At 40.1% G+C, this 103343-nt stretch overlaps 5 protein-coding genes across 8 annotated transcripts; 3 read left to right on the top strand and 2 right to left on the bottom strand.

Moving 5' to 3' along the window:
* The first annotated feature begins 4950 nt into the window (after positions 1–4950).
* On the top strand, positions 4951–17566 carry jam3a (junctional adhesion molecule 3a). Its single transcript, XM_085370874.1, has 9 exons — positions 4951–5098; positions 12056–12127; positions 12237–12350; positions 12570–12722; positions 13612–13814; positions 15901–16000; positions 17003–17132; positions 17217–17268; positions 17358–17566. The coding sequence occupies exons 1-9, from the start codon at positions 5035–5037 to the stop codon at positions 17391–17393; spliced, it is 924 nt and encodes a 307-aa protein (XP_085227000.1). The 5' UTR covers positions 4951–5034; the 3' UTR covers positions 17394–17566.
* Positions 17567–20692: 3126 nt separating this feature from the next.
* Positions 20693–25777, top strand: vps26b (VPS26, retromer complex component B). The gene is made up of 6 exons (XM_085370465.1): positions 20693–21371; positions 21834–21990; positions 22715–22879; positions 23159–23334; positions 23417–23559; positions 24681–25777. Exons 1-6 carry the CDS (start codon positions 21149–21151, stop codon positions 24816–24818), a joined length of 1002 nt encoding a protein of 333 aa, XP_085226591.1. The 5' UTR covers positions 20693–21148; the 3' UTR covers positions 24819–25777.
* Positions 25778–27809: 2032 nt separating this feature from the next.
* On the bottom strand, positions 27810–31137 carry thyn1 (thymocyte nuclear protein 1). 3 transcript variants are annotated; one of them, XM_085370989.1, is made up of 9 exons: positions 30925–31137; positions 30497–30579; positions 30113–30215; positions 28776–28945; positions 28624–28692; positions 28382–28474; positions 28215–28310; positions 27989–28139; positions 27810–27905 (listed from the first exon to the last, which is right to left on the bottom strand). In XM_085370989.1, exons 2-9 carry the CDS (start codon positions 30569–30571, stop codon positions 27859–27861), a joined length of 804 nt encoding a protein of 267 aa, XP_085227115.1. In that variant the 5' UTR covers positions 30572–30579; positions 30925–31137; the 3' UTR covers positions 27810–27858. The 3 variants fall into 3 exon arrangements, with proteins under 3 accessions (XP_085227115.1, XP_085227116.1, XP_085227117.1); XM_085370990.1 differs by lacking the exon at positions 30925–31137 and having other exon boundaries at positions 30497–30585; XM_085370991.1 differs by lacking the exon at positions 30925–31137 and having other exon boundaries at positions 30113–30171; positions 30497–30551.
* A 992-nt stretch (positions 31138–32129) lies between these two features.
* acad8 (acyl-CoA dehydrogenase family, member 8) lies at positions 32130–36764 on the top strand. 2 transcript variants are annotated; one of them, XM_085370325.1, is made up of 11 exons: positions 32130–32265; positions 33199–33299; positions 33520–33689; positions 34309–34418; positions 34564–34640; positions 34723–34860; positions 34950–35085; positions 35509–35606; positions 35715–35867; positions 35967–36069; positions 36203–36764. In XM_085370325.1, the coding sequence occupies exons 1-11, from the start codon at positions 32151–32153 to the stop codon at positions 36256–36258; spliced, it is 1257 nt and encodes a 418-aa protein (XP_085226451.1). In that variant the 5' UTR covers positions 32130–32150; the 3' UTR covers positions 36259–36764. The 2 variants fall into 2 exon arrangements, with proteins under 2 accessions (XP_085226451.1, XP_085226452.1); XM_085370326.1 differs by lacking the exon at positions 32130–32265 and adding an exon at positions 32711–32758.
* A 1071-nt stretch (positions 36765–37835) lies between these two features.
* On the bottom strand, positions 37836–94881 carry esamb (endothelial cell adhesion molecule b). Its single transcript, XM_085370328.1, has 8 exons — positions 94827–94881; positions 52327–52472; positions 51340–51541; positions 50926–51081; positions 45294–45338; positions 39674–39796; positions 39444–39573; positions 37836–38307 (listed from the first exon to the last, which is right to left on the bottom strand). The coding sequence occupies exons 1-8, from the start codon at positions 94879–94881 to the stop codon at positions 37836–37838; spliced, it is 1329 nt and encodes a 442-aa protein (XP_085226454.1).
* Positions 94882–103343: the final 8462 nt, after the last annotated feature.

Genomic DNA, 103343 nt, shown 5'->3' with positions numbered 1-103343 from the left:
TGGATTGTGGGGAAAAAACTGGAGCAGCTGTAGGAAACCCACACAGAAATGCCCCTGGCTTCTTGCTGTGTGGTAACTAATCATGCTATAAAGGGCACAAATAAACAGTTATCAGGATATCCATAAATGTCACAATGAGCTGAAGCATTAAGATTATATAGAGATAATTTAATTTAAGTGAATAGTTACATAATGCCGCAGAAGGACGCTGAATCCCTCCTTAACGAACCCATTTGCCTCCTTCAATCTGACATGATGTGAAACTTTAACCTCCCCAGCATTTGTTCCTTTTCCTGCCTTTTCTATCTGATCATTGTGTCTGGGACTTTGAGCTGCACCTTAAAGTCCCACCGACTCTTCTGGCTGCAGCTTTTTAATGAAAGCTCCATCCGAATGTGTGTCAGCTGCAATCAGAAAAATGTTACATTTAAAATGAAAGATCAAAAGCAGCGCAAGCTACACAGCCTCAGGAATCTCGCAGTTTTAAAAAGCACAATGCAGCTTAAATGTACTTACATTATACAGTTAGAACAGGAACAATATGCAGCAGAAATATTTGGAAGAGAAAAAGACACACACACACACACACACACACACACACACACACACACACTAATGATGGCTGCATGGAGGGGGATGGCAGGCTTTATGGGAATCTTTAAAGAGCAGGTTTCTGACTCTCACAGAAGGTTACTTAGAGATTAGAATATCCATCAAAGAAAGTGTGACAGTTATGACCAATATAAAGCCAGAGATAGTCTACATTAGCATTTCTTTAAATCCCTTAAGATGTGGAGTGCCTTCATCTATCCAACATATGTATCATTTGTTTTCAGTGTGAAAAGCATGAGAAACAGCAGTATGTAAAAGTACTGGGCACTGAACTGCATATAAGGCATTTATATACACAATATAATAAGTGTATAAGGTCTAAAGTTTGGATATGGATGGCCATTATCTTGAGCAGGTTTATAATGATGCGTCTCTGCACGGCATAACAGCGCGTTACTGCCGTTGTGCAAGACAGCGACCTGGTATGTTCTTTCACTTCTGCCCTGATTTTTTTAAATGAAATAAACAGAAAGTATCTGCTGTGAATAACCTGCAGAACTCTCTCGCTGCAGAACACAGCTCGCTGTGTATTTCGCAGTAACTGACTGATGAATCCGGCAGTTTAGAGATGATACGCTGCAAGTGAAATATGTGACTGCTTTGGCAAAGAAGGGCAAATGTTTCGGTCATGAGCAAGTCTTTTAAAACACCTGAATAATCTCTCCATGGTTGGTCCAGTCGAAAGAGTCAGAAGATGCCCTACTTACCTTCGTCTCATGACTGCTAAGATTTCAGAAATAAATCACATGACTCTGAAGGGAACGTTTAAAATTGCAACTAAAACCAGGAAAAGAGATCACACCACGCTGAGAATTGCCACGTGGGCTTTTAATTTTGTAAGAGATTGATTTTAAGATTGTTACTGAATGGTTTTATAGCTTTTCCAAGCCAGAATCAAGACTATATTTTAAGCTGTGTTCAAGTTTAAATCTCTAGCAAGAAAAGTACAATTACAGCTATTTTACCATGTTTCCTGTATCTCTGTTTTTATTGTTTTCTAATATTAAGGCACATTGTAACACTGGTTTTAGAAGCTGCTATAAGGAAGCTGTTATTATATACAGTATTTACACTTGAGGGACTAAAGTGCCTCCATTTGACTAACCATTTAAGTCTTGTAAGAAAAAATAGAAATCATGGACAAAGTAGTAAACAGTAAAATACATTATAGATGTACTGCATGCAGATTAATGCGGATCAACCATTATTAAAGGTTATAGTGCATGGCACATTGACTAAGGGGACTAACTAAAAAGATGTGATGTTTCTTGTGCTTTATTTCTGTTGCATTGAATCTAGTGGAGTTGTAGCTGAGAGATGCAGACAACAGTCAATAACAAAAGGCTTATTGTAGTTCAGAATTTTGTCTCTTATTCACAAAGGCCAAGGTTGGTCAATTTGGCCTCACAGATGAAGAGTCTTTACAGAATTTTCGCTGTACTACAAATAAAATATAAAAACCCTGAGGCTTCAGAGTATAATCAAAATGTTTAAACTCCAGAATGTGTTTATCAGGCGTTTATCCATTCAGCAGCAGTTTCTGTTTTTCATGATATACTGCAAAATGTCAAAACTCACAGGAAGGAGCGCAAAGCACGAACTAGAGAAAGAAATTTGCTCCTTTAATTCACTGTAGGTTTTACCTGCTGATATGCTTTAATATCCTGCGCTTATTTCAACCCCTTAAATAGCTTAGTTGGTGTTAGACCTGCCTATCAAGCTTGCACGAAGAGGGCTTGCGGGTTTGAGACTGGAAAGACTGGGTGGATATTAAATCCAACTGCAGTGCATTATTCATAGCTTGGAAGATATATAATCACTGTGCAAATGATGCACGATGGCTCAAGCAAACAGCCACCGCCTTGTACAACAGCTACAGCACAGATGCAGGTGCCAATGAGCAACACCTGTAATATGACTCACTGTCACACTGTGATGCTCTGGCTAATTTGGCTCTTTAATTAGTTGAAGCATGGCACATATTTTTTGCATTTCACTCAGAAAAATGAAGTCTTCACATTTTTTCTCAAAAAGGAAGATGACAAACCTGGATATTTCTTTGTAAAACAATCAAAATGTACAGTTTTGTCTGAGCTGCAACAAAAGGGCAGCCACGAAGAGCTTCTCAACAGAGGAACCATTGCCTAGCAACACTACCAACAGTGAAAGCAGGGCAGCATGGTCTGATGGAGCATGAGTATTCAAAGAGGGCAACAAGTTCATCTGTAATATGTTGCCTTTTTATGTCTTTTTTTTTCTTTCTTTCTTTTTCTTGTAGTGGGTGGACTACACGGTTGTATTCAGTGGGCTAAACCTTAACTGCATCAGAAGAGTTTCACATCATGTGACTGTGAAATTGTGGAAATGCAAAATATAATATATGCATACCTAATTATAGACCTTATGTCTACATACATGCTGTTGATCTTTGGATGAGTGAGATGTATTGGCAGATTATTATTTCTGGTTTCACACTGCCATCTACTGCTTTTTCCAGGAATCCAAGAAGCTGATATTTGTCAAAACAATTATAGGAAATACAACTCTATAAAAATCATATTAATAGAATCTTTATAGGACACTTTGATGTCGGGAATATAAAACAATTTATAGAGGACGCTGCAATCTTTTGAAATTGAAATAAAGATAAAAAAGCACAAGGTTCTTTCTTAATAAATGTTGCATCATCAGTGATTTTTGTTATATTTGTTTTGGTGAGGATTCCTTTGGGGGGGGGGGGATCCTCTGCCTTTATGCCCTTGTGGTGTTGATTAATTATTGCCGAAGACCTCAGCGGGGTCTTACAGGCAACTGTTTTCAGATAGATAGATAGATAGATAGATAGATAGATAGATAGATAGATAGATAGATAGATAGATAGATAGATAGATAGATAGATAGATAGATAGATAGATAGATAGATAGATAGATAGATAGATAGAACGTTTTCTCAGACTGTTTGCAGATCACTACTGCATGCATAGAAATCTCATTCTAACTGTCAAGCATGGTGGTGGAGCGATCATGATTTGGGCTTGTTTTGCTCCCACAGAACCAGACCATCTAGTCATGAACTCTGTATATTCAGTCCGGCCTTCTGCCTGGCAGCTAAAGCTTGGGCACAATTTGGGTCATGCAACAGGACAGTGATCCCAAGCACAGAAGAAGATCTAAAAGAGAATGGCCCAAAAACAAAAGAACCAAGGTGCTGCAATCAAATGCTGTGGTTGGACCTTAAGAGAGCTGTGCATAAACAAATGCCCATAAACCTCAAAGAACTGAAGCAATGTTGTAATGAAGAGTGTGCCAAAGTTCCTCCACAAGTCCCTTTAGGCCTGTAAAAACTCTCTTTTTCACATGTATGCGTCTCAGGTTTCCATCATAACGGTTCTTTAAAAATGTAAAAAATGTGTCATGGAAGCTAAATGAAAGTGTGAGAAGTCAAACTGATAGTTGACGCTATAGTGGATGGACCTTTAAATGACTTTATTTTATTTCTCATTCCAGTTTCAATGTCTATTCCATGCATAAAACAGAAGAATCAGTTCACTGTATTCAAATATCCAGACGACATACTCAACATACTCTTAACATTGAAACTGATTGTCATAAATATACTCACACCTACTGTATCAAGGAAATTAAATAGAGAAATTTTTTTTTTTTCATAGAAATAAATCAGTTTCTCATCCACTTTTGATGATCAAAACACTGACCTACATCCATCTTAAATCATCCTGATTATGCATTTCTCACCATTTTATCTTATATGAAAAAGAGGGACAGTCCTCCCGAGCATACAGAAGAGAGCAGCGTTACATGTTTATTTACAAGACTCTGATGCAATGATTGCCTTGTTCCCTCTCCTCTCTGATTCAGTTCAAACACCAATTACAGTGTCAGCTCACTGGAGACTTTAGCATGAGTTGTACTTCTTATTCACACTGAACAGGGGAGAACAAAACAAAGCATCATCCGTAAAAGATTATATCCAGTCTGTTAATCTGCATCGGCATCCTTTTCTTCTGATCATGTATATAATGCGTCTGTCTGTCAGCGTGAGCAAGAGATCTCAAAATGCTGCTTGATTTTCAGCTGTTATATGTTTCTTTTAATAAAGGGGAAAAAATCTTCCCTATTATGGTCTTTTAAGGTCCCAAAAAGAAAAATAACCACTAGAGGGTGTAGGTCGCCACTTTCCCACGAGAACATACGGTCAGAATTGTGCGTGTGTGTGGAGGAGGAGGTGGAGGGCATGTTTGGCACCGCCTACCGCCTGTCAGACTTCGTTCAGGGCGCAACCCCACTCAGCAGCCCTTGTAGCTATGGAAACTCGTCGATGGCAACATCCACCAGTCTTTTGTGCCCTCATCCTCCTCTTACCTCTCAGAGGTGCTGAGTGTGTGCAGCTGTAACCGATAAATGATACGCTGCAAGATGGCGATTGCGCGACTCGTAGCCTGTTTTGTGCTTTACAGCAGCCTAGGTGAGTTTTCCCCCGCTTATTCACAAAGCTATTATCATATCGGAGTCGGCGAGGTGCGACTACAGTCAAGTTAAATCCGAGCTGTAGCGGTTCTGTCAGCGCTACGAGCCGACAAGGACGTTTTTTAACGTTAGCTTGACGTGTAAACGGGCTGGGAAATGTCAGGAAAACGTTTTTGTTGTGTTTTGTGGCGTTTTAACAGTCTGTTCATTATCGATTGAAGATTGTATTTGATTGTTTTACGCTTGAGCAAACCTCACATCCGAGCTGGAAAATGACGTAGTTGTCAGAGCACCCTTGACGTTTTGAATTTTTTTTTTTTTTACGTGATTTTAAAAACGTGTAACCTAGCCTAGAAATCATACATATTGCACGCTCACTTGTCGACTAATTTCTAAAGAAATTTCCAGAATACAAACAATGCAAACGTTACTTTAGTATAAAAAGACGGCAGCCACATGGTGGAGACCTGTGGTACACAGAAACACGGGCCTGTGAATAATATATATTTAAAATGCTTTGTCTTTTTGGTTGTTGCATATATGTATATGCATCATATACATTTGAGGCTGCTTGAATTTCATTTTATTGTAGTTTGACCTCTCCTGATCACGTGGTGATTGATCGATAGTGATGGTGAGTGGGGTGCCATGAGTGAGGCAGGTCGAGGGCAGCGGTGACAAGATGATGTGCAGCAGCAACAGCTGATGCTGGATGGTTGCGTCGGCTAATTGGCTGCGGGTGGGTGCACCACTAAGTGTTGAACTTTTCACCCAGGTGCTCTGCAAGCAGTAAATCAAATGACTAAGCGGAGATGACAGGCAGAGGTTCATTTGTTATGCTCTCAAGTTTTGGTTGTAAAAACTCCGAGCTGTGTGTGAATGTAGCTCACGATTTGGTTTATGTTCTGACCTTGAGCTTTAGGGTGCTGTCATGTTTGAATAATGAAAATGAATCGTTATTCAAACGTTTTGCATTTAGCATATTGTGATTCATGCTGCATATAACTGGAACGCACTGATGTGTAAAGCTGAATTATTTTAAGTTAAGGTAAAAATAGATGCCTTCTTGTGATTCTGATGTGCAGAAAATTGGATGTAATTCTTACATTGTTAATTTTTTTTTTCCTTTATGCTGCAAGAAAATTGAAAAGTTAAAAAAAAGAAATGCTATTTCTGAGATTTTCCGGACTCAGAATTGGGCTTTGGACATTATGAATGAGACTTTGCATCAAAAATAAAAATCTGTAATCATTTGCTCATCAGCCACTTTGTTAGGTACAACAGGTAACTCAAATAGCTATTTAGCTAGTCACATGGCACAGTCTATTTATGCATGTAGAAATGGTCAAGACAACATGCTGAAGTTTAAACTGAACTGCGACATCATTGTTGATGGCTGACGGGTTTGTCTGAGTATTTCAGAAACTGTTGATCCACTGGAAATCTCCCATGAAACCACCTCTGGGGTTTACTATAAAAGATAAGATATCCAGTAAGCAGCAGTTCTCTGGTTGAAAATGCTTTGTTGATGCCAGAGGTCAGAGGAGAATGGCCAAACTGCTTTGAGTTGATAAGAAGATAAATATAAGTAAGTAATGAGGACACGCAGAAGAGCATTCTGAATGCAAAACATGTTGAACCTCAAAGCAGATGGACTACAGCAGCAGAAGATCACACCATGTGCCACCCCTGTCAGCTAAGAACAGGAAACAGATGTGCTCACCAAAACTGTACAGGAGAAGCTTGGAAAAATGTTTACTGATTTGATCTGATGATGGTAGAGTCTGAATTTGGTGTAAGCAACCAGGAAGCATGGATCCATCCTTATATCACTATTCAGGCTGCTGCTGTTGGTGTAATGGTGTTGGAGATGTTTTCTGGGCTCAGTTTTGGCTGCTTAATACCAAGTTTGCGTGATTTAAATGCCTCAGCCTGCCTGTGTAGTTTTAACAATGTCCACCCTTCATGACCACAGTGTACTCATCTTCTCAAACCGGCTTCTTGAACATGACAATGACTTCACCATACTTAAATGGCCTCTGCTCTCACCAGATATCAAGAGCTTGTCTCAATGAATGCCTTTGGCATGTGGCGGAACGGGAGGTACAGATCACGGCAACTGCGTGATGCTATCATGTCAGCATGGTCCAAAATATCTGATTCCCCCACCTTGTTGAACATATGCCTTGAAGAATTAAAGCATTCCTAAAAGTAAAAAAGGTCCAACCTGGTATGAGCAAAGTGTACCTAATGAATTGGCCGTTGAGTTTTTGTGTTAGGATTTCATTAAATGCTAATTGTCTTGAATGATTGTTCAGGAGCAATTGATACATTTTTCTGTCAATAGATGATAAAAAACTGCTAGAGTCCCATTTCCCACACACCACAAAAATGTATTCAAATTGCTTTTTCCAAGTTCATAAAGTTTACAATCATATATTCACATATGAGAGGCAGGAACCAGAGGATATCTGGTATTTTAGTGTTTAACACACGCTCTATCAAATATGAACATTGTTGGCGTTGCTGTTTTATGTAATTTAAGCTGCGTTGTTATAGGTTGCGAAAAATGAGTTATATTTTATCGGCCTTGTGCTTTATTGGGACTTCATTTATATTTCATCTGTCTGAGGTGCTGCAGTCATTGTGTCACGTGCGTAGCTTGAATGAACAGTTTATTTCCTCCCAGTTCTTATAACAACATAACCAACTTAATCAAATCTGCTTGAGCGTTGAGTTGTTCTGTTACGCAGTCACTCCAGTATGCTGTAAATCCCAGTGGGCCTCCTCGCTCCATCCACTGTCTTCGGCATATTTGCTGCGACTGCACTGGAATGTCTGGGAAAAAGCTTTTTATAGATTCACTGGATCAACAACTTTTTGTTGCAGGGACAGGGATGGGTGGTTGTTTTCATATTTAGAGCGTAAGAGGATTGCTGAATGTGACTATTTAAAAGCCAGTTTCTCTCAGAACTGACTATAGACCTACTTTGTCTTTGCATTAGAATGACAGAGGGATTAAAAATGAGCCCCTGTTTGCTTTCCAGCAAGCGCTGAGATTATTTTCATAATTCCGAAACATTGTCTTCTCTTCAGCCTGCACCGTGTCACGGGGGAAGGGAGGCTACCAAACATTGTTGTCTGCGTGCTTTTATTTTAAGCTCGCATTAGTAATTAGTTATACATTGTCATGTTAATTGACTGTGGTTACTCTTTCCCACGTCCTACATTTTGCATTATTTGGAAGAGAGATGAGAAAAACCTTTAATAACATCCTGTTAACGCCGTTCCTGCTTGTACAACCGGTGCGCACTGATTCTAGATTTTGTTCGCCCCAGATAATAAAGGCTAAAAACTTGTTTTTCTCCATGGTTTTTGTTCAGATGAACACGGGAGATGTATCCTCTAAGGAGATTTTGTCAGCGTTACAACATACTTATGAAAACAGATGAACTCGAGCAGATCTGTTTCCTGTAAACTTTGAAAAGCACATCACACACGGCCGTGTTGCAACCCATAACACTGCGAAAGCAGTTGTTTTCTCTTACGTGATACTTTGAGTCTGCAGTGTGATTGCAGCTGCAGATTTAATTAAACGTTCCAGTATTTGAAAGAGCTTTTGTTTTTCTTTCTTTCTTTCTTTTTTTCAAAAATATCGTTCCTCAAAACGAGTACCTCGCAGATCTGGAAGAAGCAGTTCAAAGGGCATTTTGAAGGGTCAGTACGTGCGTATGTCGAGGGAGCTTCAGTTGGACGGGCCTTCGTCGCGTCTCTCGGGATGTCCAGTCACTGCTGTGGTAAAAATAGCCCTTGATGTACAGGGTGGGAAAGTCAGCAGCAGAGACGGAAGCTGAGACCTGCGAGTCAGATCTCATCACTGTCCGCAGCTGTGCTTATAAGAGCGGATGCTTTGGTTGGACCCATGTTTTCATCACTTGAAGGCTATATGCTCGCTCTCCCTTTGGCTCCCAGTCACAATGTACAACTCAGGGACGCCCGTGTCCTAACAAGGCTGCTCAAATCCCTCGGAGTTAGTCAGAGTGCACGCTGCCTCGGGAAAACAGGAGGGATGTCTTGTCGTATTCAGGGGCGGCTCAGATTATTATTGTCTAATTTCAGCCTCTATTTGAAACCCTAACTACTGCCCCCACTGGGAGCGTGATTGCCTTCATTACTCAGCATGGGTGCTGTTCGTTGTGCGTGTACTCAGTAATTACTGCATTTGGAACAAAAAAATGTTGACTATAGGGTACCAAGGGAAGGTAGAAACCTACTTATTTAGCCTTAGCAAAGACTGTTGAATTATTTGTGTTTGCCGAGCAGTAATTTTCACATTTCCTTAATTCGATGTCACACTGCACACCCGTCTCGTCCCCAGATTCACGTATTTTCCACTTAAATTGGCATTCGGCGGACCCAAATTGAACAAAACTTGTGAATTACGCCTCTCGCCGTTATAATCTGACATTTGCAAAATAACACTGATTGCTTTCAGCGTTTCGCTCAAGCACTGAACTTAAAATAAGCGCGTCTCATGTGTTGTGTTTGTGCCAGAGGGAAACGAAGATGGTTGATTAAGTATGGTTCAAATGTGAGCTCATTCCCGCTGTGAAGTTATTCTTGTGCTTCTGATTTGATTTGTTTGGGGATCTTGATAAATGATTTATTTTGCAACCTCAGTATGAATTAGTATTATGATTTAGCAAAGGAGCTAGCCCTGAAAAAATACAAAAAAATGTACATGTACTTCTAGTAATATAATATACTATATACTAGATGCACATTATAATAATATAATGTAATTCTAGTAATATTTTAGTGTGTATGGTTTTTAAACGATGTGTAAAAGTGGATGAACCGCGCACCCCTTCTCTAAACCAGTATTTTTTTTCTTCAGTGAGTAAACGCTTTAATAGTACACTGCACCAAATACTGAAATGACTTGGGGGCTTTCTGGTCTACTGGGTGACACATCATTGACCATTTCCAGCTATTCCTCAGGGGCGCATCGTCATCCATAATATCTAACATAACTAGTGATGCAAACTATCTCTGCAGCTGTGTTTTTGTCAGAAATCAATATAAAGATATCATCTCTAACTCCCCCTTTTTTAATAGTTAATGTCCCCAGAATGGTTTCCAGTGTAACGGTCGCTTAAAAAAAGAAATTAAAAACTTGCATTCAGTTCAATTAAATTGTATTTATATAGCACCAAATCACAACAGCAGTCACCTGTTGTAAGGTAAAGACTCCACAATAATACAGAGGAAACCCCAACAATTAAACAACACTCTTTGATCGAGCATGTGACTGTGGAAAGAGAGAACAGGAAGAAAACTCTGTTATGTGTGTCTTATTATGATCAACTAATATAACCATATGTGCATTAACTACACTCACTTCTAATGGCTAAAGGACATCCCTGTTGCTGGTGATGAGCTGGGGGGTAAACATTTGGAGGGCCAACCACACTCAAACTTGCAGCCAGTTAAAAATCGCTGGTTAACCTGGTAACGTGACATGCAGGTGAGGGTACTGTGCAAGAGAAGCACACACAGAAGATGGGAACAGCAGGCTGTGCATAAAATTTGAACATAAGCTCCAGGCTGGAAAAGTGAGGCCAGAGGAAAATCTGCTTCCATTCTTTCTCCGGGTTTTTCTCCTGGTTGCAAAAAGAAAGTAAAATTACTGGACTTCACTGACCTATGACCTCAGTAAACACTTTCCTGAATGTTCTGTGTCAGTTTCACATCCTTTTGAAAACAAAAGAACAAGTTAGGCTTGCTTTTGCAGTTACCAAGTTGCTACTAGGGATGCATGCGACTACTTGATTACACATTAAAATGTTCTGCCTCTTGCTAGTTGGTACCAAAGATACTAGTTAGCTAAGTTACTTATTTGGTTTTTATTAATAAGCAGTGGCAGCTCCATCCCGGTGAGAAATGTTGTGACGCCACCAGCCACAAACCAGGGCTGTGGTTTGTTGGTACTGTGACATTAAGTACTGTGACTATTATATATGGCACAGTGTCCAACAGATTTACATTTAAAACTCAACTTGATTATCAAGACATGTGATTAGCGGCTTCAAATAGCTCTCAAATACATGTGCAGTTATTGTATGGCTAATATTTAACCTCATCACTTCACTTCAGTTCTGAATGTTCTCTGAGGGTTGACTTTTTCTCTTGTTTAAATAACTAGCAAATTAGTTACCAGGAGCATCCTTAGTTACTACTGCATGTGAGTGTGTAGCTTGAGACTACAACATAGGAATTCAGTGAGGTTACAGTGGCAACATCCATCTTCTATATACAGTTAATGTTTGGAGCCTTTCTGTTATAAAACAAGCAGTGTGAAATAAAGTCAATATAGCAACTGTCATGTTTGCTAATGGCTAAAGCCTGTGTGTCATTTACTTGGTCTGAGCCGGCTGTGCTGCAGTACTAAACACAAATCCTTTTATTCTGTCCTGCAACTTATTACAAGAGCATTGCTGATCCTTAGTAACTGAGCTAAAGTGACTTTGGCTCTTGTCTGCACGCTTACTTACATTGTCTGCTGCATTCTCGGTCTGGATTTCATCTTGCGCAGGATTAAAGCTGACAACAACAGCAACAACAAAAAATGGGTCACTATCCAAATATTTACAGAGTCCTTCGTGTCAAATCTCTGTTTTCTTTCATTATCATTTACAACTAGCCCTGGTCTCTTCCATCGACTCATCATAAGTCACGTTATTATCCAATTAAACGCCACAAATAATTCAAGTTAAATGTTAATGACAGTATATTTCTACAAGGAGTTCATTAAAAATATGTGGCACACTTATGTCAGCTATATTTGTCGGTCTAATCCAGTGTTTATTAGGCAACATGCCCGGTTTATAATGTCTGCTAATGAAAATGCTCGCGTTACTCAGCGTTTACTGCCTGTGTTTTTTTTTCTCCACAGGTCACATTCCATCATCACTTGGGGTAATCCTCCGGACCACGGACAAGATTGTTTGGGCAAATGAGTTTGAGCGTGAGTTGCTCGAAAATCACACTAACCTATTTAACCAAGGTACCGTTTCTTTTTTCCAGATTTAGCCTGCCTCTCTCTCATGCTGTCATGCGTTCTGTTTTCTTCCCAGCCATCGAACTGACCTGCTTAATAGAGTCCATCTCGACAAACAACCCAAGGATCGAGTGGAAAAAGATTAAAAATGGTGTTCCCAGTTATGTGTACTTTCAAAACAAGATAGCAGGTAAACCTCTTGGAAACTGTCTTTTAGAGAAACCAGTAGAGCACAGTGTTTCAAAGCAAAGTCGCAGCACTCAAAGCTTAGCTGAGTGAATGCTACCTTGAAAGACCTTGGCTCAGAATTCTGTTTTTAAGCCGTGAAGTCACGCTGTGTATTTGAATGAGCAATTGTAAAGTGTTTTTCACCCCCCCATCTCTCTCTCTTTCTGTCGTTCTCCAAAAGGGGACTTGGAGAGCAGAGCTCAGCTCAGAGAGCCGGCCAACATTCTGATCTTCAACGCCACTCGATCAGACACAGCAGAGTACCGCTGCGAGGTGGCCGCCATCGATGATCAAAGGGACTTTGATGAAATACTTATTAGTCTTGCAGTAAGAGGTATGGAGAGCAGAGCTAAAAGTCACTGCATGTCTATATCGTCAACCCTCTAAAGTTCTAATCACACTTTGTTCTTATGATCGAATAGATATTAAGATTATGTGGCAGTTTATACATTTTACACTCAATTTACTTCTGAAATATAAAGCTACATCATGATTGCTGTCACTGTGAGGTTGCCATGCATCTAACCGTTGCCTTTGAGGTGCTGGTAGATTAAGCTAGTGGCCTGCTGGGACAGCAATCACAACCATTTAACACCCACTTACATAAATCACTCGGGATATCTGGGGCTTGTGGCGACGTTATAACAATTCCAACTTTAACCTTACGTATCACTTGATGACAGTTCTCTTTGTCACCATACAGTGGCTGAGAACACACTTCACCTCAGGGAGTCGCAGACTTGTCTTTAGACACGGAGCCTGTTGCAGACCCTGGCCTGCACACAGAGAAACACAAAAAACGAGTGCCAGCAGTGTTTGCTGTATGTGGCATAACCACTGCCTGTATATAAATTGTGCACCACTATGGACTTTATGGACAATAACCCTGTGTGTCTGAAAAGTGAAGCCAGTGTGGATGCTCTTTAAACCTGCATTCTTTATAGTGACCAGCAGGTGGCAACACCTCTGGTTGCAAACAGATTGTGTGGGAGTCAATGAGGAAATCACCCACTTGGTCTTTGAGCTCAGTCAACAGTTTCCTGATTAATTTTATGGACGTATTTGCTACTTTTAAATCCTGGCCAGCAAAGTATGTTGTTACAGATGAAATGATGAAATGTTATCCTTTAGCCATTTAGTAAGTAAAAGTATCGCTTTCAGCAGTGTGTAAATGCTACACAACATTCAGCAGCCTGATGTGAATCTGTGCTTTTTGTGTGTAGTGAAACCTGTTGTACCACGGTGCAGCGTGCCAGAGGCCGTCACAGTGGGAACATCAACAGAGCTGCGATGTCTGGAAAATGAGGGCTTTCCCGCTCCTCAGTACCGTTGGTTTCACAACAATGAAGAGCTTCCACAGGATCCCAAAAACAGCGCAAAGTTTGCCAACTCTTCCTACAGCATCAACCCCGACACCGGAGGCCTGGTACAAAAATGACAAGCATCCTGTTGTTGCTACATTTATGGCTTTATCATTTCAGTTCCTATTGTCTGTGCAAAATATCTCTTGAGGCACGGCAGCACTCAGTATTTACTATTATTATTGTTAAATGAACAGATGTAAACTTCTTCTCCCTGCCTGTCTGTTCTGTTTGTAGACAGGACTCATTAGTGCCGGGTATTCTCTGTCAGAGCTTATCTAATGTAAATGTTACCCGCTTAATCTAAATAAAACCTTAAGCATTATATGACTAAGAGCAGGATTAACCCTCGTGTGTAAAAAGAGCCAGTAAGAACACTTATCCAAAACCTGGCATATGGAACAAGGATAATGTTGCATTTAAAGCCAAACTGATGTGTTTCCAGGTAAAAGTTTAACATCTGGCAGAAATTTAACCATGTTATAAAACATAGAGCGATGCCCTCTAATCTAAAATCTTACAGCAGTATTAAAAGCAGCCCGTAAATTAGGGCTGAACGATTATGGAAAATAATCTAATTGCGATTTTTTGCCCCAATATTGCGATTGCGATGCGATATGCGATTATTTTTTAAGGTCTTTGTCTTCTGTATTATTAAACAAAGACAAGCAATACATCATATAGTATGGCCAATACTATATTACATTAATTTTAAACTGTTCTTTCCTGGAAGACAGACCTCTGTTATGATGACATGAGGTGATGCATGAATTGATGACTGACATTTTTATTTAACTTCTTCAATCACAACAGTATATTTGAACATACACAATAGTTTATTTTTAGCTTACAAACATCTGAGCATAAAGTGCTGACAAGGAACCCTGGTGTAAACATTAAAATGAAAGTCAGTACAATGTGCAGATTGCAGAAATATACATAAAAAAAATCAGTGGCTTTACCACACTCAGTTTTTCGACATCTGTGAACTACTAGACAGTCATTCAATTAAAAAATAATATTAAATAAATAAAACTAATAAATAAAAAATACACACATCTTACTTATCTCTGTAGTCAGTAACATTACACATAAAGTGCAAACATAATAGCAATTGTATAAACACACACACAAACACGCCTTTAAAGTTTAAAGGCGTGAAATTGGACGGTCTAGCCTTCTGAATCAGAAGGCTAGTTCTGATTAGCGTCACCGCTGTCTCGGTGGAGTTTAATAAACTCGGCCGTCTGCTTCTTGCTATCTAAAATATAACCAGACACTGGTGTAAATTCTCGACTGTCTCATACTTCTGTTTAATAAGTTTTCTGTTTGACGTTTAGTCAGCTGTGTGAAAACCAAGGAGGAACCCACCCGGGGGATTAATAAAGTTTTATTTTATCTAATCTAATAACTTTAATCTCAGCCAAACCGATTTACTCACGAACAAACAAAACACTGAAAAAAGCCCAACAATAACATTTTTAGGTTGTCTAAGTGACTTATATATTACGTTTAACCCGAGCAGCGAAACTCCGCGGTGATCTGAAAATGATGTGCCGGGAGTTGTGCCGTTCTCGGCCGCATCAGTAACCCTCGAGCTCCCGGCTAGCTGTCGAGCTGGTGGGTAGCAGACGCCTCTGAAAACGTCGAAGCACTTTTGCAAATATGGGATATCTTGATAAACCAAGCAGATATTTGATGTTTACACAACTACTTTCTCGCCTGAAAATATGTTAAAAGTTTATTTTGTGACCCAGAAAGATTAGTATGAGTAATTTTAAAACTTAGTAGCGGCCGCCATTGCTGGAAACTGGAGTTTGGCTGGGCCGCGCTATGAATTCTGGGATATGGTAGTAATTTGGACAGCCTTCGGCGCGTCGCTGTGACGTAATCGGTCTACAAATGCGGCCTCAGGAGGATGCAGCCCATGAATTGTATAATATAATCGCAGTATAATCGCAGCCTTTGCGGTTAGAAAATTGCACTTGATCATGTCGCGATATTATCGCAAATGCGATATATCGTTCAGCCCTACCGTAAATCCATCTGAAGGCCAAAATGTCGCTATATTCAACCACAGCCAGACATCCTATTGTTGACAGTTCGTCTGCGTGTCAGTGCACTGACAGTTTTCTAAAAATGTCTCCACAGAAATTTCGAAGGGTCAGGAAGGAGGACGCGGGGGAGTACTACTGCCAGGCAAAGAATGATGCGGGGCATGCACAGTGTCCCACGCAAATAATGGAAGTCTGTGAGTGACATTCACACCAGCCAAGCAGGTCTTTTGACAGCACTTTAAGCCAAAAGCAAAATCAGACACGTTCACTCTCAAGTTTCAAGTTAACACGGCAAAGAGAAAAAGTGTGAAATAACAGAAGGAAGCTAAAACATATGAACACAGACAGGACAAGACAGGCGCGACTTCACATGTAGGAATGAAATAAACTTTATCTCAAAGCAAACATCAATATTTTTCATTAATTTTACCCCAAGCACCACTGTTCCCACTAAATATTATATAAACTATTTGAAGGCCAAGCATACTTTGTGCTTATAACTGCCATTTGAAGGCAGCTAAGGGAAACTAATTCCCTCTGCTGAGCGTCATCCCTTTGCAACGAACTGGATGCAGGAAAGCTCCGGCTGTCCAGGTCAGTCTGATCCCAGCACCTCGCTGGGAAGCAACAGTTTCAGACACCCACGCCCCTGATATGCTAACATGCCCATGACAGCGTATTCTGCAGCCAGAACATGAAGCAGAAAGGATCAAGCAGCTGTCCACACAGTTAGTGTTTTTGCACACTATAGGCATTCATTTTGTTGTAGGAGTTGTTCATTTTTGAACATTTGAACATTTTTATAGAAAAAATAATGGAAAAAACAAACAAAAGACATTCACCATAATTCATGTAAAAAATCTAATTCGTTATTTTTATCACATTTATTATTAAATGTCAAAATTTGTTACTGTACATCATCTGAATTCTTCTTATTTAATGTGATAAGCAGACAAAGTTTGTTTTTATTTGTTTCATTGTTTGGTATCTTGAGTTGGTGTATTTAATGAACATGAAATTCTTCTTATTTTCATCGAAGCCAATAACAATTAAGTGAGGATTTTAGGAGTGTGGCAATTACACAAGATATACATAAAAATGAAAATGCAGCAATGATATAAGTCATGGTTAAAGGCTATCGATATGTCTCAGGCCACGTAACTCTCTCAAGAGCACTTCTCTGTGCCCTGTTGCAGATGACGTTGACATCCTGGGGATTTTCCTCAAGGTGTTTGGTGCTGTGGTTGCGTTCTTATGCTTGGCGGTTTCCATTTGTCATTCCTTCAGACGTGGATGCTTCCACAAAAAAGGCCACAATGAAAATAAGTGAGTACAGTCTGCAGCTCTGATGAAAGGATACAAAATCCTGACTTTTTTTTTTTTAATGCATTCTGTTTCACTTTATTTCAGCTACAACTGGCCTGCACAGAATAGCAGTGTTGAGTATGGAGACGCGGATGAGGTAAACTTACAAAGCACACCGCATTCGTTGGAAGTCAAATCCAAAAAAAAGAAAATCTAAGGTAACTTCCTACTTCCTGTTTTTCATAGGGTCATTTCCGCCACAAGTCTTCCTTCGTTATTTGACAGCCGACACAGAGGACGCGATGTAACCACGACGAAGTAAACTTGCAACAATGATGCTCCACTTGGTAAAGTTTGGAGTCTAACATGGCACATTATTCTCTGATGCACATCAAAATCAAATCAGCCGACTTGCCAAAGTAATTTTAATATCATTTTGTGGCACTTGGTTGAGTTTTGCAATGCCACAGATTTTTTTGTTGTTGTTTATTAATATTAAATTCCATGAAAATATTTGGTTTTTACATATTTTTCTCATTTTATACTCAACATAAAGCTACTATACAATAAAACGATTTCAAAGCTGTGGAGGTCGATGTTTATATCACAGTGTCATCACAAAGGTTACTGTAAACTACATTCCCTCACTGTTTTTGGACAAATCCTCTTTTATAGCTCTTCAATTTTTTACAGTGGACGTAAATTGTTTACTTCATCCTTGTTCTTAGTTTGTTTCACATGCAGAGGACGAAACATGTTTTTGTACATACTGTAGTTAAACAGGCAATAAGTAGCAGGCTGCAAAAGGCTCATGAGCTGACTAGAAGGCACAATTTAATAGCCTATGACTATATTTACAAATGAAAACAAACATGTACAAGTACAGAATAAAGTGTGAATTTTAACACCATATATTCCAATATGCTGCAAACTCAATATGTACTATAAAGGTGGTGTTGATGATTTCTTGGAGTGCTGTTTCTGTGTATAAGTGACCTTTTGTGCTTTACTAATTATTTTGTGAGTATTGGACATATTGTCCAGGTTTGACTCAGTATTATAAATGTACATACATGCATATACTTTTTGGAGCTTTTCATTTGAATGCGTAGCACTCCATACCTTATTGTAAATATTGCAATAAACTGTTTATTGGAAATACATTTACAGTATTCACTGTTCAGTGTGTATCTGCAGTGTTGAGCCTGTCAGTAACAACAGTGTGTCATTTTAGACATTAGTGTCAAAGATGTGTGTAACAACTCAGGAACTGTTGTACAATGTCCACTGTTCATTTGATATTAATGTTATACGTTAATGTTATTTTGTTACTATTAAATATATTTCAGCTGAATTTTTGGAGTCTCAAATGTTTTGGTGGATTTTGTCCAGATGATTAAAGTGAAATATAGAGATACACAGACAAACAAGGTTTCTGTGTAGTGAGGGGGAAATCACGCACAAACACAAACATAGCTTGTCCATGTTGACTCAATCCAGAAATGTTTTTTGTGGTCCTCCTATTGCAGCTCTCTCTGGAAGAGACTCTCCTGCCTGGCAGCACAATCTCACCCTTGCCGCTTTAACTTTGTTTCCAAACCTCTCAACCTGAACTCAATCCCTCTGATACTCATTTTAATCCTGTGCCTCCTGGTAAATCAGCGAAAATCTTCACCATCTCCGGCTCAACCTCCTGTGTTGTTTTTACGGCCGCCGTCTCACTACCATCACAACACATGACAACACACAAATTATATATGCAAGTCAAAAAATCCAGAGTGGAGGAAAATTAGTGCAGGTATTACAGTAAAATGAAAAAGCTTTTTGAAATCAGTTGGCTCATAGTTTTGTAGACATCCAGAGTTTCATTGACGCGCCAATCAACGCTTCATTAGGCAAGTTGTAATTATTATTATTCCAGTTTTTCTGAATTGCTAAAACACATTTGCTGAAACCTCCACCCATTTTCTCAAAACCTTAAACAGAACTACATTCACAAAACCTCAGATTCTTCTGTCAGAATCAAACTATCACTTCAAAATCAGTTTTTACACAACAAGTAAAAATATATTCACCACAGAATATTCGTTAGACACTACATCAGATAATTGAAGATACGGCATTCAGGGCATGTAGTTAACAGGAAATATTTAAGTGTATTTAACAAATGACCATAATTAGAATGATATGAAGTGCTGAATGTAGATAACAAAAATGAATTAATTAAAAATAAAACTAAATTAAAAGCACATTTCTGTAATTCACAGATTCATTCAACATCATCATGTCTTTGTGTGGGGCCAGTCCAGAGGACTTCATCCACATCATCCACATCACAGGCAATATTCTCCCATGCCAGGCAACATAAGAAAAACCTTCTTGAGTGCAGAAACCAGCATTGACTAGACTCCAAAGTTGTCCCATCACAGGTGTGTTCTATTGCCTCCAGTAAAGTTTCCCCAGTGTAGGGCTGCCGGTCATAGACCTTCCACCTCCACGCAGAGAAAAACTCTTCTGTTGGATTCAGGATGGGGCTGTAAGGTGGAAGGGAAATGTTTATAAAGCGCTGGTTGTTTGTGAACCATTCATGTATCAGGACAGCACAGTGAAAGTTCACATTGTCCCAAACAATGACATATACAGGTTGCACTGCTTGTTGATCCAGCTGTTCACGTGCAACCATGAAATCCTGTAGATGACCCAGAAATGTAAGGAGATGTGCAGTGTTATATGGCCCCAGGTTTGCATGACAGTGGAGAGGCCCGCAGTTACTTTGCCACCATGCTGGCCAGGGACTTCAATAATGGCATGTTGACCAATTATGTTCCTGCCTCTCCACCTCCTTTTTGCCAGATTGAATCCTGCTTCATCTATGAAATTATATTCATGGGTCCTTTTCATGAAATCCAATTCAAATCCTCTACAGTAGTGTACTATAAGTTATACAGAAAGATGAAATAGTGTATTTACAGTATACACATTTCATTTATGTACATTACAATATAGCATAATAGTAAGTCTATGGGCATAGAATTCTAAGCGTCGCTGCTGAAAGTGTGTGTAGATCGCACATACTGATGACGTAGAACTCTTGTGTAGTGAGTTGCTGCGTGCGAAAGATGACAGCTGTGTTGGAGTTGTGTTCACATTTTGCCTCCAGTGCCAGTGTAAATATAATAGCATTCATACATACTACATACGCTGTACATAATAATAATAATAATAATAATAATAATAATAATAATAATAATAATAATAATAATAATAATAATAATAATAATAATTATTATTATTATTATTATTGTTATTGTTATTGTTATTATTATTATTATTAACTTCTGATAATTTAAGTATTTTCATAATTTTTGCTAATGGTTTGAAAGTGCTTATAAATGTTTATATTGTTTGCATGAGTGTAGTATTGTAATGCAATTTATTTATATTTCTTTTCCTTTTAACACTTGCAGGTCTTAAACACGCTGTAGTTCAAGCATAATCGCTAGTGCCTAGCGACTTCCGCGCCTTTCTTTCCGCTTTTACTGTGAAAAAACGCCACCCGGAAGTAGTTCAGCTAACGCAGGTAAAGAAAGCTGGTGTTACATCCTGGTCGTTTGACAGCGTTCGTCGTTTTATCCCCAGAAAACAAACATGTAAGATACATTTACGCGGCGAGCTCTGTGTGAACAGCAGACCCATCCGTCGCTGCTTCGGGCTGTTTATCGGTGAGATCCAGGCTCAGCAACGGAGAGCAGAAAAAAAAGAAAAGGGCTATTCACAATACTGTGTGTTTTAGCATCGAAGCGCTAATTTGCTTGACATGTAGCTCGTGTGGAGGTTTCTGTGACATATCTTGAGACTTTTTAATGTCAGTCGGTGTAATTCGTGCTACGAGAAGCAGCCAAGCTCGCGCACTCCGCAGGCCTTAGCGTGCACTTGTTTTCTACTTTGAAACGTTAGCAGGTTCGGTGCAGCGTGCTAACAAGTCAGTTAACTCGCACTTAGATAAGATAAAGAGTTAGCGAGGACGCAGCATTATAATGAGTTTCTTTAGTTTTGGTCAAAGCGCAGAAATCGATGTTGTCCTGAATGACGCCGAAACGAGGAAGAAGGTTGAACACAAAACTGAAGATGGGAAGAAAGACAAATATTTTCTTTTCTACGACGGCGAGACTGTCAGTGGAAAGGTGAATGTGACGCTGAAGAACCCCGGAAAGAGGCTGGAGCACCACGGCATCAAAATTGAATTTGTGGGACAAATAGGTATGTAAAAATAGCAGCGAGTGATAGACTGTGGGGTGAAGAAACATGGAGGCATCCCTCAACAGTGAAACAAACAGATGCTTCAGTTTTCAACTTTATATTAGACATGAAAGGAAACACAGGGGGCCACATATTACACCTGTGTAGACCTGTTTCAGATCACCTGTAAGCTGCACTCTAGTGTCCTTAATCTGCTGCAGCTGGACTGTTAAAAGTTCCAGCAGTGAAATTGTAAGCAACACAGACAATCCCTGCTTGAGTGTTACATTTGTGAAAGAGCTGTGTGAAAACTTGGACACATAAATAGATTTTAAGAAGTGAAATTCACATGTTAAAGTAAAATTCACATGGTATGGCTTTCTGGCCACTAAAATCAATTACGAGTTCAAGAGCTCAGTTGTATCCAAAATCGTGCACAGTATAGTTTGTTTTTTTTTAATACTATCTTTCCTCTTGTTCTAGAGTTGTATTACGACAGAGGAAACCATCATGAATTTGTTTCCCTGGTGAAAGATCTCGCAAGACCTGGTGAAATAACTCAGTCCCAGACCTTTGACTTTGAGTTCACTCATGTTGAGAAACCTTACGAGTCCTACACAGGCCAGAATGTCAAGCTAAGGTAAGTTTGATCCTTCACTGTCGTTTTGTCAGCAGTACAGTGAGCGCGTTACTTGTTAACCTGCCTGTCATGTGGTTGCACTTAAACTGAGCAGTTTTCAAGCTTGATGTTGGCCACATTTGACTTGCAGTACATGCACGCTGCTCAGACCAATGACGGTGGAAGTGAGTAACGTTAAATCATTACAGTGTCAACAATCGAGGGGTGAAAAGTGAACTGTGACGACTTAATATGTGTTGCAAATGTTGGACAAGGGCTAGACTGTGAATGCTTGAAGACAGCTGCAGATCTTTTGGGGTATTCTTTGTATGCAGTGATAAGTACCTATCAAAACGTATCCAAGGTGAATGGGTAATAGGGTTGGACTCTGTTAATTGAATGAACAGAAAACGCTTTAAACTTGACTTGAAGGTGTCAGACTAGTCAGATTGACCATGGTGAGCCCTGTCCACCACCAAAGGTTCCTACAGATGAATGCGACAGCGTCATAGCTGGAAGGGCACTGGGAGAAGGTAGGCTTTTACCAGTGTAAGAGGTGGCAGCATTATGAATATGCATTTCAGTGTTGCAACCAGACATCTGGTTGAGTCTTTGTCATGAGGTGGAGCAGTAAACGATAGGATAGGCAGGTGGATTTGACATTATGGTCAATTAGTGTGTAGTTGTGACTTTCTACTAAGGAGGAAATGGCACTTTTTTCATTGCTTGTGTGCTTTATTTTCAGATATTTTCTTCGTGCCACGGTGATAAGAAGACTAAATGACATCACTAAAGAGATGGACATTGTGGTCCACACACTGAGCACCTATCCTGAGCTCAACTCCTCCATTAAAATGGAAGTTGGAATTGAGGACTGCCTCCACATCGAGTTTGAGTATAACAAATCCAAGTAAGGCTTGCAGGGCTGCAGCAAACCACTATCATTCACTTTTTTCCCTTGTTATGCTGTGTTTAAGAGTGAAATAGTTTTATACAGTATCAGCAAAACCATCTCTTTTTAAGTGAAAGATGCATTTATTTATTTAGAAACTGAACCAGTAGCTGAAACAATGATTGATTTATTATCAGTTTAAATGAAAAGCATGTACTGAACATTGTGCTTGTTAGTGACTAAACTGTAGATCTCATTCGCAGTTGTCGCCTGTGCTTTTCTTTTCTTTTTCTCCAGGTACCATCTGAAAGATGTAATTGTGGGAAAAATCTATTTTCTGCTGGTGAGAATTAAGATTAAACACATGGAGATTGACATCATCAAACGTGAGACAACAGGCACAGGCCCAAGCGTTTACCACGAAAATGACACTATTGCCAAGTACGAGATCATGGATGGAGCGCCGGTCAGAGGTAAACAAAAGTTATTCACAGTTTCAACAAGTCACACAATGCAAACACTGCTCAGCCTCTGAGAGTGTGTTTAACATTGCAGGAGAGTCCATCCCCATCCGATTATTTCTGGCTGGATATGATCTGACCCCCACCATGCGAGACATCAACAAGAAGTTCTCGGTGCGCTACTACCTGAACCTGGTTTTGATTGACGAGGAGGAGAGACGTTACTTCAAACAGCAGGTACGACTGGAAGCAAAACATCAGACAGCGTTTTTACATTTTTCTGAATCTTCTACTTCACTAGTTTAAAACTATCCATGTGAATGTGATTTTTAGTGCTTATTAGTCTATATGAAGGGCAGCTCTCAAACAGTATCCAGCTGGTGGATGTGGGCACAGCTGCAGATGCTCTGCCTGGCTGACATTAGTGCAGCTGTGGCTGGATGTGGTTCTGATTTTGACTGCCTCTGTATTTCGATTGTGTCAGAGTGAAAGGACAGTGTGGCTTCAAGAGGAGGCTCAGCCTCCAACTACCACTGTAGGCACACAAAGCCGCCTGCATGTAGTCAATCAGTGCTACATCCTGTTGTGTCACAGCCGTAACTGTAATAACTGAAGTGTGCCTACAGCCAGGATGTAATGGCAGCTGAACCCTGTTTCACTAAGAAAGCTGGCGAACATCCTCCTGTTGTTTGCTTTCTAAATGTGGGGGTACAGGCTATGATAGAGCTGTGAGTGTGTAGCGATTCTGACTGTAGTTACAGCTAGCGCTACTGAATAATCAGAGGTGGGAACTGAGAGCAGGTTCCAACTGGTTCTGTTCTGAATTGTACTCCATCCAAAGCTTATGCCCCCCAGCTTATCAGTGCCTTTTATTAGTGCTGGCATGTTTTATTTATTTATGTCTTTTTTTTCATGGCAGTGGAGCTGAAGAGATAATAGACCTGCTGCACTGGCACTAAAAACCCCCCCAAAAAACGAAATCCTATGTAGGTGAAAATCGATCAATAATCAATAAAGAATCTGCTTGAAACCTCGAAACTGAACACCATCAGTAAAACCTTATCAATAGCAATTCTTAAACACAGGTGCTATTGTGGAGCTCTGCTTTTTTTCTGTGTTAGATAGTGAAAATGTTGCACTAGAAAACAAGTCTGACAGCGAATAAGAAGTAGTGGTGCTTTTATTGGTTGATGTCCCACTGACTGGTTCTAAAAGGCTAAAATCATTTATCAGTCACATTTGAGAGCTAGGAAAACTCTGTGCTCAGTTTGGTACCTTTTCTTTCATTTACAGGTCATGGGCTGAGGTGTTCTTCATGTCATCACCTTACATTTGTCTTTGATTTCTCTCCCCTCCAGGAAATCACACTGTGGAGAAAAGGGGACGTGGTGAGGAAAAGCATGTCTCACCAGGCTGCCATCGCCTCTCAGAGGTTCGAAGGATCAGCCGCTTCAGAGAGCGCACTGGAACAGGCTGCAAAAGAGGAGAGCGGGTAGAGCTGCAGCTCTCCTCTCACGGGACTCACAAAGGGTCTGCACTGGGGTGGTGGGGGGTACATGTGAACTGTACAACATCTGGAGAGGCAGCTGCTTTACTTGTAGCTGCTGCTTCTAGTAAAGAAAGAAGGGAGACCGACATACGGTAAAACTGTGTGAACTATGAAACAGTTTGCATGAGGCATTCAAATGGGCTTCAGGCTGCTGGTCCTATCCTTCCTCATTAATGCATTTTTTTTGGGGGGGGGGTTCTTTTTGGGAATCAAAGTAAACCCATGTCTTATTGTTCGCTGGGTAAAACCATGTGAAATTGAATTTTAAGCCTTCTGTTTGTTACGTTCTAACACTTTTGGGATCAATTGATTTCTAATCTCATAATTATTTCAAACGAATGCTCATCAAGTGCATCTCCAACATTCCACGTTTAATGAATGCATTCCTAACATTGTTCTAAGGTCAAGAAATCCAAGATAACTTTGCACTGCTTTACCTTGCTGAACACATTTTTCTGTGTTTGTGTGTTTGCACAAAAAAAGGATGGAAGTGGAAACTCTAATCTCTCGCTGCTGTTTGAGTGAGAGAGCTAAAGTATTAATCCACACGTTTGTTTTTAAACCTGTAAATAAGGCCAGTTAAACCTGTTATCCTGTTTCCAGCTCGTGTACACAGACTATCTAGTACACAGTGCTACAAAATGACGTTTCATGTCCATAAGCTTTACCTCAGCATTCCAGTGGTGTTAGGAAAGGATGTCAAAGTGTTTGTCTTGAGGTCTGATAGTATGAAGTCTTCTGTATCCTCTTTATTAGAGACTTAAAAGTTGTGCCTACGTGTATCAAGCTAATTGAATCCTCCTGCCTCTAACATAATTTTAGTCTTTTAACCAGAGAAAGTTACAGTAGAACTATCTTTTGCAAAATGCTACTCGATTACTCCTTGTTCCCAAAAGTCTAATAAATTGATGCCAAATGAATTTAATTCTCTGTGGTTTTGTTGTGAAAATGAATGAATGTGTTGACTTAATGAACCTGAGCATTCATTAAAATGTACTTACAGCTAATGTAGTTTTATTTATTTAACATTCAACTGCTATAGAGTAGTGAGCAGATCTGCAACAGAGTGACTGAGGGGAGGGGAGGGGAGGGGAAGGGGGGGGGGGATCAAGGTGCTGCAGTGGCCCCATCAAACTCCAGACTTTAACCTCTCTAAGAGCTGTGCATAAATGACTCCCTGCAAACCTAAATAAACTGAAGCAATGCTGTAAAGAAGAGTGAGCCAAAATCCCTCTACAATGTGAGAGACTAATACAGGGATACAGACAATAATCAGTTTATTGGTGCTGAAGGTGGTTTTACAAGCTACTGAATGATATGATATACTTCAGTTTTTCACATACACATGACTGTACAGTTTGATTTTTAAGTTCTCATGAGTTGCAAAATTAGTAGATTTTTATTTTGAATTTCTCATAGGAAAATGTCCTTCCATCCATTCTCTTCCACTTTTTCTCATCAGGGCTGGATCTATCCCAACTATCATAGGGCAAGAGTCAGGGTATACCCCGGACAGGTCACCAGTCTGATGCAGGGCAATTTAGAACAACAAATTAATCTAACCCTACCAACTGCATGTCTTTAAAACATGGGGTGGGGCAGGGTAGGGTTAGGTTAAACCAGAGACCTTATGCAAACATGGGGAGAACATACAAACCACGCACAGAAGCCCTGGCTAGATGTTGGAGGCGAACTCAGGACCTTCTGAGGCAACGGTGCAAGCAAGCCACAGCAACTTCTGCTGGACCACATATTCATTATAAGGACATTTCCACAAAAGACTTTGTCTGTATATCGGTTTTATCTGTTTTATAACAGGTTTCTACGTTCTGGTGGGTTCTTAGGAGATCCGTGTCAAAATTATAAGTTTTATCTTAACAACAGTAACATCAGGTGAAAGAGGACATGCATGCATGTGCTTTGAGGTGTAATTTAAACACGTAAAGAGAAAGGTCTCAACTAAAGACAAGGCTTAAAACTTAAAGGTGATGTTATCCTAATGTGACAACCAGAGCGAAGGAGACAATGTTTCATAAAACTATGACTGTGGAAAAGACCACAGAAGATATCAACACACTGATTCAGTCATTAGCGCTCTGGAGCTTTGTGACCTGAGCCCTGGGCCACACTTCATGAGTGGAAACACACAGTGTGCCCCAGGGCTCGGGTTCCAAAGCAGGCTGGGCTTTTTCAGCCACTGCTGTTCGAAGTAGCTATTTTGCATCAGCATACACAATTATTCAAGTAAATCAATTGGAAATAGTTAATAAAAACTATTTAAATAACAGTGATGTCAGGAGATAAATGGTGCTACACCATCTGACTGACTCTGACATATAATACGGGAGTTGTTGTTTTGGCATCGGGCTGCAGCAACAGCATTAATACTTCCAAACCAGCATCTCATCAGAGGTTATATAAGGTACTTTTCAGCATTCAGCACATTAAATTCATTTAATGTGGGTCCCCCACAGTCTACAAAAAGGAAAATTTACCAAGAGCCCTTTGCATGTTGTTGTTGTTGTTTTTTTTTTTTGCAATTAAGCAAATACCTGGAAGGCCATGCCACATAGGCTGTTTGCGGGTTTTATTTTCCCACTCACTCTGTCATCACCGGGCAGCAGTTGAGCACACAATGTTAAGTTATTCCCATGTGATAAAACGAGCGTTGAAAGGGTATCAGGAGTCGTAAAATATGCTGCCGTTTATAAATTATGAATTAAATAACGTCAATAAAATGATGCTTGACGCTACTCTGAGAGCAAAGGCCAGCCATAATTAATGCTGCTTCTGTTTATACTTTATAAAGAGGCACTGCTTTCCATCCAGTTCCAAGAAACTCAAGTCATAACCACATGTTTGTGTTTTCACAGATTGAATCTGGACTATGATGTCTAATAAAAATATTTAATATCTTTAATAAACGTTAACAGTTACAGTGAAGCAATGGTACTTGTGATGATTTTGCTGCGTTGTGAAGTCAATCCTTACAGTGGCTCTTTGTCCTCCAGACTCAAGATGAAGTCAAACTCCTCTGCGAAGAAAGAAACAGTGTTCACAGCTATTTCTCTTTTATTTGTTTATTTATTTACTTTTTTCTTTCCGCTTCTGTCATACCGGTGTTGAGAGGCTGCACAGAGAGCCTAGCCCTTGTAAAAAGCGCCATGTCCTTGAGGGGCCCCCCCTTAGCGCGATGCTGCAGGTGGTGCTTTTTAAGCTCCGACAGAGGAAGAAAACGCTTCATCATCCTTTGATACTGGACGTCTACCTGAGGGAGAAGAGAACGAGCTCAGCCTTCACGCTTGAGTCTTATCATTAACTGCGCTTAATGCGTTCAGCTTACCATGCTCCACTTGGGGTCGTCTGGTTTGCTGGTTGCATCATAATGCACATCTTTCCTGTCAAACTGAGTGTGGTCCACATAAGCTTCCTTCACAACCTAGAAAGAGGAAATGAAGCTGAACATCGGGCCCGTCTCGAGCTTTACCTAAATATAGAAGAGCGACTCACTTTCATGAGTCCTGCTATCCCCGGCTCCTTGCAGTTGCTGTGGTAAAAGAAAGCCAGCTGCCCCTCTTTCATCTGCCTCATGAAATTGCGTGCCTGCAGAAGATAAGCATAGCAAATTCAAAAATAATTTGCACAGTGGTGCAGTGAGCAGAGACAGAAAAGCCCTTTCAGGAGTAGCAGCGCATTGCTCCTTTTTTCAGATAAACATCTTCTTTTTGCAGGACTCTGTGCTGCAACTCTACCTGATAATTACGAACGCCATCCCAGCAGCTGGTCTGATCAGGCAGAGCCTTCAGGTCCTCGATGCCAAACTGCAGAGTGAACAGGAAGCATCAGACAAGTGAGACCAGCTCACACTTTAAAATGCGCTGACAAAGCTGGTGCTGCTCCATACCTTTACGTCGATGCCATTCTCAAAGCGGCTCTCGGGCTCAGACTTCATCAGCCAGCGACTGTACTGTGGAGAACCAGAAGACGCCGAGCTCTCGTCAGTTTTTCCACCAGAAGTTGCAGCTTTCCTCTTCTTCAAAGCTGGGGACACTGGCTCCCTGTCATCATCTTTGCCTGTGGTTTGGAAGCACTCTTTAGTTAAAACTGTGTTTACACGCACTCTTCGAGGGGTTGAATGTCACAATAATTTGGTGTTTTTAATGATTTCTTTGAACCATTCTTTTTCCAGGGTGGAGTGATTGTACAGCATAAATCTGTGATGACTTTAAAAAACAAGAACAAGCGCTTAAGTTATAATAATAAGCGGCACTGGAGGTTCTGCAATGTTGTTATTTCTTTGGCAGCACCCATTGGATTGACCAATACTCAGAACAATGGAAAAATCGAAGGAACTTAGTAAACATCTAATAAATAGAATTGTAGATTAACACAAGTTGGGAATGTCTCTTAGAAATGCAGATTCCAAAATAATCAGTGCAAACACAACTTTCCGGGGTTCTAGAAGAAGACCCACACTGTCACCCTCGCATGAGCAGAAATTGGTTCAGATGTTCAGGAACAACTAAAGGACCAAAAAGGTTCAAGCCTAGCATGAACGGGAAACTAATGGAACAACAGGAAAACTGTCTACAGTGAAGTTAGTTTTACAGTGCCATGGACTAACTGTCAAGCATGGTGGTGGTAGCATCATGGACACAAAGTAGATGGAATAATGAAGGAGGAGAACTATGTCCAAATTGTTCAACTTCACCTCAAATCAACCTGGACACAATTGAGTGTTTCAATCAGACAATGATGCCAAACACATGTGAAATCTGGTTTTGTAATTGATAAAGCAGGTTAACATTAAGCTTCTGGGATGGCCTTCCCAAAGCCCCAACCTAAACCCTATTGAACATTTTTGGACTATTTGAATGAACCCTACCAATTCTTCAAAAAAAGAGTGGTCAAACATGCAGCCAGAATTATGCATGAAGTTTGTTGATGCCCACCCAAAGTGTGTGGTTGACGTGCAGCTTGCTAAAGGACAGTCAACCAAATATTAGTGGGGGTGTTTGAATGCACTTGACTCATTATATAAAATTGAGACTAAATTCAAAATAAATTCACACTTGTGCACCCAATGGTTTTGGTTAATTAATTAAAGATGTAGCTATAAAATATTCTACCCTGGAAAATCCTTAGAAATCCTGAAATTACTCTGAGATTCATGCCCAGGATGAGTGTATTAACCTTCTAATATCAGACAGGTGATTTTCTTCTGTGATTTGATTTACCTACCTGAACCTGTATTCCTTTTACTGACTCTGGCCTTTTTCTTTGGTGGCATCTCTTTGACTCTGTAAAGATCCACAAAAGGTTTGGATGGTTTGTTTCTGTAAAGCTTGTGAGGGCAAAAACACAAGAAGTTTTAGGTATAACTTGTACTCTGGTAGCTCTCCCACCAAGAACTCAGACAATCAGCATTTTTTCCTTTTTATCCACTAATGATTTCCATCCCTTATATTTATATCCATTTATACTTTTCTAAAGTTCATACAAAGTGTTGTTAACTGAAGAACATTAGGTTGGGTCAGTGTCTTGTCTCTTTATGTAATCCCAAACGGACTACTCTAAAAATCATTCAAAATGAGTCCAAGATCACATAAATTTGGCTTTATTTACCGGTAGTTGCGTCCAGCCGCAATTAATGTTGGTAAGCACAGCAGTCTTCCAATGAGCCGTGATTATCTTCTTCATGTAGGAAGCTTTAATTTGAGAAGTGTTACTAACATATATTTTTAATAACCACAGTTTACATCAGTAGTGGCAGACTGAAGGTTAGAAACACCTCAACTTAAATAACACAACCACAAATTGTATTTGGTGTGACTCAAGTGCTTGCTGTAACTAAAGAAAAACATACTGCACTAGTTAACAATATTAATGCTGGTATTATTAAATGTTTTCTGAATAAGTGCTCTTATTTACATGTGTAAACTGCTTAGACACTAACAAGCAGCAGAAACACAGAAGCATCAGGAATGCGTGCAAACTAGACGTAACGTACTGTCCGGAGATAAACTCGGTAATAATCAGTCATGGAGTCGTACCTTCAGCTCCGCACAGCTCCAGCCATCAATCCCGCGGAAAAAACTGCAACACGTGACCTAAAAACCGTATAGGTGCACTCGATTTATTCTCCAGCCACTGCCGTGTGTCCGCTGTAGAAGCACTGCCGCCATATTGGTACGGGGAACACGTGACTATTTTCAGGCCTTTTGGTTTATTAGGAATTAAATTAATCGGATTTTATTGTCTATTTATTTTTCGTTTGCCTGTTTACTTAAGTTTTTATGACAATAACACCCCTTTATTTTTATTATTATTATTATTATTATTATTATTATTATTATTAATATATTATTATTATTATTATAACCTACAAATAAACAGGGTGTAAGTTAAGTCAAAGTCAACTTTATTGTAAGTTTTCAGTGTGTACAGGATACACATGGAAACGACTAAAGTGAATCCAAAATAAAATAAATAGTCTGAGAATATGTGATAAAGAAAGTAAATATGAGGTTACAAAGTGTTATGTTATGTGTTAAAGCCTACAGAATTGTTGGTATTAATGTATAAAGGTTAAAAGGATTCTCAAAGCTATATACATTTATTCATTTATGCAAGCTTCACAATTTTATGGAAGCTTGTTTCCAAAATAAGTTTTGCCAGGCAGAGTGTAAATTGTAAAAATTTTTAATTAACTTGAGATGTTATTGATTTATTAAGACAAAATATTAACTTCTCAAGTTGAATTCTGAGATGTGAACCTGAAATATTCACTTACAGATGGCAAAATAAGTGAATACGTTAACAAAAGAAAAAAATAAAAAATAAATCAGTGGTAGACACAAGCTTCCATCATTTACATTTCACAATTTAAATATCATTATTTAAAAAGATATACAATTAAAAAATAATGTTATGGACCCTACACTGTAGTTTAATAATCAAACTGGTCATGTCATACATCTGAATAAATAACAGCAAATAAATGCCGTGGTAGTTCAAAAACTTTTTCATAAGCATAATATCAATACTCACTTGTGTTATCTAGCATAAATGAATTACTTCATGTGATTAAACAAATCAAAGTAAAATTTCTAAACATGTATAAATGTTTAAAATATTTACTTTCAACATTTCGTTTAATTGAAACGAACCCCGTTTCAATATGGCACCTTTAAATGCGTAATACAAGCCGGAAGTGCGACTACAAACTACAATAACCAGCAGTCCCGCTGCCGAGTGACTCACCACTGTAGAGGTAAACATGGCTGCTGTAGGAGCTCTGTCGAGAATAGCCCGGCTGGGCTCCAGAATATGTAAAAATCGTGTAACATTAAGCGGAAACTCACAGAGAAGAGGAATAGCCGCATGCATCGACCGTAAGTACCAGAAAACGAGATCTACTAGCTTTAAGTAATACAAGTAGCTCTAAAAACTCTGTTTCTTTCATTTACCTCATTGGACCTGAAGCAATGAAATGAACCAGCGATATGTTAAGTAGTCACACAGCTTTGTAGCAAACAAACGTGACTGCTGATTAAGATTTAAAAAAAAAAAGAAGCTTATGCTACACATATTCAGCGCTTTTATTTACTTATTTATCGCAGCCGACTGTCATTGGTAGGTTTGTTAGATCTCAGTTCCAGTCGGAAGGCAGAGAAAGCTGCACGCCTCTCCTTAGCACCGCCCCTCTCTTTCGGATTATTCAACACCTAGATGTTATTTAAATCATCGTGGCTGTTATGTTGTAATGTGTTAGGTATAACAGGACATAATACTCTATGATATTAGATGTTTTTCAGTTCAATTCTATTTTATTTATATAGCACCATATCACAACACCATTTGCCTCAAGGCACTTTGTATTGTAAGGTAAGGATCCTACAATAATACAAAGAAAACAGAAAAAAACCCAGCACTCATATGACCTCTTGTGAGCAAGCGCTTTGGCAGCACTAGGAAGGAAAAACTAGAAGGAGGACGAAACCTCCAGCAGAACCAGACTCGGGGAGGGGCGTCCATCTGCCACAGCTGGCTGGGGTTGAGGAACAAAGACAGGACAAAGACTGTGGAAGAGAGCTAGAGATTAATATAGGTTTATAAATACATAGTGAGTAAAAAAGGTGACTATTTATATACTCTAAATGAATCTCTGTTTAACAATATGCTGTAGACACTTATGAGGGAATTCTTAGCCTGGGTTCAACGTGACCTGAGCCAGACTGTGAAGACATGAAATATGAACAGTATGTAATGGTTAAAAGCACACAGAGCAGTTTCTGTATTTAATGTCCTCCGCTCTTTGTCTGCAGCTTCCCACGGACTCACAGATGAACAGAAGGAGTTTCAAAAAGTGGCCTTTGACTTTGCAGCCAATGAAATGGCCCCACACATGGCAGAGTGGGACCAAAAGGTATGAGCTAGGAGGCTTAAAACACTGTTATTAATCAAACGTGAAAGCAACAGATGTGAGGGGTTCAAAACCATGTTTGCTCATATAAAGGCAATCTTTTGTATCAATCCAAAGTCCTGATCAGGAGAAAAAAAAAGTAAAAATAAGTATTAGGCAATAAGTAACTAGTAACAGCACTAGGCAGGGTGTGCTAATGGTTAGATGTTTCTTCCCCACTCAGGAAATCTTTCCAGTGGAGACCATGCGTAAAGCGGCCCAGCTGGGTTTCGGTGGGATTTACGTTCAGCCAGATGTTGGAGGATCTGGCCTTTCTCGGCTGGACACGTCGATCATCTTTGAGGCTTTGTCCACGGGATGTGTGAGCACCACAGCCTACATCAGCATCCACAAGTATGAATAATAAGATTATTTTGGTTGGGAGCATTTTTAAAAGACGCCATATTTACAGCAGGTGTCAGTTTGTCTGGATTATACATACAGGAAGATGGGTACACTGTGGCCATGAAGGGATGAACGTGGTCGGTAACAATACTCAGGTTCACTTTAGCATTTAAATAATTGGTACTTTAGCAGGCTGAACTGTTAATACAAGGCAGGATAGATCCATGCTTTCATGTTGTTCATGTCAAATGTTGAAGCTGAAATCGAGACTCAACAGACCAGGCAACATATCTCTAGTATCCAATTTTGGTGAACTCGTGCGAATCCTAGCCTCAGTTTGCTGTACTTAGCTGACAGGAGTGGTACTCTGTGTACTCAGACCAGCACGTATTCTACCAACACCATCATTAAATCACATTTCTTCCAATCTGATGCTCAGTTTGAACATCACTGGGTCGACTCGACTGTGTCTTCATGTCTAAATGCACTGAGTTGCTGTCATGTGATTGGCTGATCAGATATTTGTGTTAACAAACAGTTGAAGTGGTATGCCTAACAAAGTGGCCAGAGAGTGTATGTTATTTATTTATTTGCATGTTAATCTCCTCTGTCCTCCTTATCTTTGCAGCATGTGTGCCTGGATGATAGACAGCTATGGCAATAAAGAGCAAAGGGAAAAGTTTTGTCCTGATCTCTGTTCTATGGAGAAGTTTGCCTCCTATTGTCTCACTGAACCAGGTGAGTCTGCATGCGAAAAGACAGCAGAGTTCTTTGTGTAAAATTATTCACAGCTGTCTATGTGAGAAATTCGTTTCACATGTATGTTGTTCTTCCACACATGTGAGTACTTTAGTTAAAGTTCAACCTGCGATCTTTGTTTTAGGCAGCGGCAGCGATGCTGCTTCTCTTCTGACCTCTGCTCAGCGGAAAGGCGACCATTACGTCTTGAATGGCTCAAAGGTAACTCAGACCTGTCTGTACGCTCATGTCATTTAAGGTCTGTAGAAATGCAAGCTCCTCTAATTTATTCGGCACTTTTTAGGCCTTCATCAGTGGAGGAGGAGACACAGATGTCTACGTCGTGATGTGCAGAACTGGAGGTAAAGGACCTAAAGGTATCTCATGTCTGGTGGTGGAGAAGGGAACCCCCGGCCTCAGTTTTGGCAAAAAAGAAAAAAAAGTACGACTTCACAGTTGCGCCACTTTGGTGTTCAACCACTAGATGGCAGAATTGAGCCAATCAGCTGTTAAAAACAATCTGTCCTCCAGGTGGGCTGGAACTCTCAGCCGACCAGGGCCGTGATATTTGAGGACTGTGCGGTTCCAGTGGCGAACCGGCTCGGTGAGGAAGGACAGGGCTTCAACTTCGCAATGAAAGGCCTGAATGGAGGCAGAATTAATATTGGTAAGGAGGAAAACACCACCCAAGTAGCCAAGCATCCAAAAACTGTGTCTTTTATACTTACAATCCAATGTAAATCTTTTTTTTTTTTTTAAAGCTAGAAGTAACAGTATGTAATCTGCATCATAATTGGGCTTCAACGAGCTTCGGGGGAAACAGATTTGTGCATAAATTGCGTGCAGCGTGCTTTTAAAGAAACCTTGAGTTGGTTAAGGCATGACGAATGGTTTCAGTAGATTTGGATTAACACACTTTTATAAATGAGCATGCCCTTGGTTATGACCAGTAGCAGTGGTTTGCTCAGTAATAACTCAGCTCAAACCGTCAGTATTTGTGGTCACACAGTATTTGGCATTGACATGAAGGCGTTTAAAACAAAGCCAAACAACTTACTCACTGGTTTTCCTCTAAATACTCTGCCGCCAGCTTCCTGTTCTCTTGGGGCGGCGCATGCTTCTGTGCAGCTGGCGAGGGATCACCTGTTAGTGCGCAAGCAGTTTGGAGAAACACTCTCAAACAACCAGGTAAGCAGGTTCCCCTGTTTTCAGTTTATTTAGTGAAAACTCAGTGAAACAGAATACTTGCCCTGCCACTGTTATTCACGCCCCCCCCCCCCTCTTTTAATATGGTAGTTTCTTCAGTTCAAACTGGCAGAAATGGCCACCAAGTTGGTTGCGTCTCGCCTTTTGATACGTGAAGCAGCGCAGGCGTTGCAGGAGGACCGCCCCGATGCTGTTGCCATCTGCTCCATGGCCAAGCTCTTTGCCACAGACAAGTGCTTTAATGTGAGCAGTGCTAAGGAGGATTAACAGTATTTGGCTAAAAAGCATGAAATTAACTATATTAAGTGATCTTTTATGTTTTTTCCTGCTTGTATTCAACAGATCTGCAACCAGGCTCTTCAGATGCACGGTGGGTACGGTTACCTTAAAGACTACGCAGTGCAGCAGTTTGTCCGGGACATCAGAGTCCACCAGATCCTAGAAGGTGAGGTTTTTTCTCTCTCTTTAGCCTTTTTGTTTGTCTTTTGTCATATTTTAGTGTGGCTCCTTTGGTTTCATGTAAGGCAACTGTGATGCTGTTTTTCACCAGCTGTTTCCTGCTTTTGTTTCCCTTAAAGGAACCAATGAAGTGATGAGGATGATCATTTCCCGAAATCTGCTGTCGGAGTCGTGATAAAGCTCGTCCTCTGGATTTAAACTGACCATGTTGTTATGGTCTTCATATCTGGTTTGTTACAGTATGACTGGTGCTGCCCTGCACATCATAGTTTCAATGAATGTTTCCTGACTTGAGTGTATGTTCATCCACCCACCCTCCATCTAATAACCCTCGCAAATCAGCATCATTGTCATAAATAAACCCTTTAGACTCCATGTTTGAATGTGTACGCCACATCAGATGTAATGTAAGTTAGCACAACCAACTTCAGTGTAGTTTTTTCAATCCTTCTGTCACAAATCACCCTTGACACTCGTCTCCAACTGCTCCACCCTGCTGGCACTCCGTCTGTTGCTTTGAAGGGTTTACCCCAGGTAATTAAACTCATCCACCAGCGACGGAGAGATGACAGAGGAAAAAGTAATAAGAAAAAGTAACAGTTCATAAAATCCCAGCATCACTGTCCCTAAAGTGGTCTTTCAATCCTTATGTATATTCATGGTTATTGCAATTTTACTGTATTTCATCCTTTTCTTTGCTTTTTGCAGAATTACAGAAATATGTCACAGGTGCTGTGAAGGTTATATAATGAAATGTTACACTCCAAATAAAGCTTTCTTAAACTGGACTTCATTTGCAGTTTAGCACCTTTAGGTTTTTGTTTCCATTAAATATGGAACTGATCAATATTTAGTCAAATACTGCAGAACATTTTATTGAAAAACAAAATTCCATCAACAGTCAGAACTGCATTAAAAGTGCTACATGTAGTATTTCAACATCAGAACATCATTGCATCGTTATCTCCAGAGTTCAGTGTAATTGAAATCATGAAAACAAACAAGCAGAAAACATTGGTCAGATATCGAGGATGGACGCTTTCTTGAGCGGTCTCCACTACTGGCTCTGCCATATGTTTGCAGTAATCTTGTTATACTCAACAATTTTAAGCAAAATAGTCAGAAACCATCGCCTTTAACACTTATACTCACTACTTTGGTTACATTCCAGCTACCATAACAAGCAAAATCATCACGTTTTGAGTCCTTATCAGTCTTCAACCCACACTGAAACTGTTTCTTGATGTGAACATGAATGTGGGCCAGAAATGTGAAACTCTAGAAACTATTTTCAGTGTCTGAATTGTGTGTTTTTGCTCTGAACGAGTGCAGTTAGCCTGAGAAAAGTGAACTTTACACATCCAGGTAAAATAACATAAAAATGAAATTAGAAAAATCTCTTTACAATGAAGTTGTAGAAATCATAGAAATGTAGCCAAAACATTGCACGACAATCGCAAGTAAACCATCCTGCTTGCTACGGTTTACAATATCACTGTATGCTGCTACGTAAAATCAACACTTCTTTTCGTTCTAAGCATGGAAATAAAAATATATTTCTCTTTAATGAGCCTGATCGCAGCATTTAAAAGAAAACTGAAATGAAAAACGCTGCACTGGTTCGTCAACAAACCGAAGGAAGAGTTTGTTCCAGTGAAGCACGTTTTTTTCCTTCTCTCTCAACCTATCAGGCCTTCACCGAGAAAGGGCGCTTCATTGCGAGGGATTCTCTGTCCTTTGCTTCCCACGCCGTTACACCAGTGATCCAGCCTGGCTTTGAGCAGGCACCATGACAGCAACAGCTCCCATGCGTGTCAGAGTGGAGGAACTAACTTGTGGGGACGCTGTGGGTGGAGGTGCCATCTGAGGCTGCGCCCCCTCAGTTCTTTTGGGGTTGGTGACCGCAGAGCTCCTGAGAACCTGCGAAGGAGCCCCGTTTGCACTCGGAGGCCGCCTGTGTTTACGCGACGGCGTGCCTCCGATGTTGTAGCCAGGAAGCCCTTGTAAGGTATTGGCTTCTCCAGGGCGCAGCTGGTAGGCGTTGATCACTGAGCTCGCGTCTGAAGCTGATATCGGGGAGTACGGATAGTGGAAGTTGGGCTGATGGGGGTCTCGTGGTTGAGGGCTGGTGGCTATGGAGGATAACGTGCCATTCTTGGACATACCATCTGAGCCTGTGTTGCTCTTTGCCCATGACACTCGCTTTGGTGCCTGAGCGTCCTCCCTGCGGTAAAAAGCAAGGAAAGAGGGTGAAAGAAAAATCATTAAAAAGGAGACAGAAAACAAAACAGAAGTGAAGTGCTTCAAGTAAAACGATAACGGACACTGCAGCTGCAATACTGTCAACAAAACACATTGAGTGACAGTATTTTATACTCACGTGATCTCCTAACAATCAAGCGCTTGTAAACTACTGATTTAGTGTAAACGATGCTCTACTTACACAGTATCAGTTACAAAGGTTAAATGTTCAAAAATGCACAAAAACTAGGATAGCATGAAAACACAGATAACACATACTTGCTGAATCACTGCTTTGCATTACTGTAAACGGACTCTTAGAAGCAGAAGGCTTGTTTGGTTTTTTTTGGAAAATTTGTGGGTACATTACACCGTGAGGTGGAGGGCACACATTATGGCGCTTACCATATCTTAGTGCAGGGGTTCTGGTTGGATGATGTGCAACACTGCACATTTCACACTGAGCAAAAGTCAATTTAAAGCCCTGCTCCAAACAACTGGATTCAAAATAATGAGAAAAAACAGGATCTACCCTCTTCGACTCCAAATGGCCTCTTTAGGATGAATAGGATGACTTTACTGTCACGTCGTGCTCAGAGACGACACACTCTACTTTCCATTTGTATCATCATCATTTTTTGGACACAGAAATTACATCTCACTACTCCACATTTCTGACAGCTGTCAAGAAATACATGATGTACACATAGACTGTATAAAGCCTTAGCTCCGGTGATATAAGCCTTTTAATGGTAAACTTCTGTTTGAAGACATGAGATGAGCATTTTAACCTTTATGTGGTGTTTTTAAACTGGAGAAGGGAAACTGGATGCTTATTGGCCAATGACTTGTTGATCACAAGTGATTAACCAATGAGAAAATCCAGGCTAATCCTCCTTTTGGATTACATGGAATGACCAAAATTTACAAAACTGACATAATTTTACTGTTCAACATGTCCTAAAACAAGGGAATAACATATTAAACTCATCAGCAATTTGTTTAATGATGTTTTTATTAGAATATAATAAGCCACGCATGGCGTCACTGTGATCTTGTAGAGGCATAAAAGAGGATTTAATGTGACAAAGTGCCCACTCTACAGACAGTGAAACTCACTTGATTTCATTGGCTATCTCCTCCTCTGTGTCCCCTCTCCTCCTCAGTATGAATATGAGAAACAGCACCATGGCCACCAGTCCCACCACTGACCCCAGAGTAGCTGCTGTAATCACACCTGCGTTGGAAGCTGAGAAACGTAACAAAGATGGAGTGGTGATTTCCCAAACAAACTTTTAAATACTCTGGGGTGAAGGAGAATAAAAACAGAGTTCATGCTGTGTACATACAGGTGAAAACCTCCAGGTTAATGGAGCAGCTGTCGGAGCCGGCGGTGTTGCTGGCTCGACAGATGTACTTCCCTGACATGCTTTTAGTGAGGTTGCTCAGCCTGAGGGTACCGTGTCTCTCATCTGAAAAAAACAACTGTAGTTACACACTCTTCACAATCACATATTTATGTGATCTGAGCCAGGAAGAAGAAAAACGTCAAGGGAACTAAACACATGAACTTACTACAGTACGAAGTAACAGACTTACTATATATACACAATTACAATTGACTATAACTGGATTTATATTTATTAAAAATAAAAAGTTTGTTCGTTTGCAACTTAGTTTTCTCTTTTAAACTTAAACATGGGATTCTTTCTATCATTATCACAAGTATTATGTTAGTATCACTTTATTTATTTTTGTTGTTTTTTTATATCATGCTAAGACTAATGTATTCAACATATCATTGCAGTGTTAATACAGAATATAATTATTGGCTGGCCATTATTGGCTGGTTTCCATTACTTAGTGGAGGAAAAGAAATGTTACATTGCTGCAATTTAACAACACTAGTCTGTTGATGCTGGACATGAGTTTTTGTTTTCATATTTTCTCACACATGCAGTGAGAGCATGTGCATCAGTCTCACAATCTGTTCCTCTTAGCACATCTGATCTTAAAATACTATGTTGCAGACATAGGCTGTCGAAAAATAAACAAGCTTCATACTGGATTTATCACAGCAAATCCTCTGAAATCCAATCTGAGACGTCATATCGCAGCACGCCTTCATCTGATCTCATTTTGATTCATGGCGGCAACTGAGAGTAGGTGTGTTTGATTTTACTGGAAACCCTCCCCTGAAAAAGTGACTGTAAAGCATTGAGTCAGTCACAAAGGGCAAAAGAAGTAGATTTAGTGGAAAGGTGTGAGCAAAATCTTTAATAATTATTCCCAAACTGCTCTAATCCCAAAGTTTTGGTTGGGCAAAGGCTGGACTGAGCTTTGTTTTGTCTCTCCTGTTTCACTACTACAAGGAGGGCTAAGGTAGGCAGATGTAATAATTTCTAAATCTGTTGTGTTTTCAATAAATACAGAAGAAGAAGAAGCTGCTGACATATATCCTGCCCCTCTAGGTCTTAAAAAAACATTGAAATCAAAAGTAGAAATAAATTATGCCTATGCTTATTAAGCTTAAGACCAGCGTGTTAACATTATGCGTGAGAAATCAAAATAAACCCAAGAAAAACAGTTGTGGATAAGGGTGATATGCACCTGTCCTGCTGTGATTATTTAATCCCTGGGCCTAAAAAACAGTTGTGAAGGCCCCAACCTAATTGTGACAGATTAGCCGCGTATCAGCTGACTCGTTTGGAGCGATTTCAAGCCTGCACAGTGATCACAGATCCCCGTGGCAACAGAGCTGCAGGGATCTGATGTTACAGTAAGTGCGACTTCATGTCAAGATGGGACCATTACTCATGTTATGCTGCCATCACTGCAAGGTCAATGAGCAGCATTTGTCAAAGCCTTGACACATGACATGTGACTCATGGAAACTGGCAGACTTTGCAGCTAATAGTATAGTCAGCTACCTCACATGGCATATGTGCCCATCGAATGCAGGATTAGTTTGCACAGCAATGTAAGCAAACATGTTTAGTTTGGATGTCAGTAAAGGGTATAACATTAATTCTGACCTAAAGGGCTAAACAGCCATAAGCTGATAAAATTTCGAGTAAGTAAGAAGCACAACTAAAACAGAAGCATAAAAGACACCTTTCCCTGTTTATTCACTCATAAATCTATTAATTTCATGCCTATGTTTAAATGATATCCTTAGTATGAGGAGTGTCTCAAGAGTTTTTGGGCTGCAGTAACAATATTAAAACAGATACAGTATATAGGGCAAAAAAAAATAATAGGTTTTTACAATAACATAATTTATTCTGACATCTTTGCACTCTGCACCATAAATCTCCTTGACTTTAGGTGCCTCTTTTATGCTTGAATAAGTCATAGGTTAGTGTTAAATAGCTAAAAAGGTGGTCAAAATTATTTTTTTTTATAAAATTATAATATATATATATATATATATTTTATTAAACCCTTTATAAAGCCTGGAGAACTTAGAACATCTGACTCCTTGGAGGCAATTTTTTTTTTCTTTTTTAAATGAGTGTTGGCTTGAGACTTTTACACAGCATATATGCTGTAAAAAGCTACAGTGAACAGACAATATGTAATCATAATAATAATAATAATAACAGTAATATTAGTAATAATAATAATAGTTTTACTTAGCTAAATAAGTAAAACTATTACCAGCAGAAACTGTTAATTACTCGTATTGTAGCCTACTAATTTTATATTTTGCTATTAATAAACATTTATTTATAGCACACTAAACTGCAAATTGTATAGCATTGTTACAAAGTTTACATATCAAGTTAATGAGTTTAAACAGTTGAACAATTCCTTTGAGTTTTACAGTTACTTCAAACTAGCTGCTGAACAAATTTCTAGCACATCAAGCTAAAGCTAATTAGCTACTAGCTAGCTAGCAAACATTAACTATTTTTTAAATCAATGACTGTATAAAATTTTTTTCAATATATGGTTTAAACATTGCTTGCTGTGTTTTTTTTTAAAGTTTAAACTTTATTGTGTGATATTTAGGTCCTCTTGGATTAAGTCAGTTATTCTGTGTGCTAACTCGCTAACCATGAAAGCTAAAAAGTGACTGAAAGGGTTACAGATATTTTTATCCATATCTGCAAGAAAATCATATTCATGTTTTTCACATGTGAAATATTCATATATAAGTAATAAAATATGAAAGCATATTAAATTTATACAATTTAGGGTTATTATTGACTATATTCATATTTATTTATTAACCCACATCATAGCTTAACTACACAATAATAAATTAACATAATCTTATAGTACACAGTTAAAAACTGCAATGGGATGACAGCTAAATCTAACACAACATACTGCAAAGATTTAAAGGACAAAGTCAACCCTTCCGCTTAATATTAATGAGGCTTGGAAGTTTAAAAGTCCTTGTCATGAGGGGTTAAAGTGGGATTTGGCAGGTGGGGAACACCAAGATCAAGTCTTAGTCTTAAGAATCACTTAGAAAAAGGGCACATAAGACATTGTTTTGTAAGCTCCAGTAGGTTTGTCCTTGTGTACAACCTGTGATCTGCTGACCTGGGTTTCTACTCTAATATTCATTGCTCTGTCTGATGATGCAACCAACTGAATTCAACAATATCTAAAGCAGATGTTACACAGGCTATATGGCCGATTTCCAACCCCCTAACTAGATACAATAAAGCTAGTATAAAAGGTTTATACCTTGATGTCTGCTACCTTTGATGTAATCTGGTAACATTGCCCTAGCTGTAACCAGTCAAGCGCACTGCATTACTGTAAACTAACCAGTGTACCCTGCACTAGCCTGAACAGTATATTCTTAAAATTTAAATGACTTAAATTTGTTTTTGGAAGACATTTCACAAAAACATAATTTAGCAACACATCACCTATAGATCCAAAATTTTAATTAAGCACTCTAAAATGAATCAGAAAATTACACATAAATTTTAACTTACTAGTCCATAAAAATGTCACACGCTGAGCAATGATTACTTTTGAAAATAACCTTTGATCTTCCTTTCCTTTCTTCCCTTTCTTTCTCTGTCAATGTCACACATTAACATTTTTCCCCCTGGGAAATACAGAAACTGTCCACTTTTTTGAAAAACTGCACGGAAACAGTTGTGTGTGTTTGGTGACATTTGTTAAGTTGATTAAAATGTTGCATTTAAAACTACCTGCCATTTAAAAAAAATGTTACTCTGTTATGCTTACTTCAGTAGCTACCCAGTTGCTAAGTACCACAACAAATTTACTTCTGCACCATGAACGCATCACAGCAACAATAAAAAGAGGGATGTGTTGAAAGTGTAAGTGGGCCTTGGGATGTCAGTTTTTTTCTTGTTACTGAGTAAGTACCACCAAGCTGCCCCTGGCAGCCACCACAGCCTGCAGCACATGAAGAATGAACTCATTCAATAGTGATATACAGTGCTGCCCCATTCCCGATTTTCCTCTTTTTTTCTGTTTGTCACACTTGAGTGTTTCAGATCATCAAACAAATGTAAATATTAGACAAAGATAACACAAGTTAACACAAAATCCTGTTTTTAAATGAAAGCCTTTATTATTAAGTGAAAAAAATGACCCTGTGTGAAAAAGTAAATGGCCCCTAAACCTAATAACTGGTTGGCCCACCCTTAGCAGCAACAACTGCAATCAAGCGTTTGCAATAACTGAGTTTACAGCACTGTGGAGGAATTCTGGCAGAATCATCTTTGCAGAATTGTTGTAATTCAGCCACACTGGAGAGTTTTCGAGCATGAACCACCTTTTTAAGGTCATGCCACATGCTAGAATCGAATTCTAGGCCACTCCGAAGGCTTCATTTCTGGTGGTGTTTTTTGGATCATTGTCCTGCTGCAGAACCAAAGTGTGCTTGAGGTCAGAAGCAGATGGCCCGACAGTCTCCTTTTCTGCTTTTTCTGAAATGTGGTGTTACTTTTACACTAGATGTAATGGGACACACATGTCCCAAACTGTTCAAATTTTGTCTTGTCAGTCCACAGAGCATCTTCCCAAATGTCTTGGGGATCATCAAGATGTTTTCTTCCAAAACTGAGTTGAGCCATTATGTTCCTTTTGCTCAGCAGAGGTTTTCGTCTTGGAACTTGGCCTTGTAGGTCATTTTTGCCCAGTCTCTTTCTTACTAAAGAGTCATGAACACCTGACCATAACTCAGCCAAGTGAGGCCTGCAGTTCTTTGGGTGTTGTTCTGGGGTCTTTTTAAAGTCTTGGATGAGTCGTCCTTGTGCTCTTAGGGTACTGTTCCATGTTTTCACCATTTGTAGATAATGGCTCTCACTGTAGTACCACAGCTTTAGAAATGGCTTTATAAACTTTACCAGACTAAGAGATCTCAATTACATTATTTCTTATTTTTTCACACAGGGCCATGTAGATTTAGATAATTATTTTTTTGCCTAAATAATAAACAGCTTCATGTAGAAAATGCATTTTTTCTTTACCTGCATTATATTTGTATAATATTTACATTTCTTTGATGATCTGAAACATTTAAGTTTGACAAACACACCAAAAAAAAAACAGGAAATCTGGAAAGGGGAAAAGATTTGTTCACCACTGTACAATAACCTGTCTGTCAGATTTAATTACTCGTGCTGTTCCAGATTGTTCCAGCCCACTTTAACCCCTGCTTGTCATGGAAATAGTCAGGAAAGATTACAGCATAAAACACTGGTTCACAATTCCAAATGGTTAAAATAAAGACAACTGAGTGGTTTTATAATTAATATTTATAGAGTTTGAATCTAGTCTTTTTATTTTAAATTTTTGAAAATACTATTATAAGCATTATTACAAATGGGGTTGATTTGTCTTTTCCTTTAAAGCTTTCTTAGAGCTTAAGGAGTGCCATGTTGACTCTACAAACATAATTATTCTTGCAGGTAGAGGTGAGAAAGAGTATGGGGAATAACTGAAAAACGTATGACTGAAAGCCCTTACCCATGAACCCAAGGACAAGCATGGTCTGGGGGCAGGCTCTCCACTCTTTCAATTATTTTTTTACAAAAAGATGAAAAAGAGAGTGAGCTTAAATGAAAGGTAGAGAGGGAATGGTAGAAATTGAAGGGAGGGGTAGCAAGATGTGCTGCACTCTCTGTCCCAAATCCAACTTATGCTTCTTAGAGGGGCTGATCAAGTAATGACATGGGGCTAGTTTGATTAGGTACCTAGGCCAACAGGAAATGAGAAGTGCGGCGAGAGGATCAGCAGAGAGAGAGGAAAAAACAGAGAGGGAGAGAGAGAGAGAGACTGCTGAAAGGGATAAGCAGTGATGGGCAGAGTAAAGTTCAAGTGTCACAGAGTTGGCATATATCAGTGTGCATAAAAAGATGCGCGCAGGGTTGGAGCTCGAGTGTTGAAAGCATGTGAGAGGATGCATAATCAGAGGGAGTAGTTTTCATGTTATGAGTTTGAGGACTTAAAGAGATGAAGGCCAGAGATCAGAACAGTTAAGTCAATACTCAATCAATCAGCCAAAGTCCTACTGCTCAGAAACAGATGGCGTCTTTTTTTTCTTTGTGAAAAATAATGCAAGAAATTCCTGTTTTCTCTCTTGCGCTTGTGCAGCACGTTGAAAGGAGAATGCTACGTGTCTCATTCAGTAAAGAGGATTTCACACTGTGCGTCATGCCACGATCGAGGATCTTCCTCTGAAGTCCATTTGAAACATTTACAGCTGCAGTCAAAATTATTCAACCCCTTTATCCTGCTGGTGTAAACAATAAAACTCAAGGGAATCATTTATTTATTCACTATACTGTAGTGAACAAAGACAAAACAGCTTCAAATAATTAAACTTTGACAGGGTCAATCTGTTCAGTTGGGAATCATGAATCACTGTGAATCCATTTCACCTGCTGTGGTTCAGATGAAAGTGACAACAGGTGTGCTGGAGAGGATCACAACAGTGGAATGGTTTTGCATGTGGTAGCCACAGACCATTACTCTCTCTTTATACACTCTGAATGACTTTTCTGCAATTTTGCTTTTTCTTAGTAATCTTGCTGCTACTTTTGCATGAGACAGTACCTGCAGTCCATTCAGGTTGCACATGTAGTCCAGCTTGTCCAGGAGAGCACATCCCCATTCATGTGTACCATTGCAAGAAGCTTTGCTGTGTCTCCCAGAACAGCCTCAAGAGTGTGGAGGAGATACTAGGAAATGGATACAAGGAGGAGAGCTGCATTACTGGTATCTGCTCCTTTGTACGAGGAGTAGCAGGAGGTGATAGATGATAGGGATCGGCATCCTTTAGTACAGCATGTGTTCACAGACTGACATCACGCAGCCGAACACTAGAACTGGCAGGTCGATCACTGGTGCCCCATTCATTTCACAGATGATGTTGGAAGCATTATAATATTCGCCACAGCGTCTTCCGACTCTTTCACACCATCCATATCTGCTCAGTGTGAACCTATTGTCATATTTTGAGAGAAAAGTCCTACCAGTTCTGCTGTTCTTTGGCAGATGCACAGAGGACAGGTTCTTCTAAAGAACATTTGGGACTAATGCTGCCCTCACGCAGTCTGATTCTGACAGTTTGGTCAGAAACATGCACATACGCGGCCCATTGGAGGTCATTCTGTAGTAGGGCTGGGCGATATGACCCAAAATTCATATCTCGATATTTTTTAGCTGGATGGCGATATAAGATATATATCTCGATATATTTTTTTAAAGCCATAAAGTAAGAACAAAAAGAGAGTTCTTAGTCAAAGCTGTGTCCCAGATGTCACACAGGCACTTTTATTAACATAGAGCAGATGTACATAAAATTTACTCAAAAATAAATTATGAGCATTTATTAAATAATAATGCTCCATAAATAAAAGAAAACAATGTTGTTTTTGTGCATAACAAAAAGCTCACAATTGTGCAGTCAAAATGTAAACTAATAGACGCTGAGCACAATAACAAAGACAGATTTCACAGCTGCTCTGTTCCCAACTTGTACTGCGTGACTGACAGCCTGGAGTTTGAAATCCGCTTCGCAACCACGTCTCTTAACAGGTGCCATTTATAGTCCTTATACACAGTAGGGTAATATTACGTTGAAGCACAGTACGTATCACTCCGCGAGGCTCAGCCGTAATGCTCCGACAATCCATCAAGCGGTGCAGCTCCGTAGCTTACTAAAATCGTACTAAAACATTTTTTGACAGATTGCTGAGCTCCGTGTTCCACATAAAATCGGTTCGCGGCCATCAAGCACAACCAGAATTCATACATAAGGCGCGCTGTCAACTTTTGAGAAAATGAAAGGATTTTAGTCCGTGGCGTTAGCGTGGTTAGCTCGTTAGCGTGGTTAGCTCGTTAGCGTGGTTAGCTAGCTAACACGTTGACGCCGTCCAGCCCCACGCACGGGGCGATGCGCAGTAACTCGTTAACGGAGATTTGCCGTGTCCATCTTGTCGCTTCCTGCAGGTGAAGCGATGGGGGACGAGGAGTTGTGTTCAGTGAAGGAGAGGCGAGGCTGAGTAACATTGCGTAAAGACGAAAGTGGACGAAAGAGAGGCAAACCTGCGGCTCCACAAGTATAATTATAACGTAACATAGACTATATCGATATAAAGGATATTGTCACATCTTATATCTCGTATAAAAATATATCGATATTTTTTAAAAACTCGATATATCGCCCAGCTCTATTCTGTAGGGCTCTGTCAGCGGTCCTTCTGTTCCTCCTGGCACAAAGGAGCATATACCAGTCCTCCTGGTTGATGCACTTCTACGGCTCTGTCTATGTCCTCATGTAATGACTGATAGACTGTCATGGGAGATGCAAATAACTCTGTTGGCCAGTAGTGAAGAGGGCACCAACACAAAACAAAACTAGAGCAAACTCAATCAGGAGGGATAAGGAGAGAGCAACAATCTGTGGCCACTACAAGTAAAACCCTCTTTCATTTGCACTAAATGTATTCATAATGATCTATCAGTCCTAACTGGACAGACTGATATGCCCGAGGTTTAACGGACTGTGTGCAATACTGTGACGATCAAGCAGTGCATTTTGCTATAATGATTAATATACATTTCTGATAGTTTCTGACAAACGTTCCTGTCTTTTGTGTTCTGCTCCTAATATTCTCATATTCACTAATATTGAATTCACTAATATTCCTTTCCTTTTGTGCTGCAGCTGTTTTGCTTAAATCTCACTGATGATTTTAAAAGGGATTTAAATCCGGGGACATGTTTCCTGAACCAGTGTTTTAACATTTAGAAGTGCTGGGGTCACCCCCTTCCCAGAAAAACTCATCATTAAGAAAGTACAGCTTTCTTCCAACGATCTAAGATGCTTTGCTCTGTAACAGAGTACCAAATCTCCACGTCTTATGGTCTTTTTGGCAGGCTTTGACCATGTGTTCCAATTCACTTTCATCACTTCAATAAAACAATTCTCTGAACTCAGCAGGATTATGTGATTTGGTTCTTGCATATTCAAGTTGTCATCTATGTGTTTTTTGTGGATAAACTGAGACGAGCAAGGTTTCTGTTATTTCTGTTAGTGGGTTATTTTTTTCCTAGTTGTTATTTTTAAATGTGTGATTTTGCTAAACTTTGAAACTTGATTAACTAAGTATGTGACCATAATAACAACTGGTGGCCCTTTTTTAAAAGATACAGTTAGTTCCATAATTAAAGACAACATTTTTGTACTTTTGCCTCTTCAGAGGATTTAAAATCAAACGGTTAAGATGTGACGGAAGTGCAGACTTTCCGCTTTAATTTAAAGGGTTGCACAACAAATTTAGCATGAACTTTTCAGGAATTACAGCCATTTTTATACATAGTCTACTATTTTCAGAGGCTTAAAATAGTTCCATCAATTCCATCAAGCGGTTTTATGGCTGATTTCTTGTTATTTCATGAAACAAAGCAGATGTAATATGTGAAGTTTCAAGGTCTTGAATTTATATCTTATAGCTTTTCATGGTGATTTTAAACATGAGGCCCAAAGAGATTTCAGGAAAAGTGGGAGAGGCTGAAAAAAACAGAATAAACCCATCAGACAGCGAAAGCTTCAGGAGTGACTAAATAACAATCTGGTACAATCTTAAGAAAGAAAGAAGAAACAAATTGATCAGCTCACCAAGACCAAAAGGCCCATAGACTACAGAAAACAACTAAAGTGGATGATGACAGAATTATTTCCATGGTTGAAAACAGAAAAAAACCCTCTTTGATCAGATCAAACCAAGATTAACTTGTACCAGAATGACAGGAAAATAAAAATATGGAAAAGGCGAGAAACAGTTTATGATCCAAAGCATGCCACATGATCTGTCAAACATGGTGGAGACAAGGTTATATCGTGGGCATGTAAGGTGGACAGTGGAACTGGGTCACTATTGTTTTTTGATGATGTGACTGCTGCTACACTCTCTGCTCAAATTCAGCCAAATGCTGCAAAACTGATCAGGCAGTAAAGTGCAAATGGATGATGACCAAAAGCAAACTGCAAAAGCATCCCAAGAGTATCTCAAGGCAACGAAATTGGGTATAGAAAATAAATGTGAGGCTGAGAGGTGCAAACAAGCAACAACTGAAGGTGGCAGCAGTAACGGCTTAGCAGAGCATCTTAAGGGAGGAAACACAGCTTCTGATCCTCTGAAAATGGGAGACTATAAAAAATATCTGTAATTCCTCAACAGTTAATTCAAAGTTTTTGTTAAATAGCTGACTTATTGATTATGATTAATAATGATATTATTTTGAAAGTCTCAGGATAACATTAAACCCAAGCAGAGGCTATTTTTCTTTGGTCTTGTTTAGTTCCTGTTCTCAGGCTTCAAACAACCCAAACACCTTGGTGTGATGGCTGAGAGGCAAAATACTGGGGAAAAGGGCATCAAAGCACTTGCTCTTCCCTTCTTGTCTTTGACTGCTGCACAGTTTCTATAAGGCTATGAATTCCTCTGGTCTTTCATTTTTGACACAGCATGAAAACGCATATAGAGATTTACAGTCAGAAAATTAAGCGGAATATGGAAAGTGACCTGGTCCAACATACTGGAAGAGTTTCCGCTATCCTATTGTATTCTCAGTATGATAACTCTTTCTGGAAATTAGTTTGAATAACTCTTCCTGTTGTGAAACACTAAGTTAATGAATAATAGAAATAAAAACACTTTTGCTCAGGTATTACCATGTTTACCTCTGAGACATTCATCTTTAATGGGAGACATTCTGAACCCATGTTGCTGAGGTAAAGCCAAAGTGAAACCAGCTTCTTTAAGGATGGCTTTGTTCCATCAGTTGCATCAGTGAAACACCACAGCAAACTAGCAACAACAGCAGGAACCTGAAATGATCGGTGTGCTTTTTCCTGCCACAGTATGACGCCTGTGAAACAGGTCCTTACAGTCTTTGTATAATCACCAGAGCACACTGCTCGATGGGGACTTTTTTTTCAGTGCTGATGCAAAACCTGGGCAAACATAACCTGAAAGGATGAACATGACATCAAGTGAGCAAATATGGAGTGGGTGGAGAGTTGTTTTTGCAGGCAGGAGGGGGCACGAGTAATTTAAGTTTAGGCATTGCGTGCTGGGAAAATACTTACTCTGCATTGGAGAGAAGAAGACCTCAGACATGGGTGCAGCCTTGGTCCATTTGTACTGAGGGACAGGCTTTCCATGACTGGACTTACAGCTCAGAGTCACATTGCCCTTCACCACTGGGTTCCCTGTCATGGTGCACACTGGGGGAGAAGGAGGGACTGGGCAGAGGGACAGATAATGTTAGTGATTTAAAACATGCGCGATAAGAAGCTACACCAGCAGCCCCATTTAGTGAACTTCTATGGTAGTTGTAATGCAGCGCCAGCGATGTGGAAATGTCTCAGGGCAGTAGCCACGCCGCAAAAAAAAAGTACATTTCAATCTGCTGCTGGAGGATGAGGAAGTGTGTGAGCTGCACTGCAGACTTTCTGATTACATCTAACCTTTGAAATTCCTCTGACGCTGCGGACCATTACCTTTGACATTAAGGCTCATCTCCCCAGAAATGCCAGGAGCTCCGGGGATGACGACAATACACGTGTAGCGACCAGAGTCGGATTCCTGGGTGTTATTGATGTAGATGGAGAGGTTGGCCGAGGGCATGGCCACACTGAAGCCCACTCTTTTTGTGAACTCGTTCTGACCGTGTCCGACCTCACCTGAGCTAAAGTTTATCACCTGCACGGAGAGAACACGTCCACAGAAACACAGACATCACTACATCGATATGGATTATTTCATTCAAATGAACATTTTTTTGAATTCTGCCTGATATTAAGATGTGCAGATTACCATGTCCTTCATAAAGATAATCCTGGCATCTACAGATGGTGGATGTTGAATTTTAGCCTGATTTTCTGTTTGAGATAATCTCACAGGCATCGGAAACTGTTTAGATAATATTAATCATATAAACACACACAAACATAGTGCATGTGCAGGCATGTGCAAGTTCACTAGCAGCGTGTGCTATGTAAGAGAGGTACAGCACAATGTAGGGCTCAAGTGTCATTAGAGGCATATTGTCCTTCCTAACGCCCTCCCCTTCTTCCTTCCACTATGAATTAGACAGTGGCTTTAGAAAAAATCCTAATCTCTACATATCAACATGTTTTACAAATCTCTATGGGTGAGTCAGAATGTAACATTGTCATGCAATGCAACATTACTCTCTTCCTCTTGCTTAAATTAAACAATAAGAAGATCTAAACACAGCTTTAAATACAGTCTTTAAACTGATATTGTATGATAGAAAATAATCTACGCAAAGTAGTTCAGTTCGTTGTTTGAGCTCTAATAGTTTTTGCATTAGATGTAAAGCTTCTGTAGCGCTTGCCAGAGAACCAACCAGCAAACCGTACTTTACTCTAATCCCTTTAAAGAGGCTCTCGGTTGTCTTTGCACCAGAGGTCAGAGCAGCTATTCAGCACAACGTTACACTGCTTCGGCTGTTCCCTTCTCACCTGCTTGGACTCGTTCCCAGAGAAGTACCAAATGAAAGAGTTTTTGGAAATGTCTGCGCTGGGGCTGTACCACGCTTGTAACACCACCATCTGGCCTTGTACCACCTCCATCTCTTTTCTGGGGAACTCCACCTTCTTTGTGTCACCTGGAACCAAAACAGTGATAACAAGGGTTTAAAAAGCACTTCTTATCATGACCTCGACGGAGCAGCTGAACAGCAGCCTTGACTGCTTTTTGCAGAAAGCCAGGTTGCTATGGCAACACAATAAGTCAGTTTAACTTTTGCGTTTGTTTTATTCGACTTATTTCTGGGGATTAGATTGAATCCATTTTTTGCAGGGCTCCAACAAGAGATCATTATTTTGCAGTCATGGAAGATATCAAAGATATTCACATAATAATATTAGGGAGAGAGAAGCAGCACTGACTTTCACTGATATAAGAAGCTGAAGCAATAATTTTTAATAATACTTTGGTATAAAAATCACCCTGATTCTATTTTAAGTTGTCTGAATATCAATAATCCGTTTTCTTTTGTTTTTGTTCTGTAAATGTCTGCCATCATCATGGCCATGTAAGAGATATTAGTTGAGTGATTTTAACCATCTTTTTTCGCAGCAATTGTTTTGATCTGCAATATGAAAAGAACTACTCAGGAAACCAGAACATCAGAGACGTAGCAGCTCATCCATCTCATGATCCTTCACAATTCCCAGGTTATTGCCCGTCATATGACAAATGTGAGTTGACCTTGAACACAACTTGTGTATTTTTAAGTAAGTTTCACTAAAATCTGGCCACGACTAGAACAGGAGGACTAGTAAACGGTGGCATAAGTGGCGTATGCTCATCGTTCTTTAAACTGGATGAACCAAAATTAGCGGCATAAAAACTTTTGAACAGCACAAAAACAATAACTAAAATTGTCAAATGACTTAATGGCTTCATTGTAACATCTTCATATGTAGTAAAAACTCAATGATAACATTGCAGAAGGTGGAGATTACTACTCTAGTTTCTCTGATCTGAGCACTCTTGACAATTTTAATTTAAATCAGTATCTCTTAAGTTATTATCTATGGCAAAACAAGCGGACATTAGTGCTGCCAAATCAACAAAGATCTAAATCACCACACACCCAGCCTCTAAATTCTCAAATTTAGCCTTCATAAAAGATTTACACTACAGTAGATTAAGTCTCTACTGTTCTGCATGGGAAACGAGCAAATGGTGAAGGAGAAAAACAAACTTAACCCTTCGTATCAATACATGAAAATTGTAACTCTTTATTTTTATTGGAGGATATTAACGCTTTTCTTTTCACTCGTTTGACCCCCCCCCCCCCCCCCCCCCTCCCAGCAATGGTTCATTGTTAAGATGCAAATTAAAACGCTATATTTGGTTCTTCATCTGCATCTGATACAGGTTTAAGAGGTAAAGAAAGTAGAATTTTGGCTTATCTCAAACTAATTTCATCAACCAAAAGTCATATTTACAAGTGTCCACTATCTCACTACTGTTAACATTCGGATGAAGCTGATGTGGTTGGAAAATGCTTCCTCTTAAACTCTTAAATACATTTGCACATAGAAAAGAAACCAAAGACGAAACGACGGAGGTGGAATGATGATAATGAAGCAGTCATGGTGATATGAAGACAGGTTGTGGGAAACGATAACACAAAAGAGATCTTTTTGAACTCACAGGGTGCCCAGTCACCCGAACCAGACACCTGAAGCTGGATCAACTGATCCCAGCAGCTGGTCTCCGTCTGAGTCTCCAGTTTGGAGCTTGCTTTAAAAACTAAAGCCAAGGACGTGAAAAAGACCCACTGCTGCTATATCCTTTAAATGCTGCAAATGAAACAGTGAAAAGTGTCCCTCCTGCGCTCAAATGGATGGCAGGGCGTAGCAGAGAGGAATGGGAGGCAGCGTTATGATCCATAGACATCCAGCTGAGATCCCCACATCTGTTCATGCAGACACGCCTTCCTTCTCTCCCACAGTGAAGCCATGCAGGGGCAGGAGAATTAGTCAGAGGGTGGTGGTGTGGGCACAGATGGAAAGGAGGAAAGTGTGTGTGCATGTATAAAGCACCAAAAAATGAAACAGAACTTGTTTTTGGGGTTTTTTCACATGCACTTTTTCCTGCAGTGACTCAGTGCTTTCTTTTTCCTCCTGGGACAATGTGACCCCGCAAGTGTGGTGCTCCTATCCCTTAATTTCTCAATCTCTGAATCTGGTAAGTCCTTCTGACTAATCCCTCAACAATCTCAGACTCAATCCTCTCACCTCATGTGAGCAAAAGAGCTCAGCTGTACACAGATATGATGTAACACACGATCATTTCTCCCACCAATACCAGGGTCACGATCATCACAGCAACATGTAGGCTTTTCAATTACAAAACTGTGGGGTGGTTACGGGGTTAGGGTGACCTCAGCTGAACCTGTTTGCAAATGATGCAATCAGAAACATTAGATAGAAGAAAATTATCTAAAAAATATTTTTCAAGGCAGAAAGCAACTTGACTCCTGCATCCAACCCTAACACCTCTTATGTCGGGTGGATTTTTTGGATTGCGATCACGTGGTGCACATGAGGGGCAGTGCAGTTTGATCTCCCTTTGGGTGAATGTGCAAATACACAGGTGAACCTTGACCTTTCAGTAGGCTGTACTGAAACTAATAAGACCCTTAAATGTATCAATCCTACAGAGGCACGCTTACAATTAGTAGATGTAGCAGAGCTGCTCATTCATACTCAAACTGAAGCTCATCATCTGTTGGCATCTAATCGCATAAATATTGAATGCTAAAATGCGGACACAGTGTTGGTTGTAGATAAAAGGGACGTCACCAACTGAGGGGAGATCTACCCTGCTTTTATTTTTCATCAACACATGTAAAGATGTCAAAAGCTGTGATTTATACTGTGACATGTAAACGAAAGGAAAACATTCTTCCTGTTTGTTCCTCATTTGCTCGTGCCAGCCATGTTGAGGAGTAAAGCCATCTATTGGGCATGTGTGCATGAGATTAATATCTTTATCGCCATCATCATCACCACCGCCATGCCCATATCAGCCGTCAGATCAGCCTGTTTTTGATTGGTAATGTACAGCAGCCCAGGGTGCAGCGAAATCATCTATTTTCAGATCTGAAACATAGATTTTTCCCTCGCAAATCCTGTTAGCTCTCTGATTTCATTTCCACCAGCTATCGTCTTTACTGTCATGCCCATCAATAAAGCAATATGTACATGCTGCAACAATTGTGTAATATTATTGCATAAATGGTCTTGTTTGTGATGCAGCTGTGTGGCGTATCTCCGACTTCTCTAAATGGTCACATGCTCAGTGTATGCTGATCAAAATACAGCGTGTACAAAAGGCCCAATTAGAGAGGACCAGCTTTGTTCTGCAGGTCGCTTTTCGCTATGAATTTCTGCAGAGAGCTTGCAGAAGCAGTGCATGCAAACAGCATTTCTGAATGATACACGGAGATTTTGTGATGAAGCGCGATAATAACCTGTAGTCTTCTAAGTCCAGACTATTCTTGTGCTTCTTTGAGCAGGTTTATCCTCAGAACTGTGTCATTCAATTTCCTGTCTCCATCTGGGATGAGTCTGTGTGTGTGTATGTGCGTATGTGTGTGTGTGTTTGTCTGTATGTGTATGTCAGTAGACTCAGATACAAAGGCTGTTCAACATGTGGATATGGATATAAATCAACTTAAATCCCTCACCAGAGGTAAAAAATCTGGAAAAGCTACTAATAAAAGAGGATACTGGAGGAAATGAGACTAGGTAGCCTCAGCTAACCTTGCCCTAATTATATTTTCCTAAAGGCTATTGTTCAGCCTAGCCACGCTTTGATTCTGCTAATAGGATTCTTTCCTTTATGAATAAACAACATTTAAAAAAATATATAATATTATTATTTTTCCTGAGGGGCATCTTGGTGGATTCTCAGCTGCAAAAGCATTTCAGATGGCAACGAAACTGTACTAACAAAACAGAATAGAACAACAAGCCCAGTCAACCATATCACGCATGCTGGAGCTGGAGCACAATTAGGAGACCAAATGTGTTTCCTGTAGTACCGACAGTCGTCCATAGGGGGAAGCACTTTCATATGAAACCAGAGATCCTCTGATGGTAGCTAAAACCCCAGTGGAAACCATCATTTCGCCAGAGCAGCTAAATTTAAGTCCCAGCAGATGAATAAATAACTGTAAACAGATGCAACGCAGTAAGTAAGTAATCACAGACTTATATAAAAATGAAATGTTGAAAAAGCAGCCTCGGCAAGTGTCTAAAAATACACAAACTAGTGCCTCACTTACTCAGATATGTGTAATTAGCATGTCTAACAGGGCATCCAAACCTAGTTTTGCTGTGTTATGATCAAATGAAGGATTAAAAGTCGCCCCCCCGCCTTCCACCTCCAAGCCCTCAGGTAGCCATGTAGGCCTGTGTGAAGATAAACTGATCCTCTTTAACCAGCCTTACTCTATCTCTCCGAGTAATCTCTGCTTCCACCCATGTCTTTCCCTCATGTGAGTCTCTCTCTGGAGCTAAAGGTTTAGCTGAGGCTGATATTAACTCTTGATTTCCACCTCTTCCCCCCCCTTTTTTCATAATCAAAACAGCAGAGCGGGGCTTTAGCTGTAAAATGACCTAACAAACAATATATTTGAATTTTAATTAGACGGTAAACACAATCTCACATTTTCATGACCTTTTTTAATCACTATTCCAATGTTATTAACCATTCAACGAGCTTTTATGCTGTAGGTTACATTCACCAACTCACACAAGCACATTTTTAAACCACCTATTTAATGTGTACAACTCTTATCTATAGAAAACTGGAGGAGTCAGTCAGAACCACTGACCTTCTTACATATTTAGTTTAATCTGTTGTTTCTTTCATTTACATTCATTAAAACCATAAAAGCACTGAAAATGCCCTGAAGCAACACAAAACAGAAAATCGAAGGTCATATGGTGCTGAATCTGCGAGCACTTCATGTATGTAAATGAAGAGGAGGCAAGTGAATAAATGAAATTGGGAGAAGTAGAAGGCAAAGAAGGTGGATGATTTTAAAGACCTGGGGTCAAGCATCCTAAGTGAGAGACAAGCGTATAAGAGAGGTGAAGAAGAGAGTGCAGGCAGAGAGGTGTGGGTGGAGATGAATGTCAAGAGTGATTTGTGACAGACTGAGAGAACCAGGAATGAAAGGGAAGGTTTACAAGATAGTAGTGAGACCTGCTGTGATGTATGGTTTAGATACGGTGGTGATAAAAAAAAATGGAAAAAACAGGAGGCTGAGCTGGAGATGGAAGAGTTGAAGATGTTAAGATTTCCACTGGGAATGATCGGCATGGACAGGACTAAAAATGAGTACATCAGAAGGACAGCTCAAGTTGAGCAGTTGGGAGACAAGTTACAGAGGCAAGGGTGAGAAAGTTTGGACATGTGCAGAGGAGAAATAATGGATTTATGAGACAAAGGATGTTGAAGACGGAGCTGCCAGGCAGGAGGAAAAGACGAAGGCCACTTCAGTCCATCCAAAGATTGACTGGATTGAATCCAATAGAAGGTGTTGTGGATAGGCGTAGTTTTGGGTCACGTGGTGTCAGTAATAGTGATTGCTATATCACCTGTTCACGGCCCGAGGGAAATTTTGTGAATGAGTGGGTGATGGGGGAAGTCGACTTTTGCTGACCGCTCAAGCTTGGAATGTTTTTGATCACTGTTTTTCTACGGATTTTAAGGAGTTGATAACAAATAAAGGAGAACTTTGACTAACGTTTTAAACAGCGAGCGTGTCAACATTATTCCCCTATTCAGCTGCTCGGCGACTCAAAGGCTTGACAGTCGCCAATAGAAGGCATGCAGATGACTAGTGTGGCCAAAGAGGATGCTAGGGATGCTTTATTGGTACAGTTATGGCCCCGTCATATCAACTGGGCATTTTTTAAACACCACAGCATACCTATTCATCTTCTGATGGCTGCTTCCAGCAAGATAACATAGTATGTCACAAAGCTCAAATCATCTCCAAGTGGTGTACTGAACATGATAATGAGTTCACTGTACTCAAACGGCCTCCACAGTCACCAGATCTCAATCCAATAGAGTTACTTTGGGAACAGGAGATCTGCAGTAACTGTGTGATGCTGTCATGTCAATATGGACCAAAATCTGAGGAATGTCTCCAGCACATGGTTGAATCTGCTTGTGGTGAGGCGTGGTCGGTGGTGCCGTACGGACGCACCTGCACGGCATCCGCAATCATGCCCGCCTGTTAAAACACGGGGACGGGAGCGGGTCAGGAGCAGTGGAGGCGCCGCTCCAGCCAGTGGTGGACAAGGTGCCAGAGGGTCCGTGCCCGCTGGAGGTGGAGGAGCCGCTCCAGCCAGAGATGGAGGTGTACGAGGGTCCGCTCCAGCTGGGAGCGGTGGAAGAACCATGTGGGGAGACGGAGGTCCCCGCGCCAGTGGAGCCTGCTCGATCCGGGTGCGAGGTTGAGGCACGGACTGCCCCGGAGCAACGGATGCTGGTCCAGCCGCCCGAGAGCAGGGGCTCACGACTGTGTCTGCAGGGTCGTGCCGGCTTGTCAGGTGGCCGGCCTCCGGACCAGCGTCGCTGCCACCACTGGAGGTGTGGCCGGCCCCCGGAAGAGACACACAGCCCTGTGGTGAGGCGTGGTCGGTGGTGCCGTGCGGACGCACCTCCATGGCATCCGCAATCACACCCGCCTGTTAAAACATGGGGACTCATGGGTTGGTGGAGGATTGTGTTGTGGTGTGATGTGCGGCTGCCAGCCTGTGAGCTGCAGCTGGCGCGAATAAAAATGGCTCAAAGCAACAACCCGTGGTCCCGCCGTGCCTTATTCACACCACACAGCTCTATGGAGAATTATACGGCAAAAGGGGCCCAACCTGATACTAGTAAGGCATAGTAATAAGTGTCTAGTGAGTGTATACAGTAATCTAAGGGAAGTGTCCAAATTCCATTATAATTTCTTATTATATTATGTGATACATATTGCCATCATTCTCCCACAAATGATTATCTGAAAAGGAGCGGCTGTAATATGGTTAGTTTGAAATCTGTGAAGTGACTTTCAGTAATTTTCAGAATTTAATCCAGAACAGCGTTTGGAAAGTCTTCAAGAGTCATATTCCTATTTTATTTATACCCACAGTGAAGAGTCAACAAGATCTTAGTCAGTAGACCTTCTCTATACACTCAGCTGAAAAGGACAACTGTAAGACACCAAAAGCCAGTTGACTAAACATCTCAAAGACTGTTTGTGTGTCAGGGTCCTGGGTCTGAGCAACCCAGGATCCCTGAGCAGTTATGAATTATATGATTATTATTATATGTATTTTGGTGTTGCTGCTGCTCTTCTCCATGCTTGTAGATGTGAGTGTGTGTGTGTGTGTGTGTCTGCGGGTATGCTTGGAGGATGGAGCTCAGCCACCTGCAGGCCTGAGGGGTGTGGCCCTGCGGAAGGACTGGCCACACCCGAAGTCACACACCTGCTGCTGATCAGGCCTCGTCGGGGGAGCTACTTAGGAGAGAGTTGGAGCTCCCACCGACGCGGGATCATTTCCTTGAGACTCCACGTTAGTCGTCCCATTGAATTGAGTTAATGTGTGTAAGTGTATGCCCGCGGTTATTTGTGTCCTGACGGCTGCGTCTATTGTTTCCCGCAGGAGGAGCGTGGAAGGCACGAAGAGCAGCGAGCACCGGGGGGTGCTGACACGGGAGCGGAGAGCACAGAGACACGAACTATTCACGCAGAGACACGACACGGGAGTCTGGGAGAACACGGGGATTTATTGTTGTTTTTGTTCCACTCTGTAAATAAACACACTGCTTGAACTTTGAGCTCCGCGCCTGGGTCCTCCTTCCCCACATCCCCACGGTCTGCCAGCCAGACCGTGACATTGTGTGTGTTACTCAGATTTGCCATAGTGGAGGTGATATAACCACAGGTGTTTCTCAGAAACAGAAAAATACATAATAACAACTCCTTTTATACCTGATACTACCTGAAAAGAGAAAACAAGATTAAAATGAGTCTTTCATTTTTATGTATGCAGTTTTATGTTACTGTACATATATTATACTAATAATATACCAAGCAAAACCTTCTGGAAAACTGCTTAAAAATCATGTTTTGGGGAATAAACAAACACAAGTATCTTAATCAAAAGCCACATGAAAAAATCAGTGACAGCTGACAAATTTCCATCATTTCCCAATGTATAGCGTGATATATTTTACGCCACATGTTTAATTAAAATGGAGATCATATGTTTGCACTCACAGCTGGTCTGAACATAAATAATTAAAAACACCAGACTCATTTTGCTCATTACAATCTTTCATCACACTGGCTGATTAACAGATCTCAATGACCTTGAGCTTTACTTTTATCGAGAAGTTCAGCAAGTGAGAAAGCCATTGCAAAGTGATTTTCCAGATTTTTTTTTAAAAGTCAAACAAGGACAAACATGAACAAAGATTAAAGCGGAGCCAGAAAAAAATGGGTTATTCTCTGATTTTGTCTTTTGACAGACAGGACCAGCAGGAATGTAGGACAACAAAATAGCCTTGTTGGTGTAAAACTGCATACTGGACTGACCCTACAGGCTTCAAGCAGATGGTGCTTCAATAATAAATATTTGGGGAAGGCTCCTTTAAATTGGATTACATTAGTGTAATCTCTGCAGCTATTTTAAACCATTTTGAGTGTGCTATCTCATCACAGTAGCTTTAATCCCTCTTAACTTTTGATTGTGTTTAAATTGATTCTCCTCGCACACATGGCTCCCAACTCCCACAACCTCCCTCTGGTTCTCACAGCAAAGTCGTTTTACTCTCACATGCAAAAGCAGACACATGTGTAGTCATGCACACACACAAATATACACACACACATGCAAAACTGAAGACTGTTTTTACAGTATCACCTTGAGGTCGTAGCAGAAGCAGCGGCCCACTCACATTAGAAAGGTGGCAGCTGAGAACATGCAGCATTGTTTCCCACTGGACTAAATTTAGTTTGAGTGAATGTGGAAATATTCGGGTGAAAGTAAACATTAACACAGGCCTAGAAACCAGTCTGTCACAATCTGGCAACCAAACTGGTCAAACTGCCCCCACTGGATCAGGAAAACCTTTTTGCAATTGCTTTGGTAGCCAACAATAACTGCATCCTCTACTTTGAGTGAAACTTTGAAAAGTATGATGAAAACCAGAAACAGAGACTAGGTACCTTAAAAGGAAATGCTGCACTTTTTGTTGGCTACAGCGCTGCAGGGCTTTTACTTAAGGTCTATGTTTTCTGTTTCTGATAATCAGGCAACCACAACAATCTGATAGTGACCAAAACAATGAAAAGAAGGATTTTGATGCAGTGTGCGCTTTGCTATCACTTTCACTTAGCGAGGTTTCTGGTTTTTCCTAACTAGTTCTCGAACAAATTCCACATGATATCACATGAGAAACCTCTACATACTGATTGTGGCCCATGTACACAGAAATAATACTGTCCACTATGATTAAAGTATCCACTGTAATTAGAGCATTAACCATATATTTAAAGCAGGCGGAAGCTAAGCTAGGCTAGGCTAAGCTAAGCTAACTGCCAGGCTGACCAAAGAGTTAAAATGGTATTAAAGTTTTCTGGTTAACTTTAACCCAACCTAATGTTAAGTTAAAGTTTAAGTGATTATCACCATCTTTTTATGTTATCTTGTGGTATGCGCCATCTCATGTAAAGCTGTTGAACTGAGGATTAAACTGGGTTTGACTTTAAAAGATTAAATTGTAAATTTAAATCAGTCAGAAAAACCACAGTTACGTTTATTTTAATCCAAATTATTGAGCGCTATTTTCCACTTTTAAGAGGGACGAAAAGTCTGCGTTATGACATTAGAGTGACAGGCGGTGGAGCATCAGTCATTCTACAACTTATGGCAGACCCGAGTTCAACAAGTCACAGATTTTTACATACCATTTTTAAATATGTTCTTAATTCAAAGAATGTGGCTCTGGATCATTTCTCATTATGGTTATCAAGAAAAACCTACGTAACTATATTCCCGCCACCACACTGTCATACTTGTATGTTTCCCAGTTTGGCTGGTAATTGACTCGACGGGGTAAAAGACATCTTTGGCGTTATGATTTCTATTAATGACTTTTTCTATTTTAACTTTTGACTCAGTAACTGCCGAGTTCCAAACCTGCTCTGGCATTAACGTCAGCACAAAAACTTTAAAAAGCTCCTGTAGGTGTAATGTGTAGTTGGCCAAGGAATTTGATCCATTTAGTGTAGCAAGCTGTACGTAATAACGTAGCCAGTGGGTGTCAGTATCAGTTGAAAAAAGACTCCTTTAAACATAAACATGAGAAGCAATAAAAACCGGAGAGCCATGACCCTTCATGTCCTCTCTGACACTGCATTCTGCCAACACAAAGGTAAATACGAGGATCAGTTGCCTCTAAAGCACTGAGGCAAACGCTGCGTGATATATTGTACGCTTAAATCATCTAAAATGAGATTACTACCATTACAACCTTTGATAATAATCATTAAGATAAGATAAGATAAGATAAGATAGAACTTTATTAATCCCTCGGGTGGGTTCCTCTGGGAAATTCGACATTATTCACAAAGCTCGCATCAGTGAAAACTAAATAGAGATCAGTAAATTTTCACCGTACTACTTCTCTTCTTTCCCCTCCTCTCTTAAGGAGTGTAACAACAGGTCAGTCAGAGAACCGTTGCACACGCTTGGCTTTTTGTCCTTTGACTCTTATCCTGAAAGCCCTACATGTCTTCTTACAGCCCTGACATACAGAAAATTTAACCGCAATGCTCTTTTTTGTGAACACAGCGCAATACAAGAAACTGGGAAGCAGAGGAACAGTTTTCTATAGTCAGAGAAAGAAGGAGGGTGCAGTGGGCTGAGGCTTTGATCACATGCAAATACCGCTCACACAGGGGATATAGGTGTTTATGTGGGAAAACAAAGACTTCTATTGTAGGACAACTTCTGTGACTTATGCAAGTTGAACTGAAAAAAAAGGGTAACATCTGTACATGTTGGCATTAATGTATCACTTGTATAAATGTTCCAAACTGGTAAAAAAATTAGCTGAATATGACCACAGTAGCTGTTGTGGTGACTTGGTTTGTCTGATTTGAATTAGCGGATGCCAGCCAGAAGCCTTTTCATCCCAGCTGTCCATCTCGAGTCCCGCAGTGCACTTCCTAACCCCTCTTCCAGCCAGCTCTTGGGTCCTCGTGGCAGGGAATGAAAGGCAAGCTGAGAGCTTAAATGGGTCTGCAATGTTACACCACAACAGAGCCCATAACCACCATGCTACCCCTCACACCATCTCGGCTCTTTGAAGAAGATATTTATAAACCATTAGTGTGGCAGCAGGGTGAGGCTTGGCTGTTCTATCTCCCAGATCTGTCATGTGTTACCATGCACAAGGCGAGCTGTGCTGACAAGAGTGACAGGGTGAGGGCTGAAAGGGCCTCTGCTGAACAAGTCCAGGGTCGAACATGACGGCTAAGGCCCCCTCTTGCCACTTTACTGCCTGTGGGACACGGGGAGGGCTTAATGCAGTCAGACTGTAATTAAGAAGCTGAGTGATCTGATTTCAGATTTCCACTGAGCACTCGGCTGAGAGGAATTACAGGATGAGGCTCATAATCTGTATACAACATCAGATGCCTCACAAGTTCATCACAGGAGGACGTGCAGGGTGAGAAGTAAATTAGATGCTGCTTTCACTTTCTGGAGACTGGAACAGTCGTCTTTCTCGTGTCTGTTTATTAAGGAACAGTTTGAGTTTTTTAGCACTAACACTATTTAGATGAATCTCTTCGTATCAGCTTAAATACAGATGTGTCAATATGGTCACTTATAGATGTAGCTGATGTATTTACAGGTTATTACAGGTTTACAGTTAGTAATGATCACAGAATTTCTTGACAAAGCATAATAAGCCTATGCTACAGTGGTTCCTCAGAGACCCCAGACACCAAAGGTCTGTGTTTAAAATTCTCCCAGATTTTAAGATGTCAACCTGAAAGCAGGATTTAAGACTCAGAAGGCCATGGTATAAACAGAAAAAAAGATGTCCTGAATTCAACTTTTACCAGACAGACTTAAGGCAAGTGTCAAATCTTAACCACAGGGTTTTTTTTGAAGTGCAATCCAATCGATATATGTGACTTTGAAGTTCCTAATCAATGTGATCAGCAGGATGGAGCCTTTTAACTGATGCACAGACCACATCTGCCTTCACATCTTCTGCCTTTAACAGACGTGTAAAGCACGCATTTAACAAATGTTGTGGCTATCAGCCACACAGGCCTAGAGACCAGTTGGCAACTCACTGTCAATCTTCAGTTGCTAAGGAAAAAAGCCGACTGGCAAGTGGTTGTTTTCTGTTGCTAGGTGAAATCAGCCACAAAGAAGGTACTGCACCAGAATCCTCCTTTTGTTGATAGTAGATTGCTGAATTCACTGTTGTTTGCATGAAAGATGTAAACTTATCTCCAAAAAGTGGTTAACTACAACCAAACGCTAGTGAAATTTGAAAAAGTTCAACACAAGTTTTTTTAAAATGTCGTACCACTTCCACCATAAGGTTTCAAAAGGTGCAACTCTTACTTTGAAGGCAAACAGTCTTTGTTTCCTGTTTGCATTGCACTTTTTCATGTTTTACTGCCACTCGGTGAGTAACTGCCAAGTCTTTGCAGACAAGGGTCGCACAATTCATATTAATCGCAATAACAATTTCAGCTTCCCACAAGTGAAGATGATCGAGTGACACTGAAAATATGCACGCCACCAAAAGAAGACAAAGCAAAAGCAAAAGCAAACCAAGCGCTCCCTCAATCAATGTACGACCACGTATCTGCAGATGTCAATGAACCTTGTAGTTTTCTGGACTAGTTTGAATGAGTAACTGTCATGGTCCGTGACTCAGTGATTTTGTGTTTAGTGTATTTATTGATGTTGTTATTATTATTATTATTATTTGTGGACTGTTTTGGGATGGTTTGTATTTTGGGGTTTTGGATACTGGGTTTCTGGGCTTGTGCTCCCTCTGTTGGCCCCTGGTGTTAGTGTTCCCCTGTCTCGTCAGGTTAATCAGGTCCAGCTGTGTCTCCCACCTGTGTGTGATTTCCCAGTGTCCCTCTGTGTATTTATAGTGTGTGCCTGCCTGTATTCCTCGTCTGTATTCATCCTCTGTGTTCATTCCCTGTGATTCTTGCATTCCTTCATTTCCTGTTTTATTGTGAAGGTCTTCGTTCCATGTTCAGGGATTCCCTCAGTCCAGTGTCGTGTTCTCCCTCATTCCTAACTGTGTATTTCTATGTGTTAGTTCAGGTTTCAAGCTTCACAGTTTAGATTAGTTTTGCATTTCTTTGACAGTCCAGCCATAAATCTGAGTTCTTGTGTTAAATCCTGCCTGGCGAGTCTGCTTTTCGGTCCAATCCTGCCTGCTCCACACACAGTTTATGGCATTATGTCTGAAAATCTGACAAACCAAAGTCCAGTATTCTCGCTTATTTTAGCTCTGGCTCTTTAGATCATTATAGTGAACTGCTATATTCATTTTCTAAATACTAATCTTAGTTCTTTGTAGGTACCATGTAGTGTACTGTAGTGACCAAAACAGTTGTGCCACATAAAATGAGCTAAAGCCAATTAAGCTCTCTAAAACTGGGAAGCTGGGAAAACATTTCTTTGATCCATCAATACTATGCAAATATTATTTATTTCAGTTTTGACCTGTACATTTGGTGGAAAAAATGAAAGTAATTTCATATCATACGAAACCTTTAATAAAAAAAATCCAACCTCTGTAAAATCGCTAAACTATCACACCACACAACTATCCTTTTGAGGATAAAAGTCCCATTTGAAATATGCTAATACGCCCTATATCTCAATGTCTATCTTTACCTTAAGCATATAAATGAAGTGATCAATAATTAACACCTGATGGACATGCCATTACATAGGCTGAATCTATATTTTAAAAAATCCTAATTATAGCATGCTATTTTAACATGTATCTAGGAGATAGGTAATATAAATCACTTCATGCATTCCCGTAGAGCACACATGAGTCAAAGTTTGAAGTAGTTTATTATTTCACAACAAAAGTGTGTATAAAGTCTGTAGCTTTTAACAACGAACTGGACTTGAATATATAATGAAATCATTATATAAAGCTTCAAAGAGACAGGCATCAAGAAGAGACAGGATCAGATGGTCGGTAGTGATGACCCTGTTGGGCATCATCCCTTTCCATACATATCCAACTGTCTGAATTATGCAGATGAATACAGCTGACACTTTCGCCCACCTACCCACATGTTCACCTACAGAATCGCTGAAGGGTCTGGCCAAAGGTGAGAGTAGCAACAGGAAAAGACTCTAATCTAACTAACACGAGCAAAGTTTTTTGTCTTTCATTCTGTTCTCTCATAATTTTGAGCAATCAATCATATTAGACTCATTACCTGGTAACAGAAAGCTAAAAAAGGGGTAAATGTTGTGAAAAGACCTATATTAACCTAAAACCTGATCTGTTCCTAAAACAAAGCAATTTGTTCTGTACCTGGACCTGTCCAAATGAAAAATGAAGCTTAAGAATATAAAACTCTTGATTTCTGAGTGAAAATGCTGTGAATAATATCCCTTCTAGTGCTATGTTTAAAATAGCCCAACAAAGCAGCATTACCAGTATACTGTGAATGGCTGTGCAGTGTGGCACAGTCTGCCTACAAAGAGATACAGCAATTTGATAAATGGATTGGTCCTTATATAGTGCTGTTCTATTCTACTGGAGCACTCAAAGCGCTTTATACAACATGCCTCATTTCCCCATTCACACACATTCAGACAAGCTTTGTTTTCTATGCCTAAGTGCTTTTCTATCTAACATTCGCGCTCTGATGAACACATGAAAGAGCAACAATAGGTTCAGTATTTTGCCCAAGGATACTTTGGCATGCAGACTGGAGCAGCCAGGGATGGAACCACCAACCTGTTAATTAGTAGATGACCTGGTCTACTGCCTCAGCTTCCTCAGCAAGAACTTGGATAGAACTTGAAAGTACATTAGCGAGTCATACCAATGGTAATGTCCATCAGTGTCTAATTTACAGCTAAATATCTTGTTATTCATCAATTGTAGTGTACAACAATTGTTTTAAGTGAATTCTCTACCCCCAGTATTCTCCACCCCATCTACCTCCTTAAGTATTTCACAGGAGAGGAAAATGTGGTTTCCTTGAAATGTAATTAAGAACAGTCTTTACTTGAGTGGGAACAATACTTCTCAGAAACAGTGCTTTCATAACATAAAAATAAAATATTATAGTCAGTTGTTTGAGTTCACAGGGTATTGCAGGCAGTACTGCCGTGTGACGTGACTCATTATCATCTGTTTGACATCCTCATCAATCACAGGCACAATTACCTTGGCCCCTGTAATTTGTACAGCTAATTCAAATCTTGCTTTACTTCCCTGCTGTGCATTACTGTACTAATGTGACACAGTATTGATCCCCGTAGAGACATTTTCTCTTCAAGGAATGGCCTAAGTGCAGGGTCAGTAATGGGAGAGCAGCCCTGCTGCTGGTAAAGATGCTGTCATGTTAAACCCGGAGCCTGTGGTTGAATGAGAGTTAACACACTCCAGTCCTTATGCTTGACCTTATTTAGGGCAATTTTTTTGTTTGTTTGTTTAGCCACTTAAGGCTGACCTATCCCATATGGAAAAGATATATATAAATCTTATAAAGTTTGTATCTGTCTTGTGTAAAACTTGTATGAAAAGCATATAAGAGTGAAAACAGATATAAGATCCCTTGAAAAATTATATAATGAAACTTGTATGTTTTGGATACTTACTAAAACAATGTATGAAAGTAATGAGAAAGTGGCCACTTTCATGAGTAATCACATATAGGTTTTTACTATTTCTTTTCCATATGGGATGACTCATTCAAGCATGCAAAACGCATAACTCTAGGGATGAACTAGTGTTGTCTCTGGTGTGTACATAACTTAATAAAGAACCGATTTTAAATATCTTTAAGCACTTTGTTTCCAGCAGCATGTTACAAAAATCACTAATTCCCATTTCCTTAGTTGAATCTATGAAAAATGTCAAAGATAACATAGTTTTACAGATATAATTGTATTTTTGCACCAACAAAGTGATTCCCAAAGAGCTATTAGCTAAGAAATTTTCAGAGCTCAGCATGATGTCCAGTGTGTTCTTAAATATTTGAGAACAGAAAAAAAATCTACAACACCTATTTCCCATTTTCCTAACAAAATATACAGAAATGAGGGGTGGCTTTTGACTTTTTTGCACGCTATTGTAGATTTATGTTGCTTTTTTTCACTAGCTGCCTGCTTCAGGCCACATTAACTCAGGCAATTACCATACAAAGAGCCCAAAAGGTGTCTTTGATTAATTATTAATCCCTCAATTAACCGGCTGTCACATTGGCTATGTGGCTGGCAGAGTTAAACTCCAAAAGCACCAAGTAAAACTCTAAATAGCTTTTTTGCAGACTAACAAAAATACAAAGATAAGCAGGTCAGGTCAATCCAAACTCAAAATTCTTCCTAGAAAACACAGGAGAATGGAGAACAAAGGAAGACTCAGATAATATTTATACACCAGTAAAGTAAGGAGATGAGAAACACCAGGGAACAAAGCTGAATGAAATCTGACAAACTAACTAAGGGAAAGCAAAACTAAAAACACACAAAGACAAGGGCCTATCAAAATAAAACAGGAAGTAACAAACAATGAGACCAGGACTAAGACATGGGCTAAGAGATTTAGAAAAAATAAGACAGGACTGACTTCCACAGGAGATGCTCAGAACAAGACAGAGACAAAACTAGGACACAAAGGGAACTAACAATATCACACAAGAAACCATGAACCACAAACATAGATAGAGGCCTAAGAGGCACTTGGAAAAAACTAACTCAAGACTAAACAGTACAATGTTTGAAGTAGAATCATCTCTTGATTCAGAACAAAGACTCATGAGACCACAACAAAATGGAAAATATCCCCAAACTCAAAATGCTAGGTCCTGGGACCATGACACTGATAATCTTTTTTTTTGTACTGCTGGCAGCCTTTTTTAAGCCAATAAATGCACAAAGCTAAACACTGGTTTTGTCGTTTTTTTAAATATTGGTTTTTGAAGCCAAATAAACAATAAGTGTCATGATATCAGCTATGGCTTAAGACAACTGTTTTTTCATCTTGATGCGTTCTCAATCATCCAGGAAAGTAAATCTCCAAAAGTTGATTCTGTTCATCTGGACGTAGCGTTTTGTGGGAGAAACGTTTCGTCACTTATCCAAGTGACTTCTTCAGTCTCAGCTGACTGCAGAACAACCGCTGCCCAAGCAAAAACCTGTAGTGATCCCATATGTGTCAGGAGTATCGGAGCAGTTGAGACACATTTTTTCTAAACACCGGGTCTCTGTGGCTTTTAAACCCCAAAACACGCTGCGCCAAAAATTGGTCCACCCCAAGGATCGGGTCCCCCGACACAAACAGAGTAACATAGTGTACGCTGTTAAGTGCCAGGAGGATTGCCAGGATTTATACATCGGGAAAACCAAACAACCTCTGGCGAAGCGGATGGCACAACACAGAAGAGCTACCTCGTCAGGCCAGGACTCTGCAGTCTATTTACACCTACAAGCCAGTGGACACTCTTTCAAGGATGAGGATGTACACATCCTGGACAGGGAGGAACGCTGGTTTGAGGAGGCCATTTACGTGAAAAGGGAAAGACCATCTCTGAATCGAGGAGGGGGCCTAAGGGTAGATCTTTTGCCATCTTACAATGCTGTGATTGCAGCCATTCACCAACTCTCTGTGAATGGTACTCACGGCCATTGATCAGTGGTCTTTGATCAGTAGGTTTTGGTCAGTGGTTGTTGATCAATGGTCATGAGAATTTGCATAATTACGATTAAGGAACTGTCCTCCCAGCCCATTGTTCCTTCAGTGGGCTGATTTCAGTCATTATGCAAATGTACTGTTTATAAGATTGGGGAAACCTGCAGTCAGCTGAGACTGAAGAAGTCACTTGGATGAGTGACGAAACGTTTCTCCCACAAAACGCTACGTCCAGATGAACAGAATCAACTTCTGGAGAACTGTTTTTTCACTATTTTCTTAAAGTCAGTCAGCTGGTTAGCAAACATTCAGCAGACTGCTAGGGGTGAATAGTCCAAGATTGTCAAGTCTTCACATGTCCTTTAATTTGACAGCAATCTGAAGTCAAATTACCGACACAGAAAGATTACCAGCGTGTGACAGCAGGACATACTGAGTGATTAAATTCAAAGACCTGAAAAAGGCTTTTATTTCAACCACCAACAGATCCACAGAAAATCACAAATAGATCCATAAGCACACACGCACAGAAAAATTGCTGCAGCATGGTAGACATTATAATTCAGCCATAACCTCAGCCTTTCTATTTCCAGGAGAATTAAATGATTTTTTGCACACACATAGAAAAAAGACAGTACACAACACGGAGGCAAAGTCGACGTCGACTTGCACTCAACACAATTAAGAACAGCAGTAATTTAAGGGAGGTGAGAGGACTGTAATCAGCTTGGATTATATCAAAGTGTAAAAGGATTCGATGGCCCCCACACCCTGACATGATAGATTAAGCGAGAGAAGCTTTTAAAGCCTCTCGGGGGTCTGGCTGTGAATGCATTATAAACTGTGCTTTTGTACGTGTGCTCCCTCCTTTTTTGGGATTAGATGGAGAACAGTTGCTCCCTTGAGATTCTCGGTGTGGTGTCTCTGTGTTATGGTCAAAGACATGAAAGAGATTTATTGTGGTGTTTGTGTAATCCTCCTGAGCTTCTTTGCTTTTCGCTGAAACAAAGTTGATAAATAAAAAGCTGGTGCCTCAGTACATGCCAGCTGGCATTCATTCAAATGTGAGGATTAAATCAAAACTGGTGAAATTATTGTAAAGTGCACCTAAATTGTAATGTATAGTGAAACAGGATTCAGTTCCTCTGTCATACCTCAACAAGTGTGATGCAGAAATGCAGAAAGAGAGCAGGATACATTTCTGGCTTTTGGCCCCAGACGCCTCCTCTCAGCTGGATGTGTCTACTATGCGTCACCCAGTAAGTGTCCATGGGGCATCCTGCCTCCTTTCATTGTGTTTTAATGTCAAGAGTTAGACTTTTTAGGCATTTTGTATAGATTTAAGTGTGAATACAGAGACCATGATCTCCTGCATGTACTTTATCTGTGTTTGGTTTTAAAATGATTTTCAGTAGCATTCACGGCATGCATTTCCTCAACCCAAACTTTGTGAGTATATTATATATATCATTTATTTTCTTCTCCTTATCAACTCAGTGTCACATGGAGGTGAAGACTGTCCCTCCATGGTATCATAGGGAGACAAGCAGGGTACAACCCGGACAGGTTGGCAATGTGTTAGAGGGTCAACACATCAGGAGAAAGAAACGTTCACACTCAGGATCAATTTAGAATTGCCCACTGACCTAACCCCTGTGGGAGGGAACCAGAGTACCCAGAGCGAACATGCAAACTCCACACAGATCAGTGGATTTGAAACCAGGACCTGCTTGTTGGTAGATGACAGTGCTAACCACTATATTCCTGTATTATTTTAACAAAATGCACAACTGTCAGAAACCCAAAACTACTATAACATACTGAAGCCTTTACTTTGTTGTATTCATGCAGGTGAATAATCACAGAGGAGAAGATGAATGGTGGAAGAAGTCCTGTATTACATCATTTCTTTTACAAAAAGTCTGACCCACTGTTTCTAGAGTTATGTGTTCCTGCCACTTTGCCTTAAAATGACCTTAAAATACCTTTGACCTTAAAATATGTTAAGTTACCGTTCTTTTTTTATGCAAAACCTCTGATACTGGTTTTTTGGACACATTCGTGCAGTGCTATATGAATAGCACTTGTTGCCCTTTCACCTCCGTAGCCTCACGTCCACCCTCTGCTCTGAGACCCCTTTCCCAGCCTTGCCTTTCTGCAGCAGCTTTACAGATAATCAATCACTGTTTCTTAGACCAGGTCACTAAGCTGCCTCGCCACACTCTAATCTTATTATCAGGCCAAGCTGGCTTTAGCAGGGAGGGAGATGGGATTGACAAAAGTTGTACATAAAAGACACATTGTAGCATGCATGAACACTCTCCTTTGAATTGAGAGTCAATTATAGTAGAAAAAGGAGAAAAGGAGAGGCACTGACTCCTGTAAGATTATGCACAGATCGATAATCTTTTTCTGTAAAAGATGGAGAGAAATCAATATTGCATGGCACAATATCGCTCTATTTTTCTGTATAACACAGCATAATTGCTTTTACACCAGGTATTAACACATTTCAGTCTCTTTTATCAAAGGTTGCCTGTATGAAATTGTCCAGAAAGAGACTGCAATTAATTCCCACCCACACCTGAGGGGACGTGACTCGTGGCTCTCCACTGACCTTGTCTTATGTGAATTTTCCTCCATGTTGATTCCATGTGCTACAAAAACCAACAACGACAACAAAAGCTGAAGTGTTATGGGATGCATCATCAACAGATTATGGAACTCAGAAATTAGTTTTCACAAGACGCTGAACTGAAAACCTACAACTTCCATGACAAAAAATTCAATAGTGTGGGACAAAAAGCATGAGCAGAAATTTCTGTATTTCTGAGAATGTGACCAAAAACATTTTTACAGTGTGAAATTTGAAGTATAGTGGAAATGTGCATATTTCATAAAAATATAAAGTTATCGTGCATAGACTACATATAAACGATGGAAGCCCATAAGCTGGATGTAGCCCATTGGTTAATAGAAAATGTACTTGTCAATTACAAACTAAGCCCCCCTAATGCTAGATTTTTAAAAACATATTTAATATGACTGAAAACTAGAGACTGAGACCATAAACTCATCAACAATGTTTTTCTGAGAAAATGATGCTGTCACACAACTTCACTTCTAACTTTTTTTACAACGTAATTTTGTTCTGCTGAAAATAAAAACAACAAAAACAGAGGTTTAACAAACTTCAATAAATACATTAGCTAACTATGTAGCTGCATTCTTCACATTAGCTTCTCTAAGAGATAACTAAGGTACTTTCGACTGCTTCTTTTTTTTCCAAGCGGTCGCCACCGCTAACTTGGGTTTTAGTTACTGACTATGGTATGGGAAGGTACATGCATATTATCTCTGAAGAAAGTACAAAGTTACTCAGAAATTATTCACATATTTCACTTATCTTAACTGCACTACTGTATAATTCTGTATAAAGAATCATTCTGTACAATATGATAATCATAATTCTACAACTGTTTACAACTGTTTATAGCTTGCATAGTTCATATTTCTGTATAGTTTTCAAATTTATATCCTGTACATAGCTTGTACACTCACTACAGCCTGTACATACTTATAGCATATTCATAACATACCTTCATACCGTGCACATTGCAACATACCCATAATAGACCCATATTTTGTACCCTCATACCTATAACAGACCCATTTCTGTAATATATCTATATTATGGCTAAAGCACTTTCTGGATGGATGCAAACTGCATTTTGTTTCCTTGTACTTGTGACATGTGCAATGACAATAAAGTTGAATTCTATTCTATTCTATTCTAATGCCTCTCCAGCATCATCATTGTAGAATGGTCTACACGTGTAATTTGCTTATATGTAGCAGTCTTCTTTGTTGTTTGTGTAACCGTAACATTTGCAGCTAAACCTTTTTCACAGCTGCAAATTCTGTGTGAGCTTTTAGGGAGAAGAATCTGATTTATAGCTTCTGTGGTATCCTTTACTAGACCTACTTTTATCACTGATGAACTGCAGACATGCTGTAAATGTGATAAGCATGTTTTAAAGGTTAAGAGTTTCCATTTCTTTGTCATCAGATCATCAGACACTCACAGACCTTATTCTGTCTTGACTAAATAATATAAAAATACACCTTGGAGCCTGTTTATTTCTGATTTCCATCACGATCCTTATTTGGGTAAGGGGTTAAGAAAACGGACGGATGGAAAGCAAAAGAAGGGAATGCATGATGATTTTGAATGAACGTGAGGTGTGACTGAGAGTCCTTAATGAATAGTGTGATTTCATTTGTACTCCTTGTATCATTGTAAATAGTTTAGTAATTAGAAATTGTGAATAATTATCCACTGTATGTATTGAGAGCTGCAGCAGGTAATAAAGAGTTAGAAGCCTGTTCTGATGTAACCTTTTTCCTCTTCTTTGTTGGATTGGAGCATAGGTTAGTGTACTGTCTTTTGTTTACCTTTTGTTTTCGATTAGAGAACAGCAGGGAACACTAGGACCTTTTTTTTCGTTAGTCTTGTGTTGCTGACCCTTCCTTGCTTAGAGCATTATATGTCTAGGTTATCCCTAGGCTGAGAATGTAACAAATTATTTAGCCTTTTATTACATTTTAATATGAATATGTATATATATATGTATATATATATATATATATATATATATATATATATATATATATATATATATATATATATATATATATATATACATATATATATATATATATATATATTAGGGGTGCAACGATATTTGTATCGATATTGAACCGTCGGTACGCATATGTATCGAACAATACAACATTTGTAATTTATTTTATCAATTTTCCTTCTGACGATGCTGTCTGTGTTGAGCGCTCAGTGAATCTGTGTTCGACTACTCCGCCTAGGCTGCACTGTCGAGCGCAGATCCACTGAGCGCTCAACACAGACAGCATAGTCAGAAGGAAGAGCGCAGGGCAAGCTAGCGAGACAGAAGTTAAGCTCTCCTTGCAACAGGCAAGTTGAACCTCATTCAGATCTGGCGTTTGGAATTATTTTGGTTTTCATGTGACGTATGACCCTGAAGGTAAGCGAGTCATGGACTAAAGTAAAACAGTATGTTGGATGTGCCATGCAATGCTCAATTACATTGGTGTGAACTAGTGTGTTAGCGCAGTTAGCTCGTTAACGTGTTGGCCGTCTAGCCCCATGCACGGAGCGATCGGCGGTAGCTCGTTAACGGAGATTTGCCGTGTTGTGGCGTTAAGGTCATTTCAACGAGATTAACCTGAAAGCACTAGTGGGAACACAACGAATATGACTGCACATTTACGCCGACATCATCCTAGTGCAAAGACAAGTGGAAGCAGACAAAAAAAAGCAAGCATGCTACTAACTTTAGCCGAGCCATTTAGACAGCTGTTAGCACATGATTCTCCTTATGCTGCTGAGAATATAGCCCAGAAGAAGCGGATAGTATAGCTTTTATTTTGGAAAGAGCCATTTCTCTGTAATAAACTCTCTTTTCCAAAGTTGAGTGATTCCTCAATCAGATACAGGGCTTGCAATATCGCTAGCCCGACGTCCCGGAGCTAGCGATTTTTTCAGTCGGGCTACCAAAATCTATCTCTGCCCTGCCCGTCGGGCTATTGTAGGAAAAATATATGTCAATGCTTTTGCATTCTTTCAGAAATGTAGCTGGGTAATTATGTCATTGGCATCGGTGAGCCACTGTCAATATGTGACATATTGAAGTCGCGTTTGAATTTGCGCTTGTTTTTTTGCTTTCACTTTGCAATGACAGCACTGATCTGTGAGTGATGATAATTTGTGCACCAATTCCTCTGACATCATCTTATTAATCGTTAGCTTACTATGCAAACTATGCAAATCGAATTTCCCAGAGGAACCCACCCGAGGGATTAATAAAGTTCTATCTAATCTAAAAAACATGACAAGTGAAATCTCCCGCAGCAAGCTTAAACATGTGAGAGGTTGATCGCGCAGAGAATCGCTGAGCTTATGTGAGTGTGTGTGTAAAAGCATTTCAGTTCTGCTGAGCCAAATAAGACAGGTCAGGGTGAAGAAGTGACAGCCAAAGAAAAGCTTACCACAAAACGGAGAAGTTATGATAAATCAGACTATAAGGCAAAAAGAAAGTGCAGCTTTATGGTTTCATGGACAAAAGAACTTCTGTGGCTGCAATATGATGAGCTAAATAACCAGGGCTGCACATAAGTGGTCCGCAGGTGCGCATTCGCTGTCAAAATAAAAAACACGCACAAGGGTTAGGGTTAAATTTAAAAACTGTACTTTTGAGTTAAAATATATATTTATAATTTTAATAAATGACAAATTAAAAATGCATGAACATTTTTTTGTATCGAAAAAATATCGAACCGTGACACCAAAGTATCGAACCGAATATATATATATATATATATATATATATATATATATATATATATATATTAGGGGTGCAACGATACACAAAATTCACGGTTCGGAACATTTTTTTGTATCGAAAAAATATCGAACCGTGACACCAAAGTATCGAACCGAATATATATATATATATATATATATATATATATATATATATATTAGGGGTGCAACGATACACAAAATTCACGGTTCGGTTCGGTTCGATACTTTGGTGTCACGGTTCGATATTTTTTCGATACAAAAAAATGTTCATGCATTTTTAATTTGTCATTTATTAAAATTATAAATATATATTTTAACTCAAAAGTACAGTTTTTAAATTTAACCCTAACCCTTGTGCGTGTTTTTTATTTTGACAGCGAATGCGCACCTGCGGACCACTTATGTGCACCCCTGGTTATTTAGCTCGTCATATTGCAGCCACAGAAATTATTTTGTCCATGAAACCATAAAGCTGCACTTTCTTTTTGCCTTATAGTCTGATTTGTCATAACTTCTCCGTTTTGTGGTAAGCTTTTCTTTGGCTGTCACTTCTTCACCCCGACCTGTCTTATTTGGCTCAGCAGAACTAAAATATATATACTGCTACTTTTACACACGGACTCACATAAGCTCAGCGATTCTCTGCGCGATCAACCTCTCACATGTTTAAGCTTGCTGCGGGAGATTTCACTTGTCATGTTTGCATAGTAAGCTAACGATTAATAAGACGATGTCAGAGGAATTGGTGCACAAATTATCATCACTCACAGATCAGTGCTGTCATTGCAAAGTGAAAGCAAAAAAACAAGCGCAAATTCAAACGCGACTTCAATATGTCACATATTGACAGTGGCTCACCGATGCCAATGACATAATTACCCAGCTACATTTCTGAAAGAATGCAAAAGCATTGACATATATTTTTCCTACAATAGCCCGACGGGCAGGGCAGAGATAGATTTTGGTAGCCCGACTGGAAAGATCGCTAGCTCCGGGACGTCGGGCTAGCGATTTTGCAAGCCCTGTATCTGATTGAGGAATCACTCATCTTTGGAAAAGAGAGTTTATTACAGAGAAATGTCTCTTTCCAAAATAAAAGCTATACTATCCGCTTCTTCTGGGCTATATTCTCAGCAGCATAAGGAGAATCACGTGCTAACAGCTGTCTAAATGACTCGGCTAAAGTTAGTAGCATGCTTGTTGTTTTTGTCTTTGCACTAGGATGATGTCGGCGTAAATGTGCAGTCATATTCGTTGTGTTCCCACTAGTGCTTTCAGGTTAATCTCGTTGAAATGACCTTAACGCCACAACACGGCAAATCTCCGTTAACGAGCTACCGCCGATCGCCCCGTGCATGGGGCTAGACAGCTAACACGTTAACGAGCTAACTGCGCTAACACACTAGTTCACACCAATGTAATTAAGCATTGCATGGCACATCCAACATACTGTTTTACTTTAGTCCATGACTCGCTTACCTTCAGGGTCATACGTCACATGAAAACCAAAATAATTCCAAACGCCAGATCTGAATGAGGGTGGGGGAGGTCCATGTTGCAAGGAGAGCTTAACTTCTGTCTCGCTAGCTTGCCCTGCGCTCTTCCTCCTGACTATGCTGTCTGTGTTGAGCGCTCAGTGGATCTGCGCTCGACAGTGCAGCCTAGGCGGAGTAGTCGAACGCAGATTCACTGAGCGCTCAACACAGACAGCATCGTCAGAAGGAAAGTTGATAAAATAAATTACAAATGTTGTATTGTTCGATACATATGCGTACCGAACCGAAAGCACTGTATCGAACGGTTCAATATCGATACGAATATCGTTGCACCCCTAATATATATATATATATATATATCTGAGTCAGTAAATAATGATGAACTCTTGACCCAGCAGATATATTGACTGTCTTCCCCCATAGCAGAAGTCATCCAGTGGGTTTCCATGTTGATCTGTCGCAGTTTATATGACAATAAGTGAACAAAATGATAATAAAGTTTAACTACAAAATGTTACGTTCCACAACTTTCTTTTTAAGTTCCATGTCTTCAATATAGAAACGCTTTGAAAGCTGAATGTCCTTTAATGCTGTAGCTCTACTTCTGTGACTGCAGCCGTCACACTAATGTTCTCATTTGGAGGCAGTGAAGATGTACAAGTGCGCTGATTAGAAGATCAAAATGCACGGCGGTCATCTCCACTAGAAGATTTCAAAGAAAACTCCAGCAGGACCTCTGTCCGTATTTTGTTCGTCTTTTGGGTAATTAGTCACTTTTCAGTGCGGGGAGGAATAGATGAATAATGAAATAAAGCCGTAAATGCCACAAAACCAGGAAATGTTTCGGCTGGCACCATTGATTTATCACAAATTGCATATGAGTCAAGGCTGTGTGAAAACAGAGCAGTGTTATTTTAGAGCTAATAAATTGCTTTTTTTTGCCTGAACATAGAATATAAATGCATCTCTGTGAGGAAATTATTTGTAGCGGCACACAATTATTCTCACAAGCTCTTAAAAGGAGCTGTTAATCCCTGCTTTGTTTTCAGTCATCTTTAAATGATACAAAAAGAGGGTGTGCGTTTCAAGGTGACGCCGCTCTAATAGCACAAAGCCAAAAAGCTAAAAACAGATGCGGAAAATAACCTTTTATCTTCTTTAGTTTGAAGGCTTATTTTCAACAAGCTGTAAGTACAATAAAAGTCACGACAGCTATATTTACAAAACAGTTTACAAGAGAGTTTTGGGGTTATCATAGTAAAAATGTGTTCAGGTCTAATGGTATGTCAGCAATAAGCAGTTTTTATAAGTAAGTGCTTATAAGGCAAGGAAATCTCAACTATAGCATTATTATGTTCATGCCAAAAACTGTGCACAAGATAGAACATAATCATGAGGAAATAATTAAATTTCACAGTTGTTGGTATTCATTGCCACTCATGCAATTAAATTTAAGTTCAACAACCTCCGCACGCAGAACTCAGCAGCAAAGTGCACAAAACAGCCACGCAGCTCTGCTCTCTGAGATGAATAGGGCTGGGTGTCATCACTGATTTCTAGAATCGATTCGATTCCGATTCACTTTTATCAAAGGTTGCCTGTATGAAATTGTTCAGAAAGAGACTGCAATTAATTCCCACCCAGACCTGAGGGGACGTGACTCGTGGCTCTCCACTGGCTTTGCCTTATGTTTTACTTACTTCTTTTCGGAAGTAAGTAAAAGGAAAAACAACAGCGTCCGACAGCGCTGTAAACAACTGTAGACTTGTGCTTAACAAGCAAGTGACTAATGCAGAAAACAGATTTTTAGACGGGAAACTGTTCTTGAAGTACACTGAGAGAGAGAGAGAGAGAGAGAGAGAGAGAGCTGTGCATGAAGTGGGATTTTATCATGGTGGAAGCAAAACAGCGAAAGTAAGAGGGAATTCAAGACGATGTTTATGTGAAGCGTAGCTTGGATCTTCTTTTGCTGCTGGTTCAGTTAAATAGTTTGGAGAGAGATAAAAACCTGCAGCTTCAGAATCAGCGCAAAAAGGGCGTAAACACAAAGCGCGGACCCGCCGAAACATCGGAATCAGCGAGCTGTGAGCTGTCCGTGCCGTCGGGTGAGAAAGGCGACAGCTCACTGATTCTGATCCGCATTTTGTGTTTACGTCTTTGTGCAGAATCCGTGTACCTGCTCTCATTTACTGTTTTAGCTGTAACTGAGATTCTGGCGTAAAGTAAATTTATATTTAAAAAATCGATTCAGGATTTTAATGAATCGATATCACGTTATCCAAGCTAGAATCGATTTTAATCGATAAATCGATAATCAAAACCCACTCCTAGAGATGAATTCTGCTCGCTCGAATCAATCAGCTTTTAAAAGTTTGGGGGGCAGAGCCCAATGAAAGAAAGGGCCCAGTCTGATTGGTCACTTTCGAAAAACGGTGACGCTACACCCTCTGTGATGCACTTTAGGAGCAGCATAAATGCTGTTTTATGGTGTATTTGTTTACAATTTAGAAAATGAAGTTTTCCGACCCAACTGTTCGCAGTCACTTTTTGCAGTGTAGCAGCAGAAGTACTGTCTATAATCACTGGATTACTCTAATGCTGCAGAAATCTTAAAAACTCTAAGACAAACACACACACAACCTCATAACAAAGAGCACATGTGAGGCCTAAGAAAAGTAAAAATGAGCTTTTCATAGGCAATTAAGCAAGCTTAATTTTCTAAAATGTGGACATACAACCACAAATAAAACTGAAATTTTAATATGTTTCATTATTATAAATTATTTGATACTGTGCAACAGACTAAGGGGACAGGACTACAGAGGAGTCTGAACTTTAGTTTTTAATATTTCTTTCAACTTGCTTAAACCACAGAGGTGGTGGTGTCACTGTAGGTTAATTTATTGATATTTTGTACTAAGGATTGGTTTCACCTTTTATCAACCTACCAAGTATCTTGTTATTTCAGAATAACTTCAGATCATATGATCAGATGTCTTTGTCCAAACATTTAAGCAGCGCTTACATAAAGCAAGTCACGAAACATGTCTGCTTGAAAAATGAAGTGACTGCTGAACATTCAAGGCAGTCAAAGAGAGCGCAGGGAAAAGACGTGTAGCACATGGGCTGGAGTGGAATCGATCCCTCAGTACATGGGGCGAGTATAGTTAGAGATGATTTTCCCTTTACTATGGCTGAAACGATTAATCCTTCCAGCAGAGCGGGTCAACACACAGATGAAGGCAGGAAGTTGTAAATGCACATCAAACTGAACCTGCACACCTCTATAAGAGTTTTTGGATTCAATGAGCCTGCTTGTGTGTATGTTCACCAATAAATAATTAAACAGTGCCTGAAATGTCTATGAAACAAATATTGTCACTTTCTGTTTGCCTATGATGAAATCCCACCTATGTCTATTTACACCCTGCACACACTTGATAGTTTATTGGGTTATTAAGGTCAGGCTCTAACCACTGCTATTATTTCATTTTATTTGATGGAGATTTTCTTCTGGACTGCTGAAGGCTACCAGCGTACTCATTCAAAATTACTCAGTTCAGCTCCTGGGTTGTTTTGGTGTGAATGGATCTGGTTGGTTTGAAAATGTCACTAGTCACTGTAAGAGCTTTGTAACGCAGCGTGCTCTTTTAAAGAGATCAAAGGATAGATTATATTTATCTTGTACTTCTCTTAATGGAGATTCAAAACCAGTCAAAAAGACTACGAATGGACAGCGAATGTGGTTGTTTCTGTTCTGCAGCTGCAGCTACTGAACACACTGGAGGGCAGTTCTCGGGGCTGAAAAATTTCTCCTGTGTCTCACAGGTGTCAGAATCATTTCTGCCTTTCTGGGGGCAGACTTGATACCTGAGGAGGTTCATGACTTCACCTTCCCATCTGAAATGAAGCATATTTGATGTCTAAGCTATGCCGGTAAAGGTGCCATGGTTACTGGGCTTATCAGGTTGGAGCAGGCTTCTTAGAAGCAGCTGTGTTCGCCAGATCAATTTAGAAGACCAACCAACCCCTGGGCTTGAAATAGAAATGAGTAAATTCCCCCTCTGAAAAAAATCTATACAGGTTAGACTCTATAGATTCTAATATATGTAATTTAATGCATGACTCCCTGCTGCCACTTTGCTGACAGAGTCACAGGAGAGAGCTAAACAAAGCAGGTCATGTTTTTAGGCTAGTGTAATTTTAGGCCCGCTTGATATTATCCTACGTTTCACAGTTGCATGACTATTTCAGAACAGCTACAAAGCTGATACTGAACTGAAATGTTTTTATTAGTAATTTAGAATGTTCTAGTTCCAAACTTCTTTTAACTGAAAAATTCTCATTAGGCAATAAATGCAAAATCTTAATCATTAAAGCTGTGTCGGCATAAAGTTAAGCCTCAAAGCAGCCGATTTAACTTCAGTGGGCTTTCAGGAGCCACTTCAGGGTAAATGTGACTCAATATGATCTTAAAGAGACGCATATTGGAATACATCAGGGGTACATGTGAGGTGCTGTCCTGAAGTTTTCTGTAAAAGATGTTCAGTGTGAGACTACAGTTCAAACAGAACAACCTGGGGACACAAAAGCCATTGTGTGATGGCTTAGCCTCTAGGGACAGCTGGCAGTGCTTCAGAGCTTTGAGGCAACCGTCAGACATGTTGAAAGAAACCTCCTGTTCTCTTTATAAGCTAATAAACACTACTGAAAGAAGGCTTCTGGAAAAAAGTGCATATCTTGCACATATCAAATTAGTAGGGGTGCAACGATACACAAAATTCACGGTTCGGTTCGGTTCGATACTTTGGTGTCACGGTTCGATATTTTTTCGATACAAAAAAAATGTTCATGCCTTTTTAATTTGTCATTTATTAAAATTATAAATATATATTTTAACTCAAAAGTACAGTTTTTAAATTTAACCCTAACCCTTGTGCGTGTTTTTTATTTTGACAGCGAATGCGCACCTGCGGACCACTTATGTGCAGCCCTGGTTATTTAGCTTGTCATATTGCAGCCACAGAAATTATTTTGTCCATGAAACCATAAAGCTGCACTTTCTTTTTGCCTTATAGTCTGATTTGTCATAACTTCTCCGTTTTGTGGTAAGCTTTTCTTTGGCTGTCACTTCTTCACCCTGACCTGTCTTATTTGGCTCAGCAGAACTAAAATATATATCTGTCTGTGAAGGTTCTCAGTCATCCAGGTCATCGTAGTCAAATATAAATCCTGCTGCTTTTACACACGGACTCACATAAGCTCAGCGATTCTCTGCGCAATCAACCTCTCACATGTTTAAGCTTGCTGTGGGAGATTTCACTTGTCATGTTTGCATAGTAAGCTAACGATTAATAAGACGATGTCAGAGGAATTGGTGCACAAATTATCATCACTCACAGATCAGTGCTGTCGCTCTCTATACACAGTTCGCACGATTGCAAAGTGAAAGCAAAAAAACAAGCGCAAATTCAAACGCAATTTCAATATGTCACATATTGACAGTGGCTCACCGATGCCAATGACATAATTACCCAGCTACATTTCTGAAAGAATGCAAAAGCATTGACATATATTTTTCCTTCTTACAATAGCCCGACGGGCAGGGCAGAGATAGATTTTGGTAGCCCGACTGAAAAAATCGCTAGCTCCGGGACGTCGGGCTAGCGATATTGCAAGCCCTGTATCTGATTGAGGAATCACTCAACTTTGGAAAAGAGAGTTTATTACAGAGAAATGGCTCTTTCCAAAATAAAAGCTATACTATCCGCTTCTTCTGGGCTATATTCTCAGCAGCATAAGGAGAATCATGTGCTAACAGCTGTCTAAATGACTCGGCTAAAGTTAGTAGCATGCTTGTTGTTTTGGTCTTTGCACTAGGATGATGTCGGCGTAAATGTGCAGTCATATTCGTTGTGTTCCCACTAGTGCTTTCAGGTTAATCTCGTTGAAATGACCTTAACACCACAACATGGCAAATCTCCGTTAACGAGCTACCGCCGATCGCTTCACCATCCCTGGAAGCACAAAACACAGTGAAAATTTTATCCACAACCTAAATTGATGTTAGAGCTGCACTAAACACTTGAGGGCTAGAAAGCAAAGTGAGGATTTATGGAAACAACAACGCCTGTTTTACGAGGATTTGCTCTAACATACACAGAGAGCAGGTCAAGGACCATGATCTTAAAACTAAAACATTTTGTTTATGCTGATATTTTTCAAATGAGTATTTTTAGGTTGTTAGTTTATTTTGTGTTAATTTGTTTTTGTTTTCTTTGCAGTAATATAAGGCTGACGATTTCTGGTAAAAATCATAAAGAACCCACACTTCCTGCTGTACTAAGTAGGAATACTATTGCAACAACAGGGTAAAACTAACCTGTCTCACAACGGATTAACCCCGCTCACGTTCCTTGTTAGAGGGTTAACAATCCAATAGTTGGTGAACATTTGAGCTTTGGAAGTGAGGCAAGGAGCCTCAGTGCAAAGTGGAAACTAACAGGATGATTTAAGATTCAAATCAGCTGCCCACCACTTAATATTTAAAGTAAAAAGAGGATTCTGGAACCACAGGCCAATCACTATATAATATGAACAGGAAGCTGCTCTATCGGTGCGTGATTATGGCTAAAAGGATGATCATAACCACTTTAATAAATACCGAGTTAACAATTATTTCTGAGGATTCTTCTGAAAAATATAAATAAAATATTTGACCAAAACTTTTCGAAAAATAAAATACACACGATATTGCTTTTATTTTTACACTCTTCTTCATTCCTGTATATTTTAGCATTTTTTGCAGATAAATGCATCCCCTAAAAGTCCTTTTATTACATTAATTGTACCTGCATGACGGATATGAATAAAACTCAAAGCAAAGTACTCGGCAGCTGTGGGATCCCTCTCTATTTCCTCTCCAGTGTATGCACACAGCACAAGAATAGACACCACTGTTAGGGGATAACACATGTTTATCCAATAAATTGACAAGTTTCCATAAGTCTTTATTACTTTTACTGTTTATTGGACACTTGTAATGCAATGCCAGATGGGATGCACCTTCATTGGTGATTCCAGTGTCTTTGTGAGCCAGACGGATTTGCAGACTTGCTGCACAGCCTCACTTTGTAGATGTTAGAGCTAACGTTTGATAATTCCCATGACCAACCACTGCTTGATGATCATGATACTCCAGTTAGTGGTGCGTTTTCATGTGGTTGAATAGGTTAACTGTCTTCCTCTGTGGTGTAAACAAAACTCTAGAGCACTTTCTGCATATGATATGTTCTCTGTTAACATCACTTTGACTTCTGCTGTGTATGTGTGTGACTGTCTGTTATCTGTAGTATGTAACTGCACTCTATCATGCTCACAGCTGTTCGCAGTGCAGGGAACATCTGTGATTGACACATGCAGGCACATCGTCGGGCAGCGATTTATCTTGTCAGTGATTTTCAATATTGGAAGGTGACAGACTGCTCAGATGGTTCAGCGAACAAACCAGCAGGCTGTTCAGGTCAGAGTGTGTGACATATTTTAAAAAAATACAAACTTGGAGCCACAGCACGGAGCTTGCTGCCCAAAATCTACACACAGACAGACTTCTATAGGTTTTTACTCATGACTCTCTGACTGACACGTCTCCTTTTTATACGTAATTTCTGCTTTAACTTTGATAACCCTGAACTTTGCAAATAAGTAATAAGAGAATATTGGAGTACCATGGGCATATCCCGCATGCATGATTGTCACAGGAGCAGCACACTGTCAGCTGCTGTGTAATGTTAAAAACCTCCAAGAGTTTAAAACACACTTAATGCACCTATCTGACTTCTGTTGTATAAAGGTCTGTTAAATTTTGTTGTGTTACTAAAATGATGACTACGATCACTGGGATTAAGGCTCAACTCTGCCAGCCCTGTGCTGCTAGAAGGGAGCCCGCTCAGGGTTACACATGTTTCTGTTATACAGTGCACTTCATTTTCACACTAAACCACATATGTTTAACTTTACGGTGATGCTACAAAATCCCACACACACTAAACATCACACTTTTCAGTGAAAAAGAGGAACGCTTTCCTTCAAGAACGCATTACATGAACAAGCGTAACATTACAGAGGCGCAGCGTAATGCAGGTTTAATTTGTAAGGCGGAATAACAGCAGCCTGTGAGTTGCCTCGCTATGGTGGGATTGACCTCTGGAACCTTCTTTAGCCTCACAAACCAGATGACAGCGTTAATCTGGCCACAACGAACTTCCCCTCCATCTGCCGAGACGATCGAGCAACAACAGAAAAGGCACAAAGGACGCTCTCCTCAGACAAAAACCCTGCTGCTTTCACACGGACCACACAGCAGCTTTACAGGGCTGTCACCACAATTTTAAAATTAATGTATTACCGACACCAAAAACATCCAGTTTAATTTTGCTTTACTATGATAGTCAAACCGGACTATAATCTTCAAGCATCTTAGTGCAAAACTCATCTCCTGCCATCAGACAGGCCATTTCCTACCTCCACTACCAAGTCAAGAGAAAAAAAGGTATCATTTCTTAACAAACGAGCGGTTTTAAAGATAAAAAAAAATCAATCTTTTAATAAAAGCAAAGATTTTAAAATGCTGAAGAAGTTAAAAAGGTTTTTTTTTTATGTTCAAATGGTTAAAAGAAGATACAAACAATAACATTTCAAAATCCTTTCAGTGTTTGTGTTGAATTGCAGAAACTGCCCGGAAATTAATTCCAGTAGCTTAAGGCAGCTTTCTCAAGCTATGAACAGTAGCATTAATGGCTTGCTTTGTCTCAGACCTCAACATAAACGGCCCTTTTCAAATCAAATGTCACAGCACACAATGCATAATAGCTTTGTGTTGTGCATGTGTTCACACTCGGAGCAAAAGTCTTATTTAAAGAGAAAATATACCTCATTGGTGTGTGTTGTTTACCCAGGGTGCACCTGGTCTGAATCATCACGACCTTCGCCTACGCCTGGGGTGTAAATGACACACTCCTCCAAGATACATCATTTATGGCCAACGATCTGCAGGGAGACCAACGGCTAGAACAAACGCAATGCACCTCATTTGGATATTTTTTACTCTGCAGAACTGTGATTCAGAAGCTGTGACGCATCTGAGGTGAGACCAAAGAGCAAAGTGACAATATAATTGGCAAAGGGGTGAGACTGAAATGAGTCCTGCAAGTCTCATCTCCCCTGGTGGGTGAACCGGACTGGTCACCAGTGGAAACATCATTAGTCTCTTAAAAATGGAGCATGGACGGCAAGCCCACCTGTAAAACTTTACCACTAGATCTCTCTGTGCTTCTTTTTTGCCTCACTGTCTACACAACTACACAAACACACAATATTAACATCCCTTCCTTAATATTTTTTAGGACTCCCTTATGCTGCAAAGACAGCTCTGACCTCTCCGGGCACGGACACGAGTAATGACACAAAAGAAACAAAAGGTCTTGCTGTGTATGCGCTCTTATTACAAAGCAAAGGTTTACTGTTGCCGTAGAACCGGTATCTTAATGTGCTTTACATATTCTGTGTGAATTAGAGCTGTGCAATATGACAATATATAAAAGATGATGAAATGAAAACCTTTTCATCTCTGTCGTTCATGCTCTATCCTTTATTTCATGGTGTTGCAAAATACACTGTTTACTGCAATATGTTTTCCTCGTTTGGTGACGGTGCTCAATCTTATGCAGCAACACATGGATGCAGGCACACATGTGAATATCAACTCAGTGAGTACAGGTGAGACAAAACTAGGAAGCTCTGAATAACAGAAGGATCAGTAAAGACAAATCAAGGCGCTTGTTCCTAAATGAGGGGTTACCTCTGTAGTATGGATGGTTACATAAAGTCTAATGTGGACTATAAAACTGCACTGTACACGCCAGTCTCGAAAAGAGATGGGAGAAACACCCTTCAGCTATGTTACGAGTGCTGATGTTCCATCATCTGCCCACGAGATGGACAGAAACGTGTTTAAAATCCCACAAACTACCAGCTAATGCGAACAGTCACACAGAGGACGAGCAAGTAAATAAATACCCAGTCAACACACATATGTGGGGCCCAAATAGGGAGTAGCAGGGCTAATATTTGGGGCTTACTTGGGAAACCCAACTGGGGTCCAGCTAATTTTGTCCTCAGTTTCCATGGTGGCCCAAAGTGTGTTTCCCCAGATGGGTTTATGCTGGGTCCCGAATAAGCCCCAAATCAGGCCCAGTCAAAAAAAATATGTGGGGCCCAGATGGGTAGAAGCAGGTCTGATGGTTGGGGCCCACTTGGGTTACCCACCTGGGACCCAGCTAATTTTGTCCTCAGTTTCCATGGTGGCCCCAAATGTGTTTGCCCAGATGGATTAATGATGGGACCCGGATGGGCCCCAAATCAGGCCCAGTCAACAAATGAGTCTGGGGCCCAGATGGGTAGAAGCAGGTCTGATGGTTGGGGCCCACTTGGGTTACCCACCTGGCACCCAGCTACTTTTAATAATAATGATGCATTTTATTTGAGGGCACCTTTCAGAAACTCAAGGTCACCTTACAAAGAACAAAATTAATAAAAAGAACAATAGTCATAAAATATATAAAATAAGTTAAAATTGCAAAACAGAGCTTGACAAAATCAGCACTAAAGCGAATAAGCCAGTTTAAACAGATGTGTTTTGAGCTGTGTCTTAAATACGGAAAGGGAGTCAATATTTCTTATGGCTGGAGGAAGAGAGTTCCAGAGCCGGGGAGCAGAGCAACTGAAAGCTCTGTTCCCCATAGTAATAAGGCGTTTCCATGATGGCCTATAGTTATAACTATAGGGCTGTGCGATATGACCAAAATCTCATATCCCAGTATAAGACATTTATCGTCCCGACAACGATATATATCAAAAATTTTTTACATTTTCTGTAAATTCTGTGAATCTCAGGCAACTCGACTTGCACGAACTGTTTTCAGCTGGGCGTTGCGATGAAAAATATTGCCGTAAACAGTTTATTTTGCGAGACAATGAAACAAACAATAGCGTAAAATTAAAAATATATATTTTGGGCGCTATATTTGAATATCTGATTTTTTGATCACCAAATATCGGTATTGGTATTGGAATTAAAAACCCCAATATCAGCCAAGCTCATGTCTTATATTACCCAGATGAGATTTTCGTCCTCTACACAGGCCTAGTTTGAGTCTTTTCACTTTCAAGGGATCTATACATAGATTTTTTTATTGCTTTGTTGCCTTAATTTGAAAAACAAAAAATGCTCATAAATATCTGTTAAAGTCAAAGATGGAAAACTGAGCTCCTGAATGTAGGTATTATTCCACTCTTCAATGTTGAAGTTACTGCCTTAAAGGTTCTAAAACGTAGCAGCACAATGCTGAGCGTTACTGGACTGTAAGAGTGTGCTGTGGATAGCAAATCACTAATGCAGTCAGTGTACCAAACATCAAAGCAAGTCATTCAGCAAGCAAAATGCTGATTAGTTTGTGAGCATAATGGTTAACGTTGTGTGCCATATTTTTCTTTCTGATGTGGGGGAAATGTGGGCTACTTATTTCATGTGCATCAGCTAAAATGTGCATGGCTAAAATGTGACAGTTTCATTACAGCAGCGCAAACACAACCAGCAAACTGTAAGAAACCACTGCAAGCATTATATAAACAACTATTTTTGCACCAGGATGAGGCTTTCTGGTCTGTTACCGGGTGCAAAAATCTGTTCCGCATCAGTGTTTTCAAAGTTCCACATCCATCATGGTTAACTCAAAGCAAATTCAGACTGCTTTGATGACCTGCCTCAAAGTCACATTAGCTCAGTGATCCAGCACGCAAAGCTCCAATCAACACCTGTCAACCTCCACTACTGCAACTGTCGACAGAGGGAACTTGGATGTTTTGATAGATCCATGTCGGTATGAAGTCCAACATGCAGCAGCTGTTGCGTGCAGCAACATAAAACACTGCTCACCACTGTCCTCTTTATTGTTTGGCAAGCGTGAGCCAATTAATTTGACCTAGTTTTACATGAGAGAATTCTTTAGGTAGCTTTGGCTCCTTCTGCCTCCAATCAGTGTCTCTCCCCACTGCAGGGGTCTTTCTGTGAGTTTGTGCTATACAGAGTGGACTCTGGTCAATTAGGCTTCCTCATCCAACGCCCACACTAAGGTATGTGTCAGCCTAACAAATGTAACTGTGCATGAAACTGGTGCCAATTTACCAGTTTGTGCCAGAAAAGATCAATTTGGTTCAATGAAGCGGCTCCGAAGATGCACGGCATCAGGATGTTTTCTGAGGAGCTGACGACGAGGCATGATTGCAAAAGCATTCAAATGTAATGTTTCCAGCAAAAAGCCTGGAAAAAAAAGAATTTCCTATTAAAAAAAGAAACTCACAACATTTAAAGACCCCTTTAAATGAAAACCAAGTTTTTAATTCTCCTAACATTTTAAATGCTAAACAACATTATGAATGAGGTAAGGAGTAAATGCCATTGCTCAGCATATCTCTTTGGAACACAGTGTATTTCTAAGAGTCTGTGATGGAAGAAGCACACTCGGAGGCAGGAATGATCTTTTGTGGTGCAGTGAGATTTTGCAGACACATGACTACTATCCACATGGCATTAACTTGTCTGCCATTTTGAATGTGTAACAATCGTAAAGACAATGTAGAGTAAAGTGAATAAGGCGCCTGTCGCACATGTCTGGACACTGATCTATGACCATCTGACCGTGTGAAAACTACCAGCTCTAAGGGTAAAATTAGTACTGCCAGACTGATTGCAAGTGGTTGCTGGAGTTCGATGGCAGTTGCAAGGAAAAATAATTGCTAAAAATCCAATCACACAGGCCTACAGGCTGGTCAGTGACCTGCTGGCAACCACCCGTCACTAGGGAAAAACATCTTTCCCAACCAGATGGCAAAAACCTTGTGATTTCTTTCGTTGCTAGCATATTGCTGCTGACATAGTTTGACTGCATGTCTACAAACACTGTCCAGTCCAGCCACTCTCACAGCTGTAGCGAAACTGTGGAAAGTGCAACACAAACTGAAGACTGTTCATCTTCAAAGTAAAAGCCTTTTGAAATACGTTGTATCCATTGCTTTCCATTGATAGGGTTTCTAAGCAGAAAGACAAAATCAAATTTACTCACGATGTTTAAAAGAGATTTGAAAACTACTGCAAACAGTGCTAATCTCCCCTCTGTTTTTGGCACACTCCAAAATCCCCCCCCCCCTTATAAAACAATTTGGAATCCCCCGTTTCCTGTTTGATAGTGTGGGCCTTCAACATGGTGGCCATGGGCTGTGAACGACAAACCTTCCTTACAAACATTTCAGCAGTACTGGCAATAAAAATGATTCTACTTGAATAATATGATTTTGATCTGCAGCACGACCAAAATCATTGTGACCATGTGGTATGAACTTTTAATCTTTTGAAACGGTTTCTTTGATGACTGCAACTCACAGTTGTTGTGTTTAGAGTGACTGCTATCATATCATGTCTACCAACAGTCTGACTGAATGGGGTCAAGCTGGCAATTTCAGGCAATCTGTTTATAATAATACAGCAACTAACTGTAAAAAATCGGGGGGGAAATCACATATTTGCTGCTGTTTACACAGAAATTCACAGTAACTACTTACCATTCTGAATCTAAATGGAACCTTCACAATAGTGATGTTGCTAAAGGACATAGACACTCAGCAACCGTGCCTTTATTTAGGAAAACCAAATGCAACCAGCTGAGTTGAGTGTCTTACTATAAAGAGTAGCGCTGCAGGCGAATTGTGCTATCGGCACAGACTCCAAAGAGTTGGCAGTCTGTCTGTGTTTATAACTTAGTCTGAGATCATTTGCACGCATTCGGCAATCTGTGTATCAAATTAGGCATCAACAATTGTGTAACTCGACTGGTATTGTGGTACTGACTACTAATGCCTGATGCAGTCCCATTCTTGCATATTGTTTATTTCCTGCTTCTACAGTGTGGTAAACTATGAGGGGATATTGGGCTTACGTTTTTCCTGCAATGATGAACCGACAACAACAATTTTATGTGTATGTGATGCTTTGGCTTTCTGAACTGCTTAAAAAGAACCAAACATGACTGCGTTTTGTTCATAAGATAATTGACATGTTAAATGAATAAGTTCAACAGTTCTTGAAGTCTTCACTTTCATATGAGTTTCCTGCTGGGAGTGACACAAACACCCTGATATCTACAAATGCTTTGACTTTGACATCAAGAAGACTGAGACACTTCTTTGCCATTCTGCGGTGGTCTCTGAGGGCTTCCAAATCTTTGCACTGACAGTTAATACTCATGCAGCAGCCTTGCCAGGAATGCTGTTTGTTCCAAGCTGGACCACAACTGACTAATTTCTTGTTTAGTTAATCATGCAATACATAATCAGAATTACGCTAAGCTCTGGGAGTTAGTCTCTGAAAAGGGATATAACTGGCTCGCAATCATCAGCTTACACCAACGACATAAACCAGACGTCAGTGAAGACAATCGGCTGAGGACATGACCTTCTTTTAATAGCAAAACCAAAGAGAAAGACATTCAAATTAGAAGGGAGCGATGGTGCCACGTCAAGTCACCTTGTCACGGTCCTCAGGCCAATCTGAAATATCTAATGGGCAAGAGTAGTGCATTTCTGCATGAATACACCGAATGGTACAACCAAGATGTGATTTACTGCTGCTAATGGGTACAAACGATTGTTCAGAATCTGCCTCAAATCATCAAAAATAAAATGGGTGCCCAAAGGAAGCATATTAACAGATTTATTTAAGCGTTTAGTGACCAATTAGCTACGGGTCTTCTCATGCAAGGCCAATAAAGCTGCTGCATTTCATCAATACAAACAGAGTCTTCTCTGCTCTTCTAAAGTCAGGACGGGCAGACGTTTTCCTGACAGGCAGGACGGGTTTGACAGGCTGCTTAGCTGCTGTCCAAGACGTAAAAAGGAATCCATCGATCAAATCCAAAAAGCTATTTGATCATCAGAACAAGAAGCGGTTGAAGTCTCTCATCAGCGAGGCACAAACTGAATTCATTCATTTCATCCCATTAAAAGCAGTTGCACAAATCAAAGCGCGGCAGACGTAATGTCACGCTACAGTAGCTCCAATGCAGAAGCCCACACAGATTTGAACTCAGGTGTCCTCTAACTGCTTGAGAACAACACTGATGTTTTTATTAAGCGATTACAGCATTGAATGTAAGTTAAGATTGATATAAAGTTCCAGTATTGTCTTTCCTGATGCTGCTTTTAAGTCAAAACCCCCAGTTTGAACCAAACAAATCCTGACATAAAGGAGACAAGCTGTAACAATCTCTGATTTCCACACTGGGAGAAAGCAAACATCTGGTAGGAAATGATGCAGCGGCACGGTTGACAGGAATAAGATCGGCCAAGTCAGAAAAACCTAAAGGGTGTTTTGGAGTAGAGCCTGGATGGTGTATTGGAGTGTGTATTCACAGAAGGAAATTAATAATATTTTAGCACATCAGTGTGTGTGTGTGTGTGTGTGTGTGTGTGTGTGTGTGTTTGTGCTTGTTTTGGCTCTAGGGTTTAGAGCTAAATGAAATGACTGCAGTCCAAACTGATAAAAGCTAAATATGATTTAAACTTGTCTGCATCAAATTGCTGTTCAAAAAGCATTAACATTTTTATTTGCAATGCTTCAGTCTGTCAGTCACTATCTATGATTTATTTAAACGTTTGCGCATTAACTGCATGCACACAAAGCAGTAACAGGGGCCAAACTGTGCAGGACATTAAACCTGTATGACCAGTATTCTTAGGTAAGCCTTCTTAATTTGACAGCTGGGATTTCTCTGACTAGAATTTTCAAAAATGACATCCGGCTCCTTCAGGTAGACTCAAGCTTTTATGTTATTTTTAACCTCACAGGGGACAATAACGATGGGGGGGAGAGAAAAAAGGCAGCAACGTTTGAGTTCCTTGAAATTCATTTCTGAGCATTCAACCATGCAACAACATTATGCCCTCTTAAAATGAGGAGTACTCTGCTGTGTGCTTAAAAGGGAACCTCTGGTATAAAAACACACACACTCACTCACACACACACACACGCACACGCACACACACATAAGCAGTTGCAGCCACAGCGATATAAATTACATATTTAATGAAAAGTCCCTGCTTCTAAATTCAAAATTTAAGGTAGGAGGTGGAAAGAGGTTTCAGCTTTCCAAGACGCGTAATTAGGACTGAAGCAGGTTATTCGCTGTTTGTTACTGCCAATAAGTCTGAATCTGAGCAATGAATAAACGCCTTTAAATCCCACTCGGCTTCGAGGCAGAAGTGTATAGAGGTCGTGCATGTTCAGTTAAAAAAGTATTTTATTCAATGGAGTTTGACTCTTTGCTTAATTCATTGACAATTCAATATTAAAGCAAATTCTTCCATCAGTGATAAGTTGGTTATTTGCTCTCAGATGTTTATAAAGGTGAAGAAAAACATAGTTTTGTCGCCACTGACATGCTGTGAGGTTTAGGGAGCGTGAGTGGATTAATTACCCTACCTTGAATGATCCACAATAACATCAGCATGGCTTGGAGTCTTGTCTTTATCCCCATGGTGCCACATCCACCGGCTGCTCCCAGCAGCTTTTCTAAAGCTGGCACCAAAACACTCCTCGCACTTCCCTTTCCACAAGTGCTGCCCAGTTATCTTCAGGTAACAATTAATTGTCCGTTACACAAACATGCGAGGCGACGTCTGCAAACGAAGCACCCTCTCCTCTTCCCATCCCTATCATTAACAGCGGCTGACATCGCGGAGCGCACCGGCGTCTCCCCCGCTCCTGCGCTCCACGGATGTCAGGAGAGAAGAAAACATTCAAACTGTTCCACTTCCGTCTGTTTCTCTGCTGCTGTGCTGAGTCCGCTTTATGGAGGGATTACTTCTGCCGCACGTCTGTGCTGAAGTGTGTCGCTCCTTTTTGTCCTGATCCCACAGTAAACTGTAGGCGCTTTTTTCACCTGCTGGAACTGCTCGGTGCCGCCCCCTGTCAGCAACGGTTACGCACTGTTTCCAAACTTTAAGCAGCTCGTCTTAGGACGCACACCAATCAGTGCTGCACCTTACAGTTTTCTACGCCCAGAGACTCCACTCATACTCTCATACGTTAAATAATAACCGCTGTTGTAACTGTTGTAACTGGAAGTAATTCTCAGAAATTCTCCACTTGCCAAAAATGTTGTGTGTATTTACCTCTTTATTTTTATGGTGTTGTATTATTCTGTGGCTTATGGGTAAGCACAGGCCTTCTTTCAGCACCTCACTGATACCAGGTTGGACCCAGAACTGCCTTAATTCTTCACAGCACAGATTCAACGAGGAGACAGAGATTTTAGTCCATTTTGACATAGATGCTGCAGATTTTTCAGCTCCACATCTAGGATGTGAGTTTCCTGTTCCACCACTTCCCAGCGGTGCTCTGTTAGACTGAGATCTGGTGAGTGTGGAGGCCATTTGAGTACAGTGAACTCATTTTCATGTTCAAGAAAACAGTTTGAGATGATCCGGGCTAAATGACAATGGTGTGTTCCTGAAAGCATCTATCAGAGGATGGGTACACTGTAGTCATAAATGATCAGCGGCAATACTCAGGTGTTTAAATGATGCTGAGCCTGTCCTCTGAATATTATAGCTAGAACTGAGACTCATCATATAAGGAAACATTTTTCCAGTCTTGTTGTTTAATTTTGCTGAGCCCAAGTGAACAGGCTTCCTGTTCTAAGATGGGTTGCTGTAGCCCATCTGCTTCAAGGTTTGGCATGTTGTGCATTCTGGCATGCTTTTGTCCATACCTTGGCTGTAACAAGTAGTTATTTGAATAACTGTTGCCTTCCTATCAATTTGAAGCAGTCTGGTCATTCTCTGATGCCAAACAAGATATTCTCACCGGTTATGTCATGTTCAAAGTTGCTTAAATCACATATTTACCTCCCATTCTGATGCTTGCTTTGAACTTCAGGTCCTCCTGAACATGCCTAACTCCACTGAGTTGCTGCCATGTATTTAGCTGATTAGATATTTGGATTAATGAGCCACTGAACACGTGTACCTATCAAAAACGTCCGATTGGTGTCTGTGCAAACATACAATTCACCCCACTGAATATCAAGCCAGACTAAATTAACTACTAGCCTCAGAAATTCTTGGTGTGACGATGACTGAAACTGATCACACTCTCACCACTGAGGGATCTTATCTTGAGTGCAGTGACAGCTGAAAACCACCACATCAAGCCTCAAGTCATATTTTATGAACTATACAGCGTATTATTCTTTCATATCACCAAAAGCCACAATGACACTCAAGGAATATGTTGGACTGAAAAGAATCAAACCAGCCTAAAAAAATAAGGTCATATACACTATAATGTTTTCTTCCTTAACAGTCTGTTAAAAGATTTAAAAGCGGGTTTGCAAAAGCAACGAGAAATGTCAAACTTTAATGAAAGAGGGATTGTCTGCATTTGTTTCATCCAGTTTCCCCCGTAAATGGACCGAAAACTTTCTCTGCCCTGCACAGGATAAAAATGCAGAAAACCGACACGCTGTCGCAAAAGCAGAAACATTAGGAAACAAACTGCACAAGCCGCATGGCCTTCATGGCCCCCCGTCTGAGTGAAAGTCTGTATTTGACAGGTGTGGTCAGACGTGTGCTTTGCCACACTCGAAACTGCAGAAGCGTGGCCTCACACACACTGACACATGCTGGTAAATCTCTGCAGCGAGGTCAGAAGTCCAACAACTACAATGTTTCACAATGGTATGAAGGGGTAATTCATGAAATTACAACAAAATGCCTGCGTAAATCAGCGTTATCTCTGGTTAGGTTGCTACAAATTTATTTCCTATTTAGACATGTAGCAGATGTGAATTGACTTGGAGTTACTCTATATTAATCTGACAGCCGTTCACTGTGCCTGCAGGTGCATAGTGGGGGTTTAAAACTCTTTCAATAAAAACAGATTAATACAGCAGTGAGCGTGAACCTAAACAGTAAAGCTACATCAGAGAAGAAGAGTGAGTTCACTACGAGCAACATTTTTCCCGTTAGCCATAGACTGATTTGATATAAACATGTTGATTACAGCAGTTGCAAGTAAATCCTAACAAGTTCTGGTGGCACGCCTGGTCTTGTAACACTGAAAAAATAATAATGTCCTCACAGGAACTTTTACACAGATCCATTTAAATGTAATTCCCACTCATTCATCATGTATTATTTCATGCATTACAAGGTCTAATTCAGAGCAGAATCGCGTGTCACAGGTGAGTGTTGCACAAAGTCTACCCAGCCACTTCTACAGGAGTAATGTAATGTGGTCACAGACCCAAGCTGTTCTCACAATAAATGCATTACCAGGTGAAATATTCATGCAGGTGGGTCAATGTGTTGCATTTTTAATGGAATATAATGGATTTATTACATGATATTAAGCTCTGTGATATCACTCCATCATCTTAGCATGCACCAAGGTTCACCAGTAAACACGCTTGATGGGCGGCACAGCTCATTCAAAGGCTGAAACATGTTTGTGTTGTTTTGGTTTTTAATTTATTTTCGTCTGTCATACAGGAAGTTAGACACCTGATTTATTTATGTGCTTCTCATATTGCAGAGTCTGTTGTCCTCCCTCTGTTGGATCTACTGAAAACCCTTTGTGAGTGCCATCTTATCCATACAGAATACACACGTACAGTACGATTCAGTGCTATTCAGCCTGACACAGAAGTCTATTTAAAATGTGTTGGTGGCCTCATCCCATGATTCACTGAGCGTTTCTTCTTCTTTCACCTTTATTCCACCTACTGTTTATATTTACATACCACTCTGCATTTAATCAGTAGTTATTATTAATCTCCTACTCCTATTGCTACTACCTGTAACTAGTTCTGCTGGCAGTTTCTTCCTGTTTAAGGGGAGTTTTTCCTTCCAGCTATCGCCAAAGGAGTTGCTCATAAGGGGTCTTGAGGGGGTCTCTAGGATTGTTGGGGTTTTTGACTGCACCTTGAGGCAGGTGTTGTGATTTGGCAGCATTATAAATAAAACTGAATTGAACTGAGATTAATTCAACTAAAGTTTTTATTTTTGTTGATGTAGTAGTTACGATATTAAGATATTTACAAACTGGTTTTACACCAGCCTGAGTTGAGTATTAACTGCAGACTTTTATGTTCACGTTGTGTGTCAGTGAGTGGGAAAGATGTAGAAATCATAGACGCATCAGAAAAAATCGATGTAGCTGTCATGTGTGAGTAATTGATTCTGGTGTGAAAGAAGCACTGGTACGAAACTGCACAGCTTGCATGTTAAAGCATACAGTTCCCCTTCAATGATCAACATTTCCAGTGGGTCAGATACATTTTAGACCTTAATTCAGCAAAAATGTTGGACGACTCCCACACCTGTGCTTCCATGCAGTGTGTGCACGTGATAAATGGCTGCACAAAAGACCCTGAAATGACAGAATCTAATCTTGGCTGGCGTTTAGTCCGAGAAATATTTCTATGGTTGATTTGTGTCTCTTTCTGTGGCTATCTATATGAGGAAATTTCCTCCCGACAGTTTCCCTCAATGTGTCCATTGTTAAGACTGTCAGAGGTGCTGCTATCTCGCTGCCAGCCTTGACTGTACACTTCTAGATCGCATGACTGGACATCTTTGCACTTTGCTCTCCTCGGAGACTGTAAAACACTATATGATGGATTGCTTGGATTTCTACAAAGTGTTCAGGGCAGCTGAGTCTTTTGTGCCACCCAGTGGAGAACACCCAGAACACAGGAGCAGCGCCTCTGTGTGTTTACTCATCGCCTCTACCTTTTTTGGCTGGAGGAAAAAATAAAAGCATGGACAGGTCAGCAGTCCCTCACAGGGCTTATACAGATTGACAGACAATCTTTCAGGCTCATGTTTGTACCTGTTGGCAGTTTTTAGTGTCAGGTCCTGACCTGAATGTCTGTGGACAAACACCCAGAGGAAATCCACGTGACAGCACGCTGAGAACATGTCCTCTTAGAAAAGGCCACAGCAGGGATTCCGCCTATTGACTTTATTGTTAATTCACAGTCTTTGACCACTGAAACTTCACTTTATATCCTACTCACAGAAGAAGACTTTAATGCCATGAAGTATTTTTAACAGAAATCAGTGGGCTGAAGGTGCTGTTCTTGATTTTATTTTGATCTTTGGTTTAATCATATTTCATTCTAACAGGGTTTGGTGTCTATTAAGATTACAGTGCTGTGTCAGTAAGAGTGGGTGGTTTTATTTTATTTAAACCAGAGCAAATCAAATCTCAGCTTTAATATAGATCTCATTCCCAGGCTAATACATAGTCTGTCACTGTCAATAAAGCAGATAGAAGTCTTGCATATAAAACTTCACCTAACACAAAAGTATAAGCATCAAATATAATTCAGCTACCTAATGCAAACATGTAGAAGTGCTGTATATATACTATTAGTGATCAGTAAAAAATTTTGTCCACAATAAATAGCTTTAAAATTAAAAATGTAATATAGTAATAATAACAATGCTATAAAATGTGGTAGAGCAGAAGCATAAATATCCTGCCTCCCACTTTTTGACCTTATCATTTAAATGTTGCAGCGGAAACTGAGACTCATCATTTTCATGTTTCTATTGTCCAATCTATTGTGACTCATTGATAACTGTAGCCTCAGTTTCCTGTACTTGGCTAATACATGTGGCACCCAGTGTGGTCCCCTGATGCTTTAAAGGTTCATTATGCTTTTTCAATCAGAGATACTCTTCTGCATCTACGTTTGTTGTAACAAGTTTGGGCTAATATTGCCTTTCTATCAGCTTGAAGCAGTCTTGCCATTTTCCACTGATCTCTGGCATCCACAAGGCATTTTTGCACAAAGAACTGCCACTCACTGGAAATTTCCTCTTTTCTGGACCATTCTCTGTAAAGTCTAGAAAATCCCACTAGATTAGCAGTTTTGGAAATATTTAGAGCAGCCTGGCACCAACGACCATGTTCAAATTCACTTAAATCAACTTCTTCCACATTCTGTTGCTCGATTTGAACTTTAAACACGTCTAAATGTTTTGAGTTGCTGCCACATGACTAGATGATTGCATATTTCTATTGAGAAACAGATGAACAGGCATACTTAATGAAGTGACCAATGAATGCATTTAATATAAATTATTGTAAAATGCAAAGTAAGTTTTTGCTGAAGGAGCCTGAACCTTCCACATTATGAAAAACCTAAAATAATGTTAGCTAGTTAGCATTATTTATCACAGACTTCAAATTTTTATATTAAAAACGGAATCTGATCTCCATCAGCTAAAATTAAAACGCTCTCTGGCATCGCTCTTTTTTCTAAAGTGCAAAACTGAAAAGTTGTTTATCTCACCTCAACACTTTGTGGCCTTGATGTGATTTGTAGAAATAGTTATGACTGATGAAAGCAAGCATTTCATTGGTGGCAGATCTGAAGAATAAGAGTCTGAAACCAACACTGGTTTCTCAAACCTGCCAATTTCTGTAAGTGTGTATGTACTAAATAAAGTTAGCATTAGAGCTAAATGCTAACATTATCATGACAACATGCACAGTGCTGTTGCTAACGCTAACTCAAATATTAAAGCACGCAAAGAGGCATTTACATATTTCAGGACTAAAACACCCAGTTAAGGCTGTTTAATGAGCTAAGTGTATAAAATAGGACAGAAGACAGCAGTGTTTCCATCTGATAAAACAGTGCATCCACAGTGTAAATAAAAGGCTCTCTTGCCTTTGAATATTTTTATTTAAAATGAGCATATATAGCATTTGGACAATTGACATTTGGGGAGCAGGAAATGTGCATTTTAAGTTCCTCGAATAGCATCTGAAATAATTCAAGCCCTGTGAAAGAGTCTAATGTTTCTATAGCATTTCATGCTCCACATTAACACCGGCCTCAAATCAGAGAGAAAACAAATATGCAAATGCTTTCTAGATCCACACATAATCAAATTTACAGTTTAGTATCGCTGATAATACATTTGTTCTTTACCCCTCTGCGATGCTGTTGACTTATTGTGTTATGCTGTGTCTAGGGTTGCCAACTCCCTGAAAAATAAATAAGGGACACCTCGTGGCCAGGGCCGGGCGACCCAGTTGTCTTCACCCTTCCCAGTGTGGTGAATTTTCTAGCTCTTTTTTTGTGTGTGAAATTATTTTTTTTAACCCTTTGACTTGAATTTGATTTAAGTAGATGTGTATTCTTTGTGATATGAACACATGTGAAACAAATGATCATTTAGCCATTTATTTTTAGCTCAAAATGACAACATTAACACAATAAAACAGGTCTCTTTCTTAAACAGAAGCCTGTCATGCTTAACTTTTGAGAATATAAGTAAATCTTTCTTTAAAAGCACTCTGTCCTGCTTAACTTAAAATAATAGAAAACAATAGAAAGAAAAACATTCTTGTAACAGTGCACATTTAGTGCATTTAGTACAATCGGCTTCAGTTGAAATATTATTTCAGCTTTTCTGATGCTAATCAGCTGCTCCTGTTTGTAAACCCGCTTGTTCCCATGATTACGCATCTTAACTCATCATCATTATTCATCTGTGTATTACTTTTATGTATTAGTCATCTATTTGTTGTAATCATCTATCCTTGCAGTTGTTTATTACACAAAATAAATTATATTATCACACTTCTGGCCACATAGCGCTGATATTCATTGCACATGCCCATATTAACTTTTTCCAGCCAGGTGTTTTCCTTTTCCCATTCTTCCCTTTGTCTGAGGGGAACAAACATTGCTGCTCTAATGCTGGGCTTACACTGTGCGGTTTTAGGCCCATTTTGAGACTATTTTTGAGTGATCGGACCGATTTTGGCCTTCATCGTGCATCGTGTAGTATACGTGGGGTAACGAGAAGTGATTAACACCTCACGACCAGCTCCCGATCATCAATCGCTCGTGAGGTTCTCACCACAGCCGCTCACACTGCTCGCGCGCAAACACGTAAACGTCGGTGAAAAAGACGGTGCAGCTCGGCTGTGCAGCGTGTGATCTGGACACAAGCGATGGAGGCACAACTTGTAGAACTTTGGAAAGCTCATCCGAGCCTTTTCGATGTGGCATCACAAAATTATCACGACCACAACAACCGTGAAAACAGTTGGATTTACACTGCTGCTCAATCACAGCTGCCTGATGAGTGTTTTTCATTAGCAATTTAGCAAAGTTGATGGTGGTGGTGTGTCTGTGTGAGTGTAAGACGGAGAGAGAGAGTGACAGATTTTCTGTTATAACCTTCATGTTATGGAGGCACAGTGTGAGCACTCAGGTCGCATCAGAGCATCGGGCCGTATAGTGTGAGACCTGCATCGTGACCTACCAACTTCTAACCCCTGCGAGTCAATCGTGCAGTTTGAGCAGGAGCTGAATAACGTGACTGAAAAAATCGCACAGTGTTTGCCCAGCTTTAGGTGTACTGTCGTCCGAGACTTGCACCGCAGTGTCGGCGTTTGTTTCCCTGTTGGCCATGCTTCTTGTTGTGGTCATCTGTTGTCTTCCGGTATTTTCTCCGTAAGCGACCTTTCCTCGACCAATGAGATGAGCGGTAATCTGAATTGTCATACTCGAATTGTCATAAGTGTGCTGTCAGCTCATTGGTCACAAAGCAGGAGAGGGGCTGGGAATTATGTTTTCAAACAAAGCGTTAATTCCATTAAAAGTTATAGACTACTTTTGATTCTCACTGTATTACGGGACAAAGTGCGTCCCTTATTAGCTCAATACGGGACGTGAACTTTTGTTTCTAAATACGGGACGATTCCGTATTTTAAGGGACGGTTGGCAACCCTAGCTGTGTCACATTCACTGCATGTCGTGGCTTAATTTCTATTTCCCCAACTAAAACGGGATCTTACAGATCTTTGAACATTTCCGTGGAGCAGCTTTGGCCTCCTTATATGTCCTGATAGAGAAGCGGCTTTTCATTGATAACTGCTTTTCTGACAACCCTCTGCCCATGCTGC

This window comes from Diplotaxodon limnothrissa, linkage group LG14 (genome assembly GCF_057381915.1).
Source record: "Diplotaxodon limnothrissa isolate DT_005_m linkage group LG14, D_limnothrissa_male_GT1.1, whole genome shotgun sequence".
In the NCBI taxonomy this organism is placed as follows: Eukaryota; Metazoa; Chordata; class Actinopteri; order Cichliformes; family Cichlidae; genus Diplotaxodon; species Diplotaxodon limnothrissa.
This window is presented reverse-complemented; position numbering and strand designations above follow the sequence as displayed.

Coding starts and splice junctions, on each gene's coding strand:
- jam3a (XM_085370874.1), top strand. CDS start 5,035: ATGATACGCTGCAAGATGGCGATTGCGCGACTCGTAGCCTGTTTTGTG. Junction 16,001..17,002: donor CACGCAAATAATGGAAGTCT/GTGAGTGACATT, acceptor GCCCTGTTGCAG/ATGACGTTGACATCCTGGGG. Junction 17,133..17,216: donor AAAGGCCACAATGAAAATAA/GTGAGTACAGTC, acceptor ACTTTATTTCAG/CTACAACTGGCCTGCACAGA.
- vps26b (XM_085370465.1), top strand. CDS start 21,149: ATGAGTTTCTTTAGTTTTGGTCAAAGCGCAGAAATCGATGTTGTCCTG. Junction 21,372..21,833: donor TGAATTTGTGGGACAAATAG/GTATGTAAAAAT, acceptor CTCTTGTTCTAG/AGTTGTATTACGACAGAGGA. Junction 21,991..22,714: donor GGCCAGAATGTCAAGCTAAG/GTAAGTTTGATC, acceptor CTTTATTTTCAG/ATATTTTCTTCGTGCCACGG.
- thyn1 (XM_085370989.1), bottom strand. CDS start 30,571: ATGAAGAAGATAATCACGGCTCATTGGAAGACTGCTGTGCTTACCAAC. Junction 30,216..30,496: donor GCGGCTGGACGCAACTACCG/GTAAATAAAGCC, acceptor TGCCCTCACAAG/CTTTACAGAAACAAACCATC. Junction 28,475..28,623: donor ATGGCGTTCGTAATTATCAG/GTAGAGTTGCAG, acceptor TATCTTCTGCAG/GCACGCAATTTCATGAGGCA.
- acad8 (XM_085370325.1), top strand. CDS start 32,151: ATGGCTGCTGTAGGAGCTCTGTCGAGAATAGCCCGGCTGGGCTCCAGA. Junction 35,086..35,508: donor TGGAGGCAGAATTAATATTG/GTAAGGAGGAAA, acceptor CTCTGCCGCCAG/CTTCCTGTTCTCTTGGGGCG. Junction 36,070..36,202: donor AGTCCACCAGATCCTAGAAG/GTGAGGTTTTTT, acceptor TTTCCCTTAAAG/GAACCAATGAAGTGATGAGG.
- esamb (XM_085370328.1), bottom strand. CDS start 94,881: ATGGGGATAAAGACAAGACTCCAAGCCATGCTGATGTTATTGTGGATC. Junction 52,473..94,826: donor GTTATTGTGGATCATTCAAG/GTAGGGTAATTA, acceptor TTTTGGTTCCAG/GTGACACAAAGAAGGTGGAG. Junction 45,339..50,925: donor CTTCTTCTCTCCAATGCAGA/GTAAGTATTTTC, acceptor AATAATTGAAAG/AGTGGAGAGCCTGCCCCCAG.